Raw genomic sequence first — 144,179 nt, 5'->3', positions numbered from 1 at the left:
GATAAGGGACGTCTGCCAAATGCCATACAATGTAAATTAGATGGTAAATGGTCTGCACTTATATAGTGCCTTTTTTTTTTTTTTAAACCTTAGCAGTTCCAAAGCACTTTACACTGTGTCTCAGTTACCCATTCACACACACCTACACACCAATGGTAGCAGACCTGCCATGCAAGGCACTAACTTGCCATCGGGAGCAACTCGAAGTTCAGTGTCTTGCCCAAGGACACTTCAGCATATGGAGTCACATGGGCCGGGAATCGAACCGCCAACCCTACGATAGTGGACAAGGCCTTTTCACCCACAGAACTGCCACTCACTGGATGTTTTTCAGTTTTTCACCATTCTGTGTTACTATTAAAGTGGCCAGTGAGTTTATATACTCACATATGTATCATAATCCTCTGATGTTCCATGCGTGTGTGTGTGTGTGGGGAATAACCCTGATTTTCAATCACAGCTTTCATGTGTCTTGGCATGCTCTCCACCAGTCACAGTGACTTTATTCCACTCAAAAATTCAAGCAGCTCGGCTTTGTTTGATGGCTTGTGACCATCCATCTTCCTCTTGATCACATTACAGAGGTTTTCAATGGAGTTCAGGTCTGGAGATTGGGCTGGCAATGATAGGGTCTTGATCTGGTGGTCCATCATCTACACCTTGATTGACCTGGCTGTGTGGCATGCAGCATTGTCCTGCTGGAAAAAGCAATCCTCAGAGTTGGGGAACATTGTCAGAGCAGAAGGAAGCAAGTTTTCTTCTAGGACAACCTTGTACGCGGCTTGATTCATGCGTCCTTCACAAAGACAAATCTGCCCGATTCCAGCCTTGCTGAAGCACCCTCAGATCATCACCGATCCTCCATCAAATGTCACAGTGTGTGTGAGACACTGTGGCTTGTAGGCCTCTCCAGGTCTCCGGCTAACCATTAGATGACCAGGTGTTGGGCAAAGCTGAACATTAGACTCATCAAAGAAGAAGTCCTCTACAGTCCAATCCTTATGGTCTTTTGCAAACCTCAGCCTGGTGCTTCTTTGCTTTTCATTGATGAAGGGCTTTTTTCTAGCTTTGCACGACTTCCACCCTGCCCCTAGGAGTCTATTTCGAACCGTCCTTGCCGTTCATTTCACCCCAGCTGCTGTTTGCCATTTTTTTTGTAGGTCACTTGATGTCATCCTGGTTGCTGAGTGACACCCTGGTCAGTGGAGAGTCGTTTTCAACCTCTCTGCCGGTCTTAGCTTTGTTGTCCCCAATGTCTGCTGCTTGGCCTTGTTCTTATGAACCACCATCTTTGAAATTTTAAGGATTGAAGCAACACGACGCTTACTCTGCCAGTAAAGCCAGAATTGATCCCTCCTTTTCCTCACTTAAAATGGCCCTATATATATATATATATATATATATATATATATATATATATATGTGTGTGTGTGTGTATGTGTGTGTGTGTGTGTATACGTGTATATATATATATATATATATATATATATATATATATATATATATATATATATATATATATATATATATAGTGTATGATGTTGTATACAGTACACCCATTATAAGAAAGCCAATCACTTAGTTTTCCACCATCAAGTCCATATAAAGCACTTCTTTTGGTTTATCTGGAATGAATATGCAAGTAATAAATGACTAAAAGGGAAATAAGCAAGATTTTTATTATGATCTGAAGACCCATAATGTGGAATTGTTACATTTCCTCAGTACTGTGTAGTAATGCTTCCGTACAGACATGTGAGCTATAAATAGTACAGAGTAATATGTTAACTTCCCCCATTTAGTGCATTGGCCTGCCTTCATTCAAAGCTACGCTGTGCTCTGGGTCAGTGAGGTGGAAACTGTGCGCTGTGAGGTCGACTTTGAGATTCATCTCAGTACACTCCAGTCTCTGATGGAGTTTGGTCATCATAGTGAAATGAGTGATCATTCTACCTCAAACCGCTACTACAGAGAAAGTGGCCCAATTCATCAGGGCAAGTTTACAGCACTGCTGAGGTGGGTGAAGAGAGGGGGGGAGTACAGACTTTCTTTTCCGTGACAAAATGGTTTGATCCTCCCCCGAGAATGCTTCTGATGTATGAGTGTTGTTTTCTTGAGTCTTCTGAGACTCTTTGAGCGCCCCTTCCCTGTCTTGGTGGACATATATCTCAATGAGATGTGATCTTCTGACAAAAATAACAATAATTTCTATTCAAACTGGCTGTTATAGAACTGCTAACTCAGGTAACATTATAAGTTACAGATTGGAGAATGTTTATGTTATGTCCTGCTCTGAACATCCATTCATTTTTACAATTATATTTATGGCACATGGTTGATATTGTGTTTTGGAAATGGTTTGTTGTCTGTTTGTGTACTAATCCTCACTTCTATCAGACAGAGAAGTCAGTCCTGATACACAAGGAAACAAGTAATAAATAGTAATAATTATTATTTTAATGTTATGCATGATTATTCTGGGTCTTTATGTTGAAAGACAGTATGAGACTCAATCGTTTGGACAGATGGGGAGTTTTATGGCGTGTCAAGCTGAGCTGTACTCATGGCTCAAATGTATAGCTCAGTGTATAGCAGAGGTGATAACTGAAATAATGATTATAATTACCCTGCTGAAAAGCAACCCAATATAATCCATCACAGAAATTCTAATGGTTTCCATTACAAATACCATTACAAACCATCAGCTGTTAACCTTTTGGTAAAGGTTTCCATTACATAGTAATACATATTAAGGATGTAGATCCTTAATGGTATCCACTACACATAACCTGGTACCAATAGAAGGCAACAAATTACCAGCAGAGACCCACAGGGACCATTACAGTTTCCATTAAAACCATTACAATTTCTATGAGGGATTCTACTGTTTTTTTCAGCAGGGTATTTACTTTATTATTATTTAATCAAGTAAAAGTACAGTTACTCATTTGAATAAATACTCCGGTAGAATCTTACATACAGTTTCAAAGTCTTCACTAAAGTTAAAGTAGAAATTTATAAACTCTTAAACTGACTACAAGTGTGAAAGTAAAATTATATATAAAAAAAGACCTGATACAGGACACCTGACACAAACCACACACTGATGTTACTTCCTGGGATGTCCCATGGGACATCAGCTTATATCTGTCTAACAGCATATTTTTTTTCACAACAAACATCAGAATGGGAAAAAATATTATCTCAGCACTGTGGCATGGTTGTTGGTGCCAGGTGGGCTGAGAGATGACAGTAATTATTATAATAGATTTGATTGGTTAGGTATCTTTGCTGTCACATCTGTTAAAGTTTAGATTCGTTCGATTGACTCCTTCATGCTGTCTGATGCTAGTCACCTTATGACTTTACAAATATACGATTAGAGTAGAGATTTTTCTTTTGAAATTAAAAGTCAGAAGTATTAGGCGAATTAAAAACTCAAGTAAAGTACAGATACTTAAAAAACCAGACAAGGACATTAGGACATTACTTACATCCTACCTCTGACGTCTATTTCTGGATTTGTAGGCAAGCATCAGCAATGTAATGTGAGCAAATATACATTTCAGCACTTCGAAATACACTTTTGAATCAATTCAAGTGGAAAATGAATGATGACCAATAATAATAATAATAATAATAATAATAATAATAATAATAATAATAAAATGGTGGCTTATTGATTAGCATGTTTGCATCACACCTCCGAGATTGGGGGTTCGATTCCCCCACCTCCGCCCTGTATGTGTGGAGTTTTCATGTTCTCCCCGTGCTTCGGGGGGTTTCCTCTGGGTACTCCGGTTTACTCCCCCAGTCCAAAGACGTGTGTTGTAGGCTGATTTGCATTCCCAAATTGTCCGTAGTGTGTGAATGGGTGTGTGAATATGTGTGCAGGGTGTCCCCTGCCTTGTGCTCCGAGTTCCCAGGGATAGACTCCAGGCTCCCCGCGACCTGTAGGATAAGCGCTATGGAACATGGATGGATGGATGGATGGATGGTTGGATGCATGGATAATTCATCATCTTCAGTAAACACTTTTACCTGATCAGGGTCACAGTGGATCCAGAGCCTACTGGAAGCCAGTCCATCACAAGGCACCGCTTTCACACACTCATTCACACGTAGGGGAAATTTAACATAACCAATCCACCTATTAGCATGTATTTGGACAGTGGGAAGAAACTGGAAACCTGGAGGAAACCCATGTGAACACAGGGAGAACATGCACAGAAACTCTACACAGAAACTAACCTGAGCAGAGGACCCTGAAATATTTATGTTAATATTTCTTTGAGTAAATTTTAAATGATCTCTAAACGGGAAAAAATGCTTTAAAATCATCAGGGATGTCAGTTGAAGATGCATATCGTGCATTTTAGCATGCAGTGTAAGAGAGTGCATTGTCCCAGGCTGAGACAGATAGCTCCACTGGGTATATGCAGGAAGCAGAGTTGCTTCAGAACTCATGCGTTCATGCTCTGGTGTCCCCAAAGTGATTTTTCCACCCTCACAATCACTTATTTGCCTTTCTCACATCATGTTGCTTAGTGTTTTATTTATGGTAAATAGCAATAATAACCACGGAAATCACCTGAATGACATTATGTTCTAATAACAGAGAAGTGGAGAGAATCTGTTAGCATGCCTAGCTTGTTTTTTCCCTTCAGCATCCTGTTGATGGTCACGCAGATTTCTAATGCTCAAACGACTTTCTACTGTTGTTCCTACGCTTTGAACTTTTCAGTGTTAGACAGAACGTCACAGTAATGCCCACACAGCATGCAAGTACACTGAGTCCTCAGCAGTAAAGGACTCAGGTCTTTTTCACCTGTCTGAGTTCTGCAGGAGAGTTTAGGCCACAGGAACTGATCTCAGGTCAATGTTACAAACCAACATCGAAGAAACCACAAAAGTTAGAGGGGCTGTTTGGTTTTTACGTGTCACCAAGGCTGCAATGTCTCATATGAATGTTGAAAATATTTGCTTTTCTGATCTGTCTGTCTTTTGTGTCTGTCTATTCTACTAAGGAGCAAGGCCTTTCCAGGTCATAGTGTTGGAAAGCAGTTCATATCTCAGTCGGTTTATTTACCCTGGCTCAGAAACCTATCTCTTTGCGAAGTCCCTGAAACACTTTTACCCTCCAATTTGATCCCTTTGCGCTGTTTATACAGTATGGATGTTTATTAATGGTCACTCAAAGGAAACAGTGATTAAATGTAACTGTCCGAGCATCCTTCTACAACTGTAATATATGTACTGTAAGTCTGTATACAATAACACAGCAACAGCTTAAATACTTTGATTGATGCCAACAAAGCAGCAAGATATTCTCCATAACACTTCATCTTATACTGTGCATGTTACAAAAACAGGGCTGGACAAGTCAATAGCTCAGGTGCCTTGGACAAGCAGATTTCATGTCTGGGTTTTTATTTTTTATTTCTTTGCACAACAGCTAGACAAAGAAAAAAAAAAACCCTAATCCTTATTGACTTTCCCAAAACAAAAGTTTTCATTTAGCATGTATTTTGAAAGAAATTGCACTTCATGGTGTGTGATGCAACTTGATGCTGAACTATAGCTCGTGCTACATGTACTGATTCCCAAAATCTATTCCAATACGTTATCTGATGTGCGATCCAGTTGGCAGGAGAATGGTTTTTAGTAGGTGGATTAATTAGCCCTCTCTTGCAGTACACTGGGGTTCCGTTCCTCTGGTGGAATGGAAATTGACTTCAATGAGTATAAACACTGAATTATTTTATCACCACAAGTCTGTCATAAGATTAATCAGGACACTGTTGGGTTTCTGTGTGTAGAGTATCATGACTCAAGCTGCTGGTGGGTGAGCAGGGTAATGGAAAAAAGGAGGAGTATGAGCCCCCACTGGGCAAACAATTCAAACCTCTCCACAACAACATTGGTACAGAGAGAAAGACAGACAGCACTGCTAAAAGCTTTTTTGACAATAAATATATGAGCCATTAGTATAGAGTGTGACATCACAAATAAATTCAATTCTGAACACAGGAACCTCCAAAATAGGCGGAAATTCTATTTTTTTTTGGCTTCTAGTAAAAAGAGATAACATGCAAGGATGATATGGAGACATGCATGTTAAAATACTGATGAAACCAAGCAACATAAACAGCCGCATAAATCTGTTTTATATATATATGTACAGCACACAGTCACCTAGTGCTTAAAGTCACCATGAAATAAAAATGGAGGTTTTGTGGCTTTTAGTATGAATATGTTAACCTTAAGGTTATTTATAAGCTAGTGCGCTCCAAAACAATGACAAAATTTGCTTTTAGAAGATATATGCATTCAAAAAGTACAGCCACTCTCTACCACTATTTTGATAACATCATTCTGCACTTCAGCTTCTCGTCAGATTTTTGTCCAAACAAATGCTCTCTAGAATCTGAAGTGTCCCCAACAGTTGTATAGGTCCTGTCTGTGAGGTAAGCTAAATGCTATTGGCTATTTAAAAAAGGGGAAGGGGCCAGTCGATATGTCACACCCTGACTCCCTTTTTCAGCGGAAATTACGTCAGCACAGGCAGTTTAAACATGTTGAGAGAAAATGCCGGACAGATTAAAATAATACATTTCGAATGCATTGAGCGGACTGGAGACCATTCTCATAGCCGAAATGTATAATGCTAACTAGCTTGCAATACATTATAACATTATGTTCGCTACCATTCTCAGCCTTAGTCAATGAAGTAACCAAAGCATGGGACTAGGCAGCTTTCACTTGTCCAGAGGGCTAGCTGATCCATCCATGATCCATTCGTCCAGCCCAGCTAAGAAGAAAAATAGAAAGAGAATCATTATCGTTCCAACCCCAACAATGCCACAGTCATCCGTGGCAGGGAGACGAGGGAGCAAAACTGGCCATACTCTTTGGGTGAGAGGGATGGTATACCTTCTATCCCGTGTCAATCACAGTGACACTAGGCAATTGTGGGTGTCTGTGAGCTCATGTATGTAGAAGAGGGCAGACAGTTCTTTCCTCTGAGTGTGCCGTTTTAAAAGATGTAGCTGGCTGGCTTCAGGTGTCTCCGTGTTAGCTTTAACCCTTCTTGTTTGGTAGCTGTTGTATGAGTAGAGCTGGCCAGTCAGTGGGATTTGGTAAGTGACAATAGAAAAAAACAAAACAAATAGTGAGAATAATTATGAAAATGTGTTTTTAGCAGAGTTGCAATGAGCTTTTAGTCCTGTTTAACAATGAAATCCATTTTAAGTTCAAGTTAATAGCAGTAGTGATGTGTTTTAGGCAAATACACTGAAAATGAAACTGTTTGACTGTTTACTGTGCTTTAACTTTACTATACTGGCTTTCCTCCAGGGTAAGTACACAGGAAACTGCTGCCAGCAGAGACTGCAGGCCCGCAGGCTCCTTTTTAATTTAAAAAGTGTATTTACAACTGTTTAGACTGAACCATATCCCAGCACTTAATCATCCGAGTTCTCACGACTGAAACATCCATGCGACTGCCATTCCACTTTCAGGGTCAAACAAAGCAGATGTTTTAAAGCGAACAAATTACAGACTATCTATTAATTGTTAATGCTTTGTTTTGGTTTTTTTTTTTTTTTTTGGTTTTTTTTTAGAGTAAAATGCAGAATTGGCTTATTTGATATGTTTTATATGCATATGGGGGCGATGGGGGTCAACATTGTGGCGGTTACAGTAGTTACTCATGAGATTGAACACATTGCGGGTTGAGAATATGAGCTCCTGGGTTTTTGGATTGAAATATTTTATGAAAAAAAAGTCAAACATTTAGGTAGTATATTTAGTATAGCTGCTGACTTCTCGAATCTGATTGGTCAGAAGTTGTTGATTAATTTGCTCTGATAGTAGTCTTGAAGCAGTCACCTGTGATTGCACTAATGCAGCTGATCACAGTAATGATAGCTGACTGCTGTGATGTTAGCTCATCATAGTAATGCTAGCTGATCATAGCAGTGCTAGCTGATCATAGTAATGCTAGCTGATTGCAGTAATGTTACCTAATCATAGTAATGCTATCTGACTGCAGTAATGTTAGCTAATCATAGTAATGATATCTGACTGCAGTAATGTTACCTAATCATAGTAATGCTATCTGACTGCAGTAATGTTAGCTAATCATAGTAATGCTATCTGACTGCAGTAATGTTAGCAAATCATAGTAATGCTAGATGACTGTAGTAATGTTAGGTAATCATATCAGTGCTAGCTGATTGTAGTAATGTTAGCTAATCATAGTAATGCTATCTGATTGCAGTATTGTTAGCTGATCACAGTAATGCTAGCTGACTGCTGTGATGTTAGCTCATCATAGTAATGCTAGCTGATCATAGCAATGCTAGCTGATCATAATAATGCTAGCTGATCATAGCAATGCTAGCTGATCATAGTAATGCTAGCTGATTGCAGTAATGTTGGCTGATCAAAGTAATGCTAGCTGACTGCAGTAATGTTAGCTGGGCATAGTAATGCTAGCTGACTGCAGTAATGTTAGCTAATCATAGTAATGCTAGTGGACTGCAGTAATGTTAGCTAATCATAGTAATGCTAGCTGATTGCAGTAATGTTAGCTAATCATAGTAATGCTACCTGACTGCAGTAATGTTAGCAAATCATAGTAATGCTAGATGACTGTAGTAATGTTAGGTAATCATAGCAGTGCTAGCTGATTGTAGTAATGTTAGCTAATCATAGTAATGCTATCTGATTGCAGTAATGTTAGCTGATCACAGTAATGCTAGATGACTGCTGTGATGTTAGCTCATCATAGTAATGCTAGCTGATCATAGCAATGCTAGCTGATCATAGTAATGCTAGCTGACTGCAGTAATGTTAGCTGATCATAGTAATGCTAGCTGACTGCAGTAATGTTAGCTGATCGCAGTAATATTAGCTGATGTATATGGCATTTTTTAAATGTATGATTTAATGTGTGTATTTCACTCAATAAAAATGAAGCCAGAGCAGTTTATGGAGGAATGGACGTATAACATAACAGAGATTAGAAATGAACAGTTGCTGTGCTCACATTTCTGCAATGTGAGAACCTCACTAAAATGTTGATCCTGATTATAGCCCTGGTAATGAATGCTGTTTAAAAGTGATATAAGCTCTGGTATATGTGACAACTGCTCAAACGTCCCATGGATACTGATCACAAGAATTTACATCCACTCTAATTGGCCATCTAAGCTGGAAAGGCAGACAAAGCTACAGCTGCCTGGTTGATTCAGGTGCTCATCAAACGTGTGCCTCATTAGCACAGTGCTATGAAGACTTGATACTGCTGGTCTTCTCTCAAGGATCAGTGTGTACGTCAGACATTGTCCCAGATCTTGATGAACGCCTGTCCTTTTCACTAGGCTTCAGTTAGCCATGCTAGTGCTAATTATCTGAGGGCCTCTTCAGAGATGAGATGGGTGCGTTCGGTTTCCTAACGGAAAACATGAGCTCACAATGGGCCTTCGTAGGAGTGTGTGCTTGACACAGAGCCCTCAAAGGGAGTTAAGGACAGTTCTGAGAACAGTGTATGCGTTGCAGAGAGCTCTTGTGCAGGAAATTCGACTGATCTGTAAGCCTGCTTGTTCGGCTCACACTGTGCCGTGAAGGACTAGTGAGGTTAATGACAGGCTAACAAACTAAGGGGCCTGCCATTAACATGTGAGATCTATACACTGTGTAGAGAACGCAAGAGCTTGTCTATTAACATACCTTATTTCATGTATGTTTTCGCAAATGAGGGAGACTGACCTCAGTAGCATGTACAGGGCCTTCTCTAGCTTGTTGCTTTATAGTATTTATCTGATTTATTGCATTGCAGAAGGTTGAAGTCTCATTTGGAACAGAACTTAGTGAAGTTGGTACTCAAGCACGTACTCAATAAGCCGGGGGCAACAGAGACCACAATCTCAGGTAAAGTAATCAGTTTCCTCCCATCTCCTACAAAAAACATGCTTGTAGGTGGATAGTTTCATTGTAAAGTGAGTGGTGGGCAGTAAAATGGAAAAATGGGGTGTAACAGAGTGGTGGCTCAATGGTTAATGCTCTCTCTGGGTTACTGATCAGAAGGTTGGGGATTCAAGCCCAAGCACTACAAAGCTGCCACTGTTGGGCTGTTGAGCAAGGCCCTTGCCCCTACCTGCTCCAGGGGCCCCATATCAGGGCTCTGACCCCAGCTTCCTAACAAACTGGGATATGCGAAAATTTCACTGTGCTGTAAAGTATATGTGACAAATAAAGACTGCTTCTAAATTGTCCTTAGGTGTGTGTGTATGTGTGGTGCCCTGTGATGGACTGGGCTCTTATTGTTGTTGTGACTCCGCCTTGTGCCCAGTGTTCCTGGACCCACTGTCACACGGACCAGGAGAATGCAGTTACTGAAGACGAATGAAATAACAAAGTTGTTCCATGACCTTTTCAGTCTCCAGACCTGATTGGAGGAAGCCAGAGATTTGGGAGCAAACATTAAAGCTGAGAGAATTTAAAGCTTTTCTGGGGATACAAACATTTTGCAGGTGGTTATAAAGGCAAAGGCTGACCATGCAAGTTATAAGATTATATGAATGAATATATCACCTTCAGAACGAGAAATGCACGATTTTAATCTATTATATTGTTTGTTTTTTTGTTTTCATTATTAACATTTTAACATTTCACCATTTGATTTCAGCATTTCATTTATGACCAGTTATTAACATCTGTGAAATCTAGCACACTAAATATTTTGGTATAAAATTATAATTAATTTTGTTTTAAATGGCTGTAATTAATAAGGCATTAAAATATAGTTTATCCAATATGTAGCACAGCGCAAAAGCAATAGGTGCTGAAAACTTTTGTATTTGAAGCGGCACAGCTGAGTTTTTATTCATAATGTTATCAAGTAGTGCCACCTTCTGGTCCAAACTCTGAATTACCAAAAGTTTGTATTAACAGAGAGACTGCAGAGACATTATAGATTATTCACTTATTATATGCCTATACTATTGTCTATACTATTTTAAAGAATACTTAAAAGGTTTTTTTTTTTTTTTTAAAGTTAAATGTCTATACTTATTACTGTCATATCAGCCCTTTGAGAAATGAGAAACTCTCACTTATTATATTTTATGCTTTTGTAAAGCCATGGACGTTAATGACTGTGCAGTTTGTCTACTATTTTCTAATAACTGTTAGACTAATAAGTAGAGAGTTTTGCTCTATGAAACACATAAGATGGCGGCACTGGGGTGCAACGGTGCAACACTGCCGCCTCACAGCTCCAGGGTTTTCTATCCTGAGTTCTGTGCATGTTCTCCTCGTACCCCGGCTGGGTTTAATCCGGGTTTTCCGATTTCCTCCACCTCCCAGAAAGATACAGGTAGGTGAATTGTCTACACAAAATTTCTCCGAGGTGTGAACGAGGGTGTTAATGTGTGCGTGCATGGTGACCAGCGATGGACTGGGATCCCATCCGGGGTGTATTCCTGCCTCACGGCCAGTGTTCCTGGGATTAGCTTCCGATCCACCATGACCCTGACCACGATAAAGCATTAAATAAAGATGAATGAATGCATGAATGAAATGTTTGAGACATGGGACAGCTTTTATACACAATGAAAAGTCTGGCTTTCCTTAGTAGGAAAAATAAAAGACAGCTTTTTTTTTTGTCACATATGCATTTGGAATTCCTTTCTCTGCACATATTAGATTGTTAGCGATACCGGTGGGGCACACAGGGTTAAAGGTCTTGCTCAAGACCCTCAGAGTGACAGTTTGCAGTGTCACGGTTTGAACGCATAACCTTCTAATCAGTAACCCAGAGCCTTATCCTTACTGTAGGCCTATCAGGCCATGAAACCCTACAAAACACTGAAACGAATAACCCAGGAATGAGAGTAATAATATTTTAATAGCATTATTATTACAATCATCAATCGTCTTCCATTCAACAATTCACCTAATCCTATTTTATATTAATGTCTCTAATATCTATGCAGTTACGTTAACAATTATGCATGCAACTATAACATAACTACTGAGAATATGTAATTTTTAGATTGATCACAGCAGTGCATCTCACAAAAGACGTGTGCATTAACACCGGTACATTTCCTAAGTGTACCCTGATTAAATAAGACCAGGATATGTGGGATTACCTACATTATGAGGGGTGCTGATTCTGTTGTGTTAGCATATTATAATAAGCACACATTTTGCACAGTACCAAATGACACTTTAGAATAAGTAGTCCCTGCGTAGTTAGAATGTAGGTACTGTCAAATTATTGATGTGACTCCAATAAAATGTTATTGGGTTATGTACAGTACACAGAATTAGTTGTTAAAATGATTCAAATAACTTATGACACAAATAAATACTTTATACTTTAATGCAATGTTCCAGAACTGCGGTGAGTCCCCCTGACACCCCTGTAATAGAAACTCACAGTCAGTGCTGTGTCATTTCAGAACTGGGGGAAATTTGCGAGTAGACGTCATACGCCAGTTCAGATACATCAATAATCGTTACCGTCTAAATTTTAGATCATGAAAGAAATCTGATTCGATGGTAAGAGACGAAAGCTGGCGATCACACAAGCAGAGAGAAAGAGTGATAGAATGATGGTGTGAACAGCAAACAGGAGTGAAAGAGTCCGATATTATACTCTTAAAGGAAAAAGGACTTTCTTGCTGAACACTTGAGGCATTTATTTGTTAGATACACCGATCAGCCATAACATTAAAACCACTGACAGGTGACGTGAATAACGTTGATTATCTCGTTACATTGGCACCTGTAAAGAGGTGGGATAGATTAGGCAGCAAGTGTACAGTCAGTTCTCAAAGGTGATGTGTTGGAAGCAGGAAAAATGGGCAAGTGTAAGGATCTGAGTGACTTTAACAAGGGCCAGATTGTGATGGCTAGACTACTGCATCAGAGCTTCTCCAAAATGGGCAGGTCTTGTAGGGTGTTCCCGGTATGCAGTGGTTAGTACCTACCAAAAGTGGTCCAAGGAAGGACAACCGGTGAACCGGCGACAGGGTCATGATGCGCACAAGGATTATTGATGCTCATGGGGAGCGAAGGCTAGCTCGTCTGGTTCAATCTCACAGAAGAGCTGAAACGGTTAGCGCTGTCTATGACAGAAATGAGACTGTGAAACTTTGGGCTTTCATGTAGATGTTACTTTGACACGTACCACCTACCTAAACATTGTTGCAGACCAAGTACTCTTTCAGTGGCCTCTTTCAGCAGGATTATGCACCCCGCCACACTGCAAAATTATTTCAAACTGGTAATACAAATATACACACCAAACATTCTCTTTACTATATTTAAGCTAAAGGTACACCGCTGGTCTACCAGCACAGTGAGATTAGAGATAAACAAGAGTAACCTCAGTAACCATGACAGTCACACCGTTGTGAACAACACAGCCCACCCTGCTGAAGATGTTTCCAAAACACTATTTACAAAAAATGAGCACTGAATATTTTATAAAGAGGAAGTGGTTATAAAAAAGGAAGTTCAGAATCTTTTTTTGCATGACAGACCAAATCAGTAATCTTATTCCATGCCATGTATTTATATAGAATTTCCATTGTGGAAAGTATTTACTCGACTCAAGAGTTTAACCCTCATATCATTTTATTTATTCATCCATTCGTCTTCAGCAACTGCTTTATCCTGGTCAGGGTTGTGGTGGATCTGGAGCATACCCCAGGAACACTGGACAGGAAGGCAGGATTGGAGCCACCCTGGATTGGAACGCCAGTCCATTGCAAGGCACCATGCACAGACACCGTAACACCTAAGGGCAGTTTAGTGAAGCCAGTCCACCTACATGCGTGTTTTTGAGAGGTGGAAGGAATCTGGAGAATGCTACCAAATTTATTATTATTAAGAGGGAAAACTTTATAGTTGCAAAGTAGGGCTGCTAAACTCATTTTTGTCAATTTAAATGAGCTAATATCAATATTATTAACAAAATATTTATTGAATTTGATTAAATTATGACATTTATTACCATACTCATGGTAAGAGCCCCATCTATATTTTATACATTAATGTCCTTATACCATGAACCCTTGTGTCATTTTTCTAATATTAATACCAAGAATTAGTTATATTTATTCATTCGCTTGTTATAAAAATCATTACAATATACAAAAATTGTATTGTTATTTTATTGTTATATATTTTTTATTTTTAGTTTTTTTTTTTAATGTAGGTCAAATAATAATATAAAACATGAGGGAAACACAGTTTTAGAATCTTAACTCAGTTTCAGTATAAGATTCCATGATATTGTATATGTCTTGCTAGAGAGCAACGAATACAGATTTTTTTTTATAATAAAGAATTTAAAATGACCTGAAAATAGTTACAAGATTTGAAATCCTGTGGTGAAAACAAAACAAAAAAAACATTTTGTGAAAGTTAAGCAACGCTTCTTATTGATGATTTGCTGAAAAGGGGGGGAAAAAAAAAAAAAAAAAAGTAAATTCTTGAAGAGTCCTACGATTCATTTCAAGTCCAATGATTCATTTGTGGAATTTGACAACTTGCTAAATGACACTCATACACACATCGACCCTAATGAGTAACAGTACAGCAACAGAAAACACATCTATACAAGCAAGTTCTATTTTATTTGGTCACTACTCATATCAGAGTTCATCAAAGACAGTGGAAACAAAATCTTTTCTCTTTTTTTGTTTGTCTTTATCTTCGTCTGGGTTCTCTGGTTTCCTTCTACCTCTCCAAAACATCCCAGCAGGTGGACTGGTGACTAAGTGTGAATTGAGTGTGTTTGCATGGTGTCCTGTAATTCAAGATGTGTTCCCACCTCACACAGAGTTTTCCTGGGATAGTCTCTGGATTCACTACGATCCATACCAGGATAATGGCACCTTTACCAGCTCCTTTTGTTTCACTCCTACCTCCCACTCCTCAGTAATGGACCAAAAGAAGAGGGCACCCTTGTGCCTTCATGAGCAGCAGATAAGCTCACAGGCTTTGTGTATCAAGGTTATTCACGGTGACTGTCCCATTAGCCTGATCGCTCTCTCAGCAGCACTTATCAGGTCGAGTCTAGAGCTTAGTTTAATGCATGCATTCTGATAACACTCGAAGGGTTTGCCAGTTCAGGACTGAAGGTTGACTTGTCCTTTTGTCTGAAACAACATACTGTATAGGTACATCAGTTGGATGCAAGACAAGATTTTTCGATTGTATGTAATATGATTTAAAGCAGCAGTTCTCTAACTTTTTTTAATAGTCTGGGTCGCCTTAAAAATCGTAGACCCCCTCAGTAGACAGACAGACAGACAGACAGATAGAGAGACAGACAGACAGATAGATAGAGCACTTTATTGATCCCTAAGGGAAATGCATATGCATAGAGAACACAAATTACAGTAGCCATACTTAGGAAACAAATTCATTAAGAATAAAGTAAGATGCAGAGTAGCAACAAAAGTAAGTAAAGAGGTTGTAGTGCAGGTGACGATCATAAGGTGACTGTCATTAGAATGTGTCCACGAGAAAAAAGAATAAATAATAATAAATACAGTGGTGCGAAATGTGTTCACAGTGGTGAAAAGTTCACCGAATATTTGAAATTCATTTCCAGCCAACCGCATCACTCATACTGTATGTGCACATATATTTTCCCATTTAATTATTAAATGGAAAAATATTATCTAAATGTTTGCAGATTTTTCTACTTAAAGGACTCTTTGGATTTTTTTTTTTTTTTGATGAAAATGATCACTAGATTCCAGATGTTATTTGTTTATTATCTTTAATAAAGTTGAATATCTTTGAGAAGGGTTGTGCTGTGGTTCCTGGCTATGTTTCATGAACCCCTGGAGGGGGTCTCTGCATCCCAGTTTGAGCACCATAGATTTAAAGAACAAAACAAATGTAATAATAAAAGGCTTTTTGAGTGTTGCACTTCATGACAAGGACTGACCAACCAACCAGAAGCAGTGTGGTGATGCTTAGATCATTGTTCCCCAACATTCCCAAATACCCTACATTTTTATTTATTTATTTATTTATTTATGGGGGGGGGGGGGGGGGGGGGGTACCAATAGTACTTAGTTTGCAAAAAAAATGTTTCTGTTTAGTTTCCCTTCGTTCCATTTATAACATTGAAACACTCTGTTATACAGATTTATAATTTTTAAGGACTCCCCTAATAATGGGGCAAATGAAGCAGCCTTACGGTTGTAAGAGTGTAGCTATGACATGACATGACATGTTAGATTGGACTATGATATGGACTATGGACATAATGAAATAGTACTAAGCCTGCGATTAAAACTGGATTTACTTTGCCTGTATGTCTAGCTGACTTTAATGTACTTATAGTGACATCTACTGGTTTGTTCAAAAAAGAGAAAATCTAGATGTTATTGTGTATATCAATTAATGCTTTATTATTATTATTATTATTATTATTATTATTATTATTATTATTATTATGGCCATTTGAGGAGAAAATGATCAGATTATATACAGACGTAACTTATCATAGAAGGCACTGTGTTGTTGATCATAAGGACACATGAATCGAGTTGAATCGAATCCATTTTTCCGGAGTCACTCACCACATGGGTAGTGTGTATCGCACATCACAAATCATTTAAGCCATTTTATTCATACAAGATTACAAACATGTTATTACAATCCAACTGCAATCAGTTGTTAAACGCTAACAGGATGCTATCATTCAGCCCATACACACCTTGTTTTGGTTATCTAACCTCGACAGATTGCTCAGATCTTTTTTTTTTTTCTTTTTTTTTATAGCTTTTTTGTGCCAAGAAGAAGGCACTCACTGTTCCCATAAGGAGTAATCATTCTTATATTGAGTTCATGGGTCATGTACCATAAACACTATAAATATGAATATCTAATCCTGAAACATGCCGCTGAATGCACTATTGGAAGCAGCTCAAAACATAATAAAAGGTTATGGATGTTTTTTTTTGTCAGTAAGTGAATTATGTAACTAGGTCAAATGGCATTAAATAAGAGACACACCCATCCGCATATGCCTGAGCAATGACGCGTTCAGTGATGCGACACACAGCGTTGGCGGCATGACCTGCCAACACAGCTTCAATCCTAATTATATGAACAGTGAAATGAAGTGATTTATGCCACGCACCCCAGGCAGCCGAGAACACGAGTCATAACCTGTTCAGTCGCAGTTTCACATCCTGGTTACTGTATTATTCACAGGATCTTTAAAATGACAAATGTGAAAGAATCAATCCATAGGTCGACACTCACAGCACATGTTAACAAGTAATATCATCAAAAGAACTGCCAAATTCACTTTCCTCAGTGTCAATAGAAAATGATATAAAATAAGCCGGTTTACGTTAATAGGGATCGTTGGTGTTAAAGTGGGACATTCCTGTGGCGGTGCTGTGAAAAGCCATTGCCTCGTCCACGGAGCTGTGGGTATATCTATACTTTGTGGTTTGTTTAACTGCTGTGGGAACCTGATGGAGTCCATACGAGATACCCGCAGCCTGCCTCCCAACACCGCCCTCAAACCCACAGCCGTGAGCCTTCAGGGTCTAATAAATCATGGATTTAGAGAGCGCAGAGCTATAATGTTTCATGGATTCTGTCTTAAGTTTTCTGTTTGGATAGCGCGTTTAAGTGATATTGGAGCAGGCCATACCACTGGGGAGATGAACATCTGCTAGATGTTCGTGCTTAGCGGAAAGGAAATGTTCACATTTGTGAACAATTTAGGAATTTAAGTTGGAAACTTGGAGCTTGGATCAGGTTGGCCTCGTCTTATCATCATCATCATCAGGCATTTCAATCAGATTATGCAAAAAAAAAACAAAAAAAAACGAATCCAGTTCTAGGAAGAAGAAAAGAATATCAAGGACTCAATAGTGACACTCCTGGGGTTTGAACTCCTAACCTTCTGCTACCATCCTATAGGCTTCTGATCATATCTAAAAAGGCTTTTGAGTGAAGCAGAGGGCAAAATGAGTTGGGGGGGGGGGGGGGGGGGGGGTCGTCGGTGCACAGAGCTAAAGAGTGCTATTTATTCCAACACCCATTCAGTATTGTGGAGTAAGCAAAGACAGAAAGGCTCAGATGGTGCTGCGGCCTCCTCAGATGTCCGGCCAAGCCAATATGAAAGAGCACAAACTGACAACACATTCATTAATTCATGACATTTCCAACAGGCCTTGTTCAATGCCATTTCTGTTATATTCAACTGTACACAAGGACCTTCTTCCCCTCTCATTCTGCTCTCTTTTCTGTTCAAATCTATATAAAAAAAAAAAAAAAAGCTGAGGACGTGACACTACGGCCACTCTCCTGAAAGTTTTTAGAAATCTAAATCTTTGAAAGTGACCCTCTTTAAAAGGTACAGGAACATTGAGAAAGGATGGTGGTGGTGGTGTTGGGGGGGGGGGGGGGGGGGGGGGGGAGTGTACCTTAGCTGTCTATGCGTCTATCTACTCCATGCTCAAAGGGAGGCGTGATAATAGATGGCATTGTGATGTACAGTGTGGGAAAACACTTCACGTCCGGTGCTGCTGAATGAGCAGCTTGTAAAAGAGCCCGGCCGTGACTCAATGTTGTTTTTGTGTGTGTGTGTGTGTGTGTGTGTGTGTGTGTGTGTGTGTGGTTTCCCCCCCCCCCCCCCCCCATTTCCGCTTACTGGCTCGCTTCAAACGACCGGCTTTACCTGCACATACATATGAGTGGGTAGCAGAAAAACAAATCAATCCAGTCATACACCGGCTTTGAAAATATTTGAGAAAAAGACCAGTCCTAATACATACTAATAAGTGGAATGATGGCGTTTTCATTTCCAGTGAACCACAAGCCCCACAAGCCATAATACACACCGACACAAGACAAATAATAGTCCAAGCTTGAAACATGTGTCTAACAGAGCTTGATCTAATTATCCGGAGAGCCAAAACAAACTCAATAACCAAAGTGAAGCTCATGCACAGGGTCACCTGAAAATCCGACAAAATAATGGTAAATCATTTCCCTTGTTCCCGCAGTCACTAATAAAGAACAGGGAATTTTTTTGTGGGGTTGGGGGAGGGGGGCAAACAGACGCCTGGATGAAAGGCGAGGTAATAACAAAGAATAAGTGTTTTTGGCTGCTTGACTTTTTTTCCATGAATTCGAGGGAGTGAACAGAGAACGCTTTCCAGACCACATGCATCAGATCCAAGAGCCAAAGCCCAAGCCCTTAAGGGGAATTACACAAATAACAGTAATTGCACACTGTTCTTTTTTTTTTTCCTTCTTCTTCTTCTTCTTCTTCTGAGTCCACATATGAGCATTTTATTCGAATTGTTCCACATGTTTACGTCTAATAATGCTGTCAATGGCAAGTGTATAGTGAACAATGCCTTACAGCATGACTGCTGCGTGCTGTGTTTAATATCCTACCGCTACGTTCATGCTGGCAGACTGCAGTGAAGTGGAATGACATAACTCTGCAGAATGGGCCATGTATTGATAGAGCGCATACAGAATATGTAATACTTAAAATGATTTAGATGACGGGTTGACAGCAAGAAACGTTCGGATAATTCAGTGCTGTGTTTTAGATAATATGACAGTAGACAGGAAAATGAGGCAGCTGAGTCTATGCAGTGTGTGTGTGTGTGTGTGTGTGTGTCTTGGAGGGGACCAGGGATAGGAATATCTGACAGTGTTGATCTTGTGGCTGGTCCCCATGAGAAAAACTGAAGCTTTTATTTAAAAACATACAAACAAAAAAAACTAAAAGAGCTCAAATGTTTCCTTTTACTGAGGTTATAGGTAGGATTAGATTTAGGTGTAATTAACTACATTAATAATTATGTCAGTAGAAGGTTCTCACAAGGATAATAAGTCAACTGTGTGTGTGTGTGTGTGTGTGTGTGTGTATGTGTGTACAGCCTATAATACCCTTTATGACCAGTGACTCTAATTTCACGATGTTCTCCATTGGGACGTCCCTGACTGACGAAAAGCTGCATTTAGAGGGTTTTGGGATAATGTTTCAAAAGCAGGATTGGGGTGTGACGTTATTTATGCTTCCAGAATACCACAATCCATTCCAACACATTTCCCAGTCTCGAGTTTCCTCGCAGTCCATCCCAGTACTGCGATACAGTGCCTTTGTTTCAGTCTTTTAGATTATGAGATGCCCCCCCCCTCCACCCCCCACCCCATCCCACTCCTCCCCCCTCCCCCTCCTTCCTCCACCCAGTGGCCCTTTGGGATTCCTCATGATTGGTTCCATATGTCAGTCCACATTACTGCATGGAAAACTTTACAACAACAGTACATTTTTCTTTTACAGAGCGTCGGAATACACTTTATAAGGATTGGGCAGCTTGTAAGGAGGGGAAACATCGTTTTTATCTGGTGCGATCAGCCTGCTGCAGTCTGTAAACCTGTATTAGAAGCAGCTTTCATTCCCACGTTACATTGCAGTGTTTGACTTTTAAATGTCACTCGCACCCCATTTGTAGTTTCATATCATTTCTGAAGTGGAACCAGATGGTAGAATCTTGTACTGAAGACAGTTCAATAGCTCTATTTAACATTTTATCATTCAGTCTGTTAGCTTTCTAAGCTTTGAGGTTACACACATGAGTGCTTATTATATGACTGATATGAATAAAGATATAATATATAAGCCTAAATACTTTTAGTGTGTGTGTTTGTGTGTGTGTCCAAAAGCGCTGGTTGATCCAGTCCGATTTAATTCAAAGGTACGTTTACAAAAGATTCGTTGCCAACACCTTGAGTCAACACTGGTGATTGAATTATCAAACCGTTTATCAGTTTGGCAGGGATTCGGACCGCCCATCCCACATATCACCATTCCGATCTCACACTACATATAGCAGGGGGGGGGGAAAACAAACATATAAACTGATATTTTCCATTTTTCCTTGATGACTCAACTGTTAAAAGCATTAGGTACATAGTGTGGGATGCTGAAGTAGAGGAGCCTGCATCCAGACAGAATTATTGAGCAGAAAATGGAGCAACAGAGGAAAGAGGAAGCTGAAGCACTTGTACTTCAAAGGAAATTCTTCTGAAAAGAAGAAGGAGAAGAAGAAGAAATAACTTACTTAATAATTTACCACAAATAAGCATTTATTTGAAGAATACACTGAAATCAAATACTGTAATACACTGAAGCGAACATCATCTATGTGGCATGCACATGTTATGACTCACTTAACGGAAGGATAAACGCAATTGTTTATTTAATCAGTCCACAGCGCATGTTTCAAAAGGAATTGTTTTGCATATATCAGACGTTCACTTTTGTAATGATCTCACAGGTAAGGTTTCCTTCTGATGACTCTTCCATGCAGATCATGTTTGTGCAGCGTTTGGAAAGGACACTGAACAGTCGAGTCCTCCACAGCTAAACTAACAGATAAAGGCGATACTACAGTATAACAGCAGAGATGAAACGAGCTTCTTTCATCTTCTCCAGTTCATTTACAAGTTTTATTAGCACACCATGTGATTCAAGCATTTGAAACAGCCCAGAAAGGTACATGACATCCATCCTCCTTTTCAGGGTCACGGGGAAACCTGGAGCCTATCCCAGGAAGCATCGGGCACAAGGCGGGGTACACCCTGGACAGGGTGCCAGTCCATCGCAGGGCACAATCACATACACACTCACACACCCATTCATACTACGGACACTTTGGACACACCAATCAGCCTACCATGCATGTCTTTGGACTGGGGGAGGAAACCGGAGTACCCGGAGGAAACACCGGCAGCACGGGGAGAACATGCAAACTCCGCACGCACAGGGCCACGGCGGGAATCGAACCCCTGACCCTGGAGGTGTGAGGCGAACGTGCTAACCACTAAGCACTAAGCCAGTGCGCCCCGACTAGCATACATACGGGTGGTTAAATCGGACAGTGTTCTTGTTCCTGCAGTTTGAACGACTGACCAAGACCAAGGAACAATAAATTCTTGTACGAACCTGTTATGTAAATATCCGTCTGTGTATGTTAAATATGCTGCAGTTATCTATGTCTTCTAGCAACTTGAGTGTAAGCTCTTTATCGGTAAATTTACTGCAGACATGTAGTATCAGTAAAAAAAACCCCTAAATATAGTAAATACTATACAATTATTATCAGATCCTTTTTGAATTTTTTCCCTCAGTACACTGACTGCGGTATCACTTCAGCCTACTAACAAATCTGTTTGTAAATTTGGCATGGAATTTGGTGCATTAGACCGAGATTATTTCCTTTGCCTGTATCAAATGGTGCAGAATGACTCTCTGAGTGTGCGCACTGATATAGCAGAAGCAATAATACGAATCAGACGTGATCTGAATGCAGCTGCGTTCAATAACGCAGAATACAATTTACCCATCTACAGCGTTCAGTACCCTGTGATCGGTGTGTGAAACCAAAACACATATTTGTCTAACAGACATTAAGTGTCCTCAGCTCCTGAAACGGAGTACTAACGCACTGATATCCAAATATTCATCAAATGATTACATGATCACAGTGGTACTCTAATTCTTACACGTTGGACCTGAAATTAATACTCTGTGTTAAAACGCACCTATTATGGTTTTTCAGATATGACCTTTCATGTAGTGCGTTATAGAGCTGTTTGTGAATGAAAAAACGTCTGCAAAGTTTCAAAAATCAAAGTGTCGGACAAACGGAGTTATTGACTCGCAAAAGAAGGAATCGATTCTGAACAGCTGAAATGATTCGTTAGTGATTCCAGACTTACTTCCTGTACTAACCTACGTAGGTGTGTAACAAAAAACCCGCTTCTGATCTTCATCAGCTGCTCGCTGACAGCGGTAGACCAATCACAACAGACTGGGACATCTGACCAATCAGAGCAGAGTATGCTCTCTGAAAGGCGGAGTTTAGAATGAATCCTTTAGAACGGAGTCGTTTGTGACACTGGCGGAAAAGAGGTAATGCTGCAGTTTAAATTATGAGCACGTTAAAGTGTTTTTTGACCGCGTATGCGTGTAAATCTATTGTATGAGACCTTTAAAACAAAATTAGGCACGTTTCAAAACCATAATAGGTGCTCTTTAAATGAGAACGTGAAAGAAATACTATATAAGGATCTAAAATGAGTACAGATAGAAGACAAGGTATGCGAGTTTCAGTTTTTTCTTCTACTGCACCAAGGTGAGCCAAATCTAATCTGTTTGTACATTGTTAGCAAATTTGCTGCATTAAAGCGAGGACAGGGTGTCAGAGACTGGAGGCTATTAATATTATTTTGCTGCACAGTGACTCTCTGACTATGCCCTTGACCAAGAACTCACACTTATTCTCTACCACACTGAGTTATCAAGGGGAGCTATAAGGGCATTTGGCATGCAGTCAAAAAAAACATTTTACATAACAGCTACGTTCTGCTTCTTAACACGGGAAATACAGCACACTCTTACACCGTTCTACCACTTCCAGGTACAGCAGCTATATATACACACATACTGCTGCACTTTTCTGTTTATCTGCACATCTCTGCTACCGATACTTTCATTTCCCTCCAGGTTGTTTTGCTTCTTCTTGTACCAGAAAGCCTTTTGGTATTGTTCTAGTTCAGCATGAGTTCATACATCACATTCTCCTCTGCCTATGCTAGGCTCAGGTTGGTGTCTGACCCAAACAGTGAGCTCATGAAGATTGAGGTCACGTCCCCTCCATCACAGAGTCAAGAGCCCAGCTCTATAAACACTAACCTCTACTACGTAGCACATACTTACGTTGGCACAGTGAGGCAGGAAGAACAGAAAGTATTGACTTTTAGGATATCCCAAGGTTATGGGATCTGGCTTACTACTGTGCCCAGCTGCACAGACCCCCTGCACATGTAACATCTGGATAAATACGTTATGTACTGCACTCATGCAGGACAGAAGCGATGCTGGTGATGAGCACACCACATCAGTGTATCACAAACCTGAACACAGGCCTTAGTACTACCGATAATAATAGATGAAGAGTGTGATTGGCTGTGATTTCAAAATATGCAAGCAATATCCAGAAATATATACAGTTACAATGTAAACTTCACCGATAGAAGACAACGGGCGTATTTCATTTGATTTCACAATGCCTGTTCAAAGTCAGTCTTATCACATACTGTAGCATAAACGCCAAATAAAGGCAACATTTATCATTTTTATGAGAAGGGGAAAACCAAAAAAAAGCAATTTTCAGCATGAATGTCATATTCCCTGGGCCTCAAATGCTCCTTGATAGATTTACTGGCCTTGTTAAAGTCTTGGCTATTTTTGTGCAAAATACATCTGGCATTCCCCATGAGCTTATTTTTCCTGCCTGGCGGTTTTCCTGTGGTTCTGCGAGTCAGTACTCGCTGAATGCCTTCCACTCCGCGCAGGCTCTTCATTAGAAAACATACTTTTGCTCTTGCACAAGCCAAGCCATCGTGGTGAAGTTGCACTTTCACTGGCATGGCTAAATCCGGCTGATAGGTGGCTTTTAATAACAGTCTGAGTATGGGATTTTGACTCTTTTGATGGTTTTAAAGTGAAAAAAAATTTTTTATAAATAAATTTGCGCCTGCCCTGAAAATCTTGATGGCAGCAGCTGTTCTGGATCATTTTTTAAAAATATTTTGTTTAATCCACAAACAGTCGCAGACCCCTTCAGCTAAACAAAGGTCTTTCGAAAGAGCAGAGCAGTGTACTTGAGAAGCTAAACTTGCCTCATTTTCTCTACATCTGGAGGAATTAATACTGAATAAAGACAATTGGGAGATCAGCACTGCTGATGAATAGTTGGTGCAGTATTGCACAAGCCAGCAGATTATGACAGCACAGCTGCTGAGTGCAGACCTAATGCGAGCAGCTGGGCCATCATGCAAACACAGTAGTGTGTCACAATCTGCAGTGTGTGTCTACAACAACTGTATTGTGTATTGGACCCATGTTGGACAAATAGCTAACTAGCAAAGGCCAAATCCACTGGGGCCTTCAGGAGTTCTGCTTCACACACTAAAGTTGACCTCATTCCAGCCAGTGCAGTACAACACAGCTTCTTAATTTTATACGGACACAAATCCAGTAAATCATGCATAAGACTGCACTGTAACCATAGTAATGTCATCCAATTCAGTTGCTTTTCACAAAGCACGCTGTGGTTGTTTTGAATGTTTTCATCCTACGCTTTTCCTCCCTTTCCTCCACGAACATGCTGATACAATCATACCGCAGTTAATGAATGACTTCACTGGCTGAAATTATGCTGCTTTTGGACTTGCCTTTGCTGTCTGTTTTTCCCCAGAGGCAGTGTAGTGTGATGTTTCCAAGCTGATGTATGCAGTTCTGCAATCTGTAATGTCTTGTCTCAGTCTGTAGATGTCGCTGCTACTCAATCTCTTGGCTAGTTTTGTTGAAAATTGCTTACAGAGGTGGACTGATGATTATCTTCAGCTTTCACACTCCACAATTTTTTTTATTCACTAATGAAAGTAGATTCTTTCACAGTATTTACCATCCTTACAATGTAAAGTACATTATTATTATTATTATTATTATTCAAAGAGGTCATTTTCTGCTCAATGGGTCCGAAAAACCATCTAACACAGATCACAAGAACTGCACTGGCACTTGAGTAAGATTATTTAACTCTTACTCCCACTGGGTTGAATCACTCCACATTGATTATTGTGCATTTTTAGGCGATTTGTTTGGATTGGCATTCCCCCCCCAAATGAGGTTTTCCCCCAAACTGTTCCAGCATATGACAATGCCCCTGTGCACAAAGCGAGCTCCATGAAGACATGATGTGCCAACGTTGGAGTGGAAGAACAGAACCCTGACCTCAACCGCACTGAACACCTTTGGGATGAACGGAAACACCCAGACCTCTTTACCAGACATCAGAGCCTGACCTCACTGATGCTCTTGTGGCTGAGTGAGCACGCTCGAAAAAAAAACTAGTGGAAGGCATTCCCAGAAAAGTGGAGGTTATCGTATGAAAGTTGGAATAGAATGTTCAACAAGCACATATGTGATTAATCAGGTGTCCACATACTTTTGGCCACACCGCCTAGCAGCTAAAGGAAAAGTTTGATGCGTCTACATTATAAAGCCTCTAATTTTCTTTTATTTTTTTTTTCCATAGAGAGGAAAATGTATTAATTGCAGTAATACAGTGATACAGGTTGAGGAGTTCATTGAGTCATTACTTAGAAAATAAGCGAAAAATGACAGGAAGAAAAGAATGAGGAGAGAAAATGTAGTCATAGAGATGTCTGTGTAATAGACATACATCAGGTGATGACTAAAAATGTATATTACAGGTGGGCTCTAGTGCAAGTCTGAGATGTGGGTTCACCACAGTGACCTCGTTTCCCACGCAAACGAAACTGCGGCTCTTATTTTAATGCTCACTCAAACAAACACAGTCTCTCTCTCTCTCTCTCATTCCTTCTTTGCAGACTTTACACACAGCTTGTGTGTGTGTAAGAGATATGCTTACTGCAGGGGTATAGAGAACAAGGACATTTCCTTTTTATTTTTTTTTTTTACCACTACAAAAGTGCACATTACGGAACACGACGATACAAAAATGCTATAAAAGGTTTAAAAAAAAGAAAAAAAATCCTCGCTTGAATGACTTGCATATTAATCTATATAATTAACATGGAAGCTAACATTTATTTTCTAAGGAAATTCGAAATATCCGATTTGTAGTTTAAAGCTCATACGTTGCCTAATGGGTTTCTCCATCACCCACCCGCTAATGGTGGCACCAATGGGACGTTATCTCTACATACAGTAGAAAGATAGATGCAGCAGCGCTTTAGCGCTTCAGCGCTATCCGGCTCACTGACCTCCTCATGTGTATACTCGGGAGTTGGTTGAGGCGTGTCTTTAAGTATTTATCATTAAAAAGTCCGATTTCGAGTCATTTTTAGCATCTGAAAAACACTTTGAATCGTGTTCATTTCTGTGTGTAAATAAAACCAAAAAACAAGCTAGTCAGGGTTAGCTGACTATGAGTTAGCATGATTGGTGGTTAGCAATGCTAGCAGTTCAAATTTCAAGATGGTTGCAAGTGTGGGTCGGTTGTAACAGTGCTATTTAGTTCAATGAAGCACAAAAGAGGTTCCACTTGTTTGAAAAAAAAATGGCTTCCTTCCTGGAAATGTTTTGTGGCCCGAGCACTTGTTATTCAAATGATTTGACATATGTGTGTCATGTGGTGCCTATTTATGCACCCATTTAAGAACAAGCTTTTTAGCAAACAGAGTGCAGCTAAATGGTGTCCCTTGATTTTGATTTCATTCGATATATCCTCTGATATTAGCACGAAACAAAAACTGTACTGCTTTAGTATGAATAGCTAACAGACAAATGTAAATGATGTGGAATATTTTTAAGTTTCAGCTGACCCCACTCTCTCCACCTCATGGTGTTTGGAGGAGATTTATAAGATCACTAGTGTGTGCTTGCTGCTTTCAGTTGGTTGACTCTCTCTACAATTCTTTTACACGCTTGGCTGATTATTGGTTTCTGTCATCTATCGCAAGCATGTTATGGTCACATAACTCTGAAACAAAGACGCTGGGCCTCTGCAGTAACTCACACGCAAACAGGCAGCCTGTAATTAAGCTGTTGAACCTTCGACTAAAATGAAGTCCACCACTAGAGGGCGCATCGAAAGCTAGGGAAACGGGGGAAATTTTAATACTGTACTGTAGTGTGTGTCACATTTTAATGAAGTGTCTCTGTTTCAAGGCTGGCATGCTCTCGAAATATTAAACACATTATTAAGAGAACTTTACACCTAAATTGTCTAAACTAAACACCTTAGCATCTTCCTTTTACTTTCACACTATCCGGTGTGACGCAGATGAGGACGGGTTCCCTTCTGAGTCTGGATCCTCTCAAGGTTTCTTCCTCATATCATCTTAGTGAGTTTTTCCTTGCTCAATTGGGATAAATTCACACACTTAAAATCTGTATCCTGTGTTTATACGTTTCTGTAAAGCCACTTTGAGACAACGTCCATTGTAAAAAGCGCCATACGAATAAATCCAAAATTGAAAACTGATCATATTTGCTGTGGCCTGGCTACATGCCTCTTATTAAAACATGCCGTGTGTGACATTGCGAACCAGAAGTACCAGTTTGCCATGGTGTGATCTTAAACAAGACACGATATATTGTAGCAGAACCAAAAGAAGAAAAAAAAAAAGAACACTCGGCAAGACGATTACAATATTTATCAACGTGAGGTAACAATTTTAGAAAAAAAGTGTCATTAACATATCGTTACCATCTCTGTAGTTTGCTGAGGGCCTTGTGGAATGAGCATTTCATGAGCAACAAGAAGGGCATTTAAAACCATCATACTGTTTACCCAGCGTAGTGTACTTCCAACGTCGCTGCTGCAAACAGCCAAAGATTTAAATAAGAGCACAGACAAGCGTGTCACAAGGGAGGAGCTATTAGCAGCACATCGAGAAGAGTTAGAACCTGGAGCAGCCAAGGTCTGAAGTCTACCCTCCAAAAGTGCAGCTGGTTGTGACAATTTAACACTGAAAAGAGACACTTTAAGTGTTCCTGACAAACATTCTAATTATGGGGGGCCTCGAAATTCCCAGCGCTCATTACGGTTATAATGAACACGGTAAACTAGAGCAGATGTGCTCTGGTACAGGGTTCTTCTAGTGTGTGGGTGAATATGCTATAATGCTAAGCCAGAGGTGACTTTCTCTTCCTGTGAATGCTTCTAAAAATAATACCATTTTAAACAGTCTTCCATGCTCTATGTGTGGTATATACTGAAGAGTGTGTGTAGAAACACAAATCAACAGATATGCAAACTGATTTACTAAGAATGCTGCAGAGCATAAACGCACATGTTGTCCGGTTTTGCATGCTTACCTTAATGAATATGCAATTTGGGGGCCTTTCTGCCAAAAAAAAAAATGCGAGGGAAATATAGGGCGGTGTACATGCAAATGGACTAATATATTAACAGATTAATCCTAAATGTATGCAAATTAGTATGACTGAAGAGCAGGTATTATGTTTGCAGCGGTCCCTTTCCCATGGTTCAAGTTTTAAGGGTCATCGTTATTACTCCATTATACAGTATATGAAAACGCTCAGAATGTTTCTTAAAATGATGGCTTTTAATATTATCGCAGTATAGTTTATTCATTTAGTTTACATAGAAGCCCGAGAAAAGAGTTTTTCATCACGTGGATCGTATGAAAATAATATCCACGGTTTTATTTTGCATTGATATTGCTTCTTTTTTCTCTCTCTCTCTCAGCGAATCTCACAGCCTTTTATCCGTGTTATACTGGACACGCAATTATGTCGCGTTTGAGATTCGACTTTATTCTTCGGAGAATCTCCGAGAGATCTCGCCGCATCTTTCGAGAACAACAAGCACATAGAAAAACACTAATATACATACAATTTTCTAATTATTCATTGCAACGACGCACAATCTATCCCAGTGCGCACGCCAATTAGAGTGTGTTATTTGGGATCTTAGTAAATCAGGGCCTGTGTATAGATTAAAGGCAAGCTGTGCAAAGCAAAACAATCCTGGGTTGTTTTTCAGGCGGTCTTGACTGCAATTGTGCTTGAAAGGTACACCATGTTCATTAGGGATGCAGTACATAATTAGATAAAGTGTAGACATCTTCAACTTATAAAATGGTTTATTTCTCATTAAAAATGTTACATAGCAACCTTGAGTGCTACTCCAAACAGCTGGAGTAAATACATTTCTTGAACTTTTAAGTTTAATTTTCCCTACTAATACAGAAAGAAACAAACAAACAAACAAACAAACAAAATCCTAAGAAGATTGTGTCACTTTCAAATTGTATTGGTACTTTTAATAAAGTCATTGTGCAAAGAAATTGTAACTTTTTTTTTTTTAAATGACAACCTTTTTTTTTTTTTGGGGGGGGGGGGGGGGGGTGTTACACATTTTACACAGCTTTTAAGAACTGATCGCTGCCGTAACACTTCTTTGCAGAATATTTGAAGCTAATTTTGACATCCACTGCTAAACGTCTTTCAGCAGGGTCCTTTTGTGTGTGCTTCAGTAAGTGCTCCTAAAACCCCGCCCCCCACCCCAAACACACCACCCCCACATCCCCGAGTGTAGCCTGGTATATCTCTGGTAAAACTCTTGAAAAGAATTGCTCTGAGTAAACTGTGATCACAAATGTGTGTCTGCAAAGACAAAAGCCACTTTCTGACACCAAAGTAGTCCTGAAGCTTCATCCCGTCTTGAGCAAAGTGATCCGATCCCATTTTTAGAACTTGTGGTTCAGCGCAGTCAGAAATTACCGTAGCCAGTGAATATAATACAAAGTGTTTTTCAGTTAGCTAAGGTTATGTACAAGCACCTCGGTCCTACATTTGACAAACACATTCCACTTTGCCCTGGCAAATGGGTGGGAACTTTACTAAATGTGAGAAGAACTCAAGGGGATGCCAGCGGATGGGTGGTCAGAAAAGCGTGTGAAACCTAACTCACATTTTATTGTCAAAGGTTAAGATTGTTTCAAGGAAAGCTTAGTTAGATTTATTTACATGTAGCTGTGTAATACAACCAACTGCAATGTTCAGGTCTCTTGTGGTTCTTGTAAATGGAGCAATATTCAGATCTTAGTAGTTTAACCCCCTGCAGGCTTGAAACACTAAGCTACCACACGGATACATTAAAAAAAAAAAAAAAAGAAAAAGAAAAGAAAAAAAAAGAAAAGAATGCACAGTAAGGATTAATATGCAAACATACAATAGTTCACCAGGCAGCTTCTCCTGTAAATTTTGTCATCAATAGTGTTTCACATCAGAGTTCTACAGATTGATTGAAAAAGCATTACTGTGATTGCACTGATTTGTCACTTGTTTAGATCCACCGGACACTCAGATCTTCAGTGAGAGTTCCTGCTCTTCCATCGGTACATACCTTTGCCGAAGCAACATCATTGAAACTAGACAACTGATACCTGCAAACAGCGCTGTGCGAACAAGACACAATCAGCTCAGCTGGCCCATGTTCAAAGAAATGTGCAAATCATAAACTTGAGTGGCAAAAGGACAAATAACAGAAACACTGCTCCTAAAATAAAAGCATCTAATGCCGCTAGCTGTGTAGTCGATGGCATAGCCATGCTTATTGGGAATAGGGACCGTTTGGATTCGAGTCAGGAGTGTGGGCAAGGCCACTCTAGCTAGCGGAATGTCTGGTTCTTTTTAAGAGAGTTTGGTGCTAGGATGAACTGAGGAGAGCTGTGGGGGACTGAAAGCTGGCTGAGGATTGAGGGCTGTCATGGGGTAAAGGCCATGATGGAGAATGTCTCCATATGAAGTCCCCATTGGGTGCCTGTACAGGTGGGCTGGATTGGCCGCCTGGGCCAAGAACTGTCTCTGCATCATTATGGAATGGATGGCGAACTGGGGCATGAGTGGTGAGATGACAGCCTGGTTCTTCAAGTACTGCAGTGGATGCGAATAACCAGGGGGGGCATGAGGGCCCAGGCTGTCACACATTTCCTGAACCTGAGAAACAAATGCCCCAGGATACAGTCCTGGGAAGATGGAGGAGTGCATTGGGAACTTGTGTCCCTCAGCAGCATAGCTGTTGATGTGCACCGCGTGTGCCGGCTCAGCCGGCTTCATGGATTCATTGTCAGGCTCTGGGGTCCGCACTTTAACCGGGACATCTCTAGGCGTGGAGCAGTGCATGGGGGTCACAGCCCGAATCTTCTTCTCGGTTGGTCCGTTCTCCAACTCCTCTAGATTACGTTTAAGTGGCCGTGCCGCACCAACATTCTGTGGGCTACTTTTGGTGCTTAGGATAGGCCGAGCCAGTTCGTCTATCTTGTAGCTAACTGTCTCTTCTCCTCGGCCACTGTGTGCTTTGAGCTGGGGTTCAACCACCTTTTTTGGAGTGGACACAGTCATAGGAGGAACACGACAGGCTCTGGGGTGATAGTCCAGGCTTGAACTTTGACTGCTACCTGCCTGAAAAAGAGGAGTGTTTTTAATGTCCTGCTGCATCATGGAATGTGAGAGGCTGCACAGAGATGAAGTGGAGTGGGGCAATTTGTGTGAAGAGGGTTTTGGGAGACTCAGATCTGTTGGTTGCTCCTCTGTGACCTTTTCACTAGGAGGGCCTTTCTCTTTTGGATTCAGACGGGGCGAGTAAGTCAGACTTCCACTGTCAGGATGCTGACTCTGAGGGAAACCATGTGCAGTTTCACAGTCCCGTGAGTAAGTCTCTCTGTTTAGGTACTTGGTTAGCTGTTCCTTGCTTAGATGGTGCTCTGCCTGTCGGTAGAGGCTGTGCAGGTGTGGTGAGGAGCAGAAATCACCCAGGAAACTTGGCACCTGCCCAGGGCGAGGTACCTCACTGGATTTCTCCACACTGGAATGAAGATTGGTTCTCACAATGTAGGGTTCTCCTGTAGGGCTGGGCTGTGAGTGGTGAAGAGGCTGACGCTGGGGTTGTTCAGAAGGGTATATCTCCCTCTCACCACACACCTCCCTATGCGAGGTTTCAATAGCAGGTCTTCTGTCCTCGCGAGGCTTGAAACTCTGAGCATGCTGGATGACAGACGGACGCTTGATCATGACACTTGCCTCACCTGTAGAGGAAGGGACCTGGGGTCCCGGTTGCTCAGAAGCGGTTTCTTCTGTACTGCTGCTTGATGCCTTTTTGTTGACTAATGGGGGAGGTGGACCATAGGGGAAATTGCTGGCCAAGCCAGTGCCACTTACTTGTGACAGCATCTTCTTCTTAGCTAGGGGGGACATGATACCAGGGTTGCTCCTAGGATACAAGAGTGGATTGTAGCAGAAGCTCTCCTCCTTGGTGGGGAGTTCAGCCCTCTCTGTTGGGATCTCTGGTACGGAGAGGGAGTGCAGAGGTCTTTGTTTCAAGGTGGGTAGCACCATTCCTACATGGTTTTGGCTGTCTTTTACACCAGCCTGTTCTGTCTTTCCCAGGGTGTATGAAGGTGCCTTGTATTCTGCTCTCTCATGCTGCCACTGGTCCTGTGTGTAACAGTTGGGAAGGGGGTGGGAGTGCCGTAGTGGCATAGACGCAGCAATGGGGAACACTTCGGAGTCCTCAGATTTGAGTGGCATGCCATCCTGTGGAAGCGATGCATGTTTGATTGCTTCATGTGGACCACCATCCCAGGATTTCTTGAGCACTGGTTTCGTCTCCTCCTCCTGGAGGACCAGCTGCACGGCCCCATCCTCTGCGTTGGGACTCATTGCCTCGCCATCTATCCGGGCTGAAACTTGGGACTGCTGTGCCTCTTGCTTCACCATCAGTTCTTCCTGAAGCTGTTCCTTGTCCTTTATGTCCTCTGCATCCTATAGACACAAATATGGATGGACACGGTTAGTACTGATCTGGGTACTGAAGTAGCACACTCCAGCTACAGTGTGCACTTAATGCAAATACCACCATCAAAACTCTTACAAACGATCTCTTGGAAGAAGCCCTTCCAGGAAAACTTAGTTCAGCGCATTTCTGTGCTGCACCACAAATAACCCACACCAAGTTACAAATGGACAGCGTTGAACTCCTTGCAATAACATGAGTTGTATGAATTATTGAAAGCTAGTTGATATGACTATAATCTACAACAGAGCCTATACTTAATAACAGCTGGCCCTAGAGGATTCCCCTTCGAAAGGGAAACGAATGAAGAGAAAAAACAATCGCCCGCAGGCCATGTTGGACCAAATCAACCACCAAATCTTCTTATTTTGAGGATAAAATATGAAATCTATTCAGAGCAATGTAAGTGACATAACAGAGCTGCTCCTTTCAGACTTTCACATCCAATAGCAGTGCTATAATGTCAGCTGTGTTCCCCAGGCTAATATTTCTAAAGGAGCACACACATGCTAAAACGCAAGCCCCACTCTTCCATTCCGTTCCAGTGTCAGTGGGGGAATAAGGGCATAAATGCTTGACCGCAGTCCGGTGAAATGCTGCCTCATCCGTCTATTCACCTTACACGCCCTTGTTAAAATTGTAGGTCTTTGTGATGTAAAAAAAAATAAATAAATAAAGAAAGAAACCAAAATAAATCATGTCAGATCTTTTCCACCTTATTGTGATATAGCAACCAACAAAAGTCAAGTGGAAAAACAAACAGAAATGCTTGCAAACGGTTGCATAAGTGTGTACATCCCTGAACTAATATTCCGTTAAAGCATATTTTGCTTGTAATACAGCACTCCATCTTTTCAGGGTAAGAGGTTACCATTCTGTGCAAACTCTAGAGACTGTTGTGTGTGTGTGTGTGTGTGTGTGTGTGTGTGTGTGTGTGAAAATCCCAGTAGATCAGCAGTTTCTGAAATACTCAAACCACCCCATCCTGTGGGAACAACCATGCCACTGTAAAAGTCACCGAGATCACATTTTTCCCTTATTCTGATGTTTGATATGAACATTAACTAAGGCTGTTGACCTGTTGACATGATTTTATGCATTGCTCTGCTGCTCTATGATTGGACAATTACACAAATGTGCAGGTGTGCCGGTTTTCCTAATAAAAGTGATGCGTATCGAGTGTATTGAGCATTGTAACGCTGAGGAACCGTGACCTGCAGGATCATTGAGTCTCTTGCCCTGGAGGCTATGTTCTGACATGCACTTAATACAATGTCAAATGGGGGTCTTACAGGCTAGCGACTAACAGCCCAGATTACACAGTTCTAATGGGGTGTGACTGCCTTTTGGCAGCGTATGTTTCAATCAAAAGCCCTGATTGTCTTTAGTAATGGAGGAAGTACTGAATTGACAGACAATGTTCTGATTCTTACCATAGCAGCAGGCGTATATTTGTATTCAAATGGCATTCGAGCCAAGAGACAAATCCCAGCGTCTGCCTCTCAGAATTTCTGCTACATTTTAGATGTGTAACTTTGGTTGAAATATTAAATGTTTTTTTTTTTCTTTTTTTTTTTTCCTTCCCCTCCCTGCCTTCTCCAGCCTTCTGAGCTGGCTCTGCCTCAAACACGGAATTCCATTTCATCTTCTCTCTTGTACAATGCACAATCAATTATCAGGAGAGGGCTTTTAAATTACACAACATTCCAGACAGATGAGCTAGGCATGCCACTGGAAAAACAGTCAGCCCCTACAACAGCTCTCTTTGTCTCCACACCACAGCCGATTACTCATTTCATGCACGGCAGAAATGAATATGTGCCGGGTAGCAGCGCTGAAATGTGTCGAAATATGACACTTCAAGAGAAAAATTCAAACAGCTCTTTCATCCCCTCTGTAATCATTTTGTTATCCGTGTGAAAATAGCAACACAATTTTTATTCCCCTTACAAACTGTCTCTCACTCCCACGTTTTTCTTTTCTTTTTTTTTTTTTTTATATACTTAGCAGGCATTTGGAAAACCACCATGGATGGATTTATTGGTTTTCAGGGATAATATAAGCCTGCAGTTTATACAAGGACTCAGATATGGCATCAATGCACTTGGAAAGTAGTGGCCAATCGGATCTGCTAGCAGGAATTTCCAGCCCCGCCCTTCCTTCAGTTTTGCTCTCAGCACAATAGGTCTCGTCAATAACAGCATTATGGACATGATCTTTTCTACTTCACTTGATTTGTGAGGCTGAGAGCAGGCGAGAGTGAAAGCCTAGTGTTTCTCATGTCCGGCACAGGTTCACACAGAGAATATAACTGAATCAGGCAAAGCGTACAAATTGGTCTGGAGTCAGTGAGGCAGGGAAATACCCATTTTGATTTACCATGCTGTAGCACGGCACTCACTGCCTCCAGTTCGGCTTAAATAATTATGTTAAAAAAAACCACATGCTGGTGACAGAGCGATTCTTACAGGCCTTTGACAACTTATTTGTTAAAGAGACAAAGGGCAGTCAGCCAGAAGTGCCTGGTCATGTTTTCCCCCTATTTCTTCTGCCATGTTGCATAAAGGAAAGTGTTGCTTTCGAGAAGCTCTGGGTTAAATGAAAGAACTGTTGACTGACCGGCTCGGGGACTTTAGCCGAGGCGTCCTTTTCGTTCCAGTCCTTTGGATTTTGTTCGTCTTTGTGGCGCTTTGTGGACGGCACCTTTGACTTGGTGCTCCCCTCCTGCATGCTGGCCTCTTGCTTTCGGGGCTTGATGGGAGGTAGTGGCTTGTCCTCCTCTCCTTTCGTATATCTCTCATAGGGCAAGATTAGCCTGCAGAGAGGGAAAGTGACAGAGATTAGCACTCCGGTCTAAATATCCCACGGACTGCTTTGCATTCTCTTTTACTACATTAAACAGCCCAATCTTTCCTACAGCGGTTAACGTCGGACGTGTCCAGCGTAAAGACTGCGATTCAAAATTGAACGAGGACACGACGAAAGAGTGCTGTTCATAACGTACTTGTGAATGAAAAGCTGTATTTAAATGCTGCTGGCTTCAGAGGTATGAACGTGTGGTTTATATAGAACACAAAACCAGCGTTGCTGCTATAATATTAAGTCATTATTAAGCTTCCGGATCATTTTGGCATAGCAAAGCATGGGCTTGACAAACTTGTTTATCAACTATTAACTAAAACCTTTGTCTTGAACAGGCAGAAATGCACTTCTGCAAATATAATACCTGCTCTTCAGTCAGACTAATTTGCACATGCGATCACCTTTTCCAAAGTAACTTTCAGTATTAGTAAATCACATAATGGATGCTAAATAATCCATTTTGCCTCGACCCCACCCTGTAATTTGCACCCTTTTTTTTTTTTTTTTGTAAAAACACCCCAAATTGCATATTCATTACAGTAAACACACGAAACCTGACATGTGCTAGTTTGCTCATTTTATTTTTTCTCATGTTTTTTTTTCCTCTTCATTTTGTGGCATGTGTATTTAGCTAATAACGCAGGACCGATCCTTTGCACACTTCCCAATTAGCAAACGAACTGCATGTGACGTTGTTGATATGTAATTTGAGCATGCTGTGCTGATGTTGGCTAGATGTGTATGTGTGTGTGTGTGTGAGCTCTTTTAGCTACGTTCAAATGAAGCATGTAGACCAAATGGGAGATAAGATAAGATAAGATAATACTTTATTCATCCCCAGATGAAGAAATGAACACACACGATCCTAATTAAAAGGATTTTTTCTGGTTGCAGTTGATGTCACGTGGCCTGCTTAATCCATATAAACCCAAACAGACACGATACAAGCATGACTAATGTTATAAATGCTGCTGAGTGACTTTACTGCTCTTTGTCTGAACATGAATTTAACACCTGGAGTCTCAGGCTGCTGCTTTACTCCGATTTCTGCTGATGGAGAAGCTTGACAAAGGGTCTGCTAATTGGAAAGGGTGATATTGTGTATATATATATATATATATAGAGCACGGTGCTGTAATCTGCCACTTTGCTCATGTGGTTTGAAGTTTTTATAATTTGGTTCAGTGTGTTTAATGAAATCAGTTGGGAACAGTCAGAGCAGCATGCAGCATTACAAATATCCACCCTTATGAACTCATCATTAAACTGCGTTTTCCATGTCATGAACTAGGTATGCCAAAGAGGAGCCAACAGAACCATATGCACTAAATATGCACCGTCTTAATTATTTTGAATCGTTTCTTTCCCCCGTCTTCTGTGATCGCTCGACCCGTTCCCTTTATCTCTTATTTCTTTTTGCTGTTTAATAATAAAAACAAAACAAAAAAAAATCTGCAAGGCACCTCCAGAGGAATTCGTTTCCGCTATTTTGCTCGGCCGGGTGTTTACTCAACAGCGGGCCGTCCAGGCCTCTCGGAGCTGGAGCACGGCCATACTGAGCATGCTCAATCTGGGTCTGTATAGGGGAAGCATGTAGAAGAACTATGCTGGTTGGGGGTTTGGCTGCTGGCCAGCGGCAGAGCTAAGCAGGAGCCCAGAGGGAACATTAATCTTCAGATCCCATTACCAAAAGAGTTTAAACATGTTACAGCTGCTAAAACTGGAAAACGGCTCGCTCCACGTGGTCAAATCAAAATAACGAGCAGCTGCCAAATACCTGATTCCCACTGTAATGTTTCAGTTCATGTTTATATAATAAGGGTATAATAATGCGCACAATGACTTATCTTGTTTGCGGCTAATGCTCTGAAATCTTCCATACCCCCCTCCCATGCCCCCAAGTTCCCTGTGTGTGCGCTCTCCAAGCCGGCAGGTCTTATGATGGCCTGTTTTAGTTTGTGTAAAATGGCTAAAATTAGACTTGTGTTGACCTTATATTCCTCTGTTTTAAGGGTCCAGGGAATAATTGATATCAGATGTCACGGCTTCATTTGTGTATTTATATATGGGTTTTTTTTTTTTTTTTTTTATGTTTGAATGTTGAGATAAGAATGAAAAAGGCCCCTGCTGTAAAGCCAGTGAATAAATTCCGAATAAATTTCCTCACCACCAATCGTCCACGAGGCCATATATGGCTATTCCATGTTACAGTTCCCTTCCTTGATCATGTTACCGAAAATAAATAAGTAAGAAGATCTTCCGCTTGCACGTTAGGCCATGGCATGTTAAAGAAAGAAAAATGTGTTTTTTAAGCTGGTGACACGGTCCAATCTTGGAAATTTTCTTGGTTTTCGTTGCTCTTTCATTGGCAGCGAGACAGCTACATTTGATACAGGTAGTAAGTGGCATCATGCCAAGGACAGGAACTCTGCAATTAAATCTTCCTTTATAAGAATGAGGAGAAAGAGCACGCAAGGTGAATGAGAAATTGCACAATGCAACAGAAATGAGAAATACAAATGAAATGGGCGTCAGTAGAAAAGGGCATGAAGCTGCCCGTGTTAAAATAAATAATAAATAATTTGTCGATTGTCGGAAAAAGGTTCATTTCTCTCAGAACGCAGGCTGCAGGAATCCATTTCACTGAGAAATAATGGTCCTGATGTGAATTTTCGTCGGAGGAATGAAAATATCTTGGGGGGGGGAAAACGATTTCATTTACTTTTCTGAGAAACAGCCGGCGCAACAGGTCTTCCTCCTCCTTCTCCTCACCCGTGCTTTCAACAACCTCCACCGTACCCCGAGTGACTGATCACACCTCCGAGCATGAGCTTAACCTAACGGTGATCTCAGGGCCTGCTAGCAGCGTTTGGAAAGGGGACGACATGCTGGATGAGTCTTTTTACAGTACAACAGCCTACGCCTGTCAGTCAACCACGATCGGCCTGCTACTTCAATAAAAGTCCTCTGATGCTGCGCGACTCCTTTCTGTATCGAAACAGGCTCTTGAGATTCCCTTTATTTTCAAATCCCCTACCGCTAAAATCAGACTTCTCCACTAGGAAGTGAGCATGACAGCTGAAGAAGTCTTACTGTAGCGGAGGGCATGGCTTGAATAAAAACCGATAACGGAAGATGAAGGTCGGCTGCAGCCGAGAAACCATCTGTAATCGCACTGCGCTAAGTTATTTTAGGGTCCTTCAATTTGGACACTCCGTCTGGCCAGGTTCATCTGCGGGACAGATAAACGTGCGGCGCTGCCGCAGGCCAGACTCAGGTGTTCCTACAACCTGGGCCAAGCAGCCGCTCCTGTGCCGTGATGCTTATTTAAGCAAGACAGCCTTTCTAATGTGCGCCAGCTTATCTGGGTTCCTCAATCTCCTCCTTTGTGAAAAAGAATACACTCGGGTTTAAGAGGTGAAGGACGGGAATGTTTCGGCTTGGATACCGAGTTACCGCTGATTAAACGGGGCTTTAATAAGGTCGGTCTGTGGTCACTAATGATCACCGGGTAGCAACGACCCAGCACACGTGTCCATTCATATAAACAGTTTGCTCCTTCACTCCGGTAAACGCATGAGTATGACCATATGGAAAACATCTCGTCGGATCATATATTACCATATACCGTATAAAAGTCCCATTCTGTAATCAATGCAATATCATAACAGGAAAATTCATGCTCTCGAAGCTTAGACTATTTATTAGGCAGTGAAAGCGCCTACAAGGGTAAATAAATCAGCGTGACCAGAAGAGCAATTTGAGTCTACGTGTGTGAATACATCTTATTAGACAAGCAAATCGGGTACACGCGCATATTATAAAAGCAAATAAATATATTCATGGCCTTCGAATGATTGGTTTGACTACGTGAATTTCTCCAAATTGAATTAATCCTGCAAAGGGAATGATTTGTACAAAACAGTTCTCCATCATTAATTCAACATGTAATTACTTTAAGAATCGTGGCGAGAATAAAGGCCTCTTCATAACACTGACAGACGAGGGCATTGCCACAGAGATGGCAGAGAACCATGAACAAGCGCGCGCGCACTTGTGTGTTCGTGTGTGTGTACGCGTGCCCAACTCCACTGGGAGTGCTGCCGAGTGAGTAATAAGATTCTGTTGCAGCATATCTCCTGGTGGCCTCTAATCTGGCCTCTTACGTAACTCTCATTTCCATAGCAAGCAATCCAGGATCTTTTCGAAATAATCACGCTTACGGAACACAATAATTACACAAAGTGGCACATTTACCCCCGCTGTCTCTGCTGCTGTTTACAGCGCTTGCTTTCTTGTCCCTGAGCTGAGGCGTCCCGAAAAGCCTCCAAAGGCCTCTCTGAAACAAGGAGGCCATTGAGAAAGAGCGAGTGTGAGCGGAGACATGTTCGGTAGAACTTTATTCTTTTAAATTCGACAAACTCATTTGTTTTTGTTGTTTTTTTTTTTTAACTTTTTGCCAGCTCTTTTGTTCAGACCATACAAAACGTATTCTTCTGTAGTTTGTTCTTTGGTTGCTTAGTCCACAGCTTCTCAACCTTTTGTACCTAAAGCATCCCCAAGCCTCCCCCATCATGTGGCATGCCCCCCCCAGCCCATATTGAAGGAGACCAGGTATAATGATCTATTCTATATCAAATCTATCTATAGATAGATAGATATTTTTTTCGCTTTTGCGTTTCTGTACATTTTAAATGACTTTTCATAACTTTTATGATTTTTAAAATAACTTTCATAAAACTATATAACGGACAGGTGTGGAACATGAATGATGAAAAATGTTTCTGAACACTAGAACTGCTTTGAACAAGAGAACTAGACTGTAATAACGTGGACTATTTTACATGTAAAACATGTTGCATTCCATTCGTCTTGCGTCCTAAAAACATTTGCATACGAATGATGTAAATTGGGACGAAGGGCGCGTCTCGTTATCCATGACGTTGTTAAATGTTTTAAATAACAATTCAAATTAGATTTAAATAATTTTTTGTTGCAAAAAAAAAAAAAAAAAGGCGCTAAAGGGGTCTGAAAAGTGGTTAAGTTGGCAGCACTGGTCTGCACTGACAGCTAGATGAGAGACAGGATAAGCTCCGCCTCTCCCCAGCAACAAGAAAATACAGAGGGAGAGGGAACGCGGGGTTTTTCATTCATACACATTCTATTTGAAAAGCAATAAAATACACCGAGTACACAAATGATGCCCTGTCTGTTTTTCCTTCCTTGAAAACAATTTGCACCCCCCTTCCGATCTCCGCCCCTTTGGTTGAGACCCGCTGGCTTAGTCTATTTATTTCTATTTCATGTGCGCCTTCTCAATCGCTGCAGATAACATGCATCAGCAAAGCACAATTAGATTTCTCACCAAGAGCAATCACTTGACATGCTGTCACTGTTACTGCACGAATCTATAGTTTGTGCTGGAAAGAAATCAGCCCCAGCCTCTCCTTCATACCATTCTGTGTAGTATTACTTAAGACTATTGGTGGTGCTGTTGTTCTTCATTCTACAAAAGCGGAACATAACAAAACATCAACGTCCACTTAGGCCATTTGTTAACGGCAAATAAAACTGTGGAAATTGAGCCTTATGACATCATGAAAAAAATTAAGTCGGGTTTCATTTTAATTCGTGCTTGTTTAATTCGACGTTTTCTATTCACTTAAAGCATCGTTTTAAAAAGAATCATTCAAAATCACCCACCGGTGCTTATTAATAGCCGCGGGTACCGAGATGGCAGGAGGCCTTGGTGTTTGCTGCGCCCAGAAGCAGTACCGAGTTTAGTTCGGTGCTGCTCTTCTTGTGCGAGCGTCCACTTTTCAGTCCTCCTAGTACTTATTTATGAGCACCAGCCAAAAGCACATGAACTTGGCGGAAGTGAAAAACCTCAACAGTGCCAGCTAACAGAAAGAGATAGAATACTTGAGGTCAGATTCAAAAAGGGGAAGCCCACGCCTGACTAAATTCAGCCGCAGAAAAGCGCCGGCATGAAAAACGGCCCTGTTCGAAAATCCACATCGAACTATAAAATAATGAGAGCGTGTTTTATTGTCTGTTTTGGTGCCATTTTTGATTCACCACTCGCCTATGTGAGAAAATATGACCGGGGGGGGGTGGGGTGAGGGAGTCGTTCAGGCCAGAGGATGTGTTTCACTTCTCTGCATTACACAAAGACTACTAGCGTTTCACAATACTATTGGAAACAACATCTCTGCTCTTAGTGCGAGCTCGCACAATCAATACTGCCTGATGGCTTTATCAGGCCCATTATGTAATTGTATCTAAGGATAAAAAACTAACCAAAAAAACCCCCCCCAAAAAAACGGATGTTGCCACAGTAACAAACAAATATTGAGCATCGACAGCAAAAACAGCAATTGTATCAAAAACGTTGCACGTGGGAGAAGGACTATAAACTGTTATAAAACAAAGATTATTACAATTTTAGTCCTAGGTCGTAATTAAAAATCTGTCTATTAGGAACAAAATAATACACTGATCAGTATTCCTAACTGAACTTCTAGCATCGCTCGAGTCTGCCCTTTCGTCCTTTTGTGTCCTAATGGAAATAAATAAAAGAGCAAATACAGTCCGAGTCGATGCCAGATTACTCTTGCTCTTATCTCACTTCATCCTGATGCTGTGATTCTAACCCATGGGCACAAGATGGCACACTTTCCAGCTCTGACAGCACCTCAGGAACGAACATGAAAATATGATAACCTTACAGGCTAATCAAAGTTTTTTTCAGGCTCGCACAAAAGGCAGCGAGCGAGTGAAAGAACAACGTCCCGCCCTCCCCGGTGTGCTCTAAGTCCCGCTATAATAATATCTGAGACAAATGGATGTGACACCAACAATTTTACTTTCCCATCCATCTCATTGTGGGCCTTCGGCTCCGAGAGAAGAAAATATGCTCGGGATCAGACGAGGCCGCGTAATAAAGAAGTTCAGACTTGCACGCAAAGAGAGGCTGTAATGACCGGCTGCTAAAGTGCCACAGCGTGTAAATCACGAGCGCGCAGTGAGGGAGGCATGGCAGTGCAGCAGGTTTGACTCAGATGCTAAATGGAAGTTAAACAAACGGCTGGAGGCCTGTGATTAAACGTAATGGAGAGAAGAGATGAGTGCCAAACCTGGGGTGGATGCAGTGGAGTTTGGGGATGCTTCGTTATAGAGAGTGAAAGATCCCAAAAGCGGCATTTTGGATCAAATCAAGCTGTCGAATTTCTCACTCAGTCTAAATTATTGTTCTGGTTTGGGGGGGACAAAGCGGAGCAGCATGTTTCAATTAATAGCAGAGACAGGTGAGGGAAAAATGCTGTGTGTGTGTGTGTGTGTGTGTGTGTGTGAAACCAGACATTGTTCAACAAGCTCTGCTGGATGCCTGAAAGGTTTTGTAAGAAAGTTGACCCTTGTACTAATCTACATTCTTACAGTTAAACTGATAAACTGATGAAGGAATACCAAGGCTGACTAGTTTTGTTTTTTTTCTTTTCATTCCTGGCTTTTAGACCTAAAATGACCTCATTCTCTCCCTCAAGGTCCAAACTCATTAACTTCCAAAAGCCAACTTCAATTATGCTGCCTGGCAAAAATAATTCGCAACGAGCACCGAGTTCTCGGACTGTACGCCCTACATGTTCAGAAATTCTCAGCAGCGAGATATTTCACTGCTTGGACCCCGTCCAAACGAGAGCCAGATTCTTTAGCGATGATTTAAACGCGAGGCTTTTGCTTACTTTATTTCTAATTTTTTTTTTTTTTTGTTGCCTCGGTTCCTTTGAAAGTACTGGTTCCTTCAGCCCAAAACAAACATGTCTCATGCTGCCTCTCTCTCTCTCTCGGTGTCTCTCTGAGGCTAATCCAAAGTGATAAATCCGCATAAATAAGATCTCAGATGGATATGAAACTACATCAACAGCACAGTTCCTAATGAAGAAACGGGGGAGGGAAGAAAAAAAAAAAAAATCCCTGTTCCAAAACAAAGCCTTGAAAAGAGCCGTCCTTTCTCATCTCGTGCGCTTTATAAATAGCCGAGGAACCTGAGCGCGAGGCGGCGCACCTATGAAAGCAAAGGCTAACCTTTGTAAATGTTTAATATGGGTCAGTCACACATCCTTGGGCAGAGTGAATAAGGAAATCCATTACAGCTGCTACGCAAACCTAGACGACACCTTGATGGAGCTCGCAGCCTGCAAATAGCTGAGTCGACAGATTTACCCTGATGATTGGCACGGATGTTACGGCGAGGATAAAAAAAAACGCACGGCGCAAACGTTATCTATAATCGAGGATCGTTCCTGACGTAATTAGTTCAAACTCGAGCTGCTGCTATAAATCAGACACTTTTGTCTGGCGAAACAATAGACGTGATGGCGTCTTACTAGGGCAAATGAGCCTGTAAATCTCTGTGCAAACGGCGACGCTAAAATAATTAGATCAATCAGGGATTTAATTAGGATTTGTCAGCTTCAAAACACCCAGCGTGTCAACCAGACTCCTTTCCGTTAGGTACGTTTCATCAAGGATGTAAAATGCAGATACGGAGATAAAACGCACACAGGACGACTATGAATATCCATCCGGGCAAATCCCTGGGATTTCGGTGCGACGGCGGCGAGGGCGGAGGATTACGTATAGAAGAGCAGGACGCGCTGCGGAACGGTTGCGTAGGATAATCCGTTCGATATTGCGATTGTTTACTGCAGCCAGCCGTCTCACATGAAGCACTGACCTCTTCAGGGACACAAACGGCTGATGTAATGCCCAGTGGAAACGGTACTAGTCCAAAGACACGCCATTAAAATTTGCTTAAAGGGCCTTGCATTAAAAGCTGTCATCCTGGCTATAGTTTCAAGGAAGCGATCCGTGAAGCGTGGCTCGTTCGAATCGAGAGCAAACATTAATTCCAAAGAGGAAAGAAAAATCAATAAAGCGCCAGGAGGAACTGATGTGTTTCTTTTTTGCACCCCCCCCACACCCCCCTCCCTCCTGGGAAACCCACAATACACTTTATCATGCAGCAGATTAACTTTATTCTCTCTCTCTCTCTCTTTTTTTTTTTCAGTTGATCTTTCTAAATGAACATCCAAATAATGTAACAAGGTTATGTAAATCTGCAATCTTTATGCAAAGCAAAGAACAAATCCTTTGCAGGCTAATTAGAGAACAGAGGATGCAAATACAGTGCCTTTAACAAGGGATTTACATGCTGCAATATAAGCATCGAAGTCGCAAGATAAGGAGCGGGGAATGCGGTTATCTGCAGAGCGGAAGTCACGGGCGGCCCGTTTCTGGAACAGCGATCTCCCTGGGAGGAGGAGGAGGAGGAGGATTAAATAAATAAGCGCGGCCTGATTGATCAGTGCCACTGACCTATATAATTAAAAAGCAGCGGGAAGGGAGGGAGGAATGCCGCAGTCTCTCTCAAGGTTATTCATGTCGTTTTTATGACCCAATTTGCAATCTATGTTTCTTTCTTCCTCTTTTATCCTGCCCTCCTCTCTTCTTCAATTCGCCAGACGGTTAAAGAGATGATGGCGCTAAATAAATATCATTAGGAACGGTTCTACTCTGATCACCAGGGCTGTACAGGATGATAAATATTGATTTGCAGCGTTTGTGCTTGGAGCCGTTTTAGTGGCCTAAATGGAAACGCCTGCACCGGGATCACGTATGAAACGGACAAACGTACCCTAGATTACATTTTAAACATGAGCAACGCAAGTATCTCTCTTCCTCCTCCTCCTCCTCCTCCTCCTCGCAATTTCTAACTTTGGTACTGTGTAACCTTACCTCAAGCCACAGAACAAAGTGAACGTTTAGCCTGGCGCCCTTCACCGAAAAACAACAACAACAAAAAAAAAAAACACTAAATACTTAACAGAGAACTTTCTGAACAAGACTGAGCGATTGAAACGAAATATCCAACATCAAGGCGTGCTTAGGGTCCGTGGTCATTTTATTTTCATGTGAGTAACAAAAAACCAAAAAAAAAAAAACCCAACTTGAATGGTTCTTTGATTATTGCTTCAAGGCACGAGAAATGAAAAACAAGTCATTTCATTTAGATTAGAATTAATAGCAGATGCAAAAATTCTAATGATATTTGTGCTTCTTTTCCTTCTTTGTAAAACAAAACAAAACAAAAAAGAAATCGTAAACAAACTAAAACGGAAGGTTTTCCCTGAAACCTGTGGTCGAAGACTCACTCGCCTATATGACTCTTACCGTTAGTTAACTTTAGGAATTTAGGCTTTGCGACTGTATTCCGTAATGATTACAGACGTGGCGAGAACAGGAGAAAAATATCTCCGCAAATGTGCGTTACAGAGTCAGCGGAAATGAAAAAAATAGTTTTATTTTTATAAAATTAAAACATTCTCCCTGATTTTAGCCATGTCCAGTTCACACCCGCTCAGGCAGCGCTCCCCTGTCACGCGACAGCCACCGACCAGTGGGCGAAGGCTAACACGGGCTTCCTCCAAGCCGACCGCATCTTCTCGACCGGGCGCTCGTGCGATGTCCTTGGCGGAGTAATAGACTCGGAGGACAGCGTTATCCACCCGTTTCTGCATGCGTGAGTTCACAGACGCCCATGATTGGCTAGTGCCACTGTGATCGATAAGGGACAGAGATTACGCCAACCGTCCATGACAGCGCGGCCGATTTTGCTCTCTTGGGCTCGTCGGGAATCTCAGGATGATAGCGCGGACGCTTTCGTTACCTCCTTGGAAGCGTTCCGGGTCGTTTTACCATGAAATACAGGACAAAACGATGGTTTTAGTTAGTCACGTACATTCTGTCTCTGATTTAGTTCCTATCAGGAGGATCCCCACGACATGTACAAACCACAAACCGCAAGATGTAAGGAATGAACATGACAAAATGTGCTATTATCAGGAAAAAAATGAATGTGTGATGTAGCACAATGCAACGTGGATTTTATGCAGCGTGGTTTATTCCTTTTACACCACAGCAACTTTCCGACAATTATTTATTAATTAGAGAACGACCGACATTTTTTACTTGTATATCGTTACACAATGATAATGAGTCCTTATTGGTCACATATACATTACAGTACAGTGAAATGCTTTTTTCTTCGCATATCCCAGCACTTTAAGAGGTTGGGGTCAGAGCGCAGGGTCAGCCATGATAGGGCACCCCTGGAGTAGACGGCTTTGCTTTTGCTCAAGGGCCCAACACTGGCAGCTTGAACCGCCGACCTTCCGATCAGTAACCCAGAGCCTTGACCGTCAAGCCACCACTTCCCACAACATGTAATATCGTGGAACGTCTGCAAAACTAGTACCTGTTCTCGTGATCACTTATATCCCATCATTCTCTCACCAGCCTCTCTTTTTCTCTGTTGGAAAACCCTAAAGTTACAGCTTGATCTATGAGTGCTACAAAGCGCTGATGGTGGACAATTCAAATTCAAATCTTGGAGAAAACCTGACCATACCAACGATCACCCACATTTGTTATCCATTTCTATGAACCCACCATACAAGTCCCTGGGTAAGACGTAACGATAGAAACGATAACGCACTAGAACGGACGCATTAACATAAACCTGCGATTCGCTGGGATCGCCTTCTAACCAATCACAGCTGAGAATTCAACTGTGATAACAAGGTTGATTTTGCCACTAATTGAAATGAATAGAAAACATATTCTTATTGCAAAATACACGGCACAACTGTGTCGCTAATTAACAAGAGTGTGTCCTGAATGAATGAGACGGAACAAGACGGTTAAAGAGCTAAAAGAGCATGACGGTTAAGAGCTGCTCCGGTTCAGCTCAAAAGCGGAGCGCTTTCTGCAGAACAATGCGCTCGTCCCACGATGAGAACCTGAACACTTTCCTTGGGCAGAACGGCGTTTCAGTCTGTGACTAAAGGATAGAACAGCTTAACAGCCGGGCAAATTAATCCGGTTAATTACTCTCATGCACAAGTAGACATACGAGCACGTTGCCTCACATTTGGTCAAGGATGTTCCATGGGCTTTGGGCAGTGTGTTATTCACTGAGCACTATGATATCATACACATATATTGATTGAGCGCTGGGTTGAGAGCAGTGGGCCCGAGGTGAGAACCCACTCGTCTGACCTCGACTCTCAGCTCCCTCGAAGCACCGGCAGCAAACACAGACTTCTCACAAACATTAAAGGTCGCGCTGGATTGCTTTTCAAATAACTGAAAGAAGCTTACGCACTGATCCGTGCACAAACTGATCGTGAGTGCAGTACGCGATACAAGTACATGAAAAGAGACCCAACTCTGGACGTTTTACAGACTCCTTTCCCTATATGAAGTCACGTTAATTAAGTTTTGAATGATTAGGATTTAAATCTCCTTGCGCCGTCTATTCGCCATTGACGTGATTCTCTGATTACGTCAGCACACGTCTCAAATCTTCAATCGGTCAAGTACACACTAAAAAAGAAAATGACAGCGGGTGTAAAAAGCCAGTTCTGCGGCTGTATTCACAAAGAGTCTTATGGCTAACAGTGAAGAATCCTCGTTTTTTTCCCCCAAAGAGTAATACGAACAAGCCTAAACATCTGTTTCATACATTTAATGACAACGAGCTTTAAACACGGCTCAAAATGATATCTTAGAAAGTGAAGTGAAGTGATATTTCGTATTATGAGATCATTATAAATAAAATATCGGATTATTTGGCCTGTTTTCGATGCTTTTACACATTTCTTATTCTATTGGCAGATACACTCACTGTATGCACAAAAGTATGTGGACACCTGACCATCACGCCCATATGTGGTTCTTCCCCAAACTGCTGCCACACAGTTGGAAGAACACAATTAGCATGACAATTTCCCTTCACTGGAACTAAGAGGCCCAAATTTGTTTCAGCATGGACCGCCCAAAGCGAGGTCCATGAAGTCATGGTGTGCCAAGGTTGGAGTGGAAGAACTCGAGTGTCCTGCACAGAGCCCTGACCTCAACCCCACTGAACACGTCTGGGATGAACTGGAATGCCGAATGAACCTCGGGCCTCTTCACCTGACATCTGACCTCTGAATGAGCACAAATCCCCATAGCCATGCTCCAAAATCTAGTGCAAAGCCTTCCCAGAAGAGTGGAGTTTTTATATAGTTTTTATTATAACAGCAAAGGGGGACTAAATCTGGATTGGGATGTTCAACAAGCACATGAGTGTGATGCTCAGTTGTCCACAAACTTTTTGACATAGTGTCTTCTTTCTAGAGCAAAATTTGAATTTATATATATATATATATATATATATATATATATATATATATATATATATATATATATAAGCATGAACAGTGAATGAGCTGTACCTCTCGTAGTGTCTCCGTGTACACGTGGCGGCGCTGGTGCTTCCTGGGTTTCCACCCAACTCGTCGTATACATTTTTCCACTGTCGGCGGGCTGTGATCTGGCAAACGACACAACGAGCAAGAAAGACGTTTAACATGATTAGTACACAATCACATAAGCGCTAACATGCTTGTTATACTAGTCCAACTAAGACTCTGAGACAAACTGGATCGATTGGACTTGTCTCTCGTTCAGTCACCTCTTTAACGCGGGTCATCTTTGACTAACAGCATGACTACACCGCTCTAGTTTGAGTGGTATGTACCAAACATCATAAACATGGTCGTCATAATCACTGCGCATCGTAATGATATTCATGAGAGACCTTCAGAGCGAAGGTTTGCTGGTTGCTAACGGAAGCCGTTCTGTCTAAAAGTACAAGCTTCATGAATATTAAGCTACATGCTACACTGCAGCATTTCACATAGTTACTGTAGACAGCTGTATATGCTTGTATACACTATTCTATTAGTGTCCATGATGGAATATCTGCCAATTCTACAAAAAACAAGTCCATATTTCACAGTTACTACATCAATGACTCATCATTATATGGGGTAATATACTAATATACAGGTAGCATGCTGTTCGTATAACAAGTGGCGTGCAGTTATTACAGCAGGAGACATGACTGGCCTAATATCCTTGGACTGTTTTGTTCTGACGCATGGACATTCACATCAGTGCACTTCATTACACTAATGGAGTTGTGCTCCAGCTCAGACAGTATTCCTCGGAGCTGGCTACTAAACCTCCGAACGAGAGCTTCCTCGAATTTACAATCATTTCATTACGGAACATACACAAAGCAGCGTGTTTCCTGTGCCTCGAAGACAAGCCTCCTGTAGTATTGATAAGTTAGATAAAAAGCCTCCTGTGAGAGCGAGAATGAGAGAAAGAGGCCTTGAGTGGCTTCCTGTTCGCTCCTTGTCCAAACAACTCGGCCACCTTTCTTGCTTCTCTTTCCTCTGCGCCGACAAACAAAACAAAACCAAAAAAAACAACAACAAAAAAAAAACGGCACTCGGCATTGCTGAGAATCTTGCGGAAACCATTTCTGACTGAATGTAAAATGTTCTGGCCACGTTATTGCTGCGCGGATGTTAGATGCGCTGCCAAACAAATTCTCTGTTTGCTGGTCTTGGAGTAATAACCCCCCTTAAGAGGCTCAATATGTGCACCGAACAGGCCTGACCAATTTCCTCTCCGGCAAAAAGACTTACACATGTTTTTTTACTTGTACGTTTTCCTTTTTTTCTCTTTTTTTTAAAAGAGAGCCTTCAGTGAGTCACTCAAGCCAAAACGTAGAGCTGAGACAGGGCTCAAACTTAGTAAAAACACGTGTTCCGTGGCAGGCTGAGAAATTTGCAAAATCCTCCTGCCTGTTTCTCCTGCTGAAACACTGCTGCCAGAGGGACTATAAAAACCTCCGAGCGGATGGTGTACACGCTTACCAGCTCGTATCCTCCCAGCTTCTGAGCAGCCTGAAACATCGTCCAAAGGTTTACTGCGAGAAGGACAATAAGAACATGGATCAATACCACAGGAAAGAAGAAACAGCCACAGTAACACACTCTTTCCCATCAAGCACGATAAGGATGGAAACATTACTCAAAGCGCTCGTCCACAATCCATCCTCGGTTATTAAATTTGATTTGATTTTTTTTTTTCCTAAACAGGGGGCCTCTCAGGAAAACAGAGAAGAGATGAAACTAAATAAATACGTAGCACTTGTACAAATGAACTCGAGCAAAAATTAGCGAGACTATTGCTGCTAGGAAGATTAATCAATCAGGATTCAATCTCCACACACACACACACACACACACACACACACAAAGCCCACTGCCTTCATCAGAGCAGCCTTCTCCTACGCCCATATCTGGCTATATTGATTTTCACCTCCTCCCTAGCAGCTATTTCAGATGGACTTGCAGGATTACGCCGCCTGTTCTTTTTTTAGGCCTGTGAATGACAAGCCCACAGCTTAGAGCGCTGTGAACTGAGGCTTTTATGCATCGGCAATATATCTCTCTCTCTCGTGCGCGCACGCACACACAAATGCACACTCTCGCTTGTAAACGCTGTGTGAGCTCTTTAATATTTGATCTGAACATGCAAGATAAAGCTTGTGTTTGTATAAATGCAGGTATTATGTGTACGTGTAACATTGCACCATTATAAAAAATATATATATATGTATATATATATATACACACACACACACACATATATTCAAAACACTGCACCAATTTAATCCAGATTATTACATCTTTATCTGTTTCTGTTTGTCAACATAATGTAAGGAATAAACCATTCGAGGGTGTGCGGTTAAAGGAAAATAATCAGCGCCTAAGCGGTTTGATGCAGGTTGACACAATCAGGAGTTACCCTAACCACTCCAGAGTTGATTATTTTCTTATAACGGCGAGTCCTGAAGTGTTTTATCCTTCTTCATCCGTAACAATCGGCCAAGCGTACATTTTTACAGACAGTTCTATCAATAAAACAACGTCATACTTTTATCAGTCTATAGTTACATTTGATGTAGTGAAAGGTCGGTCAAACAAGTTAGTTCCTGTTATCACTTACGTTCTAGCAGCTATAAACAGTTGCTCCCTCACCAGTCTCTCCTTTTTTTTCTCTCTTGAAGTTAATAAGACAAAAAAAAAAAAACAAAACAAAAAAAACAACGCAGCTTATCACGTTACCTAGAAACCACATAATCCTCCGTCCTGAAAACTTTTCCATGTCGGGGGTGGGGGGAGGTGGGGGGGGGGGAATACTGATGAATACAAAGTCTCCTTCTATATGTTAAATGTTCAACTAATGTCTCTTTACACAAAGCCATGTATTTATTATTAGACTTAGATGATGTGGAAGTCTCTATGTATTTGCTGTTACTATAGAAACGACAATGTATTAGAACGAGCGCGTTAATATGAACCTTGCAGTCGGGTACTACCGTCAGAGCTGCTCTTCTAGAAAATTCCACACTTATACTGGCTTTCACTTCGGCAACTGCTTGCATTCTTCCCCACTAACTTCCATACTAAGATTAGCAGCTGGCAATTCTTCCATCAATATTTGAAATGAATTCTGCATGTATCCTATTGAATAATCGTACGTGAGGGTCTAAGTTCTGGAGCTCGGATTTACTTTCTCGTGTTTCGAACTGCACGCTGTTGATATGCCATGTTTGCTTATTTGTGTTCCTTCCGGGCACAAAAGAAAACCTAATTATAATGCTAATATTTGCTCAGGAGTGATAACTAATACTTCCCAGAGTACAGAACGCTAACTCGTCCTCAAATACTGCATGTTCTCTGCTCTCTGTGAGTGAACCGATCCCCATCCGAGTTGTAATTCATCTCCCCCCCCCCTCGTCCTGTACTAGATTAAAAATAAATAAATAAATAAATAAATAATAAAGGGAACATCTTATTCTTGAGTTGATTTTAGTGGCTGGGAGGTTTGTGGGGAGAGAAAAAAAAAAACCCACATACACACACACACACACACACACACAGGGATTTGTGTCTTTGGATTCGTATTCAGTAATGTCAACAATAAAAAGTGCCTTGGTGTACAGTTGAAATAATACGTGGAACACTGTGAATGAGTTACTGATGTCTATTTACAGCACACAGATTAACAGAATTAAAAGTATTGTTTTCTTTAGTGCAGGAGAGGAGAAAAATGTGCATTTTCGGCGTTCCAAGCCTTTCTATAGGTATATGACATGAGCTGCTTGTCGATTCGGGTCACACGTGGTACGCGCTTATCCATATTCATGGGCTGGAGCGCCGTGGCACTGATGACTGCACTAAAATCAAGAGGGAAATTGAAGAAGAATATTAGCATTTTCACTTTGAGCATTTAGATAACGATGGGTGCGTTTGTGTGCTGTTTAGGGTTTGGATTCGACGCTGAACTACTTGCCTATTCGCGTCATGCGTGCTGATCAGGGAAGCCGTAGGCAGCAAATTAGAAAGGGCACAGCTGACTAACACTAATTGTCTCCACACTTTCTTGAGTTATACCGACCTACTTTTCAATGCGGCTTAGCGGATCAGAACTTTTCTTGTTCTTCAAAAGGAGCGTGTGTGGTCTCTGGTGAGGGAAGGGTTGTCTCAGGGAATAGCACATTATAAATTTATTCTAAAGCGGATGGACATGTCTAGTGTCTTTCTCAGTCCTGAAGTGATCAGATTTGATATTAAATCTATACTTTTTTTTTTTTTTTTTTTAAATCTTGCATTAATATAGAATAATGAAACTGACATACAAAAGCCTTTATAGATATACATAGAACTGAAAAAAAAACTTTCTATGAAGGTTGTGTTTATAATGAACTGTGAATTCATTCGTATCACGTTATAATGCATTCATAATGTTATAATTAGCTATGAAATAACTAACAGGGGGCAGTGGTGGCTTGGCGGTTAAGGCTCTGGGTTACTGATCGGAAGGTCGGGGGTTCAAGCCATGGTGCTTCCAAGCTGCCGCTGTTGGGCCCTTGAACAAGGCCCCTAACCCTCTCTGCTCCAGAGCGCTGTATCATGGCTGACCCTGCACTCTGCACTTCACTGTGCTGTGACCAATAAAGACTCATTTTCATCATCATTAAGTGCTTGACACTTTATAGCTATCCGCACTATGCGCTATAGATTGTTAGCATGTCACAGTGGTCATTATATTCATTGTCATTATATCACTATTACCAAAGAAAATCAGTCCCAGTAGTTTTGTTTTTAATAAAGGAAATGTTCCAGAGCGGTTATCAGGAAATCATACCGCAAAACGTTTCAGCAAATTTAGTGTTCATCTCTGTATATTAGCAATATAAACCATTACAAGTGCCACTGATTTAATAAACGTTTACGTCTAAAATATGTCACTTTACTTAGAGCCCACAAATATGCCTTGTAAGCTATTACAGTCATGTCAAAAAAAAAAAAAAAAAAAAGGACACCCCATGGAAATGGTTGGCTTTTTTGACATATTTGGACAAGCAAACCTTTGAACATCTTTGTGCTTATAAATAAAGTTTATATACTTGAACAAAACTGCAAGGAAACGTAGCTTTTTCAATCATTTATTCAACAGAAATATGAATAGATGTGATATTCGTCTGTGGAAAAAGTAAGTACAACCTCTGCCTTAGAAGCTAGTATTGTCTCCTTTAGCGGAAATAACTTCTTGTAGGCTTTCTGCATAATTGTCCACCGGTCTCTGACATCGACTTGCTGGAATTTCTGACCACTCTTCCATGCAGTATTCTTTCAGTTGCAAGATGTTTGCGGGTTTTCTTGCATGTACTGCCCGTTTCAAATCCCCACAGAACATTTCAATGGGATTCAAATCCGGGCTTTCACTAGGCCGTTCCATAACCCTCTATTTCTTCTGTCTGAGCCATTCCTTGGTGGATTTGCTAGTGTGCTTAGCATCACTACCCTGTTGAAAGGCCCACTTTCGGTTCAACCTCAACTTTCGGCCAGATGGCCTCACATCATCTTCAAGCACTTTGATATGATGCAGAATTCAGTGTTGATTGCAAGCTGTCCAGTCCCTGAGGCAACGAACCAATGCCAAACCATAACATTTCCACCACCGTGCTTCACAGTTGGTATGAGGTGCTTCTCCTGAAAAGCTGTCTTTGGTCTGCGCCAAACACAAAGGTATATCTTTGAGTCGTCTGAACAGAGTACATTATTCCAAAAGTCCTGGTCTTTGCCTATATGCTTATTGGCAAACTGTAGTCTTGCAAAGGCTCGTTTCTGGCACGCCTCCCGTGCAGGTCAAACTTGTGCAATCTCTTTCTGACTGTAGAAGCATGCACTTTCACACCAACAGCTGCAAGACTTACTAGCAGATCCTGTGATTAAATTTTGGATCCTTGGAGACTTCTTTTCGCATCAGACGGTCTGCTCTTGGGTTGAATTTGCTGGGGACGGCCAGTCCAGGATTTGAAATCCGTGCCATTTGTAGATTATTTTCCTTACAGTGGAATGATGTATTTCAAATAATTTGGAGATCTTTTTAAATCCCTTGCCAGACTCACAGACATCCACAACCTTTATTCTGAAGGCCTTACAGAACTCTTTAGCTCTTGGCATGATGACACCACACACCTCAATAACAAAGGGAACACCAGACACTAGATATGTGAGAGGGGTATAAATAAGACCGCTTCCACCTGCACTCCCTAAACAGGTTCTCCTCACTGGCACCCAATCTTCAACCCCTGATTCTAATTATATGGATTTGAATTGGGTGATAAATGTAGGGGTGTACTTACTTTTTCCATGTGACTGATCTGTTTTGGTTTATTTGTTCGTTTAAATTGCGAAAATGACTACAAAATGACTACAAAAATGAACAGGCACTGTTTCAAAGAGGATCAAATGTTTGCTTGTCCAAACATGTCAACCAAAAACAATTCATGGAGTGTGCTTTTTTTTCTTTTCTTTTCACACGACTGTATAATAGTACAGTTAATAATCTACACTCAGTTGATTACACTCACCTTGGTGTTACCAAATGGTATTGAAAAGGTATAGGCACCACTTATATAACCGCGTGTATAACGTCTCGGATGTACATGTTATGAACGTGTTATACGTATAGCCTTCATAGAAAGTGTCAATAAAATGTGCTTTGCGCTCATGCACCAGCGTCATAGGCGGACTTTTTATCCTGATTTGTCATTTTACTCTGTGCTAATTAACTGAATCAGTTACGTTAGTGAGTGCCTGGACGATTGAATTAAGGAATGAATCGAATGCTGATTGTTTATGTGAAAGGAAAGCAACAGTTGAGGTTAAGGAGTAATACATTCCCAACAATTAAACCGGTAAAAAGCAACAAACAAACAAACAAACAGGTAGAAAGATGGATGGATACAAAGAGGGACAGATAAATCAAACGTTTCCTAATGTTTTAACTACAGAAGCCCTAAGAGACCATTCGGTATTATTTTTTTCCCCTTTCTTGATTTCTCATGATCGGGACACAAAAAGTTGTTTTCTTTTGATCTCGACGTAACGAATAGCTGTTTTCGTTTGATCACGAGAACATCTCACGCCTTGTGAACGGGACCGGTGTTGCATGCACGTTGGTGTCTTCACCATCGCCATCATCAATGTAATCCTGGCCCGCTGTAGAGACGGACCTGATCTCTGCATTAAGAGGGACGGGTGTCGGACACTGACGTGGAAGTTGTCCACGTCGAACATGAGAGCTGCAGTATTTCAGCTTGAGGGAGTCCCTGATCAAAGTACAAATGGATTCTGTTCATCCATGATGCTGTGGGATCGCGCTAAGCTTTTTGCCGCCTCCAGAACAACAAAAAAAAACGACACGTCATGTCGAGTACGCAGAACAATTCCAAAGTCGTGTTCGCAAGGAAGCAACTTTTGTTGTGTCGGAAGCACGAGAACGCCACTGTGTGTTCACGAGAAAACAAGAAAGGAATAAACATATAACGCATGGCCTCTTCGCGCTTCCGTAATTAACAGGGTTTGGACAAATCAGTAGTTTTTATTCATACTTGCCAAGCAGAGAAAAAGGACACGGAACCACACACACGAAAAAAAAAACCTTCTCCTTACTGACTTTTGCAAAAACAAAAGATTTAACTTGGTATGATGCATTCAAACTTCTATGCACCTGTCGTATACGAAACGATCATTTTGATTTTGTCTCACATGTACCCCATCTCTTATGTATCTCTGCAGAGTTTAAGTGTCTAAGGTCAGTGGTGTCTTTGTTAAGGGAGTTTAAATCCTACTGTATCTGGTCTGTGTTTAGGGAGGGAGGGACAGTCCAGACATTTTTGTTCTTCTCTCTTTCTTTTTGTGCTCTCTTTTCTACGTACTCTGTGAGGTTATATGCAAGCATATGTATACGTATACATATACATATATAGTTACTATGTTCCAGCTGAATGTACTTCAGGGTAAGGCCTGTCACGACAGCTACCCTTGTTGGACGATATATTGTTGCAGAAATAATTCCGATACACGATCTTATTGTCATTTTACACCCTTTTAAAGAGCAATGAACTTTTCATTCTTCAGAATATTCAGACAGTGGACTTGTAATTAAAACTGACTTTTTGTCTTACGACGCAAATAATTCTTAAAATTTCGTCAACATTTATTCATATTAGTCAATTTTGCTGGGAATCTAAATGTCAGTCAACGGCGTTTGGGTTGAAATGCAGAAGTGCGTATTCACGGCGTTCTACCTAGCGCCTCGCTTACGTTCAAGTTCACTTGTGCTGTGCGGTAGCGAGCTGTAATATTATAATACTTTGTGATAAACGATCGAGGTCATGTCCATACGTCGTACGACGAGTCGATAACGTACTCATCGTCACAGGAGTACTTCGGGGTCGATGCTGTAAATACGGTTCCATATGCCACCGAAGTCCACCTCTTGTCGCGCGGCGCCTTTCATTTCGGTTCACGTCGCATGCCTTTGTTTTAATCCCGCCACTGTTATGTTTCCTGATTGTGTCCTGGTGTTCCGTGCTAATCTTCTATTTACTTTGATTATTTATATTGTTGTGTCTTATGCCTTTTGTCTGTTATCACGCGTTTTGTCCTTGCTCTTATTGCTTCGGTGCGTCCTGGTTTGTGTTTTCATATTCCAATGACGGATGAACCCTTTCGAACTTTACCTAGCATGCGTATTGACTACGACTTTTTAAACAATCGACACACAGAACAGCGCTTGATGCGCTATGCGCAACACGTTGCTCGTTTTTATTAGCCGGATTAATTAGCGAGCGCGGATGAAGGACGATCTTTTCAGAATCGGGAACACGCAGTTGTGTGGAAAATAAAGCCATCGTATAGATCTCCTGCTATAAGGAACACTCTAGCCGGAATATCTTTTATGTGTAATGTTGAGAGAACTCTAAATCTCATAGCCTCTCATATCTCAAGTCGGTGCCTTGGTTTGTTTTGTTTTTTTCTTTTCCTCTCGAGGGCACAAACTTGGTGTGCTTCGTTAATAATAACGAACGTATACTCATTCATTTGACTTAGCCTGTATTAGTGTGCTTAACTAGCTAACTAGCTTGCCATATGTCATTATAGTTCCTTAGCTGTCACTTGATATAAACTAGTTTTCTGCACATTGGCGCCCTAAGGGCTAGCTAATGAATTTATGATTTGTCCACACCAGCTGTTTATTTTCTTAAGAACTTAATTACAGCGTGACCTTTTCACTCATAATAATGAGTGGCCGATGAGTTGCAACAGGTTATGCGCAGCCATCTGTCTGGACCATGCGAAGAGAAAAACTACCATCGCTTTCCATGTGTAATAATCATTTATCAATTGTTGATAGAAACCGTGTACATGACGACCCTCAGAGAAAGGGTGAAAGAGAGAGAGAGAGAGAGAGAGAGCGGGCATTAGACAACTTACTCTGCTTGAAACCTAGATAGGGTATTCGCTCTATAGGGGTCTTCCTCTCTTTCATGTACTTGTAGAGGGCCACTAGGAAGGCCTGTTCTTCGGCGCGGCACTCCTCCCCCGTCTCCTCCTTACTCTTCTCCTCGGCCAATACCTTTTTGCAGCTGCTGCTCTTAGGTTTCGACACCACTGCCTTTGTTTCTGCTTTCGCCTGGAGGACAGAGCAGAGAAGAGGATTAGCAAGGGCTAATATAAAAAAGCTTTGCTAGACATTCGTCGTATATGTATGGAGGTACTTCGCTGAACTACATGGGAGTGAACACGTTTCCTAATTGACCAGGCGCCGATCACGTGAAATTTAACTGCCTTACTTATGCTGCGGACGACTAGCAATGCTCGACCGAACTATGAAGAACTGTAGACTTTTCTAACATTATAGCCTACGTATGAAGCATCCTATAGATTTGCGATATGTAGGCTGTAATGGAGATGGAGCTCTAATGCACTAGAAAAAGCAATAAATAAATAAATAAATAAATAAATAAAAATAGATGCGCTGAAATTTTTCACAGTCCAGCTTTTTGGTTTCCAAGCACCGGAGTGCTGGAGGTGGGAGTGTTGTGTGCCGAGCCCGCAGTCAGATCCCGAGTGCCGGCTTCAGTCATGCAGTCACACTCGACAGTCAGCCATGGCCCACACATGTCTGCTTGGCCATCTGCTCCCAACAATCACACGCACTTATTTTCCAAAAGAGCTATCAAGGCTAGCAGGATATGTGAATGAAAAAAAACAACAATGCCAAAACAATGGAAACTAGTTCAGCAGTGCTACTAAATAAACATGGCTTGGAAACAAGGCCAGACTGCAGAAAGAATTTGAAAGAATCTGCTATCGAAACTAAAAACTCTTTGACGTGAAATAATACAGATGTTAACCAGCACGAGTGGATCTTGAAGCTTCACTTAAAGTGCACCTATCATGGTTTTTCAGATATTACCTTTCATGTAGTGCGTTATGGAGCTGTTTGTGAATGTAAAAATGTCTGCAAAATTTAAAAAATTAAAGGGCAGGACAAACGGAGTTATCGACTCTCAAAAGAAGGAACCGATTCTGAACAGCTGGAACGAGTCGTTAGTGATTCCAGACTTACTTCCTATACTAACCTAGGTAGGTTTGTAACAACAACAACAAAAAAAACCCGCCTCTGGTCTTCATTGGCTGCTCGCTGACAGCGGTAGAACAATCACAACAGACTGGGACATCTGACCAATCAGAGCAGAGTATGCTCTCTGAAAGGAGGAGTTTAGAATGAATCCTTTAGAACGGATCATTGAACGAGTCGTTTGTGACACTGAGGGAAAAAAGGTAATGCTGCAGTTTAAATTACGAGCACGTTAAAGTGTTTTTTGACCTCGGATGCGTGTAAATCTATTGTATGAGACCTTTAAAACAAAATTACTCATGTTTCAAAACCATAATAGGTGCACATTAATAAAAAAAAAAAACTGGCTTGGAACATGTATACACTACAGATGTCACTATCTGTATCTGTACGGTGCTCCAAATATCCGTATCTTCATCTATAATTGGATTTAAATCCAAAGTGGGCGTGGTCTAGTATGAACTCTGACACTATGTCCCTAGAGACACTGCAAAACAGGTCGAAAAACGAGCACCGTCAGAACGGCGTGTGAATCCTGGCTCTTCTTCAACCTCAGCTACGTCCTTCGTATTGGTCTCAACTAGACCAACGTTTTCAAAATCCCGTTCGCGCTAGGCTCGGGACGGCTGACGAGAGAATCGGGAATCGCCGAAAGGTTCCAAGTATCGCGATGTCCATGAAGCCAGACTATATAAATGTACGCTGGAAAATGTGCTGTCTGCAGCTTTCAGTTCGACAAAAATAAAGTGTCCTTGTCTCTGTTATGTGTCCTCTATGTGCCTTAATAACACAACATCTTTCTCTGACGCATCTTAGCTTCTCTTGCTGCCGAACAGATAAAGCCATTAAATGTCTTTGCTGTCAAAACATCAACAGAGACTGAAATAAAAACGAAATGAAACCGCGAGCTGTTCATCAGGGTGACTTATACGCTATACAAGAATTCAATAAGTATCTCTGCTGCCGTTCGGCACGTGCAGTTTATATAGCTTTATTTCCATTTCACAATGAGGTTAGCTACAGCTAATAACTCATTACGTTTATTTACACACTTGACTTCGGATTTGAAAGCATTCCTGACCTTGGAAACGAGTAATTAAGGCATAAAAAACTGACTAAACACTAATGCAGGCGATTGCCACTACAGCCGAGTCATAACCAGCCTCTGGAATTTATTCAGCTGTAATGAGTAATGTGTACACCACATGCATTATATCTATATCGACCTCTCTCTCTCTCTCACACTCTTTATATATATATATATATATATATACACACACACACACATATATATACACCCACACACATACATACACCTGGCCATGCCCCCTCCCCCTGCCCCCTGCCCCCAAGGCCCAAAGCCCCAGGCAATCATCAATCCGCAATAGTTAGGGCAACAATAGGACGACGGCACACTACACACAACTATGTATTCTTTTTGTACCTGCCTGTGATATTTTCTAACAAAATTGTTCCCTAAAATATAAACAAGTTAGCAGCCTCATTTAAACCGCCATGACCTTGACCGTTACTGAGCTGTTACTAACGGTGAATGCACGGACCCTGTAAATACAGGTCTTTCACCTGCAAGCTTCGAGATCTGACCGCTCCACCCGCACGCCATTTCTGTCACGCTTTAGGCACATCTGTATTTCTATCCATTTCCTGAATAACGTATTCATATTCGGACACATCCACTGGTATCCACAAAGGATGGAACCGACTACAGATACATTATTTTGATTGAACCGAGAATGCGTCCTAAACCGATATGAATACAGATATGAACAGTAGGTGGAATATTCTGGGTTGGTTTTTGTTTGTTTGTTTAGGTGTGTGCATCAGGGCTTGGGTATTTGTGGGGTATTTATTTTAATGTGAAGCTTTAAAGGTCATTTCATTAACATTAACATTAACATGATAGTAATAGGACATGCACTAATTGTTTTTGTTTTTTTTTTGTCAGTGGAGTGCTCCAGTAGTCTGACTTAAACACTGCCGTAATTAGCTTCAAAATAAAATCATATTTCTACCTTATTTCTGCTTTCATATATTGAGCTAGACCGTGTAGACGTGCTGTGCACATATTACTCTCGGGCTCTTAAAAAAAAAAAAAAAAAAAAAAAAATCATCATTTATAGACCAACGCCGACTTTAATCCGAATATGAAAACCGATACAAATATACTGAGCGTTGAACGGATACAGATTTACGGATACGGATACAGCGGATACTAGCATTGTGTTACATCCTTAGTATACACAGGCCAAAATAAGAAGCCTGAAGTGGTGTCTCCAGTACTGGCAGCGGAAATGTACAGGAAAAGGCGTGTGGGAACAAAGGTTGATGAAATAACGAGAGGAAAACAATTGCCGCTGTTTCTGACGACTCCACAATGGGTTTTCAGAAAATATTTCAGAAACGTTCTGAGGAAACAGGAACTGTGGGACTCCGACTATGAGACGTGACACCGAGGAGGCAGAAAGACTGACAGATATACATATATAGCCGCTGCTTATTGTTTAATGAGAGCATTACCTTGCTGGGTGTCCTGGCCTCCACACAGCCGGGCTCTTTGGTGTTTCCACTCTGGGCCTGCGAGTCTCTGCGCTGGCACATGGGGACTTTCTTCTTCCGGGGCCGGCCCTTCAAATTGGGTGCTGTGGAGAGCAGGGAGACAGAGAGAGAGAGAGACGCTCACAGTCCAGCAGGCCATGACAGTGATTAGGACAAACACTACAGGCGTCTGACACACCGGCCCTACAGTCCCTATACCGCGGCATGAGCACGCCAAATTAGCCATCAGCGCTGACCAAAATAGAGGCGTGACGAGGACTTGAAACTGCCTACACAGAACAATGGGGTGCTGCTGGAACGGGAACTTTGTAGGACCGATTTCCATAACGTCCTCCGAGTCTGCGTTTGAAACACAACTTACCGAGTTTGTTTACTTATGGGTTCCTTATAATCTGCCGGATCGTTATTATTCGTTTTGCCTCCATGCCTGTTTTAACATGAAAAACTATTCCAGCAATGTAAGCTGTGAAAGCACGTGTCAGTACTCAGGTGTGATACCATAGCACTTTGATAGGTAGGTGAGAAATTCTTAACATGCCACAGGTCTTAAAATAGCACTACAGAGTAATGGGTGCTAGGGTTTGACAGCGTCTCAGACTGGATCTATTAAAGGCTTTACTTGCTAAATCGGCACGTATTTAGTCTGTAGCCAAGAGGATGCGTTGAGGCTTGGGGGGGTAAAAAAAAAAGAAAAAAAAAAAGGTGGCAGCGTTTTTACAAAAACAGAAGGCCATGGTGGAGGATTTAGTTTTACACAAAGCCCTGAAAAAGACGTCTACGGACGAGATCGAACGTGACAGACGTTCATATTCTAAAAAAAACCCCCAAAACAAAACAGAAAACAAGCGCACAAACTCTCCAGAGCACTTCATTTCAACTGAATGCAGCATTCAGCATCTGATGATGATCAAATCACAGCCAAGGTTACACCAAGCCCAAGGCTACAGCCCCATTGCCATTAGTGTGAGGAGAGCTAAAGAAAAAATATCTGTCTAGAGAGAGAAAAACAAACCACACTCTAATCAGCACAGAGCAGCGCTATGTCTTTCTTCTCTCTCTCTCTCTCCCTTTCAAATCTCCATTCTGCACTTTCCTGTATAATTTCTCAGCAGTGAGCAGCAGGGGGTGGAGGCATGGAAGGGGAAGAAAAACAGCAGCTGAAATTAAACCTTTTCTTACAAGAATAAATATTTATATAAGGGGCTTTTATTGTCACCTTGGCAACAGGCGAGACTGTTTCGCTTCATGCGGTCCATGTGACAAATACATTTGCTCAGGCATCAAGTCCAGCTCCTGCTGAGCTCTCCGCTGAGGTAATGGGGACGTTCGGGAAAGCGCAGTGATTCGTTCTGGAATATCAAATATCGCCAAATATGTATACGTCGCTGTCCCCGAGGTTGATGGAGTCTCAAAAGTTCCTTCACGCCATTATTCGAATTCCAGGCCTGTGAGTAATGCGGTGCATTAGCTCTTTTTCTTGGAGCTTGTGTTTTGTCTTGGAGATTTCCACAGCCGACGTGCATGTTCAAAGAGCAGTGGCTCGGAATGAATACTGTGTTTACAGTAGTCGGGGGGGTTGGGGGGGGTGGGGGTGCGGGTGGTCACAGGAAAGCGGCATGGAGGCATCACATGTTCGACAGCAAACATCTGTCCCCTTTCCTCACTGCCTCAAATCCGACTGTGAAATTGCACAAAAGAGGGGAGGGAGTGATGCAGACACAGACAGACAGAGAGAGGGAGAGAGTGAGAGAGTGGAAGTTAGAGAGAGAAAGAAACAGAATGCCATTCCTGCTTCTCTTTCACATTTCCTTGCTAGTAGGCCTCTTCTCCCAGTGCTTCATTATTCACACATAAACACACCGCTGGCTTCCCCGCGCTGGCACGCAGCACAACTGTTGCGTCCGTCCCCTTCCCTCGTACTACCGACTCTCCTCTGGACTGGCGGAACAGCTGTCCTCCGGCACACGGCGCTGGCTCTGCAGATCTGTGTCAGTGGGCAGCAGTGAGAATGCTGAGAACAGTGACACTGGCGATGAGAAAGGCGCGACCTCGGCACTCCCAGGAACTTAACGGTTACATCATGCTCTTCTCTTCGACGACGGCTAGCTATGTCAGAAACGTTACAGCCTCGCTACTGTGACGAGAGCGCACGTCTGTGGCGTTCGCACTGTGTAATGTTATCCACATGGGAGACTGCACGTCTCTGTTGCTTTACGTACACAGACAGACAGACGGATAAATATAGGTCGTAAACTCTCCCTATACAGACAGACATGCTGTATATAGACCTGGGACAATGCAGAGCAGCGCATACAGAAAACTCTAGCGCCGGGTCCCTCGGTTTTATCTACAAGGACGAGCGTCTAAGGAACTGGATGCGGACTGGTATCATGACGGACATGCGACCGACTGAATTATTCATACAGGCTGTAGAGATCAGCAAAGCGGCAGCATTTGAACAACTAAATGGTTTGAGAAGATTAGGACTACGTGGAGTGGATGTGCTGACCTTGCTACTCATACCAACTAGTTCTAGTTCTCAATCGTTCCTTCTTTCATTCATTTCTTCGTTTATGAGGGTTACTTTTACCTGTTAACCGCTTTATCCTGATCAGTGTCGCAGTGAATCCAGAAAAAGTGCAACAACAATAACAGCAACAACAATAACACTAACACCACCAATAACAAACATAAATATTATTATTAGTCATTATTATTAGTAGTCATAGTACAATAAGAAACAATAACAGTAATATTTATTCGTAGTATTTTATTTATTTGTTTGTTTGCGTGTTTGTTTATTATTTATTTATTATATATTTAGTATCTATTTATATAATTATTATTAGCGTTGTTATTACATTACATTATTATGACTTAGTTTTCATTTTTAAAAAACAACAGTAATTATTACACAAACGGTATCATTATTATTATTGGTAGTAGTAATAGTAACAATGACGACAAAAAAAACAACAATAATATTTATTAGTAGCATTTTATTTATTTGTTTGCTTGTTTATTATTTATTTATTAGTATTTATTTAGTATCTATTTATTTAATTATTATTTTATTGTATTATTATTACTTATTTTTTATTTTTAAAAAACAACAGTAATTATTACACAAGCATTATTATTATTATTATTATTAGTAGTAGTAGTAGTAGTAGTAGTAGTAACAGTAGTAGTAATAATAATAAGAAGAAACCCCACAGCACTAGGATGAATTGTTAGGCCCTGACCTATTAGTACTAGCATGATATATTTTTCGTGGAGGATGCGCCAAGCATTTCTCTAAGTCTCTCTGGATAAAGGCGTCCATCAAATTCTGGAGACATAAACGTCAGCGTAGATGTGTATGTATAACATGCGTGTAACATACAAGATATATACCGCGTGTTTCCCACAGCGTGCGTTCGTGTCATAACGTACGGACGCTACACGTCCGTCTGCTGCTCGTTAGTCACGGAGGATTTCGGGATTTGGTCTGCGACAGGTTGTTTGAACGCTGCTGCTTCAACAGGTTGTTTGAACAGTGTGCTGGGGGTCGAGACTGTAATCGAGGGACCCCTCCGCCTTTCCTCCGAATCCGTCGAGGGGCACTACAAGGCTTGCAGCGGCTCGAATATCGGCTCGCGCATGCCTGTGGCCGTGTTTGTTCCGTGAAATATGTTCGAGACGCATCCGTGGGTCCTCCTGTCAAAGATTTGGGACGGGCCCGTTTGAAGCTCGTGGGAGGTCTCGGAGGGAACCAAATTGAATGCGTCGTCTTACGGTGTTACTCGACGTCACGACACAGACTGTGAAAAACGCTGCGTCGTCTCTCCTTCCTACGAGACTTAAACCCACCTTAACTTAATCCTGCACTTCCACTGCCGACTTCATGAACAGCAACCAGACCTGTAATATTCTAATCTCGACACAATGCGCTGCAATTAACCGCGTTATTATTGACTTCCTGCCTCGTTCGCATTTTCTTCTGCTTTAGGACTGGAGGAATTTTTCTTTTGTCGTCTTAGAGTCACTTTGCTGGTGCTTCGAGCGGCATACAAACACGCTGCGGCCACAATCGATGCACGCCTGCTCTGACAACTTCATTTATATTGGCGGCGGAGCATCGCTCTCATTTTTCCTATCCGGCAAATTTGTCCTCATTATTCTGGAGGACAATTCATTAAAAAGTGCTGCCAAATGGCATGCAAAACGGCCGATATTTCAGATTGATAGCGGGCGAGAGAGGAGCGTGGAGAGTCGTGTCAGGGCCACAGCGCATTTGTAAGATCATACACACTGGAACTAGCGACACGGCTACATAACAGACTCTATAGGAGAGGACTTTGTAGAGGGTTGCGAGTTTAAATCCCACGAGCGGCCATGGCAAAGTTCCATGACGATTCCCCTTGGTCTGAGAACCATGGGGGCCTTCACGAATGGGCTTCCCCGGGCTCAGTGCAGTATCTTGGGGCAAAATGACAGAGTTCCATGACGATTTCCCTTGGTGTGAGAACCATGGGGGCCTTCACGAATGGGCTTCCCCGGGCTCAGTGCAGTATCTTGGGGCAAAATGACAGAGTTCCATGACGATTTCCCTTGGTGTGAGAACCATGGGGGCCTTCACGAATGGGCTTCCCCGGGCTCAGTGCAGTATCTTGGGGCAAAATGACAGAGTTCCATGACGATTTCCCTTGGTGTGAGAACCATGGGGGCCTTCACGAATGGGCTTCCCCGGGCTCAGTGCAGTATCTTGGGGCAAAATGACAAATTGAGCCAAAACTTCGAACGTGACCGGCTTTGTGCTCGAATTCTACCTCAATCGTAGGTCATTTTAGATTAAAAATAAATAAATAAATGAAAACGACAATTACAATGAAGCTATGGCTTCATTTAGCTCCACTACAGCGCTCGCACAGCATCCTCATGCATATTCGAGCTGGTGTTATTAACATGCTTGATCTCTACTGAAAATAATCCAGTGTGACTCAGCTTGTCGCTTTCTCACCTTATCCCTTTTCTCACTTTTTGCAAAAGCCCTGATTAGGAGAGAAATTTAAAAAAAAAAAAAAAAACCGTCGGGTGCGTTTCCTATTCTAAAATGCGAGTTACTTCATTTATTCGAAGCTTTCGTGCCCGACGAGAACGCGGACGAACAGACCGCCGTCTCCGATTTTGAAACAGTCTCGCCGAGATGTCCCCGGGCCCCTTCGTCGCGAATCGTCCGAATCTTCTTCGTCGTCGTCCTCGTCGGCGCAGCCCGTTAATTCGGCTCGTGATGCGGACGTGAGTACGTTCTGACAGACTATATTACGCTAGATGCATTAGGCGAATATATAAACATGACAGAAACATTCATATCAATGTGCTAGAGAAGCAAGGAGTGGTCCGTCACTTCAGATCTATCCACGTATCACACGGCTCGCCATCTGTAAGCCAGACAGGAGGAAATTAATCTCCACCTATTCCCTCCCTCTGCCTGTCCCCCATCACCCCCCCCCCCCCATCTTCTGATTTAATTCTCTCGCCTTCTTTTCGCTCCCTCCTCCCTTTTCTCTCTCTCTCTCTCTGATTTGATATGACGCTATACGGCAGATGGCGGTGTGAGGCGCAGAAGGAGCAAAACACACACGATTAATAAATGATATCGACCTCGCTAAATAATGCCGTGTGCTGATAAATCCCCATCTGAAATGGCAACTGTTCCACCTTTTAATCTCAGACGGCGTTCAGAGCAGTCAGCAGGAGTCCCTCGCAACGTTTACTGCTTTGCAATGCAAACACAATGTCAGCGGCGCACGACTGTGCCAGTGATGTGCTCGCCAAGGTCAGATGCTAATTTGAGAGAAAGTGAGTGGTGTGTGCATGTATATATATATATATATATATATATATATATATATATATATATATATATATATATACACACACACACACACACACACATACAAACCCATCTATCATCTATCATTACTACCACGCAGTCATCTGCTTAGTTACTTATTCCTGTGAAGGAGGTGTTATGGTGTTATGTCATTGGTCAGCTCAGGTGGGAAAATGATGTGTCAGCTGTAACTCACACGGCAGCCTTAGAACCGTTCCACACACATGCCAGCCGTCTGCTTTTATTTATAATCCGTCCTCCAGACCGCTCGAATGCCGACGAGCTCAGCACCAGATATACCAGTCAACAAAAAGGATGAAGGATGCATCGTGACGAATCCGATTATCGATACGGCTTCATCCCGCTCCACAGAAGCGCTCGCGCGGCCTTTATTTCGGATGGAGTTATTCATCTGATTAAATGCTGTTTGATGTTTACCTAACATAATCCCGTGCGAGTCAGATTCTCTCCTTCTCACATGTCCACTTTTTCTTTTTCCACAATCCCTGATTAAGACAGAAATTTATTTATACAATTTTATTAGGGGTAAAAAAATATATATATATATATGTAGCTAATTTTAAGATTTCATAAGACTCAACTGTGATATTAAAAAGACTAGGCATGGGAATAAGCAGCAGCATTGCTGCAGATTTGCCTTGAATTATTTATAGCTGTCATGTTACAGGAGTCATCTCATTGACAGCCAGTTGCCCTCTAGTGTCACTCAGAGGTATTACTCTGAGCAATAATGCCCTCACACACACACTCGCTCTCTCTCTCTCTCTCTCTCTCTCTCTCTCTCTCTCTCTCTCTCTCTCAGTTGTATAACAAATGAGCCAATATTTTAAACAAAACATCTTCTGTATTATTACTGAAAGGGAATTTATATAAAAATTTTTATTAACAAAAGCTGTATACCTCATGCTCTTTTAAAGGAGCGGGGTGTCCTTTTTCAGCCTCCCTCATGAGCTTTCTCTTTTCCCCTGATCAAACTATATGTGCTTTGTGTGCAGTTGCGCTTTGTGCATGTTTATGGAAAGGGGGAGGAGCTGAGTGGCTCTCTTGTGCGTATGTGTGTGTGGAAACACTTCTAAATATTTAAAGCTGACCTTTTATAGTATTTAAAAAAAAAAAAAAAAAAAAAAAATACACCCATATACACAAATACAGGAAGTGGTGCAGTTACGAGAGCTTATAATTATGGTTGTGTGTTGTCTGGGTTTTTATATCTTGGCAGAGACCAAATGTCCTCACAAGGATAGGAATATCTGATGTTTGTGAATCTAACGTCTACAGACAGTTGACTGGGTAAACCACTACTAGGTAAACTGTTTTATTATCATTATTTTCTGCAGCTTTGAATTAAAGGAAGAAAAAAAAAAAAAAGAAGCAAAATAGAGTCAGAACGTTTCCTTTTGCTAAGTGGGGTTACGCTTGGCGTTAGATTTAGGTCTAGACGTAGCATTAAAGCTGCAAGCAGCGATGAACGGGCCCTCGCACCCGGGTGCATGTTGGGGCTGCTCTGCCAGGGGAACGCCATTACATTTTTAAGCACTTTTTAGCAGGTATATGATGTTAGGAGTGTATAACGATGTAACACATGCCACTTCTTGTCGCCAGCAGGTGGCGCTATGATGATAACTGAATATTGGCATGTAGATGTCCTCAGGCCAGGATTTCGTATCAAACTTTTCAAAGCCAAAAAGTTTGGGGCAGATTGAACATCGTATGTATTCTGTTTCATGGTGAAACATCGAACATTTGTCAGACCGCCTCGCTTCGCTAAATCGAAAGCTTCGCTCGTTAGACGAGTTCAGATTAGACAGACCGAAGACGACGTCGATCCGATGAAATCTGAGGAGTTCGTTAAAGTACGAGGCCTGGAAATGTCAAAAACACAGCAAAAAAAACAAAACAAAAAATCAAAATGGCCGACTTCCTGTTGAGTTTAGGGCATGGGTTCAGAAGACTGTTTTTTGTATGTATTGGCATTTTACACGTGGACCGAATTGAAATTTTGTAGGTGGCGCTATCGAGCCATTTAGCCACACACAATTCTGGAACCCCTATCAGATGTCAATTTGTAAATTCTGCGCGAGTTTAGGCCCTCAAAAATGCGATTCATTTGAGAAAATAATAATAATAATAATAATAATAATAATAATAAACGGAGCAGATCCAATAGGACCTCACACCGTCGATGCTCGGGTCCTAATTAATTAACGATTGAAATAATTTAAAAAGGCAAATGGAAGGGCCTCACAAGGATAGTAAAGCATGAGTTTGTGTGTGTGTGTGTGTGTGTTCGGGGAGGAAGCTTGGTTTAAATGAAACAATTCACACACAGAATACACCATGATGAATCCCCCATGAATCAGGCCTCATTCAATAAGCACTAAGAGGTCTATCTATCTTATCTAAAAGGCCAGTGAGACTAGAAGCCTTTAAAGTGTGCATTAATGTGAGGCATTGCGCTTGCCCCTGGCACACCGCAGGCTCCTGCCACTGGCACGGTGCCCGAGTAAGGGTCAGACGCCATTTACAGAAGTACCGGACGACGATTCAAATCAGACAGACGCCACGCCGCCTGATCTCGGCACCCAGAGGTTCCTCGGTACGCCGTCCGTAGGCTGCTGTGGACGTGTTCACGGAGCGGAGATGCGTGTAATAACGACCAGACCGGTTCCTCATGAATCTCATTTCCTCTCTCGCGCTCTCCTATACTTCTAAATGAAGATGCTAATGCGCAGCACAGGCCGTCGGCGTTGACGTTTAACGCGCTCCGACGTGCTAAAACCATCGTACGAACGTAGAAGGATGGAGCCGTTTGCTTTGAAAAGAAATAGAAAGATTGAACCAGATAGTTACGGAACAGGAATTAGTAAGCTCGTCTCTACATAGAGGAACTGTAAATGTGCGATTCATAATCGGGCTTTAAAAAAAAAAAAAAAAAAGAAACTAGGACCCGCGGGAGATAAAGTCACTTTGTGCTCGGAGAGGTGTGGAATAACCTGCGCGGAGAACATCCGAATCAATTGTGTGGTGTATATGCGAAGGTAGGGGGAAAAAAAACGAAAAACATGCAGCGCAGACTTGCATCAGAATTGCTGATGCAACTGCGCTAGTGACGGCCAGAGCCGGGGAGAGAAACGACAGCATATGCCACAGACAGCTAAGTAAAACTCGAGAGCTTGTGTTTTCATCTGTGATAAAGTGTGGGTGGAAATATACATGCACTGTATTTTAATGATTTATTTATTTATTTATTTATTTTACTTATAAACAAGCCCTATGGCTTTCACAGCAAAAGATAAAATAAAAAATTGTAATACGGCCGTTCTTACGTGAGTGTTCTTATGGCAGGCGTGCTACACCGGTAATTACCGCGGATTGGCGGTATACCGGTAGAAATTCTCCCCTTAATTAGTCTTAGAATGAATCTTCCCGTGATAATAACGATAAAGCCTAGTCGATGACGTATTTCCTTGTGCGACCGGTTCGCAGCTCACGTGCAGAGCGAAGACGAGTACGGCGGAAGGCGGCCGTGAAGCTGAGGAGGAGTTCATCGCTAAACGAGGAGCTGCTGTACCTCGACAATCTGGAACTGGTTTGCTTCCAGAAAATCACTTTTTTACTTTTAGATCAATGTTTGTGTTTCTGAGGCTCTCAAGACTGCACACAGCTGTCACTTGTAGCCATAAACAGCGGTGCACGGTACTATATTTATATCATCACTGATATCGTTATCGGAAATAAATACCGGGACATATCGCGATATAGTTTGAAGTCCATATCGCCCATCTCTAATCATTACGATTGAATATTTTGTATTGCTGTTAGTTTGGAAGTAACATAATACAAAAGTAGAAACCAACACATAATGACTTCTTCATAGGATATCCTTCAGGACAGATATTTTCCAGACCTGACCCATGATTATAGCACGACAGTTTAGTTAAGGATAACGTTGAATCATGGGATTATCCGTTTCGATCTTGCTGATGATGCAAACAACTCTGTCTCCAATGCTTGTTTGTTTTTAAAACAAAATCTCACAATTGTACAAGGAAGTGCTGTGTATACATATCGATTTCTTTCCCCCCCTCTAAGCTAACAAAGTTTAGGGGACCGTGTCTTATACTCCAGAGTGACTGAGCGTCCTGTCGGGACGGGGGTGGACAGGTTACACATGACATATAGATGGCTGCGGTGATTTACACAAACACAAACACACAGAGGTCTGAGATGGGAGATGAGATAAACAGATGGAAAGCATTTCCGCGACCTAAGTAAATGTGTTATTATGTTCACGCCGATTTCCGAACTGCTGATGAATCGTAATAACCGAATCCTACTATGATGAGATGCTTAATAAGAATTCATTAATACCAGATTGGAACACTTCGGATTTCTGTAATGCCTGCTTTGTTAGCTTAAAAATAGCTGAAGCACAAACGAGGCTATAAATGCCTGAGGCACCCAGCAGAGTGACCACGCAGGCTGCAGGAAAGATTGACTTCTTCTACACGGAACCGGGTTGTTTTTTTTTTGTTTTGTTTTCCCCGCCCGTTTAACTATGAATAAGGACCTAAAGCCGTTACCTATTCTGTTTACATCCATCCAATTTGAGATGTCACTCTTAGAAGAATGGCAAGAGCAAGGATGGGGGGGGGGGGGGGGGGCTGCGAAAGAGGAAAAGAGAGGTGTGGGAGAAAGCGAGAGAGGCTGAATATAACTATGGCTGTTTGTTCACTCCTGCTGACATAAAGTGAATTCCACAGTGGCTACGATTACCAAGGAGATATAAAAGATCTTCTGCCTGCCCCTCAAACTTTGATTTCCACTGAATATAATTACGCGTCCCAGCATGTCGTCTTTGTCGCAGGCGACACAAAAGGAGGGCAAATTGTAAGCCTTCGTCGGGTCTCGAGTGCTGACGATTTTCATTACACCGTAAACAAGGTCAGTCTCCCAGTGCGAACGCACGACGGCCGTATCGCATGCGCGCGGAAAATCTCCGGTTTGCGCGCTGCCTTCGCTATGGCGACACGAATGTGCTAATCCTGACCTTTAAACCTATTAGGCACTTCAAAGCCAGACCAAGCTTGGAAAGAGAGAAAAGGGGAAAATAGAAAGAGGCGGAGCCTTCTCTTATCTGCGTGAATGATACAAGATGCTTGGCCTGACGCCAGGTGCTAATCAACACGTAGCTGGCTGCACACGCCGTTCCCGCGGGATCCCCATGACAACCGGGCTACCGGCGGCGTGTGCATATTTACCAGAAACTTAATATAACTTTGAAGTCAGTGCCCCCTGTTAAAGGAGCGCTGTCTGAAAAGGCTGAATGGGATCGATCGGGATGCTCAGGGCCCATACGGAGAAACGGAATATTACGGCGATGCAGGGGGAACAGCACATGCTGAAGCCATTTGGATCTACAAGATCATTTATAGTCATTTGTTCTCTCTGTGTGAGCTCCATTTCCCCATTATTTTCTTACAAATGTTCGTCTCAGAAACGTAGGCATACTGATTGATTTATTTATTTGTTTATTTATTTATTTTTTAACAATGCCATCGAATTCATGAGGTAATTCCGTTCACTTTGACTCGCGACCTTTCGGGAACGGCTTTACGTGTCAGTGGATCTAGGTCTAGGGAAGGTGCTTAAAAGTCTTTGGTGTGTGTGTGTGTGTGTGTATATATATATATATATATATATGTATATATAATACATTGACTTAAAAGGAGTATATATTCCTTTTAAGTCAAGGGCCCACACGCGCTCTTTTATACAATGTTAGCATAGCACTAGAGCCCAGGCAGGGAGCCATGGCTACAAATCCTGCCCTAGTTTCTCGACAAGGCTTGCTGGTTGGAGTCTTGCCCACTAATGCCATTCCACATCCTGGCTGATAATAAGCGAGCAGTTCTGAATGCCAGCTCCAGCCCCTCCTCTCCTCGAACTTGCGAACTGAATGATGCGTGATTCATGACTCCTTTCCTTAAACCCACCCCTTCTCCTCGTCTCCGCTCCCCTCCCCTTTCTGCTCCACCGCTCGCAAACAGGGTCGTTTGCATATCACTGGCAACATCTGAATCAGCGACTTTCTCTCTCTCTCTCTCTCTCTCTCTGGCTGGAGCGCTGGGTCAACAGTGTGGACCTGCCGTGGACTTACGAGGCACGAGAGACTCCGTTCGTCCCGTAGGCAAAGCGACTACGAACGGAATGGATCGGCTCTGTCGGACGACAGTTGTATTTGCATCGCTCTGAATCCTTTTGCGTATACATATATAAATAAATAAAACGTACCGACGTTGTTTAAAAAGAACAACCGCGCTCGGCGTCAAACGTCCTTCGATACACTCTAAACAAGCGTGTCGTTCAAACGCAACCCACTTCTTTTAGATTTGTGTACTCATGTTCCATTCACACGGCAGAGCTGCATCTTTTATTAATACTTACAAAGAAGGGAAATATGCCGTTCCAGGAAGAAGTAATTAAACAACTCAAAGAACTATTGTTCGCTCACTTCTCATTCACTCCAGTTTGGGGGGGGGGGGAGAAAAGAGAAAAAAAAAAAAAAAAAGCACTCAACATTCTCACAACAAAAACGCGCACCATCTCAGTGGGTAGCAACCTCTGCTATATTAAAGCAATACATCAAAAGAGCATATTACAGCACCCTGCTCTTAAACTTCAACATTAAAAACTGCGAGACTGCCATCGGTCTTCAAATTCAAACTTTAGAAATAACTCCTGCGATTCTGCTCAGACCCGCCGTCCAAACGCGTCTGCTTAAATGCTTCCAGGGATATGAACTCATCTCTTCTAATTACACGATTACGTGTAACAACACGGCGTACCGTGTACACCCTCGCTCCGACGGCGTGGTTTATATACGGCACGTATAACCGCAGAGAAAAGACTCGATGGATAAAAGTCAGTGACGGGGAGAAGAAGAAAATCATTGGCATTCAGCTCACAGAGAATAATGTAGTTACTTGGCAGTGATAAACCAACTTGTAAAGTGTATTCTTGCAGAAAAAGCCTGCTGGAGCAGGGACAGGGAGAGGGAGAGAGAGACAGAGAGAGAGAGAGAGAGAGAGAGACAGAGAGAGAGAATATGTCACAAGGTCTTGGAAGTGACCTTTAAAATGACTAAAGTGAGGAGAGCTGTAAAATAATAGTTTGTCACAAGAGGAAGAAAAAAAAAAAGGCGAAAGCCGTAGCCGTTTGACGAGTATTTAATCGTTGAAGCGGTGCAACGCACTGTCACCAGAGGAAATTATCCCGAGGGGGTTAGTGAAGGGGGGTGGGGATGGTACAAACATATGAACAATCTAAATCTTTGAGAATGTAACCAGGCAGCCACCATCCGTAGCGTTGTTTTCCTCCACCTTGACCGTATAGGTGCTGTTCAGAAAACCAGCAGTTGGTTGATTCGCTGCCATTTGCTGTTACTGTAATTTCTCAACGTCGATCTACCTCTTTCTTTTCGGAAAGAAAAAAAAAAAAAAAACAAGAACGGGACGCAATTCAACTGCTAATCGCTTCCATCAACACCTTCTCATTTAGACCTTTCTTTCGCCACGAGAGCTCCTTGTTGTCGTAATTATTCTGTACATGCGTCGGAAATGACCTTGTTGAAATGGCAAGAGAGTTCCATCCGCGCTCACGTCCACAGGATGATGTACGATTCGGGCTCCTGCTCCCGCGCTCGTGACGGCTGGGGAGACACAATGCGGCATAATTGTCTAACTCAAGCGCCGTCTATTGACGCCGTGATTGTGGAGCTCTTCCCAAGAAAAGAAAAAAGAAAAAAGAAAAAAAAACCCCCACGTGAGTCTATTCTTCCTGCGTGAGTGAATGGCAACGCTCCCGGGTGTATGTATCCGAACGCTTCGAATACTTATCTCGCTGATTAAATATCAAACGCGTACAATACAAATATAAACACGTGAGAGTGAATTGGAGGGTTGGCGCACTGCTATTCGGAATGGAAGACCCCTTTTAAAAAAAAAAAAGAAGAAGAAGAACGATGATAATAATTCTCAAGGAGCCAGGAGTGCTTGGCATAATGGTAGTTAATTACAGTGGAACGCAACACGGGCTGAACGTGTCTCTTGGGTGACTGAGATGTCAATGTGGTATGCAAAGTGACGCTCGTATGAAACTTAAAGCCTAGAGAATGGAGAACGGAGCAGAGCCAGGTCTTTGGCAACCGTATCTGCACCTGGTGCAGCGCTGGCATCGTTGTAGCAAGAGCTTTTCACCCGGCACAACAGAACATGGCGGCCGTTGGATTATTTATTTATTTTCCCCCTTCTATAGAACACGTCTGTATAAGGAAGCATGATTACATTCAGGAAACATACATCATTTGGCAGAGGGCATTGTCTCACGATAATAATGGAAGGAGAATACAGATCGCGTGTTATTTGTAACTACCCTCTCTCGCCTAAAAAAAAAAAAAAAAAAACCTTCTTTATTTGGAGTAACAAATGAGAGAACGGCAGGATGGGTGCGAAAGACAGAGTGTAATCAATGTGACATATGATCTCATATTGACTTGCAAAGTATCTCATTGCCTGCATTGAGCGCAGTATCAGTGCGAACATTTGCATAATGGTAATGCGAGCTTTCAAGGAGAATGCGCAGTGATATTTTAAAAAGTAGGCTGTTTATGCACATATTCAAGATTAAGAAAACACTAGGAAGATCTAATGATTTGGATTAGACATTGCATTATGGGATGTGATGGAGCTGTAACCATCAGCTGGAGAAATCCCAGCACTGGGGATGAATTGTTCTACGAAGTCGAAAGCTCCATTTCTCTAAAGGGTTAATCATAACCGTGAACTATAGACCTGGTTTAAGTGCCAACGTGGTCGCTTGCACAACAGCGTTTAGTCTTGCATAGTTCATTTTTTCCCCTCGTGTGGCGTCTGTTCCAGCTTCGCTAAAAAAAAATATATGACGAAAAAAAAAAAAAATCAAGTCATACTTATTCTTTATCACGAAAACAATCTTCAAACATCGCAATACTACACGTTTTTCTCCACATCTCCCCGCCTCTCATTTCGCAATGTAAATATGTTTTTTTTGTCATCGCTCCAAAAGCTGCGATCGCTTTTTAGTTTGCGCTTTCGTTTACACAAAGGGAAAGGCTGTGTGTAACTCGAACGCGTAATAAAAGACCTAGAACCTGACAAGTGGGGAGAACCAGAGAGCATTTTGCTGCACACCTCTATAAAGACTGAAGGAGATAAAACAGAAATAGGGCTGCTGTAAGAAATGAATATTCTGGAAAAAAAAAAAAAAAACTCGAGTACACAATTTGTCCCTATATATGTTAGTTTGTGTATCTGCGTATTAAACCACAACAGTCGGCGTAAAAGGGTAAAAAAAAGAAATAAAAAAAATTAGAAAGTGCTGTTAAACGATCTGGTCCAAATGGGCGGCGAGATGATGACCCTGCTATCCGGATCGTATCTTACACGGATTCAGTTCAATTCAATTTTATTCGTATAGCGCTTTTTACAAAGGTCACCGTCTCAAAGCAGCTTTACAGAAATGTATAAACACGGAATAAAGATTTGAAGCGTGTGAACGTATCCCTGATGAGCGAGCCGGTGGTGACGGTGGTGAGGGGAGAACTCCCTAAGATGATATGAGGAAGAAACCTTGAGAGGAACCCGACTCGGAAGAGAACCCGTCCTCATCTGGGTCACACCGGACGGCTAGTGTGAAAGTAGAAGGACGTTCATTCATCAGGTCAGCTCACAGGTCATGTGGCATGAGAAAACAGACAGAAACAGACATAACGGACGCATGCAACGTTAGAAAAGTGAACACAACTGATGTTGGGGAGTGATGCAACATCTTTTTTTTTTATTATTATTATTTTATTGAACCCCCTAACACCACGCCACTTTAAACCAAGGCGGAAAAAACTCCGACGTAGAGAAGCCACGACTGTTCCTCTGGACAGTTCCTCAACCTCAGCTACATCACTCCAGTCCATATGTTTTTTTTAAATCCCTTCGTTTTTTTCTTTCTTACCTGCACATGACATATTCTAACGGATTCAGTTGGTTCTATTTCCCAAAATATAAACAGACTAGTAGTCTAATTTAAACCGTCATGACCCTGACCTGCTTTCTACCAACGAACGAACGAACGAATGAATGAATGAATGAACGGTACCTCCCATGGGATCCCAGTCCAATGCACAGCTCTAATGTCAACAGATGGTAAGTTTACTAAACAAACAAAGAATCAAACAGGTCGACCTCGACGCCGACGCCGACTTACTAAACTGTGTCCTTGAAATAACCTTAAAAACACGCTTCAAAAACAGGAAGGAAGCTACTGAAGAAAACTACTTCAGACATTTGAGCTTGCTGTGGCCTTGACTCTGTCCGGATCAATTCCGAAACCTAAATCACCTGCTCCGTTATGATGACAAGTCCGTAGAAATCCTACAAAAAAAATGAAACCGCTCGTCCTTGAGACGAGAATCTCAGGATGGACGACCCGAACACGCGCTGCCTCCGCCACTCAGCAGAGACGTGAAAACGCACGGCGTGCCTCCTGCTTGTATCTGGACGCGTATCTGTTATCTCTTCGTCCTGAATAACGCGTTCATATTCGGTTACACCTCTAACGAATATTACACTGCCAGAGTGTATTTACTTTTGAATAATATCCAATATCCTAGACATCGGCACTGAAACAACACGTATGGAATTACACAGTCACCAAAAAGCTTTCAAACAAATCAAAACGTGCACAAAAACGTCAAATCGGGACATTTCTAGACTCTGATAAAACTAGTTTACAAGTCAGACTACTTTTAATCACTTGTTTGAAGTATCATCAGAGATTATTTACTTTTATTTACTTCTTTAAAAAAAAAAAAAAAAAAAAAAGTTATTCTATTTTTTCCCCCCAAGTACTCAGAGTTGTGAGCGTGTAATCATGTAAAACATTTGCGCACGAATGGTTTTTGTGTAAAATGTAAAAAACTGTCTTTGACCCGTACACATGATATACGGGCACAACATACATTTTTTCCCTCCAGCAGGTGCTGCTACTTATGCAGCGAAATGACCTCTATATTGATCTTTTCCTCTGAGCAGACAGAATTTCGGGTGGTGTGTGGAAAATACGGTTGCCAGTAGTCCGTGACGCAGCCGCGTAAAGTAAATATAGGTCAATCTGAAACCTCTGTAAGGGTTTAAAGCCTCAGTAGAAGGTCGTTTCGGAAGCGTCCTCGCGGAATGCGGAATGTCTCTTTGACCTAGTTCGCTGAGGTAAAGTGCTGGGAAGACTAATGCGCCGCTGTTCTTAGCCATGCATGGCTGAGCAAGTGTGTACTCGGGGTGGGAAAAGAGAGGGAAAGGTGCAGAGCGGCGCCGCTGCTCGTTAATGCGCACCGCAGTCGAGAGATCACATGAGGGGCTTTGACCTGCAGCGCGTGCGCTGACCGATAATCCGGCTCAGAGCTCGGTGTGACTGATCTCCGTCATCTCCCGAACGCTCCGTCAGTCCATTTCACGCTGTACGCGCTTAAGCATGTAAATAAATTAGCATTCCAGATTGTCTCGGGTGTTTGTCGTAATGCCACATTTCATGCTTCCTGACAAACAAAGACAAGTACACACAATCCCAACTGGCTGACAGTTGCTAATAGCGCTGCTGTTGGGTAATTCCTGACGCAGTAACGTTTCTGAAACGAGTATAATGCTGCGCCACACCAGCGTCGTGCGACTGGAAAAAGAAAAAAAGAAAAAAAAAAACACTTAATCAGAATCAGGCACTATAAATACGTACGTGAGTGACGGGCACATGCTTCTGTTCCTCTTTAAGCCGTTTAGCTGTAAGGCTTGAAAAACCCATAAATCACACTGTGCAGCATTTAAGAATATTCTCAACATAAGTCTGAAATATAAATATATGCAAACATACAAGAAATCAAGGCGTCTTCCGCCCAGGATGAAGATATATTAGGCCGAGCCAAGGGCTTTCAAATGTAATTTCCCGCTCGCTCGAAATCGAGCAGACAAATGCGGCGCTGTTCTACTGGCGAGGCTGGCTGCAAATTAAAATGCGAATATACCGTCTCTTCCTTTTGTTGCGATTTCACAGAGTGGTTAGAAACGGATAAAAAGTCCGTCAGTAAACACGTCGGAGTAAACAATCGGAAAGGACTATTTTTGGCGAGCGCGATATTTAAAGGCGCCGCCACCTGAATCCGGTTATATGCCGTGTTTTAGGCCTAGTGACCTGTAATTACTTGTGAACACAAAAAAAATAATGAGGGGGGGGGGGGGGGGGGAGAGATTGGAATGGAACGATGAAGAAAATTTCAGAAAGAGAACGAGAGAGAGAGAGAGAGAGAGAGAGAGAGAGAGAGGGAGCAACAGAAGGAGAGATCAGATTGGGATCTGCTTTACTGCTGAAAGAGCAGATACAGGTTAGCATATAGTAGTGGGGGGGGGGGGGGGGGGTCATCTGTGTTATCCAAAATATAAAATTACAATTCCAAACGACTTCACGTGGCCTGTGGCGGTCTGGCATAATAACATCTATTAAACATGACACCATCTATCACCGTCCTCACCCCGAAAAAAAGCTTTTTCTGGGGGCCAATTTTCTGCCCAGCCCCCTGCATTCCTTCAGTAAAAGCTTTTTCAGGAGAACGAGAGCGAGGTTCTGTTCGTCTTTTTTTTTTCCCCTCGCCTTAAAACATTTTCAAACTTTTATCCCCTTGTATCTCTGTCATGCCAAAGCACCTTAAATGGAACTGATTTGTGAAAGACTGTAAAAATATACAAACGAAAAACAGTGTGATCGAGAGGCAGAGTAACGAGGAAGTCGTGTTTCCCCGTGGTCTTACTACACACAGCGAGACCTTGAGGCTTTGTTTGCTTTGAAGCTATTATCAGAAGCTCGGCTGTGTGTTTCGTTCGCGTCCACCGCTACGGGCTCGTTAAATGTTTATGACCAGACGCGCCGAGGATGTCAAGGATGCCTGGCCGTGAAGTCGACACGCGAACGTGTCCGAACGATGGCTGCGAAAAGCGGGTCAGGTAGTGGAAGCTTCGAGGGAAAAAAAAGGAAGTTGAGCGATAGTCTAGCACTACGTTATGTCTATCAGTAAATTTCCATGGACGACGATAATCCGATATGAACCCGACTAAGACGATACTCTGATTAAGAAACTAGCATGTAAACAGCGATTATTGATGACCTTAATCCGACTAAAGTCGTACTCGAAGTAAACACTGTTGTAGTCGCATTATCGACGTGCGTTACAGACATGTACACACCTTAATCACATTATTAACGTCGTGTGAGAGATTTCACCGCGTTTTGCGACAGGACACGATCACACACGGCAGTGCTCAACCGTTTTACAGCAAACAAGAGAGCACGGCTGCGTCCCAAACCGCGTACTTGCCTACTATAGGCAAGTACGCGGTTTGGGACGCAGCCCACGGCTTCAAGCAGTCAACTATTTGCACGTACAGCACGACGAATAATTAACCGCACTTGAAGTTTTCATAAAATTTAAAACAAAAACACCCAGAACTGTATACGGTACCATAACGAAGACCAACTGTATGTCGATACGTGGAATTCTGGAGGGAACGTCGGACGGCGTGGCGCGGTGACGTAATGACGTGTGCTGTTAATCGATCTATGTTCTATAACATGTAAAACCTGAACATGAAAGGAGTATTCTAAAAGCGACTCATGTAAACACCTTAATCAGAATACTGTCTTATTCAGAATAAGGTCCATAATTAGATTACCGCTGTCCATGTAAACGTAGTCACTAAAACCCAAATCTACAGTAGCGGTGTATTACAAAGCGGACTCTGTGTCCTGAAAGGTTCCTTTTTTTTTTTTTTGGGTATGAATAATTCATTTAGCATGTACGAAGTCTGTTGGGGGATATGCTTGCTTAAAAATCAAGCTCAATATTTCCTTTCCCTGCACGGCATCCCGAATCCGTGCGCGTCATGCCGAGGATCGTGCGGTTACTTAATGACACCGGTGCTCCTCCGATTTCAAGTGCGGAGAAGGATGGTAAAAAAAAAAAAAAAATTTGAAAAAAAGACAACAAATTTGAGATGATGTGGATCTGGAGCGAGAAACGTCGACTCCTCGTGCTCTTCCTGAGGAGTTATTGCCAGAAATGAGCTTTTGTAACGAAAAGGGAGCCAGCGGCATAATTAGTCCAAATCGCAAAGGAGGACACTAAAAATATCAGCGCAACCTCAAATGTCAAACCTGAGAGATAATCCGTTCCAACAGGGCAGCCCTGAATTCATCTGCGAGGCCCTGCTGGAAGATTAAAACAACCAGTAGCTTCATTATTAAGGTATCCTGAAGAAAAATGCGAGCTGATGGCTCACGCCGGATTCTTGTCAGAGCTAGTCTAGCCTGACGTGACGCTCCTTTCTGTTTGGACGCTCGCGGCCACGGGAGGCCGTTCTCTGCTCTGCTGCTCTCTTGACAGACAATCGCCGGATCGCCGTGATGTCACTCATCGCTTCGGGTTTAACGACAAATTAAGGCTCTGTTCGAGTGAGCGAATACGTGCTCGAGTATGTGTGTGTGTGTGTGTGTGTGTTCAGGGAATCTCAGCACTTTAATAAAAATGCTTCATAGCATTTGCAGCTGTCAGGAAAGCACAAGTCCTCGCGGTGCCCTGAAGCGACATTAAGGAGAAAAGAACGGTGATTTGTTTTCAATTGGACGTGGCGCATTACAAAAAAAAAAAAAAGTTCTAAAGAGGACACGCACTATTTCTCGGACCCAAGTCGTATAATGAAGGCTTTTCTGGCTGCGTTTCGTACGCGATTCCTAAAAAAAAAAAAAAAAAAAAAAAATGCCCCACAGGGTCCGACTGGAGAGCAAACAAAGCAACCCCACACTAATGTAGGAGTCCAAGTGTCCAAACTCATTCCGAAGCCCTGCCTGAAAAATGTCACGGCAACGACAGCCAGCTGAGAGCGTGACGTGGAGTCGATCACCATTAGTGTAGCGCCTGTCAGTCGTATTAAAACTCCTTTCAGACGTTCCACAGCGTAGCAGGTCGCTGTAAACTGATCAAAGGTAGACCAAAGCGCAGTAATAACTAGAATAATCACCGCTGTGGCCGTTTTTGCTATTAAATACACCAGACGAGGTCATTTGACCTGGCACGCGCTGAATAATATATAAACGTGCATGCTCTAATTGAATATCTTAACGGTACAGCAAGTCATTCAGATCACAATACTTAAAGACTTCAAGATTTCTCCTATGCACGATATGATGGGGGTTTTTTTCTTCAAATATCTACGCTTGCTAACAAACTACTGGCGGAACTTGTAAACTTGAGTCGGTACAAAAATAAACACAGCTCAATCACCTGCCTTCAATCGATATGTTTCAAAAGATACATCGCGATACCTGTATATACTGATATTACGTCATCATATCATCGTTATCAATATTATATTAGAATGCTGATAGTGATATTTTATCGTCATATGCTGATATTAATATTACATCATTATAAACTCAGCTAAATAAAAGAAACATCTCTTTTTCTGGAGTCAAAGATCATTTAGTAAAATCCAGATAAGCTTTGCAGATGTTTATTAGAAACATGTTTTTCATGCTTGTTCAGTGAACCATAAACAGTTATTGCACATGCACCTGTGGAACAGGCCTTAAGACACGAACCGTTTACAGGTCACAGTTACATTAAAACTTAGGACACTAAAGAGACCTTTCTACTGACTCTGAAAACACCAGAAGAAAGATGCCTGGGGTTCCTGCTCTCCTGCGTGAACATGCCATAGGCCTGCTGCAGGGAGGCATGAGGAGTGCACATGTGTTCAGAGCAATAAACTGCAGTGTCTGTAATGTAAGACGCTCAAGACAGTGCTACAGAGAGACAGGAAGGACAGCTGATCGTCCTCGCGGTGGAAAATTACATGTAAGCGTGTGCCCCCCCCCAGACGTGATGGAGAACTTGTAAATGCCTTGGTGGAAGAGTGGAGGAACATCTCACAGCAAGAACTGACCAATCTGCTGCAGTCCATGAGGATGAGATGCTAATATTGATCGCCGATATCAATATTATATCACAATATCGATATTATAGTCATATCACCGATATCAATATTATAGTCATATCACAATATCAATATTATAGTCATATCACAATATCAATATTATAGTCATATTTCAGATATCAATATTATAGTCATATCACTGGTATTTATATTATATAGTCATATTGCAGATATCAATATTATAGTCATATCGCTGATATAGATATTATATAGTCATATCGCTGATATTGATATTATATAGTCATATCGCCGATATTGATATTATATAGTCATATTGCTGATATTGATATTATAGTCATATCGCTGATATCGATATTATATATTCATATTGCTGATATCAATATTATAGTCAAATTGCTGATATTGATGATATATAGTCATATTGCTGATATCGATATTATAGTCATATCGCCGATATTGATATTATATAGTCATATCGCCGATATTGATATTATATAGTCATATTCCCGATATTGATATTATAGTCATATCGCCGATATTGATATTATATAGTCATATTGCTGATATTGATATTATAGTCATATCGCCGATATTGATATTATATAGTCATATTGCCGATATTGATATTATAGTCATATCGCCGATATTGATATTATATAGTCATATTGCTGATATTGATATTATATAGTCATATTGCTGATATTGATATTATAGTCATATCGCTGATATTGATATTATATAGTCATATTGTTGGTATCGATATTATAGTCATATCGCTGATATTGATATTATATAGTCATATTGTTGGTATCGATATTATAGTCATATCGCTGATATTGATATTATATAGTCATATTGCTGATATTGATATTATAGTCATATCGCTGATATTGATATTATATAGTCATATTGCTGATATTGATATTATATAGTCATATTGCTGATCTTGATATAGTTATATCGCTGATGTTGATATTATTTATATTATATAATTATGACAGTCATATTGCTGATATCAATATTATAGTCAAATTGCTGATATTGATGATATATAGTCGTATTGCTGATATTGATATTATAGTCATATCGCCGATATTGATATTATATAGTCATATTGCTGATATTGATATAATAGTCATATCGCCGATATTGATATTATATAGTCATATTGCTGATATTGATATTATAGTCATATCGCTGATATTGATATTATGTAGTCATATTGCTGGTATCGATATTATAGTCATATCGCTGATATTGATATTATATAGTCATATTGTTGGTATCGATATTATAGTCATATCGCTGATATAGATATTATATAGTCATATCGCTGATATTGATATTATATAGTCATATCGCCGATATTGATATTATATAGTCATATTGCCGATATTGATATTATAGTCATATCGCCGATATTGATATTATATAGTCATATTGCCGATATTGATATTATAGTCATATCGCCGATATTGATATTATATAGTCATATCGCTGATATTGATATTATATAGTCATATCGCCGATATTGATATTATATAGTCATATTGCCGATATTGATATTATAGTCATATCGCTGATATTGATATTATATAGTCATATTGCTGATATTGATATTATAGTCATATCGCTGATATTGATATTATGTAGTCATATTGCTGGTATCGATATTATAGTCATATCGCTGATATTGATATTATATAGTCATATTGTTGGTATCGATATTATAGTCATATCGCTGATATTGATATTATATAGTCATATTGCTGATATTGATATTATATAGTCATATTGCTGATCTTGATATAGTTATATTGCTGATGTTGATATTATTTATATTATATAATTATGATAGTCATATTGCTGATATCAATATTATAGTCAAATTGCTGATATTGATGATATATAGTCATATTGCTGATATTGATATTATAGTCATATCGCCGATATTGATATTATATAGTCATATTGCTGATATTGATATTATAGTCATATCGCTGATATTGATATTATATAGTCATATTGCTGGTATCGATATTATAGTCATATCGCTGATATTGATATTATATAGTCATATTGTTGGTATCGATATTATAGTCATATCGCTGATATTGATATTATATAGTCATATTGCTGATATTGATATTATATAGTCATATTGCTGATCTTGATATAGTTATATCGCTGATGTTGATATTATTTATATTATATAATTATGATAGTCATATTGCTGATATCAATATTATAGTCAAATTGCTGATATTGATGATATATAGTCATACTGCTGATATTGATATTATAGTCATATCGCCGATATTGATATTATATAGTCATATTGCTGATATTGATATTATAGTCATATCGCCGATATTGATATTATATAGTCATATTGCTGATATTGATATTATAGTCATATCGCCGATATTGATATTATATAGTCATATTGCTGATATTGATATTATATAGTCATATTGCCGATATTGATATTATATAGTCATATTGCTGATATTGATATTATAGTCATATCGCCGATATTGATATTATACAGTCATATTGCTGGTATCGATATTATAGTCATATCGCTGATATTGATATTATATAGTCATATTGCTGATATTGATATAGTCATATCGCCGATATTGATATTATATAGTCATATTGCTGATATTGATATTATATAGTCATACTGCTGATCTTGATATAGTTATATCGCTGATATTGATATTATATAGTCATATCGCTGATATTGATATGATAATCATATCATATAGTCATATCAGTGATATCAATATTATAGTCGTATCACTGATATTATATTATTATATCGCTGATATTGATATATCATCATAACACGGATATCAATATTATATCATCATATCGGCCAGCTTTACATGAATCTCCATCAGATGGTCCTGCTGGTGAAGTGAGCATTTGTTGGAATAGCAAACAATTTGACGTGAGCAAATAGCAAACTGTAAAACCCATTTAAACTAATAACACTGACCCCAGAGTCACAGCAGCAGAAAACCACAAAGTACATGAACAGGCTACTCACACATACACACACACACACACACGAGGCGTGCAGTCATATATATCTGGATGACCTGTGTGTTATTCATTACCAAATTCGGGGAAATATTGTAACTTCCTTGGACTATTATGCAAATTACAGTCTGGGGGGAAAAGATTTCAGATTTTAAGAAGGAGGGGGGGTAGAAAGGGAGGCTTCACTCTGACCCTGAAGAGGCCGGGAGTATGATGGAAATAAAAACAAGTATAACTTTGGATTGAAAAATAGGCAGCGCTTCGCTTTGGTCTTGAATTCTTAATATGACACATGGATGAGGCATATGGGCTATTAAAAAATGCATGACCTTTAGTAATTCAATCCAGATTGTGAAATGGGTGAAAAAAAAAACAAAAAAAAAAAAAGCCCAGACCTAAATCATCAAACCTAATGTACAAAACAGCACTGAGGAATGAAAAACTAGTCCATGCAGACGGACAGGAGGCTAGAGATACAGAGCGATAAAAAGGACAAAAAGCTGAAAGGTAAAGGGAGGGTTACAGCACCCCCCCCTACCCCTGTTTAATGCAAACGATGAGTGTAAAAGCGTGTGTTGGGGCTAATTGTACGGTTTGTGCACGGAAAATAGTAATCATTTTACGTACTGTTTACTTAACTGCTCGTACAATCCTTCTCGAGAGTATTAAGTGATTAGTGTGGATGGAGCCTGCCTGAGCTTGTCCGTGCTTCCAGCGTGCAGCACCAAAATGGATCTGACTGCAACATCTGGATGGCATTAATTACCTGCATTAAATCTAGCAAAGCCAAGTACAGCCAGAGGAGAGACAGAGGAAGAAAACATGAAAAAGAAAAAAAGAAAGAGAGAGAGAGAGAGAGAGAGAGAGAAAGATATCTCCTATGGAATTTGGGAAATTTCCCTGCTGCACTACTTAACTGCAATACTTTTTTTGTTCTGAGCAAACACCAGAATTTAATTTCCAATGAAGACACAGGGAACGACAAAGAACTTCATATCCAATATAAATAGAAGCGGGGAGGGGGGTGGGGGGAGGGTGTCAAATTCTCTGGAAAGACTTGATGCTGAATCAAATTTGAGAGAAAGCTTTGTTTACGCAAGCGCCAAAGCTTGAGAACCGGATCCGATTGCAAAAGGAACTGGGTAATAGGTAATTCTTACTTCATTTCGTATTTTTCCTCCCTCCCTTATTTGATGAAACAGCGCAGGGGATGAAGCGGGGAAAGGAGGGCTGTCTGATGTTTCTCAAGATTCTGGGAAAAGAAAAAAAAAAAAAAAAAAAACCCCAACAGTTTCTTCCGTATGCGCCTGGGATAATAAATCTTTTTCCCCTGCATCTAATTATTCAAATGCGCCGTGAGCCACATGGTCGAGCAGAGAAGCCGGTGCCCACTTCCTCTAAGGCCCCGAGTCGAGCCGCCGTACTTCTCCATGCCTGGCGCTTTAAAAAGCGATGAAAAATATCTGGAGTATTAATATTCTCTTCGACAAGCTCACTCGCAGCACGCAGATGTCCCCGCTCTTCTCCAAAATATGGTATCAATCAAACCCCGTTCTCCGAAATGCCTATTAAAATCTTCTCCAAAAGACACACTTGGCCACATGGATGCGAAATTAACCAACACACACACACACACACACACACACACACACACACACATTTGTCTTACTATCCTTATCAAGATCTTCCACTGACACAATTATTAATGTGGCTGTGTCTACATCTAAATCTAACCTCAGCTGGTAACCTTAGTAACCGCTTGCATTTGTCTATAGAAGTGTTTTGACCTTTTTTTTAAAAAAAAACTTTTTTTAAAAAAGCTGAAAAAAAGAATTTTTCATTCCAAACAACTTGTGTGATGTTTGTAATCCTCGTGATGCCACTTGGTTCCCATCAAGATATAAAAACATGCCCCACATATACACACACTTCATTGCTAGGGCTTTTTTTTTTTTTTTTTTTTCCATGGGAGGAAAATAAATGACCCATTTTTATTGCCGTGTATGTGGTAAACACATCCTCTAAATGAGGCAGAGGATGAAATCGGAGTGCTCGCTCCGCAAACTGCGGACCCGAAGAGCGCGCCATTGGCCTGCAATTTGATTTACTTAAGCACAAATTATTAACACTTCTGAACAGTGGCTGCGACACAAGAGGGTCCTTGATGATAAACAACAATGGGGCTATGGGCTGCGTTGCGAGTTGCCTCCTCTCTTTCCCAAACAACAGGCTATCATTCATTTCCATCCTCATTGCTATGCACCAATCATGCTCTAATCAGATACACTACATTCCTGTCACACTATGGAAAAAGAAAAACCGAAGCCTGGATACATGTAGAAAAAGATCCAGCGTTAACAGACATCTCATCATCTGGTACAAAACATGTGTCCTGACGACTAGAGAACATTAATGTCTTCTTTCTCTCTGACGTTCCACAGTGCAAAAAATAAAAAATAAAAAACCCTCTTCACTCCATAATGCAGCTTTTATGCCTGTGCTTCACACTGCAATCATTAAGCATATGCCCACATAATAATACTGACTTCCTAAAAATAAATGTCCTCAGAGACAGGAAATGAATCAGGAGAGGGGGAATAACAGCACGGCCATTACAGAGCTTCCACGTTTAAAAAAAAAAAAAAAAAAAACACAAAAAAAAAAAAAACACTCTTCAATAGTCCCCCCCATTACCATTACCTATCTAAAGAGACACTTCAATCCTCTCTCTTTTCCCTGCTCTGCGCTTTTCAGAGACCGTGTCCTTCATGGAAGAGGAACTGTGGTTTGTTTTTATGTCTCTCTAATTTATTATTCCTAAACAGGGCGGTGGTGTCTCTTGCACTAGGAGGCATGGCTATTAGAGTTGGCTTTGCAGTACGCCGCGGCCGGAGAGGACTGTGGCGGCCGTAATTGTTCGGGCTGTCATCGGGAGTCACGTGACCCAGGGTCAGACAATGCTGAGGAGCGGAGTGTCTACGGGGCGCACGATACAATGCATTACAATGGCAAGCAAAAATGGGGTTCCACAGGTTCTAATTACATTCCTAACATGTTTCTCCACTCGTGTATGAGTAAGACCTTTAAGTCAATTAAGCAGCCTTTTAAGTCTGCTTGACGGAGAGAGAGAGAGAGAGAGACTGACGCGTGGGCCAGAAGAGCGGGCGGGCGGGCGGCGGACATTTCCGTTAAAAGCCGGAGCAGATGAAACTGCAATTGGCGGCAGGCTTCGGGATCGACTTACTAAAAAATACGCCTGAGCAAGACGAGCGGGCGAGCTACACCATTCCCGCCACATTTTCCTGAAACGTAACCCTCTGCGCTGGCCGCTACTCTCTCTAATGTACTGGAACCTTCTCAAAACCATCGGACAGCCCTCTCGAATGCCAAGGCTCTGGAAGCCACGTTACTTTCTCTGTAAAGTTAATGGTTAGGCTTAACACGGGAGATTTTCCACCAAGTAACCTTCACTCTGGGCATGAAGGGAAAAAAAAAAAAAAAAAAAAAAAAAAAAAAACCACTCCATGTTTTCATTTCTTCCTTGTCCCCTATGATTTCTCTCAACGCGCTTGCTCTGATGTGCTCCAGAACAGCCAAAATCACATCTATGCCTTTACACGAGCGATGACTTCACGCGCATGGGTTCAGAGCTTAATACGTAACACACCCTTAAGTTAACTAAGATGATGGCTTGTTATAACGAGCACTGTTTAATGCTTGGCCGCGAAGAACCGCGTTCTGATCAAAGTGTGCTGGGGTTTTCAACAAGCTCTGAATGCACGCGTACCAAATAGTGCTGTCTATTACAAAACCCAGATTGCACATCTGATATTTTCCTGTAATTCATAGCCAAATCATGTGTCCTTTATATGCAAGAGATAACCCATTAAGTACACTGAGAGCCATTTACGCAAAGCTGCTGCTGTTCTAAGTTATTACATTAACAGCCCTAGAGTGAGAGGAAAAAAAAAAAAAAAAAAACCTGCTCGCCTCGCCACCCATGAGTTGATCTTTTTGGCAGACTTGAAAGCGGATTCTGCTTGGACATAAATCCAAAGAACTGCCATGTACAGTAACCTTTTTTCGAGGGCAGAGTACGCAGTACCAGAATAAAAGAAATGTTATCGTTGACGGTATGATCATGTTTTAACGTTGGCGGATGAGGCGAGAGCTACTAATTGATATTTGTCACATTGCTGTCGATTCTCAAAATGAATACTTCCTCTTCATTCATCATAACTGTAAAGAAAGAAAGAGATCAAAAAATAAATCAAAAAAGATACGTCTGGGTGTATGAATAGAACCAGATATGAAAGGACACAAACATTCGCACATAAAAAGATCATCTGCTATTCGCAGACTCGAGCGTCTCATTAATTATTGTTTTTAAACCTACTGTATTTTTTGAGTGAGGAATAAAGCACGACATGGTGTAGGAAAATAATTCATGACGGGGTGGGTTTGTTTTCCAGAAACAGGACGTCCTGAAGTGTTTTATCCTTCTTACACAACAGCGATTTGCCAACGTTGGCAATTTTTAAATGATTAACGAATGACACTTTGTGCTTTTTAACCGCTTATAGATACATTTAATGTTGTCAAGCATCCACGAGACGAGCGATCTCCCTTTATCGCTTGTGTTATAGCAGCTATAAACAGCCCTTTTCATTTGTCAGGCTTTCTTTCTTTAATTCCATCCATCCATCCATCTTCTATACCGCTTATCCTTCCTTCAGGGTCGCGGGGGAACCTGGAGACTATCCCAGGGAGCATCGGGCACAAGGCGGGGTACACCCTGGACAGGGTGCCAATCCATCGCAGGGGACAATCACATACACACTCACACACCCATTCATACACTACGGACACTTTGGACACGCCAATCAGCCTACCATGCATGTCTTTGGACTGGGGGAGGAAACCGGAGTACCTGGAGGAAACCCCCGCAGCACGGGGAGAACATGCGAACTCCGCACACACAGGGTCACGGTGGGAATCGAACCCCCGACCCTGGAGGCGTGAGGCGAACTTTTTCTTTAATTCTTTTATGGTTAATAAGACAAAAAGAAACTCAGCTTGCTATGTTACTGAGAAATCAAAATGCGCAATGTCTTTTGTCCTGAAAACTTACTAAGGCCCTGTTTACACTAGTGCGATTTCGTTTTAAAATGAAAACGATCTCCGTCCACACTATACGACCGAATACGCATGTCACATGACCGTTCATGCACACAAGTGTAAACAGGAAGTTGGTTGCTAGTCCAAACCGGCGTTCCATGTAGGTCTTACGCCGCTCGAAATGAGATTCGTTGCTGATCGCTCGAATCGTAGCTCGCCTCTTGCGCATGTAGGCAGCTGCAGTTTTATAAAATGCAGAATCGAACTGCACAATGGCTGCTGAGAATGACGACAAAGCCAGCGAAGCTTGCGGTTCAGTCTCCGTGTTGTTGTGTATACGATCAAGGTAGCGTAATGGGCGTATGGTAGGGGCTTGGCGGATCAGGGAAGGATACGCAGTGATCCAGAAGAACCAATCAGGGGGGCGAATGTGGGCAAAGCCACGCCTTCAATTTCAAAAGTTTTGGTGTGTTTACACTGAAACGCGAGCCCGGAGTTTTCAAACTAAAACGGGGTCTTCGGCGTTTACCCAAGTCTCTGTTTTTCGAGGGACGGAAACGCCGGAGTAACAGTTATGCGTTTTAAAACGAAAACGCACTAGTGTGAACAGGGCCTAAGTGCTTGCACTGGAAACTCCTTCCATAAACGCTAAATAAATGTCTCCTTACAGGAAACTTCGCTGTGTCGGTCATATATTTGTTCAACAACAAGATGTCTTCTTAAGCTGTTTATTATTAGCCTTAGTTGATGTGCAGCATCTGCAGTACATGTCCCTGTGAATGAGTTGTTACTATAGAAACAATAACGCATTAACATAAAACAGTAATTGGAATTACAAGCTGGCATTTGTGTCGCAGCTGCTGTTATAGAAAATGACTCAACGCCTTTAGATTTGAGAATTCAAACGCTCTGTGGTATAATTAGTATGGCACAACAGTAGTGGATTTGCATTCGTGTTAAGTGGTGACGCCTGACTCTACTGGTTAAGGTAGGAATGTTTTTTTTTCCTTCTTCACTGCTTCCTAATGCGCTGTTCTAACAACTCGGGTAACCAGCTGTCAGTCAGTAATATGTCTCTTACGAGCAAAAACGCAATATTAGCGAGTCCTGCTTGTCACGTAAAAGTGTTTTGAGAACCAGTTCAAGCTGCAAACAAGCGCTCCCTTTAGTGTGCCAGTGGCTGTATCACTTTTAAAAGCAGTGCTGACGGCGAGCAACAACACAACACTCGGACGATCAAAGCAAACGGAAGACAGACGTCTTCATAGCCGTGGCAGAGACTGACAGACCTTAAAGCCCGGCTCTGACCTCAGGGGTAAAAGATCACTGGTACGTCATGGGGGACGCCCGTCTCATTCATCTATCGTTCTCTTGTTCAAGCTGAGGCTGGAAAGCTGGCCAGGCTTGCCAGGCTAAAACCCAACCGTGTGTCTGCTTTAATTATCGCCTGTGTGAACAAACTGGCTACAAGTCGTTTATGCCTGCTGATGTGCCAGCACCAGTGCCCACTGCCTCGCCAAAGCCTCTCCTGAGACGCTTTAATAGCCGTCATGTGATTAACCTTCACGGAGATGCTGGTTTGATCAGAGCATCGTGGAAGTTCATCCATCAGAAACTTATGTAGGCGGTTACTTTCATTCTCCCACCTACTCATCTGTTCAACTATCTATCCGTCTAATCATGTACCACATCATCCATCCTTTCATTCATCTGTCCATCAAGCTATTCATCCATCCCTCCGTTAAATCATTCCTCCATCCATCCATCCTTCTATTCCTCCATCCATTCATCTATTCATGCGTCACGTCATTCACCCGCCTATCAATCTACACGTGCCGGTTTATCCTTCCCACAATGCGTTCATTTTCCCATCTAGCCATGCTTCATTCATCCCTGCATCCATTTATCCATTCCTCCATTCATTCATCTATCCATCCATCCAAGCATCCATTCATTTCTTTATTCCATATCCATTAAATGTCCATCTATTCATGCACTATATCCATCCTCCATCCTTCTGCCTAGCCATGTCCATATCCATCCATCCATCATCCATCCATCCTTCTATTCCTCTATCCATGCGTCATGTCATTCATCCGCCTATCAATCTACACGTGCCTGTTTATCCTTCCCACAATGCGTTCATTTTCCCATCTAGCCATGCTTCATTCCTCCATTTCTTTATTCCATATCCATTAAATGCCCATCTATTCATGCACCATATCCATCCATCTATCTAATACATCCATGCTTCCTTTTATTTCCAACAAAAATATATTCATTTCTTCATTTATCTACTCGCCAATCTATATATATATATATATATATATATATAAAAAACTCAATCTATCTATTAACTCATTCCTCTAGTTCTCCTTAAATCCATACATCTCTCCATCCACTCACCCCACCATTTATCCATGTATCATCCAACCATCCATCCATCCATCCATTCGATACAACTAGTATTAAAATGTCTTATTTCTATATCTTGGAGCCATCCATCTATTCCATCATATTAGTTCATCATTCACCCATCTACCCTCTTATCCATTCATCCATCCACCTATTTTACGTCTTATTGCGTTCTGATTGAACATCTCCGACTTCTGTCTATGCCATCATCTGTCAATACGTTCATTCTTTCACCTGCCTGCCCTATCCTCCATCCATTTATTCATCAATTCAACCATCATTTTGATCACTCACTCGTTCAGCCCGGCTGCTTTCTCAGAGACCACTTCAGATCTTCCCAACTCTGCCGTTCACCACCAGTAATTTCACCAGCCAACTTTTGTTTTGTTTTTTTTTTAAAGAAGGTACGTACACCGATTGGTACCGTCAACTCTCGATCAGAGAGAAGTTTCAAACCAACTGTCGTCGAGTGAAGGGTTCTTACCAAATTCGTCGCAGATGCTGTCGTTCTCCAGCAGTGTGGGGTGCTCGAATGTGTCCCTGCAGTAGAGAATCTGAGTGCTGCTTGTGAGCGTAGCGATACCCCCCAGAGCTAGTACCACCTGGTCCGTCAGGAGCGAGGCAGGCCGCTCACGGAGCCGTGCGATGATGGAGCGGTAGCGACAGTACTGTGGATAGCTTAGCACCAGGACCCTCTTATCCTCGCCATCATCACCTGCACGCACACAGAGAAAGAAAGATCATCAGAAAATGTACGATCTGTTGCGGACTAGGCCAACGTTCCAAAAAATTTTTAAAAAATTCTACAGTTCCACTTGCTCAAGGGTCGAGTGATATTTTCGTGTTGTTTCTTACAGCTGAAGCGTGAATTAACTGCAAATCGCTAAGTCAGCTTGCGCAGTGCAAAAAAGGTCACTGCTGATTCTTGCCTTCTTCTCCTATGGTCTCCATATATCTTACTAGGCCTGTGGTATTTCAGAAGCCTGAGGAGGCACAACCTGAACTCATATAGATTGTCTAACATGATAGTGATGAGTGACGGTTTCCTTGGGTTGAAGCACAGACACGCGAGATATAATATTTTACTGTTTTAACATGACAGCCGTCTGTTCGAATCGGCAATAAATTTAAAAAAAATTAAAAAGTAGACCGCTGGCAGGGTTCCATCAGTCAGTCCTGTACAATCAGAGCTCAAGGCAAGATAGTGCGTAACTCCTGCTATAGTCATGAGATCCCTCAGTTGTGTCAAAAACGTAAATATAAAGAAAAAAAACAAAACAAACAAAAACAAATCATACCCCTGATAAAACCCACGTTCAGAATATGGGCTCTAATAACATGGCACTAAAAACCTCAGCTGCTTGCAGCCTTCAATAGACTGGAGTGCTTCAGATATGTCAGCAGCTTAGGAGGAGCTGCCAAGGAGCTGTAAAACACAATCCACTCGACTAAGTGAGTTTACATCTGTCACCATGGTCAAAAGACTTTGGATTTGGACAAGTATTCAGAATCCTGAAAAACAGCCAGGTGCATAGAGGACGGTTCTTTTCAGGGTTATGAGTTCATTAGTAAATACCGGAGCAAATACTGGAGCTTTTTCAACCTAAAAAAAAAAAAAAAACGTCATGGTTTTTCTTATTGTTTGTAGAGAGAAGTCCATCGACAACGGGCTTTTGTGCTTGAGCCCCTGGCTAGAGGAATTCGGGTAACTTTAAATGAACTCGAGAGGCTCTGGACAGAAAAAGCAACATGACGCTCTTTGATGTGCCGTGTTTATCTTTTTATAGGACTTTTATTGCATGTCTTAGAGCCACTTAAGGCAGATGCAGAGATGCGGTGCACATACTCACTTCCTCTAAGTGGTGAGTGAAATTGGCCAATTCGCTTAGCACTGTATATAGTATAGTGGCTTTCGCTTTGTGGAAACTGTCCCTTTGTAGCAAGCACAGACCTCCACACATCGATAGAAAAGCACTTCATTTACTTTTTTTTCCCCAGTTTTTCCTCTTGCCCTCTTTCGAGTGTGGCTCATGCTTGCTTTTACATGTACGTAAGACGGGTTTTGGCACGTGGCCTTGCGGGAGTTTTGAGTATCGTTTGTGACGTCTTTAGACGTCACAAAGAGATTCATGTGACGTGTCTGTGTGGTGCAATACCAGCGGGTCCTAGTTTTTGATTTTGAGACATATAATGGTAATGCACTTATATGGCGCTTTTTTAACCTTAGCGATTCCAAAGCGCTTTACACTGTGTCTCATTCACCCATTCACACACACATCAATGGTAGCAGAGCTACCATGCAAGGCGCTAACTTGCCATCGGGAGCAACTTGGGGTTCAAGGACACTTCGGCATGTGGAGTCACGTGGGCCGGGAATCGATCCGCCAACCCTGCGATTAGCGGAAAACCCGCTCTACCACCTGAACCACAGCCGCCCAGAATAAATAATGACAACGATCATGACGACGGCAGAAAGTTTTAAGAAAGACACGTTAAACACCTCAGTGAGTTTAACGTCGCTGTGCGGTTTCGAGTACTGCTAGGCGGCTTTTAATCTTTCAAATGTTCACGGTGGCGCTCGTGTTGCTGCCGCTTCTGCATCCGTGCGTCGAGTGTGAACCAGGCCGTATTCTGCTTTCTATTCGCAATTTGGTCCCGGAGTCCTGTGTTAATCGTTGGGCAGTCTGCATACATTTTCCTGATTAGATTATGCCTGGGGCCAGAGCGGATGGTGGGGGGAAAAGAGAAAGCGGAAAAGAAAAAGAAAAAAAAAAAAAAAATCAGCCACAGTCATTTGACTCGTAAAATCAAACCTTTCCCTAAAGAAAGCCATTCTTATCTCTTTGGTATTTAATTGGGAAGGACTGCACTATCATTAGAGCGGACTGGAAATTGCATTATGCAATTTTCCTTTAATAGCCTTGACAAGAGGCCTTTGTCACGAGGAGAGCACAAGGCGCTGATTGGTCACCAAATCAACCCATCGGATCTGTCTAAAGCCTCGCACGTCTTATCGCATCCCTGGAAAGGGACTCTGTTTCTTTAAATATGGCAGTGTTCTCCTCGTTTACAGCACAAGTGCTCCACGAAATGTCAAATGGCCCTCTGTGGGAATATATTTACATAACACCTCTCTACTCGGCGCCCCTGCCAAAGAGGGCCAATTAAACCTAAAATGCAGGATGTATGTGGTAAAGCATGTCTGAATGCTAATAATCATTAGTTATTTAATCTTATAAAAGTTTAGAACGGAGGCCTGAGGGTCTGCGACTTTAGACACAAAAAAGCACTGAGGAAAATAAACGTTCGGATTAAAAGGGAGCTATTGTTTTCGCTGGTTGTTAAAGAAGTGGAAAATATACGACTTGCTTATTACCCAGTGGGACAGAATGTCAAGTTATAAAATTGTCGGGGGAAAAAAAACAAAAACAAAAACAAACCACCGGTCGAAGGCAGCGAAAGCACACAAACTCGCCGATTTCATACCACGCCACTTTTTTTTTTTTTCTTTCAAAAGTATATAAAAGCAAATGTTAGTGCAGATTACATTTTAATTATCATTTTTGGCTCATGGAAGACGACACGTCCTAGATAAACATCTGATAATGGCTGTGTCCTGGTTGCAGTATCTGCCTGAGCTTGTTATGGAAGTTTACAGTGCAGTATCTCCACATCTGCAGTCGGCTTGTTAACGCTCTCAAAATGTGTCTGCTCATGCTTTGCGTTCTTTCTTCACGAAAACACAAATAAAGATCCTCTGATTTGGTTTTTTTGTAAAAAAAACAAAAAAAACAAAACAAAAACAAAACCTGAGCGCTTGCTAAGACATTGTTCGATATCGGAGCTGCCATCTTCCCTCGCAAGCCTGGGTGCGGCTACACCCGAGCTAAGCTACAAGAAAGACAACTCCCAGGGTGTTCTACCGGCCTGGTGGATTGCCAGCAAGTGAAACGCTGGTGTCATCTCCACGTGGTGCATTCCAGGACCGTCTCACCCTCGGCACCAACCGTACCCCTCGCTTTCTCACCGTCGAGTGAATCGGGCTTGATGGATGAGCTTTAATAGCTGCCTGTCTCTTTGAAAAGCACAGGTCAAAATATTAATTTGAACACAGAGATCTCGAGAGCGAGAGAGACGGAAATGAAGAGATACAGACCGAGACGCTGAATATTTTTGACAGAAGCTGCTTATTATATGTACTCGTTACTGCAGCCTATTAAAGCGGACGAGCATTGATGCTAAGGTTATTGGCATGCATTAGTATTGATAGTAGCGTGCTGCACGCTGAGAAACGCCGTGACGGAAGGGGAGAAAATGTGTCATCTCCACGGCAACGGTTTTAATGAAATATTTCTCGTCAATAACGGCTAACACAATTACACTTCGGTCATAAACCCATGAATCAAAGTGATGTGTTTTGTGTGCTGGATCTCAAACGTCCGTGTGTACATGAGTGTGTGGTATTACAATGCTATGAAGCAAGGGAAGGGGGGGAAGGGGGGGGGGAAAAAACCCCCAGCAGTTTATCTGGTAAACGAAATGTACACGCGCAAGATTTCCGATTTAGTGCTGGTGTTAACGTGTAATTAATTTCCAATGATTATTAACCACAAATCAACCACGGGGTAATCTGAACCAAATAGCATCAGTATATTCAATTTGCCTAGTGCAACACTTGAGTCATCAACAGGAAGTAATTGCTTTTATGCATCATAAAATGGCTGAAATGCTAAAAAGCATGTTTACGGCTGAGCTACAGTACTGTGTGCACTGAAACGACACGATGTCGGCCTAGGAATAGCTTTGGACGCAAACTAGGACGAATCTATTTATACTGAACAAATCTAGCAATGCAACGCTCTGCTGCGCTATTATTAATGTGCTGGTTTATGTTTTAGCTTTGCAGACTGTTCAGATGCCCTGCTGCTGCTGCTGCTGCTTCGCGCTCCTCGTGAATTGTCCTCTGTGTGCGCGACCTCTATAAAAAGCTAGGACGCGGCGAGCAGCAGGACATCGGCCTCTCAAGCTGTCCGTCTTTCTTTCCCCTGTAAGATGTGGCCAGTAAATCACGCGCGCAGAATACATGCAGATAATCAGTTGCCCTCCACTGTCGTCCCCCGTACTTAAATATAATCAAGCGTTTCGTATTTAAAACGTCTCAGATTCGCCTCATTCTCTCCCGAGGACAAGCCCGGCCTATTTAGAGCGCCGTGCCTGTCTTTCTGTCCTGAAACGCCTGAGATATTTTCACCGGACTGCGAGGAAACTTTCAATTGAAAGCGGGTGCCTGGGGGAAAAAATTAATAAATAAATAATAATAAAAAAGAACCCATCGTGAGTTTGTGCCTGGGCTCGATTACCGAAAAACGCTCTCACCCGCTTGTTAAATTTGTGCGATTGTGCTTCATGTGCCAAGAGCAACAGTGAAAGATCTAAGCGTAATAGATCGCGGGTTGCTCAACACTGCTTCCTGTATGTCCATAATACAGCTATTTATTCACCTCGGTCCAGTCCGGAGCTGTTCCGGAATATTCCACCCCACACACACACACAATATCCAAAAACACTTTCTTTCTGATTTATGTCACGTGGTGATATTTTATTGGTCTGGTGAGTCCCATATGCGCCCGAGGCTTTCGACATTGCTCCGTATGAACGAGCCAAAGTGCCAGGTTTCCTCAAGCAATCCGGACACCTGCGTTGCTGATGACTAATTTGCTAAACTTTCAACGGCAACGGGTCTTGTACGGAACGTATTTGGAACGGCAAACGATCCCAGAGACTTCAAAACAGCGTGTTATATTCCTAATTTACAACTCCGTCCGTGTAAGTCATTAACATTACTAATTCGGTAATGGAATTCGTGGGCTTCTGTTCCCAAGATGGTAAGCAGAGAACGGCTCGGATTAAGAGAGCGGATGATACACAGTGATAAGGAAAGCTGAAATAGCGATACAGTTAACCTAATGCTATATTGGTATTCCCAGGTGCAGCATAAAACCGTGTGGCCTATATATCGAATAAAAATCAAGTCTGTTTAAACACTTTCCTTAACCAAACAACTGAATACTTGTACTGCAGAAAGAAAAAAAAACAACCTCAGTGAGGGTTTTTTTTTTTTTTGGTTTCATATCCCACCCCAAAATTATATTATAGCAATACGTTATATGGTTGACCTCAGACATGAAGAAGCCTAAAAAAAGCCTGTGCGTTGAGTACAGGATATTACATCATGGCTGCAATTATCTCAATCACACAGTCAAGGAGCATATGGGTGAAGCGCCAAAACGCATTAATAACAGATGGATTTGTCTTTTTTTTGTTTTTTTCAAAACTCGAGTGGGAGAAGTTAAGTTTACTCAAATGTTTCATGGAAATGAACTGCCTCAGGTGATCCTGTTGTTCAAGCAACACTAACGCTATCTGTAACTGCAAATAACTCAAGGCAGTCTTATTTTATATCAGTGAACTTGGGTTTTGTGTTTTACAATGTATTGAGCGCTAGGGGGTTTTATTTTGTGTGTGTGCGCGCGTGTGTGTGTTTTACTGTGTATTGAGCGTCCAGCTCAAATATTGGCTTAAAGTTCTGCAGCACGGTGGTATGGTGATAAAGTCAAATTGAAGCTGGAGTTTTGCGTTTCTTCAGTAAAATCGTTTTTATAACTTTTATACGTTTAGAAATTTCACTAAGTCCTTGTAAAGATGCCAGTGCTATCCCAGAAGTCTCTGTACATAGGGGAAATTAACGCTTTTTAGTAAAATGTCTTCCAAAATGTTTCATATTTATATATATATATATATATATATATATATATATATATATATATATATATATATATATATATATACATATACACACACACACACACACACACACACGTATATACACACACGTGTAATTTTTTCCCAGATAGCCTTTGAGAATGCGTTTGACAAAAGAAGAACGTAGTGAAATCATTCTCATGGCCGGATCAGGAAGCTGTGGACAAACTGCCATGGATTTTAACATAAAGTGTTAATTTCCCCTATGTATGGAGACTTTTGGGACACCCTGTAGATTACTAAATACTGAATAAAATCACTTATCTGGCAAACATACAGTATGTCACAAAAGTGAGTACACCCCTCACATTTTTGTAAATATTTGATTATATCTTTTCATGTGACAACACTGAAGAAATGGCACTTTGCTACAATGTAAAGTAGTGAGTGTACAGCTTGTGTAACAGTGTAAATTTACTGTCCCCTCAAAATAACTCAACACACAGCCATTAATGTCTAAACCGCTGGCAACAAAAGTGAGTACACCCCTAAGTGAAAATGTCCAAATTGGGCCCAAAGTGTCAATATTTTGTGTGGCCACCATTATTTTCCAGCACTGCCTTAGCGCTCTTGGGCATGGAGTTCACCAGAGCTTCACAGGTTGCCACTGGAGTCCTCTTCCACTCCTCCATGATGACATCACGGAGCTGGTGGACGTTACAGACCTTGTGCTCCTCCACCTTCCGTTTGAGGATGCCCCACAGATGCTCAATAGGGTTTAGGTCTGGAGACATGCTTGGCCAGTCCATCACCTTCACCCTCAGCTTCTTTAGCAAGGCAGTGGTCGTCTTGGAGGTGTGTTTGGGGTCGTTATCATGCTGGAATACTGCATACTGATCATGCTCTGCTTCAGTATGTCACAGTACATGTTGGCATTCATGGTTCCCTCAATGAACTGTAGCTCCCCAGTGCCGGCAGCACTCGTGCAGCCCCAGACCATGACACTCCCACCACCATGCTTGACTGTAAGCAAGACACACTTGTCTTTGTACTCCTCACCTGTTTGCCGCCGCACACGCTTGACACCATCTGAACCAAATAAGTTTATCTTGGTCTCATCAGACCACAGGACATGGTTCCAGTAATCCATGTCCTTAGTCTGCTTGTCTTCAGCAAACTGTTTGCGGGATTTCTTGTGCATCATCTTTAGAAGAGGCTTCCTTCTGGGACGACAGCCATGCAGACCAATTTGATGCAGTGTGCGGTGTATGGTCTGAGCACTGATAGGCTGACCCCTCACCCCTTCAACCTCTGCAGCAATACTGGCAGCACTCATACGTCTATTTCCCAAAGACAACCTCTGGATGTGACGCTGAGCACGTGCACTCAACTTCTTTGGTCGACCATGGTGAGGCCTGTTCTGAGTGGAACCTGTCCTGTTATGGTCTTGGCCACCGTGCTGCAGCTCAGTGTCAGGGTCTTGGCAATCTTCTTATAGCCTAGGCCATCTTTATGTAGAGCAACAACTCTTTTTTTCAGATCCTCAGAGAGTTCTTTGCCATGAGGTGCCATGTTGAACTTCCAGTGAGCAGTATGAGGGAGTGTGAGAGCGATGACACCAAATTTAACACACCTGCTCCCCATTCACACCTGAGACCTTGTACCACTAACAAGTCACATGACACCGGGGAGGGAAAATGGCTAATTGGGCCCAATTTGGACATTTTCACTTAGGGGTGTACTCACTTTTGTTGCCAGCGGTTTAGACATTAATGGCTGTGTGTTGAGTTATTTTGAGGGGACAGCAAATTTACACTGTTACACAAGCTGTACACTCACTACTTTACATTGTAGCAAAGTGGCATTTCTTCAGTGTTGTCACATGAAAAGATATAATCAAATATTTACAAAAATGTGAGGGGTGTACTCACTCTTGTGAGATACTGTAAGCGCCAGTGCGCTTAGTGGGAAACCTAACTGATTGGGCAAAAACTGTTGGCTAACATAATGTAATAATATATAGCGAGCTGGTTAGTTAAGTGCATTAACACAGACAGAAATTATCACACAGTCGCTATGCTTTTCTAAGAAAGTGTTTGAGGAAGCACAATGGGTTTGCACCACTTGTCAAAAAAAAAAAAAGGAAAAAAAAGAAAGAAGAAGCGCAAATCTTTAGACTGACATTTACAATGTCGACCTTCGAGTAGGAAAAACAACAACAAATAAAACAACACGCACCGTCAACACAGAATTCCTACTCGGAATGTCTGGAAGGTCTCCTCAACCAACCTCGAAAGGGGAGCAACAGTAAAACAAAGCAGCACTTCTGTACTTTAAAATGAGTTAATGTTTGCTTTAGAACAACATATCAACATACAAACATATCCATCCATCCATCCATCCATCCATTTTCCGTACTGCTTATCCGACACATGGTTGCCGGGGGGTCTGGAGTTTGTCGTTCGTACACCCATTCACACACTAAGGCAATGTGGAAATGCCAATCAGCCTACAGAGCATGCAAACTCCGCGCACACGGGGGCGGACGTGGGATTCGAACCCCCAATCCTGGAGGTGCGAGGCAAACGTGCTAACCAGATTTTAACCAAAGACAAACATGGAGGCGTTCAAACGTATCTCGAACGTACTGAGGTCGGAAATGATGTAATTCCGAATTTCCACTTCAGAGTTCACAGCGTATGAGTTGTGGTGCATTGTCTTCACATAATGCACACAAGATATTACCCAGGACTTGTTAGTGTCTATACTGGTATCTTGCTATATATAACTATGAGGAGATTGTGCATGTTGTGCTAGCAGGAGTTGTATGAACGCTTTGCAGTGCACTTGCTCGGGTTTTTCTGAGAACCGTTCTACTGTAAGGCAAATCGCACCTCTGAGGATGTGTTTTGTGCAGCAGCTGGTGGGATTCGGATCAAGAATCTTACGTTGTTGTGACAGGAGCCATGAAACACATTTTGTTTAAATAGGAAACGTTTTATTTGTGAAAGTCACTACAGAGCAGGATCTTGTCTTTCTCTGACTTTTAATGAGAGACAAAAAAAAAAAACCAACAAAAAAAAAAACCAACAATGATGACCGGTAACATACTGAACGCACTTGTTCATGTGCGACTACGAAAATAAAAAAAATTTATAATAATAATAATAATAATAATAATAGCCTAATAGTAAACACAATTGTCTTGTTCCGGGTGCCCGGGCTACTGATTTCTCCATCCCTGAAATGCATCTTTCATGAAACACAATGAGCGCATTTATTCTGGACACAGACTGAAAAGACCAGAGCTTTATATTATAAGAATCTAAGTCATGGGAGTTGGCATGGATTTTTCTGATTGCGCTGGAATTGTATCATTGTATCATCCGGTATATAATTTTCCAGTTTAAAACCCACCAGTTTAAATTGTGAGTTTGTGAGTCATAGGTTCTACACATCAAGTCCCCATGAAATCAAAAGCGAAGTTTTGTGGCTTTTAGTATGAATATGTCAGCCTCAAAGTGCACCTATTATGATTTTTCAGATATTACCTTTCATGTAGTGCGTTATAGAGTTGTTTGTGAATGTAAAAACGTCTGCAAAGTTTCAAAAATCAAAGCGCATGACAAACCGAGTTATTGACTCCCAAAAGAAGGAACCGATTGTGAACAGCTGAATCGAGTCGTTAGTGATTCCAGACTTACTTCCTGTACTAACCTACATAGGTGTGTAACAAAAACCCCGCCTCTAGTCTTCATCAGCTGCTCGCTGACAGCGGTAGACCAATCACAACAGACTGGGACATCTGACCAATCAGAGCAGAGTATGCTCTCTGAAAGGAGAAGTTTAGAATGAATCCTTGAGAACGGATCATTGAATGAGTCGTTTGTGACACTGGGGGGGAAAAGGTAATGCTGCAGTTTAAATTATGAGCACGTTAAAGTGTTTTTTGATCTCAGATGCGTGTAAATCTATTGTATGAGACCTTTAAAACAAAATTAGGCATGTTTCAAAACCATAATAAGGTTTAAGGTTATCTATAAGCTAGTGCACTCCAAAACAATGACACAAGAAGTCATATGGATTCAAAATTTACAGTCTCTCTTTACCACCAATATGGACCAACAATTTTGATGACATCATTCTGCACTGCAGTTTCTCGTCAGATTTTCCGTCCAATCGAATGCTCTCTAGAATCCGAAGTGTCCCGCCCCCGACCTTATAAAAATCACCTTGCCGAAGTTGCCGTCGTTGAGCGAGAGAAATCGTATCGGCGAGCACGGGTCGTGAACGTGTCTGTTCGAACGCACGTTTTATTCAGTTTTCCAACTGCACGTGGGTTAAGAAGTGAATCCACCGCATCGATCTCGCTCCTAAGCCGTACTTGACAGACAGCGAGCCCGGGCTGAGGTAAACTAAACGCTGTTGGCGATTTACAAAGGGGGAGGAGCCACTCGATACATCCCACCCTGACTTTCTGATTCAGTGGAAATTCAACCCGTCGATTGATTTCACAGGGTCATTAAGATTTCTAGTAACATAGTACACTTCATGTACAGCTTTTATAATGATTACTACTGTAAGATGAGTCAAAGATAAACTAAACTCCCATTACACTTTGAGACAGAATATTACATATTAGGTCCGGTAATGGATCCTGACACGTTGAACTGTATAAATCCGATCATATCTCAGACTTAATCCGAGGCGAAACGCGACGCAACGGCTAACGGAATTAGCCGTGAATCTCACAGAATCTCATGACGCCGAAATCGAATATTTCTTCGCGGCCCGCTTTTTTTAATAAGCAATTTAAATATGTATTAACTCCTCTCTCGGGCGTCCCCGGAAAAATCAACGGATAAATAAATCGGACGCGAAAGACGAGTGACGTAGGCGTCTGAACGATTCGCGCGAGCCGGCTTAAGAAAACGTCACGTTAGGTTCTCGCGCGCTAGAACAATGGCAGCTCTCTATTTTCGCACGTGAGTGGGAGAAATGATTACACTGAGCTGAGAGAATAGCGCTGAAGAATAGCATTTACTCAACGAAGCCAATTAAAAAGTATTTAGGATGTGACACAAAAGGAGAGGATTAGATGCCAGGAGGGGATAAGAAGATACCATGCTATCAATGTGCCATTGTGTCGATTGCGTCTTCCACAGATGCTGGCAGACAAGGCCTTTTCAATTACTGCCCATAGAAGAAATCGTTCATAATTATAGGAGCTGTCACACACACACACACACACAAGAAAATAAAAACGTGCTTATAAAAAGGACTTTCAATTTTGTATGGATCACTGCTGCTTCCTATTTTCCTTGTAGGGGAAAAAAGAGCCAAGCTTTTTGCTTTACTCACACACTGAGCCTGATTACAGTTGATAAAGTAATGGCGCCCACTTTTTAAATGTGTCAAGTGCCAAATTTAAGCGTCACGCCGCATTCATTTATATATATACATACATATATATTGGAAATAGGCGGAAAGCAAACGAGGGCACCGTCACTGACAACAAACGGCTTTTACTACAGCAGGACACTGCTGAAATTCATCTGCAATGGAATTCCTGCTATTCCACGAACGCAGCTGAGAAGTCATTACCCGCTACTAACGATCAAGATGCTATTTTTCTCGGACCGATTTTCATGTTATAGACGGTTATAGAGCTCCACGTCGTGCTTGAACGCGCCGGATATATAATACGCGCTGATTTCTGGGCTCGCACAGGATTTGAAGGTCAAGAGCGTCAAGGGGTGGTCCGCTGATTCATCGCCGACAGCGGCGACAGCGTGGATAAACGTGGAACTGAGAGCTTCCTGGGCAGCGTGACGTCAGGTGGTGCGGGCGCAGCGGGAAATCTGTCACACGCATTACTCACTGCAAAAAAAAAAAAAAAAAAAACAACAACAACTGATTTCATCCCTGCAACAGGCTACAAATCAGCCAGGCTCCTTTTCAATGATGGGGGTAGAGGGGGGGAGGGTGAACACACACACACACACACGCACGCGCGCGCGCACACACGTTTTGTGTTTCACAAGAAACATCTACAACCTTAAGCTACATCTTAGCACACATAAATAACTCGATATTAATCGGAGCCAAACTAAATCGGATTTGAGGATAATTAAACACTTCACATGCAGGATATTTCTGCAGCGCACAGCGCTTTCGGATTTGAGAAAACTTAAGCAGCGTGCTGAATGCTGTGAGGAATCCTCCGGCAAATAAGGGGATTAATTAGACCTGAGATATAGAGTGTGTATGTGTGTAAAAAAAAAAAAAAAAAAAACACCCAGAGTGTTTAATATTTAAGAAAGGAAGCCTTCTTGAGTTTCGCAACCCCCAGTCCTGCTGCTTGCCCGATGCGAAATGATTGGCTGGCGATAATAACAGATTAGTCATCCTGACTGAATGGGGCTTGGCACTGCACAGACCATAAAAAGCCACATTGTGCTTTTTTTTTTTTCCCTGACACACTCAGCCTCGTCAGGTATAAATGCATGATTCCACAATGCTTGCCTGGAGGTGGAGGGGCTCACTAATGCAACAGGACTATCGTTTTTAATTGAATTTCCGCTATTTGAGAATGATTTTTCATGTTCATAAATCTCTTCAGATCCCCACCACCACCATGCTAAAGACACGTTCGAATGTTGTTTCAGACGCACACAATAAAATATTCCCTTCCTGTAAGGTCAGGCCCGGGAGACGTCCGCGCTGCCCTATAAACCGAGCTGCCATTACTACTATCTCCCTGGATCACGCATCTAATCTGCTGGTAGCAACGGAAATGGAGCAAAGCGATGAAAAACAAACAGGACTGAAAAAGTTTACCGCGCGTACTATTTCAACTCCCCCCCCCCCCCCCACCCATGTCTCTTTTCCTCATGTACAAGAAAAACACTGCACAGAAAACCTGCGTCACTGTTATTAGCAAACTAACAGACTTTTTCCACATCAATACACGGCTTGTGGATTTAGGGGGGGGAAAAAAAAGAAAAAGAAAAAAAAAAAAAAACGCTGGCACCGCTCCATGCTTTAGTCATAGGGGGAATAACGATATGAGCAGATTAGTGGACAATAAGCCCTGTAAACTTCCAGATGGGCCTGCCAATAATCAAAACATGATGACTATAAAAAAATAAAAAAAAATAAAAATGAAAAAAGCAAACAAGCAGAGCCACAGAGCTCCACTGTATGGGCACCGGGAGCCTGGTGCCATTTTTTTTTCAAAGGAAAATGAAATGATCGTTTTGCAAAAATAATGGCTGTTTGGGTTGGTTACTCGCTGTAAACACACGTCTCTAAGTGTCTTTTTCATATGCTTTAACCGAACAGCAGCGCTGTCTTTAAAATGAATGCGCACAATCTGTTTCCTCGCACAGAGTACGAATAAATAAATAAATAAATAAATAAATAAATAAAAATACAGCCGGCACAGCCTCTGAAAAATGATCGTGTGAAACATAAAGAAATAGTCAGAGCATCTGAATAATCGTGTTTTATTTTTCTACGCAGCCGGAACATAGGCCGCAATTTCCCGCTGGTTATTCGGGTGTAGCGACAAAATTCGTATTTAGTGTGGAATACATTACCTTGGCCAGGAGAGTTAGAGTCTCATCTGGTTGGGTTTTTTTTTTTCCCCACCCTATTCTGTGTTAGCCTCCCTGCCTGTGTCCAGCACGAACGCTTCGTCAAGTGTCATTTCCGTGACGTGTGAGAATGAAGCTCGGACAGATTCTCGGTGCCAGATCAAATGGCACACTGAGGCTTTTCGGACGTGGATGGCGTGGCGTTCCTCTGAAAGCGTCGATACGTCCGGTGACTCCACACCAAACACGGTTAGCTCAGATGAATTACCGCTGTCGGTTTAGCTGCTGATGGGCGACCAGCTAGCTGAGTGATAGAAGGAGTTTTCTGAAACTCGGAAGCAGGACGTGGAGATGAAACGGAACGCTACGAAACGCACCGTCCATCTCTGTTTACTCCTATGGATGGGAGCCGTGGGTCATAAGAAGAGGGGATGAGAATGAAGTGACGGGTTCATATGAGAACGTCAAAGCACACTCTATCGTTTGAATTTTCTGGGGGGTTCTTTTTGTTGTTGTTGTTTAACGAATCACTTGAACTCAACGGAATATTCAAATAAATGATTACTTAATTACTACCGGATGATGTAACTGGTTTATCTATTCATTCGTCTTCGGCCGTGGAGCTGTTGCATATCCCGTAAACGCTGGGTGTGAGGCATGAGTACACCGTGAAAGGTACTCAAGGCACCATGCACACACGCGCACATTCACACACACACAATTCATCTTAGTCAATACACCTCCCAGCAGGGGAGGTGGAAGGAAAGCGCAGAACCCTGAGGAAACCCACATGATCACGCGCAGAACATGCAAAACTTCACCCAGGGAGTAACCCGAGCTCAGGATCAAACCCAGGGCCCTGGAGCGGTGAGGCGCCAACATGGCACATGTTAAAACGTAGCGGTCGCGTTAAACACTTTCTTTCCTAATGTGAGATAAGGGTGGACAAAATGACCAAAAATATGACACCATGTTAACAGTACACAATATATCATGATGTAAAACCTTCAATATGTTCAATATGTTTCTATGTAAAGACAACAACAAAGGGACAATGAAACTTATTACATGATACATTAAGAACCGCGGGGGGGGGGTGTAAACTTTTGAACAGGACGATTGGTGTAATTTGTTAGTATTTTGTCTTCTGGGAGATATGTAACTATCTTATTTAGCGTGTGAAGGACAGTACTAAACGGGGAAAAAAAAAAAGATCTTTAAACAAAATAACAATTTACACAGATGGTCCTTTTCAAAAGTTTACACCCCCGGCTCAATGTATCGTGTTGCCTTCTTGATCATCAGTGAATGTTTGCACATTTTGTAATAGTCCTGAACGAGACGCTCAGTCGTCCTCGGTGTGAAAAGATGGATCTCAGCATCATACAGTCGCTGTTGAAAAGGGGTCAAATATGCAGAAGATGCTGGAAAAGTAAAGAAAGTGCAGGACCTGGAGGATTTTTCTGAAGAACAGTGGGGTGGTTTAAGTGCTCAGGACAAACAATGGACTCATGAAGAACTCTCACGAAACATAAACACGGTCGTTGATCGTCCAGGTAACGACACACAGGATTAAGAACCGAGGGTGTGTAAACTTTGGAATTCAGCTATTATCATTAGTCATGTGGACTATATGTAAACACCTGGTATGTGAAATATCTTATTCAGGACAGCGCTAAATAAAAAACAACCACATGGGATGTTTATGATCAATCTTATTTGGTTAACAGTATTAAGATTTACCAGATTCTGCAAGGGCTATGCAAACGTTTGGGCACGACCGTATACACTGATTTTACACACTGATAGCACTGTCGTATCGCGTTACTTAACAAGTTATCATACATCGCATTTTCCTTCGATATCACGCGGCCCTAACGGATATGACGTATTATTAAATATTTCACTGGCGTAGAAGCGAGTCAAAACAACTTCCGTTTCTAAAATGTTCAGCCTTTACCATAACCTTTACCTTTTATGGAGTTTCACGGGCGTCACTAAATGCAAATGAGCGGTGGCACGGGCTCATGAGTACTAAATAAATCAGCCTTTTAGAAACTTCTGTACGTCTGCCGGATTTGATTTTTTTTTTTTCTTTCGGTTTGGCTTATGCTAACTTTCATACACAAGTCATCGCACACTGTAAAATAATGACTTGGTCGTGAGTTGATTTAGTGCCACGGCAACCAAAGACAGCAGGCGACAACCTTCTGGTAATGTTCGAAATGTTTCAGTTAAATCGCTGCTACGACTCTCGTATAAAAGCCACCAATAGGAGGACGGCATATGATTATGCAAAACAGCTACAAATACAGTAGCGGTAATAGCAGAATGTACTAATGAACAAAAAAAAAAAGAATTCTCCTTATTTCCTCAAGCTCGTTTGGCGTTTAAAACGTTTCTGTTTATGCGAGCACATTTTCTGGGTCGTGGCCGATTAATCTCGAATCGGAGGTCTATCGTTAAAGGATCTTCGATACTTCATCCAGATCTGTCAGAGAATTCGGCCAATATCTTATCGGGATCGTCTCATACAGTGTGACAAATAATAATCTTTAAAAGACAGACAATTAAGTGCTATTGTTCAGCTCTGCTGGAGTAATTATGTCCGATTTAAAAAAAAAAAAGAGAGTGAAAGAAAAGAACCAAAGGAAGACTTGTCAGATATACTGCACTGCTACTTTACTTAAAGACCTCCCATAAACCATCTAAACGACGCAACTACTTCATCAAACAACCCTCGATAAGCTTGAAAATCCCTCCCTTGATGTCAGATTACACCTCTGGCATACGTGTTGGAGAATCCTGTTTGAACTGGGTGGAGTTCAAGTCGTCTACAGACCACAACATAAGAGTCCACATCTTTAACCCTACTTTTCATACTTGCACAAACAATTAGCTTCGAGTCACGTGAGAGCAAAGGCGCCGGCGGATGTGATGCCGATATCGATGTGGGGAGTTTTTTTCTCTTCTTTTCTTTAAAAGCAGACAGACGGACGGACGGAGAGACGGAGGGACGGACGGACGCTTCCTTCTGTTAGAAGTGTGACCTGAATCTCATGCGGATGCGCAATAATGAGCCCGTTATCGTCTGCCGATTTAATGAGAAAAAAATATATCCTTAAGACACTAAATCAGACTTCATCGGAAATATAACGAGGCCGGAAGGGAGATAGGTTAATTACGAGATCAGGAATGCGTCGATTTTATGAGTCCCCCCCCCCCCCTCCCCTTGTCTTTGTGTTCAAGCTTCAGTGAAAGTCATTAAAATGATTTTTTTTTTTTATCCAATGAATAAAAAAACAAAAAAAAAATCAAGCATCTTTACTGTACATGTCAGTACTCGACTCTTAATATTAATGTGCCAGATTATACTGATGCAAGCGTTCAGTCAAACAGCTGAATTTTTTTAATTCGCGCTTACATTAAAGCACTGAGGATGCAGAATTAAAATTAGGTAAGGTAAAGGGAAGTCATGTCTGAAGGTCCTGAAATAACACTGGATTGAAACTGGACATCTTTAATGAGACATCCAAGGACGGACTAAAGGACTTATCACAAAGTGTGCTGATGCTGTGGCCAAATCTGTTTAGCCGTCCTTCTGCTTCTCATTAAGATAAGGCTCAAATCATCTGCTGTAAAAACCGCCGATGACGCTGTCTAAGGGTTCGCTCTGTTGTAGGAAGAACACACATGTGGAATCCTGATAAAGCCTTCGCTTTGGATGTCACGAGAAAAAAAAAAAAAAAGTCTTATCCTGATATTGACATTGTATATACGGAATATAAAACACAACATCGCATGATATCATGACGGGGGCGGGGGAGGGGGTGGGGGCGGGTGATGCGGAGTCCCTGTTACCACCCTGGAGGAGATTATATTCCTGAAATGTTTTATTCCTCTTACACCACAGCAACACTAAACATGTTTAAGGAATTAAAAAGAACGACACGCTGTTATAATTTCGCAAAACAACTTCCTGTCATAGCAGCAATGACCAGTCATTCTCTCACAGTCAGTCTTTCCATTTGTTCTCTCTTGATGGGAATCGATATAATGCAGCGTGGTACGGTCATGTCACCGAGAAGCCACGGAACCCTCTGTCCTGTGTCGAAAAACTTTACCTCTGACGTTTACAACGCGCAGACCCTGGAGTCTCCTTCCAAGAAAAATAAATAAATAAAACGGCTAAATAAATAAACATCTCCTCACAGAAAACGTCACGTCGACGAATACTCATGGAACGGAAATTAGTTTATATGGCCGATACGCCGATTACATATCGTACGAGTCCCTGTGAATTAACTGTTACTATAGAAAAAACAAACAAACAAACAAACAAACAAACAAACGCATATTAATATTCACTAATCCTTTGCGGCCGGAACGATCGCCGGAGCTGCCGATCTAGAAAATTCTAGTACTGAGAACTCGACTCGGACTAAATGATCAGATTACACAAAACACAAAAAAGCCTCCTTATAACCAAACGTGAGCTAGTTCATTTTTCTGTTTATTCCTCTGCAGATTTTTCAGGCTGAACACACACACACACACACACACACACACACACACACACACACACACACACACAAACAAAAACAATGCTCCTTCAAGTGTGTTCGGCTGTCTGGTGAGCAGAAACCAGAAAAAAAAAAAAAAAAGATGAGTTGTCCCCTCAGGAGTCTTACACTTGTCTCACTCGCTTTTGGGTTTTTTTTTTGGGGGGGGGGGGGGGGGGACTGGCGTGAGATTTGGGTATCACAAGAGTGGGAGCTGGCAACTACTAAACTGCAGTCAAAGACAAGATACTGGGTAAGATATAACATTTTTTTCATCTTTCAAAAACCTAATTTTATATATATATATATATATATATATATATATATATATATATATATATATACATATATACATATATAAGGAAACACATCTTTGAAGCCGAGCACGCCATCTATAAGTGAAACCGGACGGAGGCAATAGGCATGGTGGGAAAAATCGAGTGTGAACACAAATGAGCTCTCTCGCCAAATATTACAGAGCATTTTCTTTACTCTCGCATTCACCTTCTGGCATGCATTTCTGCTAGCTGTCATCCGTGTACGAGGCTGTGCGCTGAAGAAGAAGAAGAACAAGAAGACGAAGCAGAAAAAGCCTCTCCTTTAATTATTTAAACAGTCCCCATTTCTTTGGGCGAACAATTGCTTTTTTATTCCCTACCTTCAATTATAGTCAAAAGTCCCCCCCCCCCTCCTCTCCTTCTGTGCCTATGCATGCGCCACGCTATTTCACGTATGATCGAGGCAATTTCCACATCAATTGCAGACAGCTCCCTTTCTTCCTTTACCTGCGTTAAGCACCGGTAACAGGCTCCGGCCAAGAAAACAGATGGAAGAGCCATCATCTTAAAGGTGCCTCGTTGCTGCCTGCAATTTCCAAATTAAAAGGCGAACAAGGTTTATTCTGTGCCGCTGACAGTTTGCTGCTAATTCAATACGCCCTTCGAAAAAAAAAAAAAAGAGAGATAAATGGACTTTGTGATAAAAGCAGTACTTAATCTGACTGAACAGGATTCCGGTACCTCCGTTCTAGTGGATCCGACACATCCGCGGCACAATCTTTCAAAAAAAACAAAAACAAAACCCAACCAAATTAAATAATTAAATAATAATCAGAAGAAGAAGATAAGAAGCAAAAGAATTACAAATCTAATTAGTAATGCAGTGGCGGTGCTTGCCCTTTAAGTGCCTGCTGCCTTTCAAAAATACCCATGATGTAACAGCATGGTTCAGATAGTTCAAGCAGTAATGACGGCGTAATTAAGCTGTCAGTCACATGCTGTATGTTGTCACACATCAGCATTTCAAAATGGCAAAACAACCAAAAAAAAAAAAAAAGTGAACAAAAGATGCTAACTCGGCATTAGTAGCAAAAAAATAAAATGCCAAATAAACAGAAAAATGAAAGGATTCGGGATGTATAAATGAATAAATGTATTTCACGTGGGATCCTACGTATGCACTGATGTTGCTGTTGCTAATTCGGTGCCTACAACAGCTAGCCTGTAGGAGTGACTTACAGAAGTAGATGAACAGGAAAGGTTTTGGAGGAGAGAACATTCAGACACTGATATGGAAATTCTGCTGTTAAAATGTCGAATGCATTTGTGTAAGGATTAGTGGGTTTTTCGGGCAAAATGTGCACAGTGTGCTTGAGTGCATACAATGAAGCTAAGCGCATATCGCTGCTGCTGGCCTTTAATGTTCTTTATGTAACTGATGTAACACACAGTGGATTGATGCAACCTGCAGCCCTCCCTATATGTGTGTGTATATATATAAGAAGCGTCCTCTCACATTCAACTGCTTTTATTCCCAGAAAATTTCTTAACGTGTAAATATTAGCATTAACATAAAAGGATTCAACAACTGAGACATGAACCGAAGAAGTTTCACAGACATTTGATGAACAGAAATGGAATAATGAGTCCCTGAACAAAGCGGGGGTCGATATAAAAGTAACAGTCAGTATCTGGTGTTGCCTCCAGCTGCTTTAAGTACTACAGAGCATCTCATCCTCATGGACTGCAGCAGATTGGTCAGTTCTTGCTGTGAGATGTTCCTCCACTCTTCCACCAAGGCATTTACAAGTTCTCCATCACGTCTGGGGGGGGGCACACGCTTACATGTAATTTTCCACCGCGAGGACGATCAGCTGTCCTTCCTGTCTCTCTGTAGCACTGTCTTGAGCGTCTTACATTACAGACACTGCAGTTTATTGCTCTGAACACATGTGCACTCCTCATGCCTCCCTGCAGCAGGCGTATGGCATGTTCACGCAGGTGAGCAAGAACCCCAGGCATCTTTCTTCTGGTGTTTCTCAGAGTCAGTAGAAAGGTCTCTTTAGTGTCCTAAGTTTTAATGTAACTGTGACCTGTAAACGGTTCGTGTCTTAAGGCCTGTTCCACAGGTGCATGTGCAATAACTGGTTCACTGAACAAGCATGAAAAACATCGTTTAAACCCTTTCTAATAAACACACACACACACACACATATATATATATATATATATATATATTTTTTTTTTCCAGATAGCCTTTAAGAACGCCTTTGACAAAGAAAGAACGTATTGAAATCATTCTCATGGCTGGATCGGGAAGCTGTCGCAAGCTTTGCGATGAGACTTCAACTGGCAAGCACATCACACACGACACTGCTGCCAAACTTATTCATAAATTCAGAAAGACTGGAAGTGTCGCGGACCGACCGAGAACTGGACGTCCACGAACATCCACTGACGAAGGCACAACCGATGTGGTGCTGGCAAACATAGTGGCCTATGCAGTCTGTACAGGAGTTTGCAGAGTTTCTGTGATTCTTGCGGCAAAAAAAAAAAAAAAAAAACGCTTGGTTTTCCCGGGTCTTTTTTCAAAAAAAAAAATTTCAAAGAGTTTTTTGTGGGGTTTTTTTTTTTTTGCGGAAAACTACTCGAATTAGAGAAACTGCGATTGCAGGTCTTTCGTAGTGATGTTTGCTGGTAAATGAGACTTTTTAGCTGTACTCATGTTCGATGCGTGTAGAAGAGGGCTTTGGCTGAACGTGTGCCGTGATCACGTCACATGACGCGTCTGCAGAAAATCCGTGGCAAATTTAGAAAAATTGCAAGATCCTCAGAATATTGTGGGATTCGCATTCATTGCATACGTTTCGCAAAATCCTGGAAGGACTGCCTATGTATGGAGTCTTTTGGGACACCCTGTATATGAGGGAGATTTAAATAAAAAAAAAATTTTAAAAAATTGCAAATACCGCTTATCCTACTGGGTCGCAGGGAACCTGGAGGCTATCCCAGGGAGGATGGGGTACAAGGCGGGGTACACCCTGGACAGACCCGACAAACTTGGACATGCCACTCAGCCTACCATGCATGTCTTTGGACTGGGGGAGGAAACCGGAGTACCTGGAGGAAACCCCCACAGCACGGGGAGAACATGCAAACTCCGCACACACACACAGGGCAGAGGCAGGAATCGAACCCACGACCCTGGAGATGTGAGGTGAACGCGCTAACCGCTAAGCCGCCGTGCGTCCCATCGCAAAGGTCCATTTATATAAAATTACTTGCTTCCAAAGCAGCTAACATGACTGAATGGCAACAGTTTTAACTTACTGATGCTCGACCATTATTCAAACAGCTATAAATAACGCCAAGTGATCGTTTTGTCTCATAGTAACAGGTTACCACTTTTGACTAGTGCCACAGAATCTGAACAAACAGTAAACGAATGATGAAATAAAACACATACTTCTCCATCCGTTCATTTGTTTTTTTTATTTATTCAATTATCATCGACCCCTTTTCTGTAAACGACCCTTTCCCAATCAGATCAGATCGGCTAAATAAACTAAAACACCTGTGAAAACGATCCCTAGAGCTAATCCTCCGGTTCGATCAGCTGCCTCTTTGCTACGTCGCGTTCTGCGATCGGAAATGCTGCATCACGAATCTGGAGTCAGACAGTTTTCCTACATCTGTCTGCTTTGCTGTGGTATTTTTTTTTTTTTGCAAGGTTCCAGGACCTTCTCCCTGCATCCCTCATGACTCTCTGGATCACTGGTCCCTTGCTTGCTCCTGTAGCTCATGATTTACAAAATCATGAAGAGCAAACCCAGTACAAGGATAAAACTGAAGCCCATTTCATGCGTCAGTCTCAATGACAGGTTTATTTCCCACAAGCAGAGGTGCTTTTTAAGGCTGCGTTCTGCCACTGAAAAGGGCTGCCCTTCTGAATGATCCCTTTCTTTCTGTGGGTAACAAAGAAAAGTGAGAGACAGAGAGAGAGAGAGAGAGAGAGAGAGAGAGAGAAAGAGGGAACAAGAGAGATGGCCCCTGGTTCACTGCCGGAATATTCTGCTTACCAAGCAAATCTGGAGGCGTTCTGACTAACTGCATTTAGACTCCTGACAACATAAACAGGCTAATATAGTCATTAAAAAGCCACTTATTAACAGTAGAGAAATGTACGCTGGCAAGGCGCGCAAAGTAATAAGGTTAGACGAGTGACAGTAAATAAATCACACGTCTTTTTTGTTGCCCTCCCTATTGATTCACGTTCGCAGCTGTAGCCTTCGTGTAAGCTTCAGCGACAAAGCGGCCATTATTGATTCTCCTATCTAATCTCGGCGCAGGCATCTAATATATCAGCTGATTCAAGGGCAATTTAACGTTTGCTTGCACGGACTGAGAAAAATTCTAAGCGTATGCAAATTCCTGCAACTGGCAATGAAGGAGAAAAAAAAAAAAAAACGCAACAAAAAAAAACAACCAACGTCTGCTGTCTAATTACCCCCTCTGCTAAATAGGGAAATATGTAAGTATAGCTCTCTTAGATGTCTTTTCAATCTGCCTGAAACCTAAACGTTCTGGACGCCAAATGGACGCACATTTCTCCTCACCAGGCCCTGAGCTAAAATAAGATGCTTTGCAAAAAAAAAAAAAGACCTGGATATTCTTTTTGGGCTGTTTCTTGGCTTCCAGCAGGTATCTACTGCCCAGGAATGCAGCCAAAATGACATATTTATATGGCCATAAAGCTTGTGCTGTGGCGTTTATACTCGACAGCGGAGGACTGTGCGATAACTGAGGCGTGTTACAAATGTATAAATGCATATCAAAGCAGTTACAATAACAAAAATACAGCAGGAACCTTCCATTTCATTATTTCTTCATTTTTTATTTATTTATTTATTTATTTATTCATTCATTTTGTTTGTTTGGTTTCCTGCTTCCTGGAATGATTACTCTGGGAACAGGGCGCTCCTACGTTAATTAACGCTCGGGATATTGTTCAGACAGAATGAAAGCGCAAATGGAGGGGAATTCTAATGACAGCGTGGCATTGTGTCTGACTTAAAAGGCATGCTACGTTACACAAATGCGAATTAAATGCCATTTTCTCCCCGACGTATCTACTAGTACGACGTCTTGATTGAATGCGCCGTTTTGTATTGTTGTCGTGTTTGAATCGTAAACACCATTGAAAATCCTCACCGCGAGCCGACGTCGCTTATACCGCTCGCAACAGTGCTTTAATTCAATTCGATTTTATTTGAATAGCGCGTGCGACAATACGCACAATAGACACAAAGCAGCTTCACAGAAATCTGTAGCGAGCCAGAAGCGGCAGGGGAAAAAGGAAAACTCTCGCAGACGACATGAGGAATAAACTTTGAGAGGAACCAGATTCAAAAGAGAGCCCATCCTTTTCTGTGTGACAAATCGTTACAGCTGTAGAAGACTAAAGGCAAGCGGTACTGTGTGTGTTAACAGGATGTTTCGTATGAGCCTATTGTGAAAACTATTGTCCTGGGATCAGCACGGCAGCAGGTCTTAAGTACAAAACACACAATCCAGATTTATCCACTGTACAGTAAAGGTGAGATTTGGGCATCAACTGGTTAGGAAGGGTAAACCTTTAGGGTAAATCCACATCAGCAAAAAGTCGGTGTAGCTCAATCATACTGTCTAAGTAATCTCTTCCAAGTAAGAAAAAAAGAGAGATTTTTACGAAACTTTACAAAATGCGTAAAGTTGATCTGCTTTACGTATTATCTACTATAGGAAAGGATGCTAATATGCTCCTGACGTCCAGCCTACAAGAAAAAGATCCCAGAAAGAAACAGTTTCAAAGGCAAGTACTTTGCATACTCGGTCTAAAGAGAATTCAAACTTAAGTAAAGTAGTTAGCTAGCATTACTGGTTCATGTTTGAAGCGACATGCTTTCCTGAACGTTTTGCTAGTCTAAACGGTAAGCATGACCTAACAGCCTTCCTAAAATATGACTGTTGCTATGAAAGACTCCTGCGTCGAGGCTGTAAAAGGCCAGTGGACGTCTTTACAAAAAAAAAAAAAAAAAATGAGATACCGCTTGCAGGTGCTTTCTTGCTACGTTTCACATGAAAAGCGCTCCTTTTCACCCGAGCGTGTAATCTTCGACGACGTCCTGTTCCTCGGCTAGCGACGAACGCAGCTTCTTGGGTTAAATGCCCACTCGAAATAGGCTGAAAATGTCCGAGGGATTAAGAGATCCCCGTCTACTCTATAGATCCTGATTACTGGGTCACTTTTTTTCCCTACAGTCGAAAGGTAAACGGTGACTAAAGCGTCGCCTCGCAGCCGGCCTTTCCTTTGAATCCGCCACACACTCGTGAATGCAAATCGCAGTCATAAAGCTTTTAGAAAAAAGAAGCCTTGCGGGGAAGGAGATAAAGTCACTCAATAACCGACACGGCCATATCGTCATCCCAGCAAGGGAACCATTTACAATGATACAAGATGGACTTATTGTGCCTTATGGCTCACTTAAACACAATAAGGCAATTCAGCCTGCATACAAGCAAGTTTCAAAAAGACACATACCCAGTTCAGCCTTCTCCCTCAGGACGTCCTTGAAGTTCAGGCCACTGTTGAACGTGGATTCTCGGTAGCGGTAGAGGCTTTCCCTCTGGCCATTCTTGCCCAGCTCTTTCAGCATCGAGGGCTTTAGAGGCAGCGCATGCAGGCCCTTGTTCCAGCACGATGAATCCCACACTGTCCATTTCACCAAGTCTTCCAACTTCACGATGACCTTCTCCGACACGGCGATCACTTCGTCCTGCCCGGGCACAGAGACAGCATTAGACAGGTGGACGAGTGGCCAGAGGGGGTTGAATATTGTGTGGGTTTGTTTGTGTACACCAAAGAATCCTTGCTCATAAATTTTGATTCAAATGGAAAGTTTGCTAGGAAAAGAAACTGTGTGGATTCTTCAGCCAGGGAGAACACTGCGGGCAGCAGGGCTGAGCTCACAAAGCCAAGTAATTACAAGAACAGAACAACATGCAACAGTTTAGTTGAAAGAAGGTTGAAGCAAACAAACAGATCATAATAAAAAAATTTTTTTTAAATAATAAAAAAGTACCAGAAACATGTTTTTGTAAGACGCCCTAATTTGGAGCGCAAACACTACTGTTTAATTTATTTATTTATGCTCAATATAAGGCACTGCATGGTCTGGCCCCTCGGTATCTGTCTAAGCTTTTAACTTCATATACTCCCAAGAGTCATTTACGCTCCTCTCGAGCTGGTCTACAGACACGGTTGTGACCTGTAGGGGACAGAGCTTCATCGTCCTGTGCTCCTAGACTCGGGAATACACTCCAGAGCCGCTCATGTTAGAGATGCACAAAATTTGAGCATTTTTAAATCCAACCTAAAAACTCATTTTTTTAAGGTTAGCTTATTTTTAATGGCTTTAACCATTTTGTATACAAGTTTTTGTATGTTTTGTGGTTTTATCTGGTTTTTTTTTTTTATTTTCTTGATATTTTCTTATTGTGTAAAGTGCCTTGAGAAGCTGCTTTAAAGGGGCTATATAAAAATTAAGTTTATTATTATTATTATTATTATTAATAAGTTTAATATTATTATTATTATTACTACTAACACAGCATTGCTAATTGCTCACTACACTCCTGGACTAACTGGTGACATCAGACATATTATATATATATATATATATATTATATATATATATATATGGAAGGAATCTTCGGTTGTCAGCACTTCAAGAAAATGTGAAGGAAAGACTTTTTATAGCTGCTATAATGTACAATTGAGGTCATAAGTTTACATACGCCTCGCAGAATCTGCAAAATGTTAATCGTGTAAAAAAAAATATGAGGGATCATAAAAATTTCATTTTGAACAGGATGATCGGTGTAAATTTTTATCATTTTGTCTTCTGGGAAACTGGTCAATATCTTATGTAGATTCTGAAGGGCAGTACTAAATGAAAAAGAAATATTCATCTTTAAACAAAATTAAAATTTACACTGATCATTTAACCCCCGGCTCTTAATGTATCGTTTTGCCTTATTGGTCATCGGTGAATGTTTGCACCTTTTGTAAAAGCTGTGTACGAGTCCCTCGGTTGTCCTCAGTGTGAAAAGATGGATCTCAACTAGGGATGGGAGATATCTTATAGTTTGCGATATACTGGTAGAAATTCTCCCCTTAATTAGTCTTAGAATGAGTCTTCCTGTGATAATAACGATAAAGCCTGGTCGATGACGTATTGCTGTGTGCGACCGGTTCGCAGCTCACGTGCAGAGTGAAGACGAGTACGGCGGAAGGCAGACGTGAAGCTGAGGAGGAGTTCATCGCTAAACGCGGAGCTACTGTACCTCGACAATCTGGAACTGGTTTGCTTCCAGAAAATCACTTTTTTACTTTTAGATCAATGTTTGTGTTTCTGAGGCTCTCAAGATCACAGCTAGCACTTGTAGCTAAAAACAGCGGTGCAGGGTACTATATTTATATCATCACTGATATCGTTATCGCAATAAATACCAGAACATATCGTGATTTAGTTTGAAGTCCATATCGCCCAGCTCTAATCTCAACATCAAACAGCTGCTGTTGGAAAGGGACCAAATATGCAGAAAATTCTGGAAAAGTAAAGAATGTGCCGGACCTGGAGGATTTTTCTGAAGAACAGTGGGCGGTTTAAGTGCTCAGGACAAACAAGTGACTCATGAAGAACTCTCACAAAACATAAAAACGGTCGTTGATCATCCAGGTAACGACACACGGGATTAATAATCAAGCGCACAATGTAAACTTTTGAACTGGTTCATTTGTAATAATGTTGCAAGATGTAAGTTATTATTGTGTCTTGTGGACTATATCTAAACATCTATGATGTGAAATAGTTTATTCAGGGCAGTACTAAATAAAAGAATTTTAAAAATGCCATTTTTATGATGCAATTTAAAAAATAATTATTAACACTGTACAGGTTCTGCAGGGCGTATGTAAACTCATGACCTCAACTGCAAGCAATAACAGTAAACTAGCTTGTCTTGCTGGCATTCCTCAACATTATTTGTAACCATAAATGCATTAAAACGTATTAAATTGTAATCATTGGCAAACTGCTGTGGTGAAAACACTTCAGGATGTGCCGTTATGGGAAAAAGACTTCATTTCAGCCATCCCCTTTTTCACGTCAGATCACATCACACCACACCAGCTTTTGGTTGATTACTTTTCTATAACAGCATGCCATCATGTTTTAATCCTTACATATTCAATATTTGCCTTGTGGACACTTCAAGATCACACGTTTACATGGACAACAATAATCCACTATTAACCCGATTAAGACAATACTCATTAAGAAACTAGCATGTAAACAGCAATTTTTAATTACCTCAATCTGATTAAGGTCATACTGTATTAGTCGCATTATCGAGGTGTATTACAGACATGTACACACCCTAGTCACATTATTAACGTCGTGTGGGAGTTTTCACCGCGTTTTACGATCACACACGGCAGTGCTCAACCGTTTTACGGGAAACAAGAGAGCGCGGCTGCGTCCCAAACCGCGTACTTACCTACTATAGGCCTGTAGTAGACGAAATACATGCATCTCAGCTACTATACAGTAGGTAAGCATGCGGTTTGGGACGCAGCCCACGGCTTCAAGCAGTCGTCTATTTGCACGTACAGCATGACTAATAATTAACCGCACTTTAAGCGTTCGTAAAAATTAAAAATAAAAACACCCAGAACTGTATACGGTTCCATAACGAAGACCAACTCTATGTCGATACGTGGAATTCTGGAGGGAACGTCGGACGGCGTGGCGCGGGGACGTAATGACGTGTGCTGTTAATCGATCTACGTTCTATAACATGTAAAACCTGAACATGAAAGGAGTATTCTAAAAGCGACTCACGTAAACACCTTAATCACAATATTGTCTTATTCAGAGTAAGGTCGATAATTAGATTACTGCTGTCCATGTAAACGAAGTCACTGACACTGGGTGTTTTTATTTATTTTTTTACGGACGCTTCAAGTGCGGTTAATTATTAGTCATGCTGTACGTGCAAATAGACGACTGCTTGAAGCCGTGGGCTGCGTCCCAAACCGTGTACTTATCATCTATATAGTAGCCGAGATACATGTATTTCTCCTACTATATAGTAGGTAAGTACGCGGTTTGGGACGCAGCCGCGCTCTCTTTTTTGCCGTGCGGTGAAACCTCTAACACGACGTTAATAATGTGACTAAGGTGTGTACATGTCTGTAATACACCTCGATAATGCGACTAAAACAGGAATACTCCACACGTCTTAATTCCATTTGTGTTTACTTCGAGTATGACCTTAATCGGATTAAGGTAATTAAAAATCGCTGTTTACATGCTAGTTTCTTAATCAGTGTCGTCTTAATCGGGTTAATAGTGGATTATTGTCGTCCATGTAAACGCACTGATTGACAGCATACAAGCACCGGTCTTTTCACTGTCGACAAATCTGAACATCACATCACACGTATCCTCCTTGCTTTAAGCAATCCTAGCATTCTGTTTATGTCAGTCTAAATGATCGACAAAACTTTTCATTATGCACCTAGTGTAGTAAAGTACTGTGATATCATCAAATGTGATAAATATGGCAATTCTTATGGTATCAAAAATATAATCTCCATACGCGTCTACTATCGACAAGTTCCGAGGAACAGATGTGTCTAGATTTTCTTAACCGTGATCTTTCCCCCCCCCCCCCCCCCACAGTATTTTCTTACTCATGAGTAACGCTACTTCAGGAGTCTCTCACTTCTTCCTGCCCGCGTGACATCATCTTTGAGCCACGACCCAATAAAAGCAGACACGTTCACAGAGAATGCCTGCTTTCTTGTCTAGCTTTCTCTTGGCAGGAACATCTGATTAAACCATATGCATTTAGCATTGTTGAATCATTGCACCGGTGTAACATCTTCTCCCCCCCCCCCCTCCAACAGTAGAGCTCATTGTCCTAGTAAACTGAATGAATAAAGCTGAGTCATATGGCCATTCTGGCTGTTATTATATAAAAGGTTTCCTATCAAACAATGAAATCAGTGAACAGATTATTACATAACTTACATTACACCTAGCGCTCTATTACAATGTCCCGCTCATGTTCGGTCCAGAATCCTGGAGACCAATTTTACCAACAACAAAAATGAAAAGCTTAAAAACTTATACAAATTTTACGGTTTTATTTGCATGATTTTTACTGATTATGAATCAAATATGGCCGGTGTATACACGTTCCACAAGATTTCATTACTTATTCCATTACTTGTATTTTTGGATCCTCTGTGGATTTTACCACATTTCTCAAATATCACAGGATTAAAAATATCTAATAATATCAAAACAGAAGGTTACAGCTTCCATCCTTTTCTGTCGGTTGGTTATTCCAAAAATGCAAAGCACGCAAATTAGAGTAAATACATTGTTATTTTTGTCGTTTAAAAAAAGAATATATTATTTATAAAGCACCTGGGCTCCGAAACAGCACAAAGGATGATTTTTTTTTTTTAAATAAAAGCAGCCAAGGTTGGATGACATCTCTAATTTCCCATGCAGACAGATATACACATTCCAAGAGGTTTAGACAGCATTCCTCCTGGACATGCGAATGCTGCTGCAGTCTAAACTCCATTTTTGTTTCTTCCTGCAAACACAATCGGCGGCTCTTAAAAGTTAACGCACCTTAAAGTTATTGCGGCGCAGCGGAGAGGCACAGGCTTCTGTGCACAATAACCACTTAAGCGCAAAGGCATCTGTTTCCATGCCCCTATAAAGCTAAGTGGGTCAAACGCTGTTAATCCTAATGGCGACACAGCAAACTTTACTGCGGGATCATGTGGCTGAGCTCGCCACTTTGAAGATCAGACTCTGAGCACTGGCTTGGACTGAAAATGACTTCTTTAGACATTTCCTTCATTTAGTGGTTTCAAATATTGGAATAATGAGCGTTTGAGAAGAAAGATATAGGTCTGTTTCGCAATACACCTTGTTTGATACTCCCTTTCTCTCTATATACATAGCTATACAGTATGTCTACAGTATCTACAGTACTGTGCAAAAGTCTTAGCCACCCTACGTAATTATACTAAATTTGTTTTGGATGTTTATTTCGTGTGTTTCATTTCGCTTTGCTTGTATTTTCTCATTTGTAAGCTGCTTCGGATAAAAGCGTCTGATAAGTGAATAAATGTAAGGTCATGTAAATGTGTTCAGCATTACTGTCAGTACTAAAGAGCAAATTGTAGGTTTTCAAAATTTCATTCTGCAAAAAAAAAAAGAAAGAAAAAAAAGAATGTTGCACAGGAATGTAAAGAGGCACTTCTCTTATACAACTGAAACAAATATTGACTTGATTCAGGTTGGGTTTTTTTTTTTTTAAATATTTGGATATGTTTCATGTTACTATTACTATCGATCTATCAATCCGTCCATCTGTCTGTCTGTCTATCTATCTATCTATCCATCTAAGTATGTATCTATCCATCCATCCGTACGACTATCTATCCGTCAATTTATCCATCCATCTATCTATCTATCTATCTGTCAGTCTGTCCATCCATCCATCCACCTGTCTCTCTATCAATCAATCAATCAATCTATCCATCCATACGACCATCTATCCATCAATTCAGCCATCCATCTATCTGTATGACTATCTATCCATCAATTTATCAATCCATCTATCTATCTATCCATCTATCTATCGGTCGGTCAGTCTGTCCATCCAGAAACCTGTCTCTCTATCAATCTATCTATCTATCTAGCCATCCATCTGACCATCTATCTATCTATCTATCTGTCTGTCCATCCATCCATCCACCTGTCTCTCTATCAATCTATCCATCCATCTGACCATCTATCCATCAATTCATCCATCCATCTATCTATCTATCTGTCAGTCTGTCCATCCATCAATTTATCAATCCATCTATCTATCTATCCATCTATCTATCGGTCGGTCAGTCTGTCCATCCAGAAACCTGTCTCTCTATCAATCTATCTATCTATCTAGCCATCCATCTGACCATCTATCTATCTATCTATCTGTCCATCCATCCATACATCTGTCTCTCTATCAATCTATCCATCCGTCTGACCATCTATCCATCAATTCATCCATCCATCTATCTATCTATCTATCTATCTATCTATCTGTCAGTCTGTCCATCCATCCATCCATCTGTCTCTCCATCAATCTATCCATCCGTCTGACCATCTATCCATCAATTCATCCATCCATCTATCTGTATGACTATCTATCCATCAATTTATCAATCCATCTATCTATCTATCCATCTATCTATCGGTCAGTCTGTCCATACAGAAAGCTGTCTCTCTATCAATCTATCTATCTATCTATCCATCCATCAGTCTGTCCATCCATCCATCCACCTGTCTCTCTATCAATCTATCCATCCGTCTGACCATCTATCCATCAATTCATCCATCCATCTGTCTGTATGTCTATCTATCCATCAATTTATCAATCCATCTATCTAACTATCTACCTATCTATCTATCAGTCTGTCCATCCAGCCACTTGTCTCTCTATCAATCTATCTATCCATCCATCCATCTGACCATCTATCCATCAATTCATCCACCCATCTATCTATCTATCTGTCTGTCTGTCTGTCTTTCCATCCATCCGCCTATCTATCCATCTATCTATTTATTAATAGGCACTTTTACAGAAATTCTATAAAGCACAGATAGATAGATAGATAGATAGATAGATAGATAGATAGATAGATATTACTACTAATCCATTATTTTGGATTGACTGATCCGCTAATTTGAAAGCGACAAGAACAAACGAATCATGATAATAAATACTGACACTACAATAGAACACGTGTTTTGGAGAGTAGTTCTGCATCAGCAGTCTTAGCAAAGTGTTTCTGTAGCTGCAGGAGGGCAAACTGGTCCTCGCTCAAAATTCTTCAAGGTTTAAAGCATAACATTCGATCCGTAGGGGTTCTGAGAATGCCGACGAGCTTCGTTCGACTTAACTTCATTACTGCCATGGCAACAGCTAGCAATATTGACAGTGATGTCATTAATAACGTGACGTAGACCCGCAGTGGAAAGAGATATACAGCTTTGTTTACTTTCTGTTATTGAGCGAGACTATGAACATGATTACTTTTGTTCATTAAACCGTCGCCATGTTTTAGGTTTGGGCCTGTGGGTTATAACAATCGGGTCCTTGTAATTACACTTTAACGGCGGGGGGTGGGGGGGACGAAAGCCCTCAGACAGCGTCGCACTGAGTGTGTCTCACTCCACTGGGTCGACGGGTCATGCCAGGAATTCCCCAGGTCACTGCAGATTTGTCCACCTGCTCGCACGCCTATTGAATTATTGACCCGGGAACATGAAAAATGTGCTGCGTGGCTCTGGAGGAAGCTGTGTTTTGTAAAGCTGAAAGTTAAATGAACTTTTTTTCTCTCCCTGCTTAATTCATCTCCACCTTGCGTTAATCAATTCAGCATCTTTAAAATGTAACAGAAAGCTCGTATACTGCGATATCAGAGCAAACGAGCAGCCTGTGCAACATGTAAGGAGTAAAACACGACACGGAGCGTTCTTACAGGAAAATAATCCAGGACTTGGTCGTGTAATGCGGCCTAATATGAAGCAAGGCTAGTCAACGACATACAGCGGACAACTATTCCACGTTTTATTCCTCTTGTACGACGACAATTTTCCACCGATTAAATGGCTTCATTCATTACAGAATGACACGCTGTACATTTTAACTGTTCATAGTTACATTTAATGTGGAACGTCTGCGAAACAACTTCCTATATCACTTACTTACACAATTATAGCACCTATAAATAGTTGTTTCCTTAAAAGCCTCTCTTTTTCTCTCTCTCTCTCTCTCTCTCTCTCTCTCTCTCTCTCTCAAATTTAATAAGACAACAAAACACAGCTTGTAATGTTCCCGTCTCTAGAAACAAGCAAGCACGAAAACGGTCGCACTGACAACAACGGAGACGCCTTTCATACACACTAAATCAACGTCTCCTCGTGGAAAGCGTCACCTACCGACCATATCAGTGATCAGATGTTTGTCTTTTCTTAAACACCAACACATTTTTATTCGGTTTATTTTTAGCCTTAGATTATATAGAGCGTACGCACATCATACAAAACCCAGTGAATGACAACGTATTACGACCAGAGCGTTAAGATTAACCATTTGAATTACACTCAGCGCTACTGTCTGAGCTGCTTTTATAGAAAATTCATTGGTGCGGTGGTGTGAAATTCGGTTATAAAACACTGACGTCTATAAACCAACCCAGCCCTTTCAAAACTCTGCTACTTAAAACAACATGTTAAAACAAATGGTGTTTCGCATCCAGTTTCACTCGGCTGAAAATCCTAATTCGTGTGAATTCGGATGGGAATGCACAGCAAGCCCTCAGAATGGCTTGCAGTGAAATATGATGACACCACACAACCAAATTAACTCTATTTGTCATGAAACACAAGAGATGTGTGATGCAAATGCATGCTCCCAGCGCCCAAGGGGGGGGACAGCAAGTAAAGACTTGATAGGAAAACTGTTTTCTTTTACAGTCAACCCGTAGTTAATGCACAACCACCATTACGGAAGGCTATACTAAGGAAATCTGTAACTCAGCCGGTTTGGCTGTGACATGCCATTTAAAAACCGAACATGGGTCACATTCTCCAGCTGACGAGAAGCGTAACCCTCATGTTGAAGAATGTTACCTTCTGAGAGAAGTGAGTGTGTGTGTGTGTGTGTGTTGGGGGGGGGGGGGGGTGAAGCAATTCGGGGAAGGAAGGAACAAAAAAAAGAAAGAGACTGATGATCTCATTTGAACTATAAATATGTCCCAGGCATCCAAAACAGAAACACTGGACTTCTGCCAGGCAGAAAAGTTGGGTTTGGATCTCAGCCACGCAGCACCTCTGCAGCAGCCCCCGCTCGCAAGCCCGACTGTTTTGTCATCCAAATAGCAGCGGAGAGAAGTAACTCTATTGGATATGAACACCGTTCCCTAGATCCAGTTCCTGAACAAGATGGGGATTATATGCAAATCCGCGTGCGCCGTCAATCCATAGTGTCCATGTTGTCTGCGCGTATGTGGTTATGCAAACTAACGCGCTGGAATCTGATATGGAACCTATTTATAATGCGCAAACCCCATTTAGATCTGCCCTTATGTCATATAAGTGCTATTCAAGCCTATTGCCAGCGACGATCCTGCTTTTTCTCTTGCCAAAACACAGATATTATGAGCGACGGAGCAACAAAGCTGCAGAACAACTGGGTCCAATTAAATACAGGGGAGGGGAGGGGGGGGAAGCCTGCTGTGGGAGTAGGCTTGTGCACTCTACCAAAAAAAACCTCTTTTGAAATTACAAGTATTCTCCTTCGAAGCATAATCAGAAACACAAAGAAAAAAGAAAAAAAAAAAGAAACACACACACACACACACACACACACACACACACACGCCTCATTTAAAAACAACAACAAAAAGCCACAAACTTATGCTTTAGGAGAGATCCAATTCAGATAGATGAAAAAGCATGAAGAGGAAAATAATGAGAAAATAGCTCATGAAGAAAACGGAGAGAGTGCACACGGTCAGTTGCACAATGCAAGAAGGGCACATGGCTGAAGCGGAGTGTAATGTTGCCCTCTCTAGGCTCAAGGCCTAAGTGTTAAATTCTGTAGGCTCACTGCCAGAGAGAGAGAGAGAGAGAGAGAGAGAGAGAGAGAGAGAGAGAGAGAGAGAGAGAATATACTGCAGACCTAGAGCTTGCAGCCACCACTGCTGTCCTTTACTGAATGACTAACTCCAGTTAGAGGGGAAATTACATCACCTGGGTGTAAAAACAAAAATGCATCTGGAAGTACAATTCCCCAGTAATCGTAGCTGCTTTGCTTATCTCTTTCACATTATCACGCTGGCTGTCATTTTAAGCAGAAGCTGGTTTATCGTTTACAACGTGGCAGGACGGAATTGAGTTCTCGCCCTAAAAAGCAGACGCACAAGGGACGTCTCTAAAATGCCGCGGTTTGTCCTTGATCTCCAGAACGAGATTTTCCCGGGCAATGCGAAACAACAAGGAGGGATAAATCCGTTGCAGTGCCGTTCCTGTTTTCCACAAAAAATTGTGACCTTATGCAAAGGAGTATGGGTAACTTTGTGTGAATGCAAATGCAATTTAATTGGACACTTGGCTGAGCATGTTGGCCTTGGGAAGGTGCAGGCGTTAGGAGGCTCATCTTACTGCAGGTGGTTGGGCTGACACTGCACCTCATTGTTATTTAAATGTTGCACGTCTCATTTAACAACTACATAAAGGACAACGAGCACAAAGCAGTATCCTTTAACTTTTTTTTTCTCCCCCCCCTTGCACAATCAGGATTGAATGTTAGAACTAAAACAAACAGGCTACGCCAGCCACATGACTTAACATGACTGGTTTCTGTTAAAAACAAGCGGACAGAAATCGCTTTCGGTGTCCCGTGCTGTTAAACGGTTAAAAGTCGAGCCGTTGTCCTTGGGCTCGTAATTCTATCTGGCCTGCCGTCTCGAGATCAGCGGGCAGTCATGTATGAGTAATAAATTTGAAAAGTAAATAGTTCACCTTCCTGTGAGTGAATGAATAAGTGAAGGAGAGCGGTGGGAGTTATCAGATTGTCGTGGGGGTTGGGTGGGGTTCTCCTGTTCTTTTAACGTGGATAGATTTTGATCACAACTAAATAATAAGTGTAAATATAACTTGCCACATCATTTGCGCTTATTTATAGTGAATTGGGTCGCGGCGTTTTTGCCTGGAAACACTTGATCCAAACCTGGTGACCCTGTTTAGACGGACTTCTGCGGGCCATAACTACAGTGTGTCCGTAGTTTAACGTTCAGTTGGCACAGTCACAGTTTGGACTGGTTTACATAGTTGGCTGGGTTTTAAAGTGTGTATTGAGGTGGAAACTGTCTCTCCAATCTGGCAACCTAAGCAGAGTTCTCTCTGTGTGTGTGTGTTGGGATGGGGGGGGGTGTCTGGTTGGAAAGAGGACAGGGTCCCTGATCAACTGAACAAACAGAGCGAATGGTAGAGGGTTTTTTTTTTTTTCACCTCCATTCCGCCTCGTTACGTTGCGTAAACAGCGTGCGCTCAAGGTCGCCGCAGCGCGTCGTTTGCGTAACCTGCGCATTCACCAACGCGTTTGCGCCGCAACCTTGACGTTTAACTGGAGTCCGGGCTTTGCGTAAAAAAAAAAAAAAAAAAAAAAAGAGAAAAAAAAAAAACCTGTTGCTTATTATGGAAAAGGAAACGTGATACCCTGCAACTCGGGGGTTGGAAACCATGCAGTGAAAGTTCAAACCAAAACAACCAGGGTTTATTTTTTAATGATTTTTTTTATTCACTAATTTATACTAACAGGGGAAAAACAAACAAACAAACAAAAAAAACAGATACAGGCTAAACCTCCATCCACCATTACATTAGTTACATTAGCTGTGTAAACCACCAGCAGTCTTAACAACAACAACAACAATTGCATACTGCATCGCGCGCAAGGGATCAAAGCCATATGAAATATTATAAACACAACAGCATATTTAATGCATGATGGCTTAATTTCCAGTCACAAATATAGCCTACATCGCCCTTTTCTTTTGGTTGCTCGGATCTGTAGAGCAAAGCTGCAGCATTGTGGACAACAATAACCTTCATAAATGTCATCTCTCGCCAATGCTGCCTTGTTTTTTTTTGTTGTTGTTTTTTTTTTATCAGTCTGCCATTATTAATCAATTCCCACTGGGATCATGTCCGCGTGCACATCTCCTGCAACATACAGCTTACGTTTATTCACCTTCTTCTTGCTCTCACGTTTCGATCTATTTATAGACACATTTATGGGATACAAAGCAAGCATTTTTTTTTTTTTCGCAAAACAGCACAACACCACAGCGCGTTCTCTTCTGCCCCATGCACTGCCCCCCCCCTTTCATTTTTTTTTTTTTTTGCCAAATCGACAATATGTGTAGGCTCTGAGTGCACTGGAAATACTGTATTACCTCATCGAGAGAGCGAGAGAGAGAACAGCACAGCCTAGCATAGGCTTTCGCAATTTCCGCACTGGTGTATTTATCTGATGAGGCATGCAAAAAAAAAAAAAAGATAAGGTGACAACTTTCACACAAGCACCAGACCCGCTCTGTCTCTTTTCTCCTAAATACTAGCTATGAATGCTAGGCTATAAAAATCTGATAGGTTATTACTGGTCAATAATAATAATAATAATAATAATAATAATAACAATAATAATAGTACTGAAGGTTGTTATGAAGCAGGCATAACACCGTGCAGTGTGTGAATAAGGCGACCAGAATCAGGAATCAGACTTGAATGAAAGGAAATCAGCTCGCGACAAAGCGGAATAGACATAAATAACAGCAGCTCGCGCTTTTCACTCATGATGTGAAATTGTGGTACAAAAAAACATCATCAACAACAACAAGCAGGAAATGAAGCGAGTAACACACACACACACACACACACACACACACACACACTAATTATATATATATATATATATATATATATATATCGAAGAAATAAATAAATAAACAAACAAACAAATAAGCAAGCACGAGCACAGAGGCGTGAATGTGTAATTACCTCTCCGTGAGTGACAGTCCTTCCCTGGGGAGTATCTTCTGGCAGAAAATAAAGTTTGGAGCTGGATAAAAGTTGCTTGGTTGTCCTTTCTTCCCAGAGCAGCTGGAGCTCGGCTATGCACACCGGGTCCTCCGGTTTACAGCGCACGAAGAAAAAATCGCCCAGAGACAAAATCCTCGCTTTGGCCTCGAGCTTGAACCGAAACGCCTTGTAGAAAATGTACGGTCCGTGCAAGCCACAAGGTGAGCCGACCCACTGCGGAAACAGCACACGACAAGTCATTAATCTCACCATTAATATCCTAGCGTCCAATTCAAACAAACACAACCCTTCTCATCTATACTCATCCTACGTCTAATCGATCAACACAAACAAACAAAACACGCTCACGCGACCAAAACAAACCACAAATATCCACAATCCAGCTTAATACAGGAATCCAAAATATTCACTTGTTTTCAAGTTTCCTCTAACGCCTCGATAGCAATACGGTATAACGGCTGAAAGATAAACATTCGCCCAAACTACAACGTGTGTAAGTGTGTGTGTGTGTGTGTGTGTGTGTGTGTGTGTAATGTGAAAAGGGAAATAAAAGCGGAGTGGCTGATGATACCGTGAGTGAGTTGGGCTCCATCTCGACGCTCTGAATTGATTAAACTCAACATTCTCTCCAAACTTGTTGGCTTGAATGGATTGCCGCAGGTCCTGGAAGGGGAAAATATCCGAGCGCCCGGTGCTTCGCCGAGGCTCAATATGAAAACGACGCCGCGGGAATTCCGCGCTTCAAAAATGTGCGCTGTTACCATGTAATATTTTTCCCAGCGTCCACGTTTCTAGTCGTACGATTTACGAAGCATTTCGCCGACAAAACGTTCATATTAAATTCAAAACACGGTACGGACACGCAGCTGGTCAGACGCTGTCGTCGCATCGGTACCGTTTTAAAAAAACACCCCGAAGATTACACGCGGATTTTGCACTTTGTTACGATTGCGCGAGTTAAAATACAGCGCAGGAACTATAAAAGAATTTTTTTGAGACTTTACGTGTGTCGAGAATATCTCGAAATGTCTCGGTGTGGTTTTATGTCTCTACAAGGACCTGCGGCTGAGGTCGTTTGGATGTGTAATAGAAAGAACATTTCCTGCAGAGCTGCAGAGATTCGGAGGCGCACTTCTGCTTTCCTCCTTCCTATTTCTAGTATAGCTGGTAATTTATTTAGTCACGTAAGATATGGTGTTTTTTTTTTTTTTTCTTTTTCGACGTTAACTCGCTTTCACGGAGGTCAAAAAGAAAAGAAAAGACGTTAGGGGACGTTCATGAGCTTTCTGTGGGTGGCGAGTCGTTATGCTAATGCGCAAATGATAACAATGTCAAGCTTTTATTAGGCTCGTGCAAACAACAACAACAACAACAACAACGCTGATATACGACCCTGTGTAATCATACTGTATATTCACAGCACTGTGTCTAGTTTGATTCGTGGTAAGGGTGATATTGTGTGTCGACTTCATATGTGTCAGGATAATGTAGGTGTGTGTTTTAATTAGGAAACCCTCCACACATTTACACCGCGCATTTTAAAGCCATAATCGATTTCTAAAGGTCGAGCAGGTCTGAAAACAACAACAACAACAACAACATGATTTAGCGCCGCCATGAAGAAAAGTTGTCTAGCCCCAGCTTATCATTACAGGATGTAACATTTACGTCAGCTTTTTATGCCTTATGCAGGGGGTTTTTTTTCTCCTTTTTTTTTTTTTTTTTTTTTTTTTTTTTAAATCTCCAGTCACGAGGCCTGTAATTATGGGTTGAACGGCGGTCACGAGAGCCGAAAAGCTGAACCACAATTAGAAACAAAAGTCAAATTAATTAATTAATTTTTTAAAAAAGAGAGAAATGGTGGCCAGGAACCAAACTACATACTACAGTGCTAAACAGTGTCAAAATAATCCGCCGTGTATATAAATAGCGCGTCGCCATGGCAACGGCCAAACCCGCATACTACATACCAGGGTATTAAACAGTGTGAGGAGAGGGCGTTATTAAATTAAAGAAATATTAAGAGAATTAAATTATTATTATTATTATTATTATTTTTAAAGAAAGATATAAGGAGAAATCGTGCAAAAATAAACTTTATACACAGCCTCAGAAAGTTGTTCCGGTTATATAATATAAGTTATTAGGTTATTGTGTAGTCATAGAGTATTGTTTTGAAGTTGTATTAGTTATTGGAGGCTTGACCAAGTATATAGACTTTTTGTTATTATTACTTTTAAACCATTAAACTGTTTAGGTAACAATAACACAACCGCAATACTATTACTACTATTATTAATAATAATAGTGCATTGTTATTATTATTATTATTCATGTACAGTTTGAGCTTTAGTGAATTCCGTGTCAACTTACTTCTTAAACAATAACAAATACTTAAGAAAGAAACTGTCCCAAAAATGCTGAGGTTAGGCTTCAATGGCCTCTGTCTATATTAAGTTTGGCAACAACACAATAGCCTACAAATAAGCCAGATCGGTGTAATATGATCCCTTACAGCAGTGGATAGAATAGCATGGGCAGCCCTGTGATTGGTGGATGGCGTGGTGCAGTCCGTGTGTCAAGCAATGATTAAGCTCCTTTATTGGAGACAGTGAGCGGTAATAGCAAGAGCATTCAACGACACCATCAATCATCCTGCACAGGCGTAAGCCATTGCTCCATCTCTCTCTGTCTCTCACACACATACACACACTGACACCAGAGGTTAAGTCTGGTCTCTGCCTTGCCTTTGCATCCTCGCAGGGCCTGACTTACTGAGGCATTTGGCACATGTGAGTCAGTGACTGGCTGAGCTGCATAAATTGCAAGCGAAAACAAAAGTGATGTGATAGGCTACCTCTGGCCTAGGGGAGCATTCAGATATAGTAACTACACAGATGGAAGAAATGGAAGAGATTGATATCAGATAGATGTGCAGTATATTTATAGACTGCATTTTACTGAGTACATAAAGTCATGTCAAATTGTAAGCTTGACCGCTTAATCCCACGATGCATATCAATTATCTTCTTCTGGCTCCACGTAGGTCACTGATGTTAAATTCCACAATGTTGCCCGTGGAAGTCGAGCTGCGTGCTCTATTTCTGGCACACACACACACAAAAAAAAAAATGCTGAGACGCCATATTTTACGAACAGCTCTAAATATTGTTCTCCCTCCTGATTGCTTGGCCTGTCGTTATAATAAATGAGGATGACAACAATATTAGGAAGAATTTGCCTTACAGACTGTGCGCTCCAGTATCTACCGAGCCGTATGGGTCTCTCCTGCTTGGTGACAATATGAGTGGAGTAGATTGATGGCCTAATCCTTCTTTCTGAGCTGTGAGGCACATTTGCAGTTTGAGAGCTGGTAGGGGAGGAAAAAAAACCTGAATTTCATCTATGTGTGTGTGTGTAGGGTTTGTCAATAAGTTATGTTGGATGGATGGATGTTCTTGGCATCTCTACATTTATGATTTTGTGTAAAGAGAACAGAAACAGAATACAAATGTATTCTGATGATGATTGTTTTCCTGTTTATCAAATGCATGTTTATAGTTCAGTAAAAATCATTGAACGCTTCTATTTCTAACTCAAGGGTGTGTAGTTCACACACTGGTCGCGAAAACAAAAATTGTTTTATTTTTTATTCCTGATGCAGAAGTGATTGCTGCAGGGCATTCAAATGCTGCTCACCTAACCATTAGTAATTCAGGGATAGGAGCAAAAAGCATGTCAGCAGTTTTATTTATTTTTTTTTTAACCCCTCCTCTCCTCTTTGGAGATAGCATAAATTAATGACAAATCACTCCGTGCTCCACAGTGCCACCAGTGGCAGGAATTGTGCACTGCACTGCACTCCGTACCTCCCCCTCTTAGCCAAGTTTCACCCAAAGACTGAACTGATCTCTGAACATGTGCACTTTCATATTCCTTATCACTATTTACTGCAGGTGAAGGTGTTTCAGAGAGCAACAGTTTACTTCTTGCAACAAAGAGGGGAAAAAAATCCATAGGATTAAAAAAAAAAAAAAAGAAAGAAAAAGAATCACTTTATGTTGCAGGATAAATATTTCAATATAATGGCCATGTGTTCTGATATGTTCCCTGCCAGAGATTAGTGGCTCATATGCCTGAGTGCATAGATAATTCGAAATAAATAATGCCTATTTTCGCTTGCTCGCCCACAAACAATTGGTTATAGAAATGGGGCCACTGAGCAGTCTTTAGAAAAAAAAAGGGGGGGGGGGGGGATAAAGAAAGGCTGCCAGATCTGAGGAACAGATGAATATATGTTTAAAGCACATGTGCAGAGCAGTGTTGCCAGACCACAGAAAAGCCATATAAGGGAAAGATCAGATGAGAACAGCTTGTGCGTTCTGCATTCATCGTCATCTTGTTTATTTATTTATTAGCTATGGGAACCAAATATTCCTAATCTCTCGCTGCACCAATTTACTGTTAAAAGACAGCATGGGAAGCTAACAGCGTTTATCAATCATGCTTATAAGCACCATCTGTTCCTTTTTTTGGTGTGTGTTTGGATGCATTGACACACATAAACAAGATGATCTATGGATGTAATGATAATCGCCAGTTAATGCAATAGATCAGTTGTGCCCCCCAAAAATAGCAATAACATTACATTCCTCACAGGCAGCCATGAGTGACTCTTATCTTCCAGTTATCTTCAACATAAACTCGAGCACAAATGAACGCGAGCAATGAAAACCTCAACCTTCTAAAGCAAATAGAGGCACTGCGTCTTTTTTTCACATCAAAAGAGGACACACGTGGTTCGGTTTAATTTTCTTCTTCTCGTTCTTGGTCATTAACTAGAAAGACTAATTTCTCCTCTCAAGATAATTGAAATGATTCTATGTCACCATTTGGCACTTGCGCTATTCTCTGTGCAATAATGATGAGAACCACATGCCCTGCTTGCACTTCATCTTTTCCCAGAGAAGCAAGAGGCAGGATATTACAACCAGCAACTCGTCTGTATATGCGCTCTCTCCAAAATGATTTGCCTCGCAGGTTTCTCTGAAATCAATTGCAGGTTGCTGCTTGCTCAGGAGGAACACCTCAGCTCGAGACAATATGGCTGTCGAACGCAAACACACGCATAAGTAGATCATAAATACTCTTGCTAATGGGGCTTAGTCTATCTGCGAGGCTCTGCAAACCAATAGTCATCAGCTCGCCTTGACGGAGGGCTATCATTAACACATGGATGGATGGCTTTAATTTGCGGGAGGACGGATGAGTTTGCGGGGAAAATTACGCCTGGTTGAAACACTGGCACGATGTTTCAAGCTTTCTTTATAGCACTTTGCTAGATGATACTGTTATTGAAATTATACAACTACATATAAGCAACAGGGGCAATAAAAACGTTTTTATGCCAAGAGCTATTTTAATTTCCTACTTGGAAAATATTCGTGAGAAATTAAAGAACCACTGAACTATTTAACTCAGATTATTATATTATTATATTTTAGTTGAGAATTTATTTATTCATTTAAATTTGTGTGTGTATTGAATTTGTATACGTGTGTGTGTGTGTGTGTTTTGTACAGTGCCCTCCACTAATATTAGCACCCTTGGTAAATATGAGCAAAGAAGGCTGTGAAAAATTGTCTTTATTGTTTAACCTTTTGATTTTTTGTTCAAAAAATTCATAAAAAATACTCTGCTCTCATGGATATTAAACATTTGCAAACACTTCACAGGTTTATTAAAAAAATCTTTGTTAAATATAGGTGTGCAACAATTATTAGCACCCTTTTGGTCAGTACTTTGTGCTACCTCCCTTTGCCAAGATAACAGCTCTGACTCTTCTATTATAACACCTGATGAGGTTGGAGAATACATGGCAAGGGATCTGAGACCGTTCCTCCAAACAGAATCTCTCCAGATCCTTTAAATATCGAGGTCCACGCTGGTGGACTCTCCTCTTCAGGTCACCCCACAGGTTTTCTATGGGTTTCAAGTCAGGGAACTGGGATGGCCATTTTAAGATTTCTGGCAGAGGCGGTCAGGTTTTCATTTAATATCTGTTGATATTTGATAGAGTCCATGATGCCATGTATCTTAACAAAATGTCCAGGTCCTCTAGTAGAAAAACAGCCTCAAAACATTAAAGAGCCACCACCATATTTAACTGTGGCCATGAGGGACTTTTCCACATGGCTACCTCTCTGTGTGCACCAAAACCACCTCTGGTGTTTATTGCCAAAAAGTTAAAAAAAAATTTGGTTTCATCTGACCACAGAACCCGACCCCATTTGAAGTTCCAGTAATGTCTGGCAAACTGAAGATGCTTGAGATTGTGTTTGGATGAGAGTAGAGGCTTTTTTCTTGAAACCCTTCCAGACCACTTGTGGTGATGTAGGTGACTTCGGATTGTAGTTTTGGAGGCTTTCTGACCCCAAGACGCAACTAACTTCTGCAGTTCTCCAGCTGTGATCCTTGGAGATTTTTTGGCCACTCGAACCATCCTCTTCACAGCGTGTAGAGACGATATAGACACGCGTCCAATTCCAGGTTGATTCATAACATTTCCAGTTGACTGGAGCTTCTTAATTATTGCCCTGATGGTGGAAATGGGCATTTTCAATGCTTGTGCTATTTTCATATAGCCACTTCCCATTTTGTGAAGCTCAACAACCTTTTGCCACACATCACAGCTATATTCCTCGGTCTTACCCATTGTTATGAATGACTAAGGGAATTTGGCCTATGTCTTACCTCGTATTTATACCCCTGTGAAACAGGAAGTCATGATTGAACAATTTCCTGTTCCTAGTGTACTAAAAAATGTAAAATATCAATGGGAATATACTTCAAATATATTTTTCTCATATGAATTCATGGAGTGCCAATAATTGCTGCACACCTACAGTACTGTGCAAAAGTCTTAGGCACCCTTTTGTTTAGTACAAACTTTGTCATAGATTTTTAATTCATGACTTCTACATTATTGAGTCAGTACAAAAACATGTTAGATTTCCAAACTGGTTCAGCAAGATGCTCAATAACACTTACAGCTCATTTCCTTATAAAACTGCACTAATTCTACCCGAGACTACTTTTTTTTTTTTTTTTAAACAAAGGGTCATAACATGAAATATTGCCTTTGTTTAATTTAATACTGTTTACTGCTCTTTATCATATTTTTTAAATGGAGAAACATTTCATTATTTTTGAAGGCATGTTTGCTCTACAGCATTTCCTTGCATGTACAAAGACTTTTACACAGTACTGTATATTTATCAAAGATTTTTTTTTTCTTTATAATTCATGAGAGCAGAGTATGTTTGTGAAATTTTATTTTTAACAAAAGATCAAAAGGCTAAAAACAATAAAGACAATTTTTCACAAAGTTTCCAGTGAAAGAGGAAGTACATTGTGTGCATAGCTGATGAAAAACACTTGCCTGTAAAGTCCTGTTTATCTGGAAACTGTATACTATTCTTCTCATCCATTGTGTAATCACATCAGCCGTGACACCAGGATAAAGCAGTAATTGAATCAGAATGAAAGAATGCTATATAATCCATCCATCCATCCATTTTTGTACCGCATATCCTACACAGGGTCGCGGGGAACCTGGAGCCTATCCCAGGGAACTTGGGGTACAAGGGCGTGAATGGGGGCCAACCCATCGCAGGGCGCAATCACACACTTATTCACACACTACAGACAATTTGGAAATGCTAATCAGCCTACAATGCACGTCTTTGATTGGTGGAGGAAACCAGAGTACCTAGAGGAAACCCCCGCAGCACGGGGAGAACATGCAATCTACACACACAGGGTGGAGGTGGGAATTGAACCCCCAATCCCGGAGGTCCGAGGCAAACATGCTAACCTTTGTACTACACTTAAAAAAAAGGAAATACATTACCTGAACTTTTTCCCTATCTTTACCTGCTCAGTTTCAGGAAGCTTGTGTCGACTGTAGCCTCAGATTCTTCTTCGTGGCTGACAGGAGTGGAACCCGACGTGTTCGTCCGCTGTTGTAGCCCATCCGCTTCAAGGTTTGATATGTTGTGCGTTCAGAGATGCTTTTCTGCTCACCATGATTGTAAAGAGTGGTTATTTGAGTTACCATAGCCTTCGTGTTAGCCCAAAACAGTCTGGCCATTCTCCTCTGGCCACTCTCATCAACGAGACTCTTCAGCCCACAGAACTGCTCCTCACTGGATGTTTTTGTTTCTCCACGTCATTCTATGTAAACTCTATAAGTATTGTGTGTGAACATCCCAGGAGTTTGACGTGAACATTACCTGAAGCTATTGACCTGTATCTGCATGATGTATATCATGATGTCTATCTACAGATGTTCCTAGTGAAGTGGATGGTGAGTGTGTATATATATATATATATATACACGAACAGTGGGGTCCAGACATGTGAGACCACACTGAAATTCTAGGGATTTTTTTTTTTTTTAAACTGAAAATAAACAGAAATGTAAACATTTTGAAAAATTGAAAACAATGAAATGTTCAATATCTTGAATATTCAATATTACTAGGTCATGGCTTAAATTGAAGCACATTTTTTTTTAATGTCGACCACACTAAATTCTTTGTTCAAAAAAATTCTTCTTGAGTTTTATCCCTTCCACTGAAGCACGCGTTCATACAACAGTCCGTTGGATTTGACCTAACATGGATACACAGACTTGAGCCGCTGAGTGCACATTCTCATTAGAGCAAAAATGACGACGTACCAAATACTAAGAAATACTGAAAATTCGTTCATGTAAATGTTTCAAAGATTCTACTTTTCACTCGTGTTATTGCTGCTAATATCATTTATAATGGAAAATTTTGTGTTCAATTCGAACTGAATGCAAAATACTAGCATTTCCACGAATGGTCTCAGACTCAGACTTCAGCTCGCTTTATATATGGATACTATGTCCACGAAACAATACGAAATAGCGCCCCCTGTGTTCTTCCTCGCTCACTGTGTGAGATGAATCTATTTGCTGACAAACATCACTGCGCTTAGAGAATATGACACCGGCCTGATAATATTAGATCAATATCTACGTCTACTCCTACGGTTGCACTCGCTCTCCATCATCCAGGCACATATTGGATTTTATCCTATTACTGCTTAAAGGCCCTTCCTTTGAAATGGAGCTAATTGGAGCCATTGTTTTATTTTTTTATGATATGGCCAAGATTGATTGTCCTCTGTGCACAGGGATGAATATGCTAACCGAGCAGGCGGTGGATAAAGTCATTACCATACAGCGCGAGACCGACTCGGGCCTCTGCATAATTCAAACTCCTGCATGTAATAATGCAATTCATTACAGAGGAGGCCCCGTGCTTTAAGGATTGAGATTAAAAATGCATTATTCGGCTTGTTATACAACGCACATTTCACAGAGCTAAGTGCAGAGTCAGGGCTTGATTATTGTGGTCTAAAATTTCTCAATCATTTATCTGTGTTATCTATGCTACCTGCTCCTGTTTCATGTTACTTCCTCCTAGGCCTTTTGACGTGCATCTGTGACACTCAGCTTTCCATGAAAGAAAAAAAACCTCTCTGGTGCCTCGGGATATGACTTGAACAAACACACACACGGATTTCACAATGCTTTGAACAGTCTTGTAAGTGTGTGCTAACAAGCCGCTGTGTCACTCTAGGACTGAATATAACAGCCAACCTCATATGCAAGGCACATTCAGGCTGAATTCAGGTATTTCGAGAA

General features: G+C 41.5%; 1 protein-coding gene across 2 annotated transcripts; it reads right to left on the bottom strand.

The window, feature by feature from the left end:
* Positions 1-29,739: 29,739 nt before the first annotated feature.
* arid5b (AT-rich interaction domain 5B) lies at positions 29,740-136,343 on the bottom strand. Of its 2 annotated transcripts, XM_053640519.1 has the most exons (10): positions 135,012-136,343; positions 134,399-134,653; positions 121,228-121,462; positions 95,932-96,162; positions 62,841-62,962; positions 59,153-59,351; positions 51,167-51,219; positions 49,673-49,770; positions 36,090-36,285; positions 29,740-33,439 (listed from the first exon to the last, which is right to left on the bottom strand). In XM_053640519.1, exons 1-10 carry the CDS (start codon positions 135,030-135,032, stop codon positions 31,310-31,312), a joined length of 3,540 nt encoding a protein of 1,179 aa, XP_053496494.1. In that variant the 5' UTR covers positions 135,033-136,343; the 3' UTR covers positions 29,740-31,309. The 2 variants fall into 2 exon arrangements, with proteins under 2 accessions (XP_053496494.1, XP_053496493.1); XM_053640518.1 differs by lacking the exon at positions 135,012-136,343 and having other exon boundaries at positions 134,399-134,983.
* Between the last annotated feature and the right edge of the window lie 7,836 nt (positions 136,344-144,179).

The sequence above is a fragment of the Ictalurus furcatus genome, chromosome 13 (assembly GCF_023375685.1).
Source record: "Ictalurus furcatus strain D&B chromosome 13, Billie_1.0, whole genome shotgun sequence".
NCBI classification, from domain to species: Eukaryota; Metazoa; Chordata; class Actinopteri; order Siluriformes; family Ictaluridae; genus Ictalurus; species Ictalurus furcatus.
The sequence above is the reverse complement of the archived record's forward strand: the minus strand, read 5'-3'. Positions and strand labels throughout refer to the sequence as shown.

Coding starts and splice junctions, on each gene's coding strand:
- arid5b (XM_053640518.1), bottom strand. CDS start 134,692: ATGGTGAGATTAATGACTTGTCGTGTGCTGTTTCCGCAGTGGGTCGGC. Junction 121,463..134,398: donor GGACTGTCACTCACGGAGAG/GTAATTACACAT, acceptor GTGCCCGGGCAG/GACGAAGTGATCGCCGTGTC. Junction 36,286..49,672: donor ACACGGAGACACTACGAGAG/GTACAGCTCATT, acceptor CCCTCTCTGCAG/GCTAATCTTGCCCTATGAGA.